General features: G+C 41.2%; 5 protein-coding genes and 2 long non-coding RNA genes across 16 annotated transcripts; 1 reads left to right on the forward strand and 6 right to left on the reverse strand.

Annotated features, from left to right (window-relative positions):
- Positions 1 to 2,453: 2,453 nt before the first annotated feature.
- Positions 2,454 to 48,102, reverse strand: LOC146513500 (Golgi apparatus protein 1-like). 5 transcript variants are annotated; one of them, XM_085166804.1, is made up of 28 exons: positions 47,724 to 48,102; positions 34,948 to 34,977; positions 34,518 to 34,604; positions 32,362 to 32,577; positions 28,710 to 28,913; positions 27,438 to 27,509; positions 27,017 to 27,203; positions 26,472 to 26,686; positions 26,194 to 26,315; positions 25,987 to 26,088; positions 24,240 to 24,393; positions 23,409 to 23,450; positions 20,918 to 21,142; positions 20,431 to 20,493; positions 19,412 to 19,525; positions 19,158 to 19,246; positions 16,323 to 16,440; positions 15,517 to 15,609; positions 15,050 to 15,187; positions 14,455 to 14,578; positions 13,801 to 13,943; positions 12,148 to 12,249; positions 11,455 to 11,562; positions 11,013 to 11,133; positions 10,623 to 10,729; positions 8,997 to 9,160; positions 8,304 to 8,377; positions 2,454 to 8,202 (listed from the first exon to the last, which is right to left on the reverse strand). In XM_085166804.1, the coding sequence occupies exons 1-27, from the start codon at positions 48,054 to 48,056 to the stop codon at positions 8,314 to 8,316; spliced, it is 3,537 nt and encodes a 1,178-aa protein (XP_085022930.1). In that variant the 5' UTR covers positions 48,057 to 48,102; the 3' UTR covers positions 2,454 to 8,202; positions 8,304 to 8,313. The 5 variants fall into 5 exon arrangements, with proteins under 5 accessions (XP_085022930.1, XP_085022932.1, XP_085022929.1 ...); XM_085166806.1 differs by lacking the exon at positions 8,304 to 8,377 and having other exon boundaries at positions 2,454 to 7,403; XM_085166803.1 differs by having other exon boundaries at positions 2,454 to 8,377.
- On the forward strand, positions 2,541 to 25,584 carry LOC146513501 (uncharacterized). The gene is made up of 2 exons (XR_014875146.1): positions 2,541 to 2,603; positions 24,981 to 25,584. It is a non-coding gene; the product is annotated as an uncharacterized LOC146513501 (long non-coding RNA).
- Positions 48,103 to 51,813: 3,711 nt separating the features above from the next.
- LOC146513502 (uncharacterized) lies at positions 51,814 to 68,686 on the reverse strand. The gene is made up of 2 exons (XR_014875148.1): positions 66,899 to 68,686; positions 51,814 to 52,556 (listed from the first exon to the last, which is right to left on the reverse strand). It is a non-coding gene; the product is annotated as an uncharacterized LOC146513502 (long non-coding RNA).
- LOC146513503 (uncharacterized) lies at positions 54,723 to 66,010 on the reverse strand. Of its 4 annotated transcripts, XM_085166793.1 has the most exons (5): positions 65,483 to 66,007; positions 56,911 to 65,068; positions 55,559 to 55,675; positions 55,339 to 55,442; positions 54,723 to 55,235 (listed from the first exon to the last, which is right to left on the reverse strand). In XM_085166793.1, exon 2 carries the CDS (start codon positions 64,261 to 64,263, stop codon positions 56,929 to 56,931), a length of 7,335 nt encoding a protein of 2,444 aa, XP_085022919.1. In that variant the 5' UTR covers positions 64,264 to 65,068; positions 65,483 to 66,007; the 3' UTR covers positions 54,723 to 55,235; positions 55,339 to 55,442; positions 55,559 to 55,675; positions 56,911 to 56,928. The 4 variants fall into 4 exon arrangements, with proteins under 4 accessions (XP_085022919.1, XP_085022921.1, XP_085022918.1 ...); XM_085166795.1 differs by having other exon boundaries at positions 55,339 to 55,675; positions 57,211 to 65,068; positions 65,483 to 66,010; XM_085166792.1 differs by having other exon boundaries at positions 55,339 to 55,675.
- Positions 68,687 to 73,319: 4,633 nt separating the features above from the next.
- rfwd3 (ring finger and WD repeat domain 3) lies at positions 73,320 to 86,574 on the reverse strand. Of its 2 annotated transcripts, none has more exons than XM_085166811.1 (13): positions 86,348 to 86,574; positions 81,796 to 82,079; positions 81,453 to 81,715; positions 81,271 to 81,326; positions 80,270 to 80,452; positions 80,091 to 80,182; positions 77,781 to 77,895; positions 77,438 to 77,672; positions 77,082 to 77,232; positions 76,822 to 76,998; positions 76,492 to 76,706; positions 76,147 to 76,361; positions 73,320 to 74,173 (listed from the first exon to the last, which is right to left on the reverse strand). In XM_085166811.1, exons 2-13 carry the CDS (start codon positions 82,077 to 82,079, stop codon positions 74,030 to 74,032), a joined length of 2,130 nt encoding a protein of 709 aa, XP_085022937.1. In that variant the 5' UTR covers positions 86,348 to 86,574; the 3' UTR covers positions 73,320 to 74,029. The 2 variants fall into 2 exon arrangements, with proteins under 2 accessions (XP_085022937.1, XP_085022938.1); XM_085166812.1 differs by having other exon boundaries at positions 86,344 to 86,574.
- Positions 86,575 to 87,997: 1,423 nt separating this feature from the next.
- LOC146513505 (mixed lineage kinase domain-like protein) lies at positions 87,998 to 109,454 on the reverse strand. 2 transcript variants are annotated; one of them, XR_014875139.1, is made up of 13 exons: positions 109,349 to 109,454; positions 103,199 to 103,376; positions 102,067 to 102,505; positions 99,723 to 99,821; positions 97,860 to 98,037; positions 96,520 to 96,620; positions 94,937 to 95,072; positions 94,705 to 94,789; positions 94,471 to 94,622; positions 91,700 to 91,749; positions 91,042 to 91,182; positions 90,592 to 90,940; positions 87,998 to 90,536 (listed from the first exon to the last, which is right to left on the reverse strand). XR_014875139.1 is itself a non-coding variant. In XM_085166818.1 (12 exons), exons 3-12 carry the CDS (start codon positions 102,497 to 102,499, stop codon positions 90,891 to 90,893), a joined length of 1,425 nt encoding a protein of 474 aa, XP_085022944.1. In that variant the 5' UTR covers positions 102,500 to 102,505; positions 103,199 to 103,376; positions 109,349 to 109,454; the 3' UTR covers positions 87,998 to 90,890. The 2 variants fall into 2 exon arrangements, 1 of the variants encoding a protein (XP_085022944.1); XM_085166818.1 differs by having other exon boundaries at positions 87,998 to 90,940.
- Positions 105,227 to 109,453, reverse strand: LOC146513506 (uncharacterized). The gene is made up of 2 exons (XM_085166831.1): positions 109,349 to 109,453; positions 105,227 to 108,747 (listed from the first exon to the last, which is right to left on the reverse strand). Exon 2 carries the CDS (start codon positions 108,739 to 108,741, stop codon positions 107,515 to 107,517), a length of 1,227 nt encoding a protein of 408 aa, XP_085022957.1. The 5' UTR covers positions 108,742 to 108,747; positions 109,349 to 109,453; the 3' UTR covers positions 105,227 to 107,514.
- Positions 109,455 to 110,068: the final 614 nt, after the last annotated feature.

The raw sequence follows: 110,068 nt of genomic DNA on the forward strand, positions 1-110,068 counted from the left end.
CCCTATCTCTAAGGGAGAGGCCAGCCACCCTTCGGAGGAAGCTCATGTCTGCCGCTTGTATCCGCGATCTCGTCCTTTCGGTCACTACCCACAGCTCGTGGCCACAGGTGAGGGTAGGGACGTAGATCGACCGGTAAATTGAGAGCTTCACTTTTACACTCAGCTCCCTCTTCACCACGACGGACCGGTGCAGCGTCCGCATTACTGCAGCTGCAGCCCCAATCCGTCTGTCGATCTCCGGCTCCCTTCTCCCATCACTCACGAACAAGACCCCGAGATACTTGAACTCCTCCACTTGGGGCAGGAACTCATCCCCCACCCGGAGTGGTCGCTTGAATGGAATAAAGTAAAACAATTTATATGGCAATTATTTCATGATTCATCAGGCTTTGCAAGGTTAAGGATTCTGGAAAAACCTGCGGCGATTTACCTGATGATAACATCATCAGAGGTGCTGATACACCGTGGCTGTGCATGACTCAGCATTTTTACTCTCTGTATTAAAACTTCTCTTTGCTGATACTGTTTGCAAACTTTGTATTATGATTTTTCCCAAACTACAGAATAAACACATTTACCTCGACATCGTGTCGCCTTTAACATGTGCAGTTAAAAGCTGTGAATAATGGAAGGTGTGTTTTTTGTCTTGAAATGTTAAAATCATAAACTGTAGTTTGTCTTTTGTGCAGTCTATGACTTCCATGTGTTTCGGTCTGCAGGGCTGAAGAATTTAACACGGCTCTGTGAGACGGCCCGAAGCCTCCACGGGTCAGACAGAACACATAAAAACAGGCAGCACAAACGCAGACATGTATGTTTACCCTGCATGCCTGCAGAGACAGTCTCACAGAGCACAGATGTTTGAGGAGAAGCATCCACACTGCCAGATCAGCCCCATTCACACCATGAGACAAAGGGAATATCATGATGGAATACAACGTTCCCTGCATTTGATTATTTCCCCCCCTTTTGTTTAATTGGAATCACTTCATACTTTCTTTCTTTTCTTTAAGTACTTTGTCTCAGCTTAGTAACGTATCAAAAACACTCCAGAAATATGCAGGCGGTTTTAAAGGTCTCGTTAATTCAAAGCAGTTGGTTATTGTAGTTTTAGCATGTTTAATGCAAAGATGAGGAAATGCTCGGTAAATTGAGGCTACGTCCACACGTACCCGGGTATTTTTGAAAACGCAGATTTTTCTATGCGTTTGCACCTTTCGTCCACACGTAAACGGCGTTTTTGGTCACTGAAAACAGAGATTTCTAAAAACTCCGGCCAGGGTGGATATTTTCTAAAACTCCGTTTTTGCATTTACGTGTGGACGAGAAAAACGCAGAAAACGCAGAAAACGCAGAAAACGCAGCGTCAAAGGTGTGCGCATTTTTTGACGTCACACTGTGCGCCACGTTATTGCTTCGGTGAAATGAATTTCTACAATACTGTTACTGTTAATTGTACTCTCTGCAGTGTTTAAATGCTTACATATACACACACAGTTACTGTCTCTCCACACATAAGACTCGTTTCTGCTTCTATGCCCCAGCTTTGTTTACTTTTTCCCACCGAGGCTTCTAGTCTTCTGATTGGCCAACATTTCTGCACGGTTAGGAATATATCGCCACCTGCTGCTTTGGCATGTTCCTAGCAGCGTTTTCCTTCATTTCTGCCTTTACGTGTGGACGGGATTATTTTTTAAAATGAAAACGGAAAATCTCCGTTTTCAAAAATACCCGTGTACGTGTGGACGTAGCCTGAGAAAATACGTAAATCACATTTATCGTCCTCGTGGAAATTCTGTTAGTCTTTGCAGCAATGGCCAGATGAATGGTGCTTAGCAACAACAAGGAAGTCACCGCGAATCAAAACACCGCCAAGCTCGAGAGCAGTGTTGCCAACTTAGCGACTTTGTCGCTATATTTAGCGGGTTTTCAGAACCCCTTAGCGACTTTTTTTCTAAAAAGCGACTAGCGACAAATCTGGCGACTTTTTCTGGTGTTATTGGAGACTTATGACGACTTTTTGACGTGAAAGGGCATGTTGCTCTTACTCTGAACAAGCAGCGGTGCTGCCGTGGGCACCTCACCCGTGCTAAAGCGCTCACGGGCGGAGGATAGTCCTCCCCCAGCAGCAGGAGATGTTCACACCTATGCATCCAAACCGCAAATGAATCGCGCATAAGCGAAGCCGCCGCTCCCGCACTGACTGTTACGCAGTCAGTTCTTTTACTGTTATGCTGTTTTGTGGCTCACAAGGTTTAAAACTACTTATAAACACACACACACACACACACCAGAGTGCCAGTTTCGGGTCACTTTTGCCAGTCGAAGCCTGGATAAAGGAGCAGGGTTGGAATTGTGACATTAAAAAACAATAATTGCTAAAAGAAATTTAATTTGTAGCTCTAAATAAACTCTAAATGCATTTAGGACGTTTTTTACTCACTTTATGTCTCTTCCACGATGTTATTTCTCTCTCCAACAACGTAGGTTACAATTATATTAGCATGACCAATTATGCAAATTAGGTGATGACGTCATTTAGCGACTTTTAGGACAGCCAATAGCGATTTTCCTTACTGAGGAGTTGGCAACACTGCTCAAGAGTCACGCACCTCACGTCAGCCAGGTTTGTTCAGGAGAGTTTTAGAAAAGATATCAGTGTTTCAGGAAAAGTGATCCACCACTGACGACTCACAAACCTGTGTCAGGGAGGGAAACTAGGCAGAGCAAGTTTAAGGCTATCACGCTTATTACATCCCACTCTGACCTTTATGCTCTTTGCTTCCAGGTTCATCTGCAGGATAGAGTTAGGCACTCAGGTACATCCATGTCCGCCTAAAACGTTGCCCTACCTAACAAAGCTTAGTGTGAAAGTCAGAAGAAAACTGTTCTTAGGGGAAGTAAAGATCTACTCTCAGTTGTGAGAGTGTATCAAAGCACCTGGATGTGTTCGTTCAGGCCTTCACTGATGCACACACAGGTGATGTCACCCCACCACCCAGTTTGAAGGGAAAGCGGGTGGATTCACGGCTGCATCACTGTTGGGCGCTCCGGCTTTTGTGCACCATTTCATTCTGTGAGTGAAGGTCTATTGTTCTGGATAATGGAGCCAGTGCTGTTCACAAATAGAAGCAGGAAAGACCAGAGTGAAAAACACTGGAGCCGCAGGCTGCAGAGGGGAAGCCAGATTACAGCGAAACGCCTAAAACAATGGTGGGCTGTAACGTAAAAGGTACTGTGTGTGATTTAGTTTGCACAACCGCAAAACATGTCCTTTAATTCAGAGGAAGTTTCACTGCATTCATTCACGTTTTGGGGCTTAACTTTGTACTGTATTGTGCAGCGAGCAACCGAGAGATTCTATAGTTGGAGATGAGAGTGAAGCCACAGCACTGCGACTGTCTGCATGTTGATGTTTGAGGCCACTGACGGGAATTTGCTTGAGAGCTGCAGTCTGATAACGAAGGACGCCACCATTTTTTGTGATCGCCCACTGCAAACTCGAACTTTCACCCCCAGAGGACAGTTTTAGTCTCATGAGGCTTTGTTTTGTCTCCGAGGCAGTGTGGTATATAAAGTGTTTTTAAATGATGTGCCTGGTTACACAAACACTAGTTTAAATATGTCTGTGAAGGTTCTCAGTCATCCAGGTCATCGTAGTCAAAGGAGCTTGGCAAAGAAAAGCGTCTGGACTTCTTTAAGTTGCTTGAAGAATTCGAACTTAGAACTGAAGAAGCTTCTCAGATGAGAGGTTGTTGAGACAACGCCGGTCTCTGCGATTCTTTCACGCTGAGATGTTTCCATGTTTTACACAATCCTTTTATTACCCATTATTCTTACAGATGCATCTGGAGATCAGCACACTGCATTCCTATGCAGTCCTATGCTAAAGGCTGATCTAAAGAACTCCACACAACAGTTACAGTTATAACCTCTGGTCTCCTCCCCCCTACAGTAAACACCCCCACAATGGAAATACTAGTACAGTGGCCAAGGGTGCTGACACCCTGACCCCCATCTTCTTTTATGGTAGTGCCCATTTGCCCTTTGTCTGCTTCTCACCCTCAGTAACTCTTGCTTCATGCCCCGGGGGTGGGGGTTGATTGTTCTTGTTCTTGAACCTCAGTTCTTTGTTCCCATCCCAGGCCTATTTTCTATTTTGTATCCTTACACCCATTACCACAATATTATAATGTTGCAAGCAATCACAACTATATTCTCTTTAACGTTGATGTACATTAAGGAATCTATTCTCAACAAGGTGAAACGTCTTCAAGCAACTTAAAGAAGTCCAGACGCTTTTCTTTGCAAGCTCCTTTGACTAGTTTAAATAGTTGTGCCACCTTGTGGTACAAATTGGAACTACATGAAAGTACAGCCCGATCCACACTTTGCTCGAGCTGGTCTCTTCCAACACCACACGCAGATTTTTGGACACAGCGGTTTCTTAAGATGAGAACTTTTAAAAAAAAATTGAAATTGGGATTTTTTTTTTAAGCTTCAAAAAAACTGAGCTGAAGCCCCGCAAACTGATGTGAAAATATGAAAAGTTTTAGCATAATTACCTGAAGAATAGGAAACTTATTTCCTAAATGTAAGGGTCTGTTCTGAAGGCATTTTAAACTTACTCATTGATGCCACACAAATATCACTTCAGCAACCGAAGTGCATTTTTAGCAATTCTCAATTTTTCCATATTATAAAAGCAGACATATACATTAGGGCTGCCACGATTAGTTGACTAGTCACGATTACGTCGACTATTAAAATCGTCAACGACTGATTTAATAGTCGACGCGTCGTTTGAAGTTTTGTAAGATCACAAAAGACGCAGGAATAAGTAGTAGGATTTAAGAGTGTAATAACGGACTGAAACAGAAGATGGCAGCACTGCATGTACAAGGATGCCAGCTGCCGTTAAACCCCGAAGAAGAAGCTGTGTCCCAGAATTCATAGCGCAGCCCAGCTCAGTTTCCAACAATGGCGGCAGCTAGTTAGTTTTAATATTACTCTTATTATTCTTTCTGGGTCACAAAATAAACGTTTAACATATTTTCAGGCGAGAATGTAGCTGTGTAAACCTCAAATATCTGCTCAGTTTATCAAGACACCACATATTTTCAAAAGCGCTCCGACGTTTTCGGAGACGTCTGTTACCCACTAGCTCGATAGCTAGCTGGGGGCTAGGCTCACTAGAGCCGTGAGAACACCGGACTCCCGGGAAATCGTTTTCAAACCCACCGCCGTCTTTTGCTACTCAGGTTAAACATGTAATATAAGTCATTTAGATAACTTCAAAATGTTATTGTTTGGCTTTTTCAGTATTTTATTTGTTCCTGAGTAAATCGGTTTGGCTGAGATTAAAGTTGTAGTTTTTACACAGCTGAATAAACGTCAAGCAGACAACTGATTATCAGAAGTGAGAGATGCTCGAGAATTTACTCCGGTGTCCTGTTATATTTTAGATAGCAAGGAGTTTATTAAACTTCACCGAAACAATCTGCAAATTTCATTAAAATTTAATAAACTATCATCTTGTCTATTTTCAGTTAGCACAGACCTTAAACACTTAAAGCTGTAAGCTAATGATAGTTATATTAGAGCAGATGCTGCTGGTGCAATAATCTGTATGTTTTACGTCCAATGGATGATGATCTGATTACTTGACTAATCGCAAAAATAATCGGTGACTAGTCGACTATCAAAATAATCGTTTGTGGCAGCCATATACATGGACACCCACTCTGGCTCCTATTCATTTACATCCAGATGTCACACAAATACCTCACTGTAGAAACAAACATCTGTCCCACTTGGAATCAAACATTTCCTCAAAGTTTATATAGATGCACAAAAAAAAAAAAGCACTACATATTTTCGTGCAGAGCTCAAGTATTACCACATGTACAGATATTACATTTCACAACGTAAATTCTGGTTGAGCTGGATTTGAAATAAACAAACAGTGGAGTAGAAACCTTGCAGACTTTATTATTATCATTAACAAACTGTCCAATTTTTCATCTGTACAACAACAACAAAAGAAAAAAAGTGGACAAAAAAACCCCAAACCAATCAGGAGCTCAATGGATTCAAACAAACAAGAGTTTTACAAAAAGATCGGTCAAATACGCCACACGTCACCCTCTGTTGGGTGCAACAGGTCGTCTGGGATGTCCTGTACAGCGGGACGGCGGTTAGGCACACTTTGATTTAAAAACAAACAAACAAAATCTGATGGAAAAAAAAAGGCATTTCAATGAAGCAGAACGTCTCATTTACAAGCAGAGAGGGCAGCGCTCACCACGCCAAGCTTCGACAGTTAGAAGGGGAACGGTACATGTAGTTTACAGTAAGTTATCGTCACTCAGTATCATACACATGTACATATGATCAGCTCACGCAGGGAGAGGAGAGGCCATCGATTTAGTGTTTGCTCACACGTGTTTATATGAGACTGAACGCCTCCTCGGGCATCGACCTGCAGGCTGAGCGTCGCAAACACGCCCTCCGAGCAATCCGTCCTCCTCTACAGAACCACAGACTATATATGTCTGTGTGTACGCTTTTACAGAGCCAGAAGTGACCGTATCTGGACAAGAGGGGAGAGGTGTAAACTGTGAGTGTGCATAACCTGCCAGTTAGTGTTAAAGGTAACATTTGTAACACTTTCACCACCAGGGGGCAGAATTCTTCCAGGGGTGTACTGAAATGTTTCTGCCTTCCCTTAAGAGACTAACATGCTCTTAATCTCTTGCCTTGTTGCACCATCTCGTGGTAAAAACTGGTGTGCACCTCATATCTCATGTTCTGTTTAATGCTGTTGAGACAACTTTACAGTAACAGAGTAATTAGTGGCAAGTAACAAGCGAAAAAATAAAGACAATACCATGATTACTAAAGCAGAGACCCGTTGGATGGTTTGTTAGAAGAATTACCTGCACATCAAAGTCATATTCATTATCATCATCAAAGGAGAAGACACCCGAAACACGTTCCAGAGCTCAGTGATTCCAATTATTTGCCCACAAAGCTCCCTCACGCCTAACTTTAAGTCTTCACAAAGTCGGAGCAGGTGAGCTACGAATGAATTTACCCAGAGTGCAGCTATGAAGGAGAAACCATCTACAGAGATCAAAATGATTTTTGTGACAAGCTTTAAACATTTTTATTTCTGCGGTAACCTTGAACACTGACTCGTGCTGGAGTCGGCATCAAGTTGACAATGGCAAACTGCATTTTGCTGCTCGACACTGCCTCAGGTGAACCTACACAACTTCTGTTGAACTGATGCTACTGATGTTGTTATAATTTAAAAAAAAAATCTAATGTTTCTAATAACGAGGCCAGTGTATGTACAATAACTGGAAAGCTCCGGCTTCAGGCTGCTCTACATCCTGGATCTGTATGATGAGAGAGAGAAGAAGAGAAGATATCTTTAATCCGGTCAAGCCTTACCCCATCTGCTGCTCAGATCTCTTGCTTAGCAGGAACAGTCAACCAGTAGGAAGCAAATAAAGATTATTTGGAACCAGGAATCATGCAAAGTGACTCTGGTCAAGCCCAAGAAGAAAAACACGGAGCTGGAAGCATGCAGCATTTCAAAATCCGCACCGTCCCACGTGAAAATCCACTAGTTCCTCGAGGAGTTTGACACCTGGAGGTGTTCACACCTTTGCTGCCTCCCCCCGCCCTGCCTCTCCTCTCCCTCCTCCCACCCCCCCTGCAGGAAGAAGGAAGTCTCGCTGGAGAAAAGGCAACCAGAGAACATTCAAATCATAGATGAAAAAAAAGTAAACAAATAAATAAGGCTATGACAAAACAATATATATATATTTATAGATATTTAAAAAAAAAAAGAACGAAAAATGTGCAATGATTCCAGTATCATTTTTACACAAAAATGTTCACATCTCTATAGTAATCTAGAATTGTTTCTTTTTTGTCTTTATTTTTTTTCCTGCATTGCTTCTCAGCTTTTTTGTACCAACCAGCACAAAACCGACAGCCACTCTGCGCGGCGATGGGCGGCAATCAAAACGTCTGGTTTCCATCCCAGTCTGAGCAGAGTCTGATGTTTTTTTAAAAAAAATCCCACCCAAGATGGCAATGATGGGAGCGGCAGGTGGACACACGCGGTGCATTTATGACACAGGCTGTGCTGTGGGAAAATAAGACACCGGATTGATGAGGTTTCTCCATCTGGAGAAAACAAACAAAAACACCCCGAGTAAAATAACCACAAGTGATTCCGGTTGTAGCGAGTTGGCCAAAGTGTGTGAGGTGCAACTCTGTGGCCCCACCCTCGCCTCTTTATCTGTGGCTCGGTCGAGGGCTGGCTGGCACCGCCCACTTGGCAGTCCCTTGGCGATAAAATCTAATATGAATCAGCACAAAAAAAGGAGAGGGGGGAAAAAAGTGTAATAAACTCCAAAAACCTGTTCAAGCAGAAGGAGAAAAACAATCTGGCGACATAAAGACAGTTTGGATCTCACACACACCCTCACAGCAACACACACTCGCTCACACACATACCTTCACAGCAACACACACTCTTATCAATAAAATACTGGAGTCATTAAACTGCTCTATTACACATGAGCATTTGCCCACCCTGCATTCTACACATTTACACCTACGCATTTCATTTTTTCACCTTGACTTATAACCGTTGACCTCCGACCCCACATCCCCTCCCTATCCTTGCCCCTTAAACCAACAGCAAAAAGAGAAAGAGTTAAAAAACAAACAAAAAAACTCCTCCAGATATATCAGATAAGAATGTGTGAAAATCTCTGAATGACAGCTAGGATTGTGGGTAACGTCATTCCCGTGTAGATGCCCCCAGCTGTGAGAGAGGGTGAAAAAGCTTGCAGGAGGAAAGTAAAGACGATGCGGCAGACTTTCAGGAGCATCAGGGGTGAAATGGCGAGGAGGTCTTTTTCAGTTGCGGTCGTTAAATATGTCCTGACCCCAGAGGGGGGGGCGGGGTCTACCTGTCCTTGAGCTCCTGAGTGACTCGCTTGGTGAACCTGCCGCAGAACAGCCCCATCATGAAGAGCAGCGCCACACCGGCACAGATCACGGTCAGGATGTAGTTCTTGGACGGCGATGTCATCACCTGCATGGCCAAGTCCCCAAGTCCCTCAGCAGGCGCCACCTGGTGGACGGCAGAGAGAAAGACAACGTTTGTTTTTTACTTCAAATTAAAAGCCTGCGTCATTTCAGAGAAAAAATAAAAGCACCTTTAACCCTTTAAGACCTACCATAGAACCAAGTCCGCCAGAGCTTATATTATATGTTTACATGCTGTGGAGCCATTTTTGGGAGCATTTCAAGTTGCTATACATCAATACAACCATTACAGCCCAGATTTTAATAATATGTCTGCATTAAGTACATAGTAATTACATAAATTGCAAAAAAGTGCAATAAACTACAAAAAAATTGAAAATCATTTTTGTTTTTTTAACATATATTTCTAGTTAGAGAAATTTAAGAGGCTTATCCCTCAAAACTGTAAATACAAAAAAGTTACAATACAAAAAAATAGTTTCCCACCACAGGAAATTTATTTTGAGTGTCTTCATAGTTTTATTTTTGAAATACACCAATTTTTATACACTGCAGGAAAAACGAAAATAAATATTATAATGCAAATTTGCAAGAAAGCAGCATCAAAATAAACTATTTCCAGCAGTGCAATATGAGTCCTAAGCATCCCAGAAACCACACAGAAAGTCATAAAGTCAAAGATAACTCTTAAAAACACCAGTATAGGCTCATTGAGGCCCGGACGGTAAAAAACTACATTTCCGCGAAAATGACGTCACTTCCGGTTTCGGGCAGGTCATGGCGGACATGCGATAGTTCGCGCTGACGTCTATTCCAACGTAGGAAGTGTTACAAACAGCTGATCGGATCGGCAAAGCGTGTTTCTGGAATATTATGTTTTTGTTGCTGCAAGTGCTTTTTATGCAGTTTTTGCAAAACTATATGTGGAAGGAAACTGTGACCGAGGACAAGCTGATGGCATAAGATGTAAGTACAACTCCTCCGGTTTCATATGCAAAAAAAATTATTGCGCTAGCTCACGTGGTTGCAGAGCTACCGGGGTTTAAAAATAGTTACGCAAAACAGAGCGTGCCTGCTCCGACCGGTTTTAAAGGGTTAAACTTTTGTGCAAATTACTTATTCAAAAATATTTCATAAATAAAATAAAAATGTGTTCAATCGTCCAATTATGAGGTAAAAGCAAGTAATCAATTTCAAAATAAAAGTCTCTTAAAACTGACTCAAAAAGGTCAAAGGCGACAACTTCAAGTTTAATCTTGTGTTTTCAGGTTTAAACCTAAAGCTGGTTTTAATGACCGCTAACATAGCAACCTATGCTGCAGGCCTAACTTACTCTGGAGCAGGTAATGTGACGATAAGAGACCAAGACATACAAAATCACCACCAGTCAGCGCTCTGGAAAATAGCACTCCCACTCTTGGAAGATCCTGCGATAGATTAAGTGAAGCCAAATCATGTAGCGCAATCCTGGTTATGCTGAACTTGATTGATAGCACCTGCAGACCTCGCACGTGTGTCACAGGTGTTTCCCTGCTCGGTGCGTGTACCTTGGCAGCGTAGCTCCACATATCGATGCGATCCTGAAGTCTCTTCTTGCACTCGGGCTGCAGACGAATACGTTTGTCCTGCAGCGCTTCCATCAGGCACGACATTTCTGATGGGACACAAAACTTCCATTAGATATAAATAAACTGAAAGACAAACAGAATTTGGACGGGGATTGTAGTTTCTGTGTATTATGCAGAAGAAGCAGTTTGTTTCTGCTACCTTTTCTCTGCATGATTAAAAATAAATAACATTAATTTTGCTCCTGCAATGCAAAGTTTGCCCTTCTTGTGTTCTGACGGCCGCTGAATAGCAGCCAGTCGTTGAAATAAAAAGTGGGACGTTTGTTTTTCGTGTCTGAGTCACATGACTTCTGAGTGAGTTTGACTCACGGCGTCCTTTGCCGGGTGGGATGGCAGCACAGTGGTGTTTGATGTCCAGAGCGCAGGCCGTGTGAAGGACGGGGTCGACGTAGATGTCCGCCTTACTCTCCTTCAGCATGTTCAACACCTCCTGCGGGGTCAGCGTGGGAGAGGAGGGAGCGGGAGAGGAGGAGGAGCATAAATGTGTCGTTAGAAAAGCTTCTAGAAAGAAAGGATCGTGAGAGTGTGATTCCTCTTTTTCTTTCTAAAAGATTCGTTTAAACATTGATGCCAGAAAATAGCCACAGTTACATCACTGTAACTCAAAGAGGTACGCTTGATTTCTATCATAAGAATAAGAGTTTGTAAATGAAAATGAAACCATAAAAGAAACGATTACTTTACAGCTGGAAGCTGAAATCCAAATGATGGTCTGTTTGTCTGAGCGGTCAGTGAAGGCAGCTTGTTTTACCTTCTTACATCCTTCCTTCTTGAGCTTCAGCAGGTTGATTTTTAGACATTCCTCCACCTGTCCTGTCTGCTCCTGAGCTGCTGCCTCCTCTGTACACAGACTGGAGATCTGCAAACACACAATAATCAATAAAAAGCCATTAATGCTGTCAGAGCCCCTCTGAGCTCCTGCCTGCTCACTGTGAGTCACATTAAGCTTCTCAGCAGCTCTTAAATAATCCATATTTTTAAACTCTGGTGATGTTTCTCTTAAATCTGTTGCCTCAGTCACGATCCAGTCATCGTTTGTTCGACATCTTCTGACAGAACGAAGCGTAGGAGCGGCACGTGTGCATGAAAGAGATTCATATTTTTACTCTGTGTTTAATTTTAGCACTTATGTTGTTTTCATGAAAATATTTCGCTGCTTTTTGCTCCCAAGACTTGCATGCATGCCTTCAAATGTAACCCAGAAGCAGGTAGAACGTAAAGTACCGCTGATATCTGTGCAGTAATTTATTACCAAGCAGCTGGCACCTCCTGCTGGAGACATGACTACATCACAGTGAATGTCAGCTGTTTTTATTCCTACATATTTACCCAATAAGAATAATTATGACGCATGTGCTCGGGCACAAAATGAACACCTGAGTTAGGATGGAGTGATGGGAAGAATAAACTGTGTGTGTCACAGTGAAAGTGGAGAGCAGCAAACCTCTTCTGCACACTGGATCTGCAGCTGAGGGTCCAGTCTGTAGTCCAACGCCGACTCCTGCAGGATGACCCGGATCTGATCCTCGCAGTCAGGAGACAAACGCTGCCACACACAAAAATTTACTTTTATTCCACAAATGACTCCTTCACCATCTACAGGCGGACTCACCAACGCTTCTCATCTTATTATGATTGATTAAAAGTTGTGTGGATAGAGAGCAACACTCTCTTGCAGATCGGGGGTTGCTCAAATTAAACATTTCTGAAGTTTCAAATAATTATTCAGCAGCCAAAAGCTCAGAGTCTTTTGTCTTCTCTGGGATCCTAATGATCCCAGACAATGAGGACATATCAGAAATAATGTCACAGGTATAGAGGTTGTTCAAACCTTCTGTTTACAATAGGCAACCAATAAGAAGAAAGCTGATTTAAGGGGAAGGGACTTAACCCTTTAAGACCTACCATAGAACCAAGTCTGCCAGAGCTTATATTATATGTTTACATGTTGTGGATCCATTTTTGGGAGCATTTCAAGTTGATATACATCAATACAACCGTTATAGCCCAAATTATAATAATATGTCTGCATTAAGTGCATAGTAATTACATAAATTGCAAAAAAGTGCAATAAACTACAAAAAAATTGAAAATCGTTTTTGTTTTTTTTAACATATATTTCTAGTTAGAGAAATTTAAGAGGCTTATCCCTCAAAACTGTAAATACAAAAGAGTTGCACAAAATAGTTTCCCACCACAGGAAATTTATTTTGAGTACCTTCATAGTTTTATTTTTGAAATACACCAATTTTTATATACTGCAGGAAAAACGAAAATAAATATTATACTGCAAATTTGCAAAAAAGCAGCATATGCATCAAAATAAACTATTTCCAGCAGTGCAATATGAGTCCTAAGCATCCCAGAAACCACACAGAAAGTCATAAAGTCAAAGATAACTTTTAAAAACACCAGTATAGGCTCATGAGGCCTTGATGGTAAAAAAAACTACATTTCCGCAAAAATTACGTCACTTCCGGTTTCGGGCAGGTCATGGTGGACATGCAAAAGTTCGCGCTGACGTCTATTCTAACGTAGGAAGTGTTATGAACAGCTGATCGGATCGGCAAAGCGTGTTTCTGGAATATTATGTTTTTGTTGCTGCAAGTGCTTTTTATGCAGTTTTTGCAAAGCTATATGTGGAAGGAAACTGTGACCGAGGACAAGCTGATGGCATAAGATGTAAGTACAACTCCTCCGGTTTCATATGCAAAAAAAATTATTGTGCTAGCTCACGTGGTTGCAGAGCTACCGGGATTTAAAAATAGTTACGCAAAACAGAGCGTGCCCGCTCCCACCGGCTTTTAAGGGTTAAACAGTCTCAGTCTCAGTCAGAGGAGCTGCACTAAAGCTGCTTCACTGGAGACAAAGAATAAAAGTATGGATCTGGAAATGAGCAGAATAACCCCCAACCCAACTATTCTTAGCTATTCTAAGTGTATGATCAACACCTAACAGATGAAATAAATAAATTACAGGTTCATATTTGTTAAAATAAAATCAGTTTGAATGTTTTTGCTCAGTGAAGCAGCGTCCCTAGAGCCAGTAAAACCTGGATGTGACACTGAGGTTTGGTAAAGTCAGCCGTGGCTCTCACCTGGTCGGCGTATTTAAGCTTGAGGCAGGAGATGACCTGACCCTCCAGCTCGGTTTCATCCTTTGCCTTTTTTAGGATGGAGTCACAGAACTTCGGGATGTCGGCTTTGCAGGCCTTCCTCAGCACCGGGTTCAGCCTGTAGTCTGGAAACAAACGCATAACAGACGAAAATCTGATCTCATGCTAACAAGCAACACTTCATCTGTTCTCTCACCTCGGCTTATTTAGACTTGAGCTGCTTTATTCTAATTAATCTTTCCATTTCATTTAGCTCTGTTTTATTGAATTACTCTACTGTATTTCATCTATAATGTTTTATTAGCTGTGTTTGATGTTTTCACTGTTACACCGCAGCTCCACTCTGTGCACAGAGATGCACTCACAGCAAGACTGAGCAGAAAAGGAGAATCCAAAGAGACTGTAAAGACTCTCACAATGAGCTGAAACAAGACTGGTGCAAATAAATGAGGTCAAAGAAAATAATAATGGGTATGTGCTTTGGCTGTACTGTTTATTCTTTTACTAGTAAATGGGAAATGTTTACATTTAAATTCTTGGAGGTATAACTAAAACGAAAAACATGTAAATGACTGAGTCACAGTCTCCTCTTTGTCTCGTGTGTGTGTGTGTGTGTGTGTGTGTGTGTGTGTGTACCTGTGTTCTGGGTGATCTGTCGCTTGGTTATCATCTGCTTGCATTTGGGATCCATCATCTCGCTGTTCTTGTTCTGCTTCAAACACTGAAGAACGTTCTTCCCGTCTGACTCTGTACAGAAGCGCTGAACACATCAAACAGCCCGTTACATTCGGCTCAATCACAACGACAAACATCAAACCCTCGTGGACCCACAATTAAAGAAACGCCCACACCCCGAGGCCCATATTTAACCAAAAGAAACCCTTTGAGGGGCCACCGACGCCAGAGGATAAGATAACGAGTCTGTGATGTTTCTGGTCATTTGATGAAAAACTGCTTTATTCTTCGTTAAATTACCAAACAGCACAAAGATGGAGGATAAGCATCCCCGACGGGCAGAGACAAACACCATCATAACCCAGAAACGAGATGGTGATGATGAAAAGACTTCAGCCAAGAGAATGTCTGAGATCGTCCATGCACAACATAAGGTTAGCCATTAACACGCTGCTACATGGTCTGAATTACTCGCTAAGAAATAGTCCTGATCCTAAGATTCATGTTCACAGTTCAGAGTGAAGGAAACTGATCTTGTTTTTCTTCTCTTGCTTACTCTGATCATGTTCTTGCAGACTCTCATCAGCTGATAGTCAAGTTCAGAATCAACCATCTCCACCTCCTGCAGCTTGAAGACCTTCTGGTGGCATTGTGAACTCAGCTTACGCTTGTTCTCCTTCAGACACTCGATAACCTGCAGAGATGAAGCCAACAAAGAAATAAATGAATAAATAAATTCTCTTTTTTGTACAGGTCAGAATGTTTAAAAATTTTCTTCGACTCCTTACATTCGTACTTTGTATTTTACGGATTTCCCAACAAAGTTACAGGTAAAATCTACTGGCGGTAAAATTATTTTAGGTTTTAAAGCTGCCGGCTCTTTCTTCATTCGTTCAGTGTTAAGGAAACACTTTTGTCTGCACTGTGGTGGCAGCGGCGGTTAAAGTTTGGTTCTAACATGGTCCACAGAGAGTTTACAGGTTGTTTTTAATTATATCAGAAGAGCTGCGTGTGTGTGTTGACCTGTGCATTCCCAAAGGCCACGTTCTGACACAGCCTGCCGATGTCGGTCCTGCAGGAGTCGTACAGCTCCGGTTCCAGACGGATGTCCTCTGACTGCAGACGTTTGAGGGAGATTTGGAGAATTTAAAGGAAACAGACACAAAATAAAAACTTTAAAGACACGAAGGATCTCTGCTCGCTTCAACAAAGCACACCGGAAAAGAGAAAAACACCAGATGCTCCCAGGAGGAACCTTAGACGATGCCGTTTGCTGCTACTTTTTACTCCAGGTTTGGAAAAGTGACTGGAGCATAAACTAGATCCGCTCATGTCAGTTTACTTTATTTACATTTCAATACGCACCTACTGACATCAGGGTATCCAAGTGTTATTCCATCTTAATATTTTGACTTCTTAAGTCTTTGTGCTGCATGTTTTCTATCATTATATATATATTACCGTTTTGTTTTCTTACACTTTTTCCATTTGATTTCTTTTTAACTGCTTCTAATCCATTTATTATTATTGGGTTTGTCAGTCATGTGTGATGTGCTGTGAACTGCACAAAAAGGTGTTATAAAACTGCAGCTGCTGTTGCTGTGAACCAGAATCATCTGCACATGCGTCCTGATAGAGAAATATATTTTAACTGTTTCTACAAACACGGGTTAAATCTCTTTTATAAGCTCACAGAAAACCAAACATACTTAGCCTAAAACTAAAGGTTCTAAAATCATTTTCTTTTAACACCATGTTGGGCTGTTTCATACGTTTCTGGGCTGAGGTCGTTACGCTGCCCGACTGTGACAGAGAGTCAGAGAACATACCATCTCCACCTCCTCCACCCGCAGCTGTTTACGACACTTGACAGACACCCGCTGCTCCTTGGCGTCCTGCAGGGTGTCGTTTCTCACCGTGGTGCTGAGGCAGATCACGACATCCACCCTGACAACGACAGGAAGTCACAGAGGTTCACCCGACCGGTCAGATTCAGTATGATCAGCAGATGAGAAAAAAGTAAGAAAAAGCAGAAAGTGTCCAATTTAAAGTTTTAATTAAAGAAAAAAGAAGTAGAAAGATCTGTGTTAGAATAAACTGCTGAGTAACAGTGAAGCTCGATTAAGCAAATTACACCAAAACCACAGCTGGAGATGGACAGAGTGGAGTTTAGTGGCCAGCATGGGTGTGAACCCAAAGCTTACACACCAAGCTACAGCTACATGTTGTAGCCATGTACTGTCACCAGGGGGCAGTGTCAACATATTTAGAACAACAGTTGGTAAAGTGGGCTTCAGCAGCTTCAAAGTGAAACAGAGGTTTTTATAATTAGTTTTCCACTGCAGCTGCTGCCTGTGCTTCTCTTAGTGCTTCTTTCACCTTTAAAGGTGCAGTCAGTCATTTTCTGAGTTTATTTAAAAAAAGCAAAACAAAAAACATGTCTAATTACAAGTGTTCACATCCAACAACGTGAGATCCACTCCACAACTTCACTAACACCAGCTGAGCTTACCCACAGAGGAGTTCAACATACCCTCAACAGTTCACCTCAGTATCGCTGTTATCGGTCAGAAGACAGCTTCTCTTACTCATCGACCGATCTGACACACACTCGTTCTACTGAATAGACACCAGTTGATGTAAACAGCAAACTGGCAGCCGACACTCGCTACAGATGAATGGCAACCAAAGCTATTTGTCCTAGAGCAGCCACCGTAGCTAGACTACATACTTCAGTCAGGAGGAGTAAGATGACACAATTCAGTTCGCTGCAATCTAGTGCTGTAATTTTCCCCCTCGGTGAACTTCCTGTTGAAGCCCACTTTTCAACCTATAGTGTATGTAGAAAAAAAACATGCAACAGACCCTGAAGTGGGTCTGCAAATCCAGCACTAGGTTCAGATTAGCCTGTCTAAAACCCGTCTTTCAATATTAACTGCAGACCCCTGCTGGCCTGCAGCATGCCTGCCAGGTGACAGAGGTGAGAAGGCCCAGTAAGCAGCGGACTGCTTGAGAGACCTTCAGTGATCTGCAGACTTAAACTACAGGAAACCAGTAAAGATCCATCCACAGGTTCATGCATGCAAACCTGAAAGGCTCTTTTTCCATCATCATAACTTGGGAGTTATGATTTTCACAGACATCAAATGGACACAAGCATCACCATAGCTAATTATGCAATACAGTTCAATTTGTCCAATGCATAGAATAAAGATCTGTGTGAATGTAGCATGCAGCTTAACCCTTTAAGACCTACCATAGAACCAAGTCCGCCAGAGCTTATATTATATTTTTACATGCTGTGGAGCCATTTTTGGGAGCATTTCAAGTTGCTATACATCAATACAACCATTACAGCCTAGATTTTAATAATATGTCTGCATTAAGTGCATAGTAATTACATAAATTGCAAAAAAGTGCAATAAACTACAAAAAAATTGAAAATCGTTTTTGTTTTTTTAACATATATTTCTAGTTAGAGAAATTTAAGAGGCTTATCCCTCAAAACTGTAAATACAAAAAAGTTGCACAAACTAGTTTCCCACCACAGGAAATTTATTTTGAGTGTCTTCATAGTTTTATTTTTGAAATACACCAATTTTTATATACTGCAGGAAAAACGAAAATAAATATTATAATGCAAATTTGCAAGAAAGCAGCATATGCATCAAAATAAACTATTTCCAGCAGTGCAATATGAGTCCTAAGCATCCCAGAAACCACACAGAAAGTCATAAAGTCAAAGATAACTTTTAAAAACACCAGTATAGGCTCATGAGGCCCTGATGGTAAAAAACTACATTTCCGCGAAAATGACATCACTTCCGGTTTCGGGCAGGTCATGGAGGACATGCGATAGTTCGCGCTGACGTCTATTCTAATGTAGGAAGTGTTATGAACAGCTGATCGGATCGGCAAAGCGTGTTTCTGGAATATTATGTTTTTGTTGCTGCAAGTGCTTTTTATGCAGTTTTTGCAAAGCTTTATGTGGAAGGAAACTGTGACCGAGGACAAGCTGATGGCATAAGATGTAAGTACAACTCCTCCGGTTTCATATGCAAAAAAAAATTATTGCGCTAGCTCACGTGGTTGCAGAGCTACCGGGATTTAAAAGTAATTGCGCAAAACGGAGCGCGCTGCTCTGACCGGTTTTAAAGGGTTAAGGAGCTTTGAGTGGTCAACATCAATGCAAAAATATACATTTCCACCAACTGTAGTGTTACAATCTTAGGTTTCTACAACATTTACACTCTCAAACCCAGAAACAACAACTTAGACGTGATCACAGAGCATTGCTGAGTGTGGTTCTAAGGCTTGTGAATCCAGATCATTTCTTTTAAAAAACATCCTACATGTGAAACTGTCCTCTGTGTTTGGACTGCTGGATGGAAAAAGGCTGCTGGCAGCTCACAGTATAATTCAGCCATCGGTCACACTCTGAAACACAGAGCTGGAAACCTCAGCAGGTCTAACAGGACTGTATCTGACTGGACACCACTAACACAAACACCTAAAAACTGAGGGTATGTTTAGAAAAAAACCCAATCAGACAGTAGATTCAGATTGTATGGTCACATATCCAATCAACTGTTGGACATACTGGTGCTTTTTGCATTTGTGATATCTTCTATGGCTGATTTTGCTCAAGTCTGTATTTGTCTTACTTCTTCTTGATGTTGGGACACAGTTTGAGGACGTCTTCCTTGCAGGCCGTCTTGAACTTGTAGGAAAAACGGAAATCTTTAACCTGAATCTGTGGACGGGCAGAAGGGCAGTCAGAGCAGTTGGTTATTAATGATTTCAAGAAGCTGCAGGAATATTACAGCCTTTCTAAACTGATAAGATTATGCATAACAAAACATTAGGAGCTCATTCTTCTTCTACTCCTGCACCAACACATTTCCATCAGTCTGCTCACCAGCTGGAAGTGTGTCACTCCCACGGCACACTTCTCATTCATCTCCTTCTGGTGTTTGTTCTGAACCAAACACTCCATCAGATCACCAGAGTCGATCTGGTTATCAGCCACCTCCTGCCAGGCGCACAGAGAAAAGGAGAAGGAAGACTGAACTCATCGACAACTTCCTCTGAAATATGTTGAAACTGACAAAAGTAATCAACATGCTGTATTTAGCAGAAGATGCTTTGAAAGAGCTGTGAAAAATGTAATCACACTGCATAGATGCAAGATGGTTCAAGTGAGATAAAAAATAAAAGTCACCGTCTTATTCATCTGATCAAAAATAACCTCTCAGTGTGACGAGAACTTGTTCATGAGCATTTTAGCAAAGAACAGCGAGCTCTTCGTGTGGCGCCAGCTTTGACCAAACACAGAAACTTTGAAATTTTGTTTTGTGGTCAAGAACTTAGACCACACATGGGAAAACCCAGGTCAGGGACCATCTCAGTCCAGCCCCCAACATCCTAAAAACAAACAAATAACCCCTCAGAAGGCAAAACTTCAGGGGGGCACAAAAGGAGAACCAGACAACACTGTGGCAATAAATAAGAGGGCAGCTTTGGAAATAACTGTCTCACAACTGTGAAAAGATGAACCTACTGGAAGGAAAACATAAGCTGTGAAAGGACTGCTGGTTTGCAGAGAATTTTCAAAATAAGAGCATGGGGACTGTCCACAAGAGAAAATTTGATTTTGCTGTTACAGATGAAATTTTTTTTTAATTTAACTAAACTGCAAAATATCCTCCTTGGCAGGCCTTCAGCTTTTTCCATTTCCATTTTTCCATTGTTGAGTATATGGCGACTCTGACCTGCTAAGGAAAAACGTTACACGTCGCAGCTTCAGTCACAGGAACATCAGTTTGCTTGGAGGCTGTTGTAGAGTCTCAACCAAACTTAGTATATTCGCCCAAAAACACAGAAAATGTCCAAAGAATTGAAGTTTGAAGGAAGATGTGCTCATCAGTTCATACTTACATGGCAGTGGGCCTGAATGACGGGATCACAAGCTCTCATCAGCAGCGCCTCAATCTGAATATCCTGCAGACGGAAATCACAAACTCAAAATGACTTCAGCCAGTTCAGGTTAACCTGCTTTTATCAGAGTGGGACGGCTCAAACTCACTATTTCAGTCCAAATGTCTGCTACTGTACTGAGAAGTTAATTATCAGGTTGATGCACCGCCTGCTGTCTGACAGTAATTCAGTGCAAATAATACAACTTTTCAGACAACTGGAAACTGGTTTGTAAACACCTATAAAAAAGGGCCAAGTCTTTTTTTAAATCATCCTTAATCATCTTTAACTACATACAGCAAATTTATGCAAAACTCATTTCAAGCCCTTCCTTTGATTTTAATACTTTTAATGCCTCAAAGGAACCTTGGAAACATCAGTTGTCTCATGTTTGTAACTAATGTTTTGCACGCTTTAAAGAAACTGCAGTGTACGGAGACAAGCTAACCTCGGACTCCAGCTCGGTCAGGTTTCCCACCACCTCCTTGCAGTCAGCAACCAGCTCGTCCAGGTGGTCCTGCAGGCACTCCAGCTCCTGCCCGGCCTCCGTTTTCTCGCTGCACCACTTTCCCAGGTCAGTCATGCAGCGCCTCTGCAGCTCAGGGTCCAGCTTCACATCCAGCGCCCTCTGGTGGAGAATCCTCTGCACCTCCACCTTGCAGTCCCGGGAGAGCTGCAGGAGGACGATGACGACATCGTCATCAAATTACCCACCAAAGCATCGGCTGTTGTTAATCACGGACACTGTAAAATGACACTCCACCCAAGATTTTTAGTGTGTCTGTCCTTTACATTTAATCCTCAAAAGCCTTTAGATTTGTACGTTTAATTCAATATTAACAGATAAAATTAAAGAGTGTGATATTGACATTAAACGTTAATACTTTTATGGCACTTGTTTTTCACGATTTATTTCTCATTAACAAAGACGACAATGGCGGAGAGCAGCATTGCCTTTCTACTAATCAAGTCTTCGTTATCAGCGTTGCACTGTATACAGGTCTTTGCGATATTTGAGCTCTTTAAAAAGCTATTAATGATTTTGTCACACTGTATTTCTCCAGTCTGTACTTGTAATGCAGCTGCACATTCCCAGGTAGGGATGGGTATTGTTTAGGTTTTATCCGATACCGGTGCCAAACCGGTACTTTTGAAACGGTGCCGGTGCTTAAACGGTGCTCAAACCGGTGCTTAAAGAACGGAGAACACAAAATTGGTCCAAAAACCTCTCATGTTCAGCTGTTTTTTTGTAAAAAGATAACAATGTTAGCCTTTTCTGCAGCTATGGGGCATATATGGTATCATTCTTGGCTGGAAGCAGCTTAAACAATGGAAAAAACACAAACTTTGTCCAAAAACCTCTCATGTTTAGCTGTTTTTTTGTAAAAAGATAACAATGTTAGCCTTTTCTGCAGCTATGGGGCATATATGGTATCACTCTTGGCTGGAAGCAGCTTAATCAATGGAAAAAACACAAATTTTGTCCAAAAACCTCTCATGTTTAACTGTTTTCCACTTTTTCTTTGGTCATTTTAGCCTTTTTGGCCAGGGTGAAGGGAGTATCTGCCATCAAACAAGAAGACAGCCGCATGTAGCTATGATGATGTTTGCTAGTTCACCTTACATGCATTAATGTAATAACGTGGTTAGCCTACTCAACGTAAATTACACACGAACAACATTAAGCTACTCACGCAGAGAAGAACGGCTGCTGCTGCATCATCATCCTCATCATTTCTGCTACACTGGCAGGGCTAGGGGCCAGGACTCTCCTCTTCGGGGTTTTGGGGGATGTTGCTAACTCCGGGTCGATAACAGGCACCACACCCGCAGTAGATGTGCTCGGTGTGAGGTCTCGCAGCAAGCTATCAAATACGGCGCATTTCTCGGCTTTTAAAAAAAACGCTATGCGTCACCAGGTGTTTCATCGGATTCGAGGTGTTACCTCCTTTGACAGTATCACAGTATCAGCTTAAAGCACTTGTTGCAGCTGCTGAGTTTGCATATTTTGCTGTGAAGTACAGCCAGACTTTTAACCGCATCGCCTTGGGCATTTTTAATCTGTAGCTCTGCTCTAAAAGAACGTACGTACCTGGACCCGCCTACTATCCTTGGAAAGGTAAAATGATTGGCTAGAATCCAAAGTGTATCACAGCTCAGGAAAATAAAGCACCAAAATGTGCGCTGCTTTTCGGTCTGGTTACTACCGTTTATGTCAGAACCGGTGCCATAATGGCACCGGATACCGGTACCCATCCCTATTCCCAGGTTACTAAAATGCATTGATATTAATGACCGCTGGAGCACAGACACCTGCTCAAGGTATGTGAAACTTCCCATACAGGCCAAAACATTTTTTGCAGCAGGCTGTAAACATGTTTACAACATGTTTAGTCTATGGGGACCGACCCTACACTCAAGCCTCAAGTGGACATTCCAGGTACTGCAGCGTTTTACAACTTCCTGGTTTTCATAGATGTTTCTTCCTGTCAAAAAGGGAATTCTTCCTCCCCACCACTGCCAGATGCTACACAGAGGGTAATTTGATTAGCAAGGTTCTCTCTGTAACATCATGGGGTGTTTAACTAATTTCACACAACTTGTTACAAGCCTCAGCAACTGGAAAAACACATTTTGGGTGGAGTATCACCTTAAACACAGCCAGCATTTCCTACACTGCTTGTTTTAATCAAAGGCTTAATTTTGCTGCAGCTGAATCATCAGCATCACCAAGTTTTCCGTAAGTGGATCGTCATATTGATTCTTCACTTCAGGGTTCAGCAGCTCACTTCAGCAATTAAAAGCCAGCTCCCACATGCACTGAGAGCGAGTGGGAATTATCCATCACAATCACTTCTCCTCTACAAACCACCAGTAATCATCCAAGATGCGATTCTGTGAGCAGCATCATGAGATCAGCAGCAGTAAGAGGTACTCACCATCGAACCATGGTTTTCCGCTTCAGACTCACCACTGGGGAACTATGAGAGCATTCTGTGGTCAGAGACTTCCTGTATATATTTGGCACCTTACATTTACCTCTTCACACATGCAAGTTGCTGTCAGTTCAGGCTTGAAGCAACTTTGTGCGTTTGTATTAAATAAAGATTAAAGTCACTTCATCTGAATTCGTCACAGCCGTCTTCACCTCCTTCAAACTGAAAACATTTCCAGTATTTTTCACATTTGGCAGAAACTCATCAGACTAAACAAGGGTTTATCTTCTGTGACCCTGAAATGTATCTGCACTTTTAGGCTGAGCCTACAGATAAGTCACAACCTTGAGAACAAAAACAAACAGCTGTGCAGACACAGAAAGCTTAAAGCGAGGAACATTTAAATGACCTTTTATTTAAAAAGCCTAAACTGTAGAAAAATGCACTTTTTCAACTAATTTGAATTAAGAGGCCTTTCAAGCCACTGACAGTATACAAAACGTTGCCCCTGTAAATCGCTTATTTGGCATAAAAATGTCCAAATTAGTCCAAAAAACTGCAGTGGTCATTTGAAAACAAAATGTACACTGTACTAATTGCAATACTGTAAGTAGTCACACAATTAAGGCAACACTTCACTGAGCCACAGTCTCTTTATAAAATTAGTCTATGTTCCTAGTGTAAATACAGAGCTCCTATGGCTGCATGAACGCCCTATAAGCCAGGTTTTTGTGCTTTACATTTACCTCTCCTGAAACAAACTGTTCTATTAACAAATCAAGTCCTGCAATCTTCACATTTAATCATCAGATTAAATCAACGGCAGAGACTCACCCTTCGTCCCTGCTCCAGAGAGCGGTAGGCGTGGCGGTACAGGCATGAGAAAATGGCACCAGGCGGCATCAACTCGCTGGTCTCGTTCCAGCCGTGAGTGTGGCAGAGTCGGGATGCATCGGACTGACATTTCTTGTACAGGATCGGATCCAACCTAAGCAGCGACACAGGGTGTGACAGGCAGATTAATACCTGCAGCTGTCTCTTTGGGGCAAAAGCACAGACAGAAAAGATAGACGAAGATCCTGGCTCTGAAACGTAAAACCAATGCAGGACTGTCTTAAACCTAGGGCTGGGTGATATGACCCAAAATTCATATCTCGATTTTTTTTTTTTAAGCCATAAAGTAAGAACAAAAAGAGAGTTCTTAGTCAAAGCTGTGTCCCAGATGTCACACAGGCACTTTTATTAACATAGAGCATAGATGTACATAAAATTTACTCAAAAATAAATTATGAGCATTTATTAAATAATAATGCTCCATAAATAAAAGAAAACTATGTTGTTTTTGTGCATAACAAAAAGCTCACAATTGTGCAGTCAAAATGTAAACTAACAGACGCAGAGCATAATAACAAAGACAGATTTCACAGCTGCTCTGTTCCCAACTTCTACTGCGTGACTGACAGCATTGAGTTTGAAATCCTCTTTGTAACCACGTCTCTTAACAGGTGCCATTTATGGTCCTTATACACAGTAGGGTAATGTTGCGTTGAAGCACAGTACGTATCACTCCGCGAGGCTCCAGACTACGGTAGCCGTAATGCTCCGACAATCCATCAAGCGGTGCAGCTCCGTATCTTACCAAAGTCGTACTAAAACATTTTTTGACAGATTGCTGAGCGCTGTGTTCCACATAAAATCGGTTCGCGGCCATCAAGCACAACCAGAATTCATACATAAGGTGCGCTGTCAACTTTTGAGAAAATGAAAGGATTTCAGGCCGTGCAGCCCCTCTGGGCTGCATGGCGTTAGCGTGGTTAGCTCGTTAGCGTGGTTAGCTCGTTAGCGTGGTTAGCTAGCTAACACGTTGACGGCGTCCAGCCCCACGCACGGGGCGATGCGCAGTAACTTGTTAACGGAGGTTTGCCTTGTCCATCTTGTCGCTTCCTGCAGGTGAAGCGATGGGGGAGGAGGGGGAGTTGTGTTCAGTGAAGGAGAGGCGAGGCCGAGTAACGTTGGGTAAAGACAAAAGTGGACGAAAGAGAGGCAAACTTGTGGCTCCACAAGTATAATTATAACGTAACATAGACTATATCGATATAAAGGATATTGTTACATCTTATATCTCGTATAAAAATATATCGATATTTTTTAAAAACTCGATATATCGCCCAGCTCTACTTAAACCTACTTTTTAAAAAAAAAAAAAAAATGACCCCTAGGGGGGCGGTGCTTGTGGTTGTAAAAATCCTTCCAGGCCCACAGACATCTAAATACCTCCCTAAGTTCAGGTTCACTTCAGATCCTCACTTGTCAACTTTCACTTCAAAGCAGATGGCAACAGCAAAACTCTCAAGGCTTCCAATCAGCACTTTACTAACAAGTGTTTTTATACCATCTATGGTCGCAGCATTAAATGGAGGCAATCAACTAACCAAGAATACTTTTACAGCAGCCTTGTTAAAATGCAATACAACTAAAATGATCAATTATACCAATAAACTGATATACTACATTGAAGATGATCATCTGAACCTCGTTAATGTCGAAAATAGACTTTCTTCAGCCTGTCGGCAGGACTTACTTCCAGTCTCTGGCGATGAAGTACTGCAGCTCCAGCAGTCTGTGCTCGCAGTCCTCCACCATCTTCTCAGTGTACAGATGTTCCATGAGACACGACAGGATCCTGCAGGATCAGGAAACAAACGCATTCACATGTCAGCCACACGGCGCAGCAGCTATAAGACCTTGAAAGGTTTTAAATTTGCTGGATCCCTCCACGAGGACTCACATGGGGTCGCCGCTGCGGATGTGTTTGCATGCGGTCTGGATGACGGACTCACAGGCCTCGTTAAGCGCCCGATCGATGCGGTAGTCGGCCCCGGGGTCGGCTTCCTGGATCAACGTTTGCAGCTGTGGACGGAAAAAATATCATAATAAAATCAAAAAGTGAGCGCAAGACATTGGGGCAGGTCAAACAGAGTTGTGTTCATGCAGGTAAATCTGTAAAGTGATATCTATGTAAATGTTTCTGTTACCATACAGTGAATATTATAAATGCCATCTCACCGCCTTCTGACAGCTGGGATCGATGGCGCCCATGTCTCCCCGGCCGACCCTCATTAGGCAGTGCAGCGTTCGTCCTTTGCGGTGCAGACCGGAGCAGTGACTCTCAATCTCACTGCGACAGTGCAGCACGATCTCAGGACTCAGAGAGAAATCCTCCATCAGCATCCGCCTGTAATCCATCATCTCACCCTGACACTCGCCGCTGACCACACGACCTGAAAAACACACACACACAGTAGCTGTGGTATCTTGTTTAAGCACAAAATATTCAAACACATTTCACAAAACAACTCGAGGAACCAACCTGGAAACTGACTTCTGAGGTTAAATGAAGCTAACCTTCTACCTTCACACAAACTCGACAGTTTTACTTTGTCTGCCTCAGACTATCTTCAGCAAAATAAACAGGAGCGGGTTCGCAGTGGAGAAAACAGAGCAATGACTGACATGTAATTGAGCTCTCAGTGGCCTCTGAGTGCCACACAAACAAAAAGGGACATTAATTAGTTGCCGGAGCCAAGAGCGACCGATAAAGGTCTGCTCACCTCGATGGACGGCTGACTCCAGACACAGCAGAAGGTAGGACAGGCGAGCCTCCCTCGCTCGGGGCATGCTGGTGTCCACGTTGCAGTGGTACTTCCTCAGGTCCGACTTGCAGGCTTTGGCCAGCGAGTAGCTGACCTTGTAGTCCTGAGCAATCAGCTTCTGTCTGGTGGTCAGCGCCTCGCGGCACTGATGACACACAACATAGACAAACACTTATTACACAACTGACTCATCGAGTCTGATTTTTAATCTTCAAGAAGGCCGTATCCATCACAATTTGTACACTTCATTGTTCTGTAACCATCATCACTATAAGACTTTTTCCCCCTCACATGGAGATGGAAAAGGTTCATTTTAAGTATTTTGTAGAGGAAAAAAAATCTCTATAAATAAGATCTGGACACAGTAAATGACACTCACCCTCTCAGACATGGAATCCTCAAACTTGTGATTGAAGAGGCATTTGTAAACTCTTCCTTCCCCAGCCAGAGTCTGGAAAAAAAGGGGGGGAAAGTTTTTTTTAAGGTGCTTTATTAATGTTAGGTAACAACTACAACTTCTCTTTATCCCATGTGACACAGAAGGCAGAAACTAACTAACCAACTATAGGCTTTATCAACAAACAGAAAGACTGAAGCTTAATCTTAAAAAGTAGAGCAGCTGAATCCAAACTGGGAGCTGGGATCGGAGCACGGGGGCCTGAAAGCTGAAGGCTCTACCTCAGCGGTCCCCAACCCCCGGGCCTCGGACTGGTACCGGGCCGTGAGAGTTGAGGCTCAGGTGTGAAATGTATAGTTTTTATCAGTTTTCAGCATTATTTTTTTTATTGTTTTTATCGTTTACTCGGTTTTCCTGGGTCTTTTCACGTGTGTTATGAATAAATTTTCTTTTTTTCGGTACCGGTACTAGTTTTATTTTGTTGTATTTATCCGCGACACATTAAAGGCCGGTCCGTGAAAATATTGTCGGGCATAAACCGGTCCGTGGCGCAAAAAAGGTTGGAGACCGCTGCCCTACCTCACATTCTAATTTTAAATGTCCCAGGAACCACAAACGAGCCTGCAGTCTGAGATAACTAACTATGACGTCTTTAACGTGAACTTTCAATTCAGTTCTGGAGTCAGTGAAAAGAAACCAACGTGGGAAAACTGCAATCTTTCTTTATAGTTTATCACTTTGGATCCACTGAAGAACTTTTTTTTTGAACGAGTAACAAATGAATAATGTCGTCCATCATAATATTTAATAATGTAGTTGGGTAGTTGATACTGTCAGGTTCCAGTAAAGTTCGTTTTAATTTGAATGTTCACAAAGTAATTTCTCCCTCACAGTTTAAAGGTTTGTCTTCTAACTTTCAAAGTAAATAAAAACATCTGGATTTTTCTGATCGTTAACCTCTCGTGCTAACGTCCTATAGTCTCGACTAATCTGCATATTCAGAGAAACACATTTTAGCTCATCTTGAAACAAAGGGACGTTAATTTAAGAAGACCCTAGTTGGATGGTACTTCAGCTTACAAATAACACAAATTTTGCAGTTTTTTTTAAATAGGATATAGAATATTTTAAAAAAGGTAGATCGGGAGAAGAGAACGTTAGAAAGTGTTTCCAGAATGTGACATTTAAGAGTTTTACTGATCAATTTAAAATAAATAAAAGAATCCTCTGAGCTCTAGAATAAAGGATTCTTACGTTTTCACAGAGGCGTTCTCTGTCGTCTCTGCAGGAGAAGTAGAGGTAGCGGTCCAGGTGGAAGTCGTCGGAGGAGAGCTCGGCGACTCTCATGATGGCCTTTTTACATTCCTCCCTGATGACGTGTGCCCCCGCCTGGTCCTCGGCTTCACGGACCAAACCTTTTTCCAAACAGGCGATCACCTCGCCCTGAGAGTGGACGTCCTGTGAGGAGGGCAAAGGTACCGCAGTTACTACTGCCGGTGTGGCTCAGCTCCGGTACGACAAGGATTCGTTTCCAGACAGCAGCTATTAACATTATTACTTCATTAGTACAGCAGATATCTACACTTTTTCCAGCTTTGTGCCCCAATATCATGAATTATTACAAGTGCAGCAGTTTCCTGCCTGTCAGGAACAGAAACAAGCATTCAATGGATGTTTGACCTTTTTTCTCATCATCTACCAGAGAAAACTTAAAAGAAATGCATTGTGGGTAAAGGCTCATATCAGTCAGTGGGAAAGGTGGGTGGTCAAAACAAGTTGGTGCATTTGAAACGTCGCCTTTATACTTATTCAAAGTTGACTGGAGTTGGTGTAAACTGAATTGAACAGCACCAGTTTATTTTTATTTATTCCATCTATTATGTAATGTGTCAAAGAGAACATGCACACCGGGTCATGCAGTTCTCAATCACACACGAACCTCATCTTCTTTGTCAGCTCTACAGATAAGCCAAGAAATGATATCAACAAGCTATCTACAAGAAGCCGGGCCGTCCTCATGGTGCAGCGAAGAGACAAAACATCTGTGTAACTTTGCTAAGGCCGCTCGTATAGTGAGATATCACCAAATACAGAGGTCAGCTGCAAAAAATAAATGAATTAAACACAGTTTCAGCGACTTTTTGTGAAAACGTTTGTTCTTTGTCAGCTAAATGCTCAGGAGGCTCAGGGTTTGCTTTCCCGTCCAAATCCACATCAACACCTCATCTATAAAACGATGGGTTTACTCGCTACTGCGTGCGCTCCTTTTCCTCAGCTTTTGCTCCCTCCTTTGTCTTTTAAGCCTGTGAGATCAAGGACTAGATAAGAGTCCACATGGGCTTTATCTTTTTATATTCAGGAATCTAGGAGAGTGCAAACAGTCGTTTTATCTCAATCTAGTTTTAACAGGTGGGAAAAAAAAATTCTGATTAATTTCACGAAGTAAAGAGCTGAAGCTTGATTTTAAAGTTTAACATCAAGTTAAAGCTGAGTTAATATCACATTTTCTCATTTTGAGAATCAGTTCATAAACAATCCTGCCTCGTGTCGTTTCAGTGTGCGAGAAGTTAAATAAAACGCCAACATGGTCTGTCCGATTCCCACTCAGAGCCACTGTGACAAATTTCTGATAATGAAACCAACTGCACTCCCGCCGACAGATAAATCAACCTCTCTGAGCTCTAATCGTGCCACCGTGATAATAAGTGTGTGTCTGAGGAGCTTATGGAGCTCTGCGGCAGGGAAACACGTTCAGTGGAAGATCGATTCGCTCTGCTCGCTGACAAGCTGCTACAAACTCCACTTTTCTCATTTGAGCTCAGTCCACTTTGAGTTTTATCTGCTCTCCGACCAAAATCCAGCAGGTCAGTAAGAATATGAGCAGCACTATAAACAATCTTCGATGTACAGCTACGGCGTAGTTAGACCATCTTCTCTGACACGTCGACACACCTCCAGAGAGGCCGCCATTTTTAAACCTCTGCTACAACTGTGCGATTTCCATTTGAAACATTCATCAAGTCGCGCACCACAAATTCACCCTCCAGCATCAGAAACACATCCTGAGGCATCTGGGAGCGCTCATTCAGCACCAACTACTTCAACTGTGGTGTGTGCAGCAGTCCATTTGGTGCTGCAGTTTCTTTGGACACATCAACATAAGATTCCTGACAAACAGCTATAATTTCTCCTGCAAGATCTTGTCTAATTCAACCAAATTTCTAACTAGAGATGGACCGATCCGATATTACGTATCGGTATCGGTCTGATACTGACCCAAATTACTGGATCGGATATCGGCAAGAAATAAAAAATGTAATCCGATCCATTAAATATCAAAAAAGCACCTCACAAAACTTGCTACACGGCGTAACTCGGCTCATAACCGTAGCACGTCGCAGCAGTGTGCATCACGTGATAGAGCGGCTGTGTGTATTTGTAGCCTCAAACCAGCATTTCATCTCCGAGGAAGTTTTCCCAGAGAGAAGTAAAGCAAGTGTGCAAGTTCATCTCTGAATGTCTGTAAAGCGTTAAGCTTAACAACAGATATATGGAGGGACTGCCTCTCTCTCTCCCTCTCCTGCTGCTACTTCAATCATGAAACTGCTTAATGATCAGCTGATCGGCTTTTCTGTCGCGAGTCCGTCTCTCTTCTTAGTTTTTGGCCCACTTCTCACCAGAAAGAGGAAACCAGCGGCTGAACAACAGCAGCACTATTAAGCTTGATAAGCTGTTGTTAGAATTTATTTAATATTACTTTCTACACCAGGATCTTTTTCTATGCAGCTGACGTAACTGTGCAGGGGCGGATCTAGCAAAGTTTAGCCAGGGGGGCCGAAAGGGCATGAACAGGGAAAAGGGGGCACAAAGACATACTTTTCTTTCTTATTCTCATTTAAAATGTCGAGCTTTTAATAAATAATTATCTGAATCTTACACCCAAATTTTAATCTGATGTAAAATGTATAGAAGTCCATTACTGTATATAGTAACTGTTAAGTCTAATATACCCTAGTAAGCTATACTACTTTTTCCTTTGGGAAGATACCATCTGTGCAGTCTGCAATTCTGCTGAAGAGAGATGTTGAATCTATTTAATTATTCTTGAAAAATAATTTATTTCTGTGCATTTTCCCCCTGCATCAAATTAAATTTGATTACATCGATTAAGCATCATGAGGTGGAGGGTGGTTCCCTATTTTTTTTTTTGCCTGGAGTTTGCAACCCTATTAGTTAGGTTGCTTAATATTTCTGCTAAGTACTCTTTAAAATACCAGAATAGGGAGGATGGAGCAGGTTTAAGTTTATTAGATTGATCAGTGTTGCTGATATTGTGTTCGTGTTATACGAACCTGCGACTAGAGCTCGCGTCAATATTTTCACTTTTTTGTATTGTATTGAATGTTTTCAATAATTATCACGATATAGGTTCACATTAGTATCCTAAGCAAGCACCTGTTGGGTACAAACTGAAAAAACAAGTTGAAATAAACATTAAAAACTAATAACATTCATTTTTAACAGCTCATATAAATTAAATACATGATTTCCCCCCAAAAGCAAACAAACAAATATGGCAGATTATTGGTTCGTAGGTATTGACTCAAGTTAATGGGCAATATAATAATGTGCAGAACATTACTGACTACAATCTCATCTTCTAAAAAAAAATAGAAGAAAAATAAAGTAGAGAATTATCTAATCAGGCAAATGTTCTGAATACAAACCCATTATTCATACATCTAACAACATGAGTGTAAATAAGAGCCAAAAACAACGAGTCAGCGACGCAGATGTTACTCCACCTGCTCCAAAGCACATCAGCTGCCTCTCCACCAATAACCAACCAGCACTCGTCAAACACAACAAGCTTCTTCCTCTGAAGTCCGACATCCCTTCTCCTCACCTTCTCTCCGGTGCTGATGCTGCCACATTTCAGCGCGTTGATGTCATCGCGACACTTGTCCATGAAGCCGCAGATCAGCCGGTAGTCGCTGAAAACAATGGTGGTCATCTTGGTGATGTACTGGTTGCACTGGTAGTCGGTGATGTTGCCACGGTGATCTACGAGGCAGGAAACCAGGTAACCTTTCCCCAGCTCCTCCGCGGCACATTCTTTAATCTGAATGGAGAAAAGCGAAGGCGACACTTCGGTGAGAGCTGAAACATAAACCTGCCTTTAAAAGCACCTCGTGTCACCTGTCCAGAACACCAAGGTCTGAACACTTCTGATTAACTCAGCTTTATTTTTACACTTGAATGTACCAATGTCCTTTTTCCTACAAAAATCTAGAAATTGTGATTTTCATTGAAAAAAATAAATACATTTTTAAAAGTTCTCTATTTGTATCTGTGCGCTTTTCTTCGTGCTACCTGGTACTGCACTCCAATCGTTTTTAGATTTGGACCTTTTACTGTAATTTATGCTAAAGATTTACATTGGTGAGGTTTGGTGAAATTTTATGATCTATGATTTTGACCCAAAGCACAGAGACTGACGAGCAGACGATGAAAAAAAAAAAGTGGATTCACACATTTGCCTTCGTTTGAGTCCACTGATTGGCTGGACTCATCGAGCGACGCCTCGTTCACGAAAATCAAAACTGCCATTTTTGAAACCCGGCAACACACCGCGCTCCCCGAGTCTGACGGAAAGCCACAGACTGAGCAGCAGGGATATCGTCAACGTCCACCTATGTTGTAGCGTTCGTGTCACATACTAATTACGTCATAGGACGCTCGGCAGCGTTGCTATGACGACCACTCACATTACGTGTTACTCGATTGTAAGTGAAAACCTGCCGATCCGAGTAGGTACTAATCTGGAAAAACGGCTTTAACCCTTTAAGACCTACCATAGAACCAAGTCCGCCAGAGCTTATCTTTATATTTTTAGATGCTGTGGAGCCATTTTTGGGAGCATTTCAAGTTGCTATACATCAGTACAACCATTATAGCCCAAATTTTAATAATATGTCTGCATTAAGTGCATAGTAATTACATAAATTGCAAAAAAGTGCAATAAAATACAAAAAAATTTAAATCGTTTGTTTTTTTAACATATATTTCTAGTTAGAGAAATTTAAGAGGCTTATCCCTCAAAACTGTAAATACAAAAAAGTTGCACAAAATAGTTTCCCACCACAGGAAATTTATTTTGAGTGTCTTCATAGTTTTATTTTTGAGATACACCAATTTTTATACACTGCAGGAAAAACGAAAATAAATATAATGCAAATTTGCAAAAAAGCAGCATATGCATCAAAATAAACTATTTCCAGCAGTGCAATATGAGTCCTAAGCATCCCAGAAACTATTCAGAAAAGCATAAAGTCAAACATACTTTTAAAAACACCATTATAGGCTTATAATGCCCCGAAGGTAAAAAACTAAATTTTCCGCGAAAATGACATCACTTCCGGTTTCTGGCAAGTAATGGCGGAAATGCGATAGTTCGCGCTGACGTCTATTCCAACGTAGGAAATGTTATGAACAGCTGATCGGATCGGCAAAGCGTGTTTCTGGAATATTATGTTTTTGTTGCTGCAAGTGCTTTTTATGCAGTTTTTGCAAAGCTATATGTGGAAGGAAACTGTGACCGAGGACAAGCTGATGGCATAAGATGTAAGTACAACTCCTCCGGTTTCATATGCAAAATAGATTATTGTGCTAGCTCACGTGGTTCCAGTTCTGCAGGGATTTAAAAATAGTAACACAAAACAGAGCATGCCCGCTCTGACCGGTTTTAAAGGGTTAATGACTTAACTGGTCAATAAAGGTTACACTGACTAACTCCGCCACCTTGTAGTATTACACATCAGTACCGACCAGCCCCGGCCCCGATTCCGCTGACATCTCTTCGATATTTTGGACATAAAAACTGGCTGCGGTTTCTTAACATCGTGCTAACAGCTCTACTTCCTGATTTTAAACTCTACTCCAAAATCACAGCTGTCTTAAAACTTCTAAATTTGCCAGTTTATCTGATGTTCTTTTAACCGTTTGGAGGCTTGAATGAAGATTGTCAAGTTGAGCTGCAGAGATTTGTTTTTAGCGACTGACCTCAGAGATGGTCGTCTTGCAGACCTCCACCGCTACAGACTCAAACTTTGGGTCTGTGGTCAGGTTCAGCTTATAGTTCCACAGCAGCTGGGGAGAGAAGATACGAGGTATGACAATTACACCAATAAGGACAGAGTGGAGGAAAAAAACCCAAGAAAGAAAAACAGGACAAATAAAAAAAACAACAACATTTTAACATGTCAATCATTTTATATTATAAAGTCTTTCTGTTATTTAATGTGAAACTTCTGGATAGCGGGGAAAAATATGCAGTAGTACCGATGTTGGCTATCGGTTGCTTATATTAATCATTACAAAACTTGTGCATACTTTTAGTGGAAAATCATTGCATCATAAAATTATAAGACATCATAGTGCATGCTAGGAGGTGGAGTGTGAGGGTAGAGAGAGAAGAAGAAAAACCACTTACATGGTTGCAATCTGCAGCGATTTCAGAGTCCTGAAAGAGAAAGAGAAAAAAAAAGTTTAGCTTCTTCAGAAAGTTTAATTATTGGGTCTGAATATTTGAGACTAAACAGAGAGGACACCTAATTACTTAAATTTAGCAATCTATAACATCCCATAATCCACTGCAGTCTTGTGTGTTGTGGGATGGTGCGTTCAGGCATTCAGCTTCTTGCTTCGGTGCGGTCACCGAGGCATTTTCCTGCAGCTCTGCTCTGACCCGAGGTGACCCCTCCCCCGACTTCCTGCCCCCGCCCTCGACCAGAGGAAAACTCACTGTGTGGGTCTGTGAAATAACAGCTCTGCAGATGACCAAAGACTTTCTGACCATTTACCACATGGCAGCCACAGTCAGCTAGGAATAAACTGCCAGTGTGTTTGTGTGCTCTTTTTACAACGTATTTTACACACTGGTGTGACAATGCTCTTCACAAAAACAGTGCAGTGCGAAGCGGGGGAGGGGGAGACGGTACACGATAGTACGGCTGAGTTTTAAAGGAGGACTCCGTTTGTAAATGGGAACCAGGCTGACGCAAAACAGCAGGACGAGAAAAACAAGCAGCATCTACAAACTGACACCAATTAAAACAAAGCTAAGTGAGAGCGATCTCCCTCCCTCCCCCTCTCTCACATCGCCGAGTTCAGTCCCCAGAGGGGGGAAAGATGGATGAGGCTACGGTGACATCACCCGCTGCTTTCTGGAGGCTCATTTGGACGGCTGAGATGAGCATTATCGCCAGCGCAGGGTTAATGCTCGTCTCGTGAGGAGAAAAATGACTGAAACCACGCTGGTTGCTGCCTTGTCAGCCGTGCTGTTAGCCATTTATCACACCGTGTTTGCCCTTAAAATACACGTTTTAAAGCAGCCCACACATGCCACTTTTCTACTTTGTATTTTTTTGGTAAATCAGATTGGAGATACAGGGAATGATATGTGGCGATCCTAAATACCGCATTACTTTGGACGTCTGACCTCTTCAAGGTCAAATAAGGTCAAACTTTCATAAAAAATTTTAACCCTTTTTAAACGACTGTACCTCTGTTACCCTCTCTGGTAGAGACAAAATTAAACTGGTTTCAGAAGGAAGTGAAAACGAGCTTTTCGGGGATACTCGGCGTATCACAGTAACGCAAACCATTCACAACGTACTGCAGTCTGAACAAAGGCAGAAAAATCCCCTCTGCCGAGATGTGCGGTTCACATAAAGGGTTCAAGTTAAACTGCCTTTGTTTGTATTGTCAGCATTTAGGAAACGACTGTGGTATATGACAAATCCAAATATCACATTACAGTTTGCATCCAAATATGTCACATGTGATCTCACTTTTACATTTCATATCTGCCTTTGTTTCATGTTAAACCCCAAACGTGCTCCATCTTTAAATAAAGTATTACCAAGATCAAAGTCTCAAAGTGCTACTGTTCTCATTTTTACAGCACTAAAGTTTAAAGGAAAACAGAAAACAAAATGAATATATACAAAATTAAAGTAAATATTGCCCAGAGAGTACATGATTTTCTTTAAATCTATATCCATAAAGATCTTTTTGTTTTGGACACAACAGAACGATGTAAGCGCTTACAGTTCTTGTTGTCAGATCATAATAGTGCATGCAAGCAGCTGAGTTTAACTTGTCTATATGTTATGAATGCTGCCAAACTAGAAAGGAAAGAACATAGTTTAGTTTAATATTTCTCGTCGTTGCAGCTGCTCAGTCATCCAGGTCGTGGCAGTCTTGTGAAGTCACCCTGAAGCAGTCCAGCTGCCTTCTTTTTTTGAGCCCTTAAGACTTCAATATTTCTCCCACTTCCTGACCGTCAGTGCTTTGTTGGAAAGTTGAGTGTGTCAACATACAGCAGTACAAAGCTGGGTGGAGAAACCTGGAGGGAGTTGGACAGCCACATCAAACACTGCTGGACTTTTGTTTTTCCACTTTTCTCCCTCCATTTCTAGCCTACAGGAAAAAAAACCCTCATTTGCACGCGCTCAGTCCAAAGGTGGAGCGAACAGCTACGCATCCCATCACACTGTTGCAGAACAAAATGTGAGTCATGTGGACATTTGCGCAGCTTTATCTCTGGATCTGATCGCTTCAAAAAGCCAAATGAATCCCGATTGTTCCATGAATCCATCTCTGAGTTTGCAGACTCGCTGAACACGCATTACAACTGTGATCTAACACCAGAGTAAATAAACCTCTCCCTCCTCAGACACACCCATTCACATATTTCAGATGTTCAGCTTTTTGTTTGCCAGCTTTAAGGCTCCGCTCGCCAAATGTGAGCAATCTCCTAAAGCTGCCTTCCCATTTAACAGCTGCAGCTAAATTAAACTTAATCAGCTCTCCTCCTTTTGTCTTGGGGAAGCTGGTGTGAGGCTGAGCTATAATTGGAAATGGGTGAGAGGAAAAGACAGGAGAAAAATGACATCATGTGAGAGAAAAGGAGAATCCGGAGGGGGGACAAGGCCATTTCTGACACCTCAGTTATTTAGCTTTAAATATAGACAACAGGGGGGAGGAAAGTAGTCTGTTTACTGGAAACAAGAAAAAAATAATGTTTAACTAAAACTCAACACATTTGCATACACAAGAATCAGCAAAAGCAGGCTGTGCGTGAAGAAAGCGCAGCAGGAGAAAGTGTTACAAACGAAACCCTTCAGTGGACGTGAGCCAACCAAGAAGAAAGCAAACAGATCGAAACAGTCAGCCTGAGCAAACAAGAAACTGCATCCTGTAAGCTGTGTGTGGTGGGTTTTTATTGGCCAGTTAAAGATTAACCAGTGCAAACAACCACTTTAAAGCTTTAGCTTCTTCTCTCACATTTTTAAACAGGCTATCTGCAGAGGATGTGCACTCTTTTTTTTGTCTAGACCAAACAGGCAGTCAGAGAGTGTGACTGCGTTACCACCATCTCCAATTTCACACACTGACACCTCATCACACAGTGAGGAGCTTTGAAAAACAGGAAATTGCACCTATTAAAATTCTCTTTGTCATGCTTCAGCCATAACTGTTGAAGAATTAGTTTTTAAATTATATTCCAAAAGACAGAATAACACCACAGTATTTACACAAAACTTGGTTCTTTTGCATTTACGCAGACCTCAGGAGTGTCACGTGAAACCTCATCACCAGTAGGGCTGCTCGATTATGGCAAAAATGATAATCACAATTATTTTCACTGAAATTGAGATCTCGATTATTTGACGATATTTATTTAACAATAACAATGTGTTGAATAATGACTTTAAAGATTGTCAAAAAATAATATAAAATAGTGCAAATACTGATAACAGTGCAAATGTTTGCAATATAAAAAATAAATGAAAAATGTAAACATCTATGTTTAGTGAACTTTGCAGTGTTGCTCTGTGGTGCAGCTACGACACTGCAGCAAAGTTTACACACTGTCTACTTGATCCACGTCTGACTCCACAAACCCACAATGTTTCCACACCACTGAAGTTTTTTTTACCTCTTTTCAACCAACAGCAGTCACTCTCCTCTCCAAATAACTTCTGCTTAGCTTTCCGAGCTTCCCTCGGGTCCTCTTAATCAGCGGTCCCCAACCCCCGGGCCTCGGACTGGTACCGGTCCGTGAGTCGTTTGGTACCGGGCCGCGAGAGTTGAGGCTCAGGTGTGAAATGTATAGTTTTCAGGGTTTTCAGCGTTATTTTGTTATCGTTTTTATCGTTTACTCGGTTTTCCTTGGTCTTTTCATGTATGTTAGGAATAAATCTTCTTTTTTTCGGTACCGGTACTAGTTTTATTTTGTTGTATTTATCCGCGACACCTTAAAGGCCGGTCCATGAAAATATTGCCGGGCATAAACCGGTCCGTGGCGCAAAAAAGGTTGGAGACCGCTGCTCTTAATTGTTGTGACGCGTGTTCGAAATGCAGAGAGGTGCGCTCGATTTGCCACACGGAGCAGCGCGAGAGTAAAGGCTAATAATCGGCTCAGTCATTTAATGATCGTTGAAAGCCCAGATCGTAATCGTGATTAAAATTCGATTAATTGAGCAGCCCTAATCACCAGTAAAACTGTAAATATTGACCAAAATGAAAATCATCATCACTCTCATTAAGAAGAAAAGGAAAAAAGTTTCAGAGTCGTCCTTTTCTGTCACCAGAGAAGATCATTTAGCCATTTAGATCAGCTGTGTTGGATCGAGGACACATCTCAAACCTGCAGGACACCGGCCCTCGAGGCCTGGAGTTGGCCACCCCTGGTTTACAGCTATGCGATTGGTCACAGCTACATTTTTAAACATCACAATGATCCCAAACACACTGTCAATGGAGTATACCTGGATAAAATTGCAAAGTGGAACAGTCATGGATAGGCCTTCCCAGAGCCTGGACCTCAACAATATTAAAGCACTATGTGGGATCATTTTGACAGAGAACAGAACAAAAGCCAGCATCCAAAAAAAAAAAAGGATGTCCTTTAAGAAGCCTGGAGAAGTATTCATAAACACTGCTTAAAGAACAGGAAACTTTAGCCTCATGTGACTTCAAACTTTTTATCCAAATAGTCATTCTAGTGTTGACAGGAGGTGACTGCCATTATTTCATGCTAAGCACTGTTGTTGGATAAGAAATACACAAAGTATGTAAGTGAGAATGGCTTTATTGTGAATCTGGTTGCATTTAAATGTCATTCATGTGACCACAGAAAGTAGGAGAGAAGCCAACAGATGTTATTGTTGGCCGCATTAGCTGCTTACGCTAAACACATATCGTTCTCTCTTCCTGTCATGTTGTCTTGAGCTGAAATAAACCCACCGTAGCTGATGGGAGGGGGCGGGGGGCAGCAAAACCATACAGCTGTAAAGGAAATCCAAAAGTAAACGATGAAACAAGAGCACCAAGTCATCCTTTTTTTTAAATTTTGATTTTAAATAAACTGCGCAGCCCCGTCGCTTCATTATATTTGTCATAAAGCACGTGGCAGAGGCTCCCTCATAAACCCCAACATTCATCACGTCTACTTAAATATGACATCCTAATGCAGACAACAGTAGGAAACCGCAAAGCTTCTGATAACAAGCAGAGTGCTCGCTGCCGACACATGCACGCGTACGTTCATAAAGATATTATCACTGTTGGTGTGAACACAACAGTAGGAAATATCATTTTTAGACAAATGTCAACGCTGAACCTGAAAGGAGCGTCGCACAAACACCGGATGATGTTTCTTAGCAACCTTTTTCCTTCTTCTTGGCTGAGGAACAAAATATCCACACAAAGTAAAACCTGCCCGCTTTGTTCGGGATAATCAAAGATCAGATTAAAGTCGCTGCACAGAGGCGGTAATTCAGTTTCACAGATGCTGAGGTATCAATGCTTTATTTGCCACTTACAGACCAGCTCCAAGAACATCGGTGAACTTTATTCCATTGGTCTGCTTTTTATTTGTGTTGCATTATAAAGCCCTGGAAGTACATGATATCTAAATCAGATAAAGATAGCAGTACTGTTAGGCCAATTATTGGGGCCAATATTCAGCATTTTTCTACTTATTGATATTAAATCGACATTCCATCTTCGGCTGCATATCCAGGTCCACGCAGACACACCCACAGCTACCTCAGCCATTTATCTCCAGCTATTCTGGGTGGAGGACAAGGTGTTCCCAAACCAGGCAAGAGATTTAATCTCACCAGCATGTCCTGGATCCACCCTGGAGCCTCCTCCCAGTAGAATATGCCAGAAACACACCTGGGAGATACCCGAGTCAGACCCCAGCTACCAGTACTGGCTCTAACTTTGACGTCAAGCTGACGACGTTGTTGTATCTGCCAGTATCTGAACGTAGTGTTCACACAAAGTAAAACCTGCACGCTTTGTTGAGGATAATCAAAGATCAGATTAAAGTAGCTGCACAGAGGCGGTAATTCAGTTTCAGAGATGCTGAGGTATCACTGCTTTATTTGCTTTATTTACTTGTGTTGTGCCACCACAGTTGGGTTAAAGACGCAAGTGTTTTACCGTTGTTTAAATGATATGTCAGTATGGAAGATGAATGGTTCAAAGATTATTAAAGGGGGAAATATTGTAACAGTTCTATAAATTAGATTTTATGGAAAGAAACACAAACTTCTCTCTGACGTGAGGACAGGACAGTGGACAGCTCTGTAGTACAGTGTTTGCATCACTGCTGATAAAATCTAATCCTGACAATAATTTTTTTTTTTAATTAATAAATTCAAAAATGCACTGATTGGATTCTGTGGAGCTTCTGATCTTTGCCAACTCATCAAACACACCAATCCAGTTGTAAACACAGTTCCTGCAGCCTTAATGTGCTAATTAGTAATTATGGAGCTGGGCGGAGGAACAAGACGAGGCTCAGCGGACAGGCCGGAGCAGAGCCTTCGCTCTCTGGGGCCTCCGCCCTCTGGACTCCCTCTGCACCACGTACACAAAACCACCAGCAGCAGCAGCCCTGACAGCGGGCAGGACGGAGACACAAAAATGCAGCGAGTCTAAAAGCAGCTCTCAATCTCACTCTCACACCTGCAGAGTGCCAGCTGGGCCTTACACACATGATGTGGGCAGGCTACAGGGCATGCACAGTAGGCGTAGAGAGGCAAGATATCAGAACCCCCCTCCACCGCTGTCACCGCCCCCAAAAAAGCTCGTTCTGACTGCGTTCATCTCATAGCGTGAAAACAGCAGAACTGAGAGTCACTGAGGTTTCGGGAGGCCGACTTCCCCTCCTGTCATTTGCTTTGTCCGCTCAGCGGAGTGAGAACGGGGCAAAAATATCCCTGCAAGAAATGACAAAGTCTATCACAATAACCCAGCTGACCAAAGAGGGTGGATCCTTGATATGCCCTCATATTTACAGCACAAACTGTGCTGAACCAAAACTGATTTGTTTGCGGTTTTTAAAGAGATTAAATTTGTTTTTCAGCCCTGAAAATCTCATGTAGATACCTCCTGTCCTTATGAAGCTATGAGTGTTCAAACATGATAGAAACAAATAAACGGCACCAAATATGTGAAGGTAAAATTTTGCATTTTGCTTCTGATTCCAAGGGGGACGGGTAGCACTAGAGCAGGGCGATATGACCAAAAATATTTATCACGATATACATTTGAAAATTTGCGATAATGATATAACTGACGATATAATTGACACGAGACAAAATACTTTACAACTCCACAACTTTATTAGTGCAAAAAACCCCATCAATGTATTTTCACTTAAACAAGCAGCTGTTTTTTATGTGCATTAAAGTTATATAAAAATGTAACAGTGCAAATTCTTTGCTGACAGTTTAACCAAAAGGCATTTCAAGTGGAAATTGACCGACATATCCTGAGCATAACCATGTATAATATCCACAAAACTTAAAGAGGTTATACACACACAATACGGTAATATTATGTTGAAGCACAGTACGTATCACTCCTCGAGGCTCCGCCTACGATAGCCGTAATGCTCCGACAATCCATCAAACGGTGCGGCTTCGTAGCTTAGCAAAGTCGTACTGAAACATCTGACAGATTTTCGAGCACCGTGTACATAAAATCGTCTCAAGGTCAGTAAGCACAACCAGAGTTCATACATAAGAAACACGGGATCATAAGGGGCTCTGTCGACTTTCAGAAAAATCAAAGCATTGATTTTAAGTGCGCCGTATTTTCCAAACAACACGGTAATAACGACGGCCCGCTAGCATGCTCTACCAAAAATAGTGCTTTGTTGTGTATCTGACGGACGAAAGCTAAACCAGTTCCACCACTGAAGTTGCAGCATTTTTACAAACCAGTTCTGGTTCATCCGTTTCATTCAACGATCTGCTTTCGCTCTCCTCATTCTGCGTCGCCGCCATGTGCGTATGTAAACAAAGGCACTGCGCATGCGCGTTTTACCCATATTCTATCGCGATATTTCATTTTCCTATCGTTGCCCAAAATTACACCGGTATTACCGTGAACGGTATGATATAGCCCAGCCCTAGGTAGCACTCACTGATCTTTCATGATAGTACTGTGTTAATGCCCCAAAGCCTGCAGTATTTTATGTCTTTATGCTTACTTTTTAATCTCTGAAACTTAGGTCAATCACTTAATGATTTTCTCCCTTTTCCCTGTTAAACTGCAAAAATACTGCAGTAGTAAACATGTAAGGCCCAACAAGCTTCCTATTTTACAGTGAATCAAACATCTTGTACAGCAACAGTGGGGAAATTTAGGCCTAAAAATAACATTTTCTACACAAGTAAACCTCCATAAACTGTCTTAGCCCACAGATGGAGTTCTGAGCATTAATTTGACAAAAACAACCCCCACCCACTCCAAAACAGAAGAAGTGAAGAACCAATCAGCTGCTCCAGATGCACAAAGAAATTATTCCAAGCAAAGATGGGTATTAACACTCACAGGAAGTCAGAGCAAACAAAACAAAAGACTTCAGCTGAGATCAAACAAGCGTCAAATCCTCTGACTGTGCGAGTTTGTCTTTTTCCACCCGCTACACACAAACTGTTTCATCTATCACATTAATTTAAGTCATGACCTTAAACACTGTTCTCAGTGACATTAAAAAGGAATGGAAATGTCTTGATGCAAATTAAATAAAATCCTCCGGAAATCGCTGCAGATGGCGCCGAGACAAAATATCAAAATATCATCAACCTGCCGCCACTTAGAACAGCGAGGGCTCGTTTTCCTTCCTTCCTCACTTCTCGTGTCGTTCTCATCTCTTCTCTTTTTACTTATTTTTAAACACGTTTTAAAATTTCTGGTATTTCTTAACATACTTTTACATTTCTGTCTGAAAACGTTAAGAAAGTGCTATCCATAAAATTTTCGATTCTTTTATTATTTCGAAACGAGGAGCAATCTGACATTTTGTTCTGTCAGAAAAGAGTCAAAAGCCAAAAGATAAACAGGAGTAAAAGGTTCAACTCTGAATTTTTCACTTTTTTTTCTTGAAAACTGACCAGAAACAATTACTAACCTGGTTATGGGGTAATTTATGCCCAGGGTCTAAAACCCCAAAAGAGATTATTTGCAGTGAAAAGCAGCCCTTTAAAGAAGCTAGAACTGGAACATTTTTACATGTAAATGGCCTTAACAGTAGATGAGTAACAAGAAGACAACAATACCGCAGCCTTCTGGGTGAATGCACGCCATCTGTACTGACACTCAATATTAAAACGCCTTCATAAATTCATTTTTTACCATCTCCTAAATCCTGTCCACTTAAAAATCTACCTATAAGCAGCTCACTGCCCTACATTTTTCATAAGCAGGCTACAGACAAAGGATTTCAGGATGACTTTAACAGCCGAGAGGACGCAGTCTTGTGATTGTGAGTAAGCAGATAATGGGCACAGCGAGAGGACCCGTCTTAGCTGCTCTAAGCTGCTGTTGTGGCGTACAGAGAGAGGCCTCTGTCTGCTGCAGATCTGCTGAAGACAAACAGCTAATGAGCTTAACTGAGAGAGCGAGCCAGAAGCTGCCACGCCAACAGGTCTCTCATAAGGAGCTGTCGAACGAGCTTAAACAAAGCAGCTGAAGTACACATTCCTGAAAACAACTCTCTCTGGAACACATCTGGATGAAGATGAATAAAAGCGACCATGAACGTGACTCGGTGCTAACAGTCTCCCAAATCAACCTGAAGTAGTTCAACTACATCAACCTGATTAAGTTTAAACCCTCTGCTGCACCACTGGCAGCAAAGCTAAAGATCTCATTTATTAAAGATATTTTTAATGTGCATATATTTTTTATGATAACCAGTAAGATTTCTAAAAATAATGAACATTTAAGAGGCAATTTTCTTGGTTTTATGAGTTTTATAAATGATTCAGACTCATTAGAGACTGTAAAACGTTCAATAGAATATATAATCACATTTTGATTGCTTGCTTTACGAAAAATGTGTCAAATGTGCCCAAGAATTACAGACCCAACTGTAAATAACTTCATTATTACAGAAGATGAGTATTAGGGAAAGTTTAATTAGGATGTCGCTTCAGCTGCACTAAAATAAAGAAGGACGAACAGACTGAACAGGGCAGCACCTACATTTTCAAACCGACCACACAGCTCCAACACCTTTCATGTTTGTCGAGCCGTCCGACCTCTGCCTCCAATTGCATCAGACCTACGGCCGCTCTCCTTCATCCACGGTTCGCCCTTCTCCACCTCTTACCTCCTCCGGCCTGAAATCACCCCCTGACTGAATATTTAACCGATCCAACATTTATTTATATCTGACATCAATCTGATCCCAGCTCAAAAAGCTCGACTGAGCATCGCGACAACAGACCAGTCGATTCAAATCAATTCTATGTTGATGTTATTTTTATACTTTTTTATTATTGAATTATTTGGGGGGGATTTGTGACAGCAATGATAAAAAAAGTGATATTTGTGAGGTAAATGTTTCTGCATTAATGTCCTTCAGAAATCAAAATGTAGGTGGTAACATAAACAAATAGTGATGCTTGACTTGGAGTTGTGTTTACATCTAAATTTCCACATGTTCATGTAGCTTTTCCATTTGTTCAGGCTGGTACTTCTCCAGCACGACTATAATAATGTGCTCATGCACTGATCGATGCGAGGATACAAGGAAAGGAAACAAGGACAGTGAGAGGCTCTCACACTGAGCTGAAAAGAGACCTGAGAGCTGTGCTATTTACCATTCTACTAATAAAAATAAATGCGTATTCTCAGATGCTTCGTTTTTTACAGTGGTGTACACAGTCAGGCTCCATGCAGAGGAACAAATATCTTTGTGAAGGCAAAGCTCTGGATTTACTGATTATCTTCCTACTCTCTACGGCCACGAGCTGTGGGTAAAGACTAAAAGGATGAGACAGAGGACACAAGCAGCTGGAATGAGTTTCCTCTGAAGGGTGTCTGGTACTCAGTATGACAAGGTACACAAAGGCAAGATATCCATATTTTTAACTGGACTTGAAAATAATGTATTGGTAGATCTCCAGTTAAGTTAATTTCATAGGTGAATAGGTTCGCAAATTAGGGCCTCGTGCCTTACAGCTGCAGCATGTCCACTGTAATGAATAGTTCTTATGCCCCTTTTGCAAAATGCTTTAAATTATGTACAATCAGAGCCAACAACTGCCTGGAAAGTGAAAATACATTATAAAGTTAAAAAGCTCATTACTTTTTTTCTGCATATTGTTTTATAAAGGCATACAGCTTCCTCTCAGAATGAAAGAGGGATTTATTTGCAGGACATAAACAGCCGTGGTAAGATGCCCACATTTTCTCAAAGACCAAAGATGAGGAGATTTATTATTTATCCTAATTTTACTAAAACTATCATCCTACAGTCTGTCCATAATGGCAATGTGTTGCTCTGATTAGACATCTATGCAGCTAGTCAAACCAGGTACATTCCCTGTTTAACCAGGCCAGTCATTAAAGTCATCAGATGTACATAATTCCAGCCACTGTGATAATCTAAAAGAAAACCTTTCTTACAGAGTTTTATTAACTGTTTTGTTATCTTCATATTGATACACACATATAAAAATATATATACTTTTTAATTTATTTCTATTAGAACTAAAGATAACATCACAATTTAATATCTCACTGTACTGTAAAGCATTTTTGGGTTCCTTTTCAGCACAAGCTTCCTCTGCTACTGCAAGAGTACGAAGGTTAGATTTAGATGACTTCTACTGTAATTAAATTACTGTAACTGTGCACATCTAAGAACATCCCAACATAAAACGCTGCCTCTTGTGGTCAAAGCTGAAATAACACTTCCAGGGGGTAATTACAAAAGGTACCTTTAACAGCGCCAAGTCAACACTCACAACCCCAAAACCACAGAGAATAACGGGGCTGCACAGAGAGGCCACCAACAGCCTTCCCCAGGGGGGAAACCATCAGACAAAATAAGTCCCAACACGTCAGTCTGTCTCACATCGATCTTTAACACATAACAACCGAACACTAGGTGGACAACACCCCTATCAATCATCATCGGGGTCTGAAATTAAAAGTCAAAAAGCTTAAAATCACCCAGCAGCAGGTTTGGTAACGTTATCTGGGTTAGCATCTCGCCAAGGCTACCAGAGCTAGCGACAACTGCTGCCGAACAGTTAACAGCTTTAATGTAAAGTCACTCGGTTTAAAAAGTTACCCGGTTACCCATCTGTCCACGCCAGAGTGCCGCTGGGTTTCTGCGGACTGTTATACCAGCAAAGGAGCATTTTTCTTTGATAATTTGACATTTAACCGCTAGCTAATCCGAAACATACGCGGTGTTTTAACTACTCCGTAGAGCACCAACAATCCACCAGTTTTAGCCCAATATTAAATCCATATAGGTACTCTGATCCAAGTTTATAGTTAATCTGTGTCGGTAATATATTCAGATAAATTCGGCCTGTTAATAGTCCAACTTTTATTTAAATGGTAACCAGTTTCTTTTTTTCTTATCCACGTCTCACTTTTCCAATTTGAAGCATTCAGTTGAGACACAGTTCCTTGCATTCCTGGCACTGTAGCACACCGAATTGAAAACTAAACTTCAACGACTATGAAAATGTTTTGAGTCCTCTCATGCACTGGGTGTTACATTAAAAACGATACAAAAAATCATAAATTGCTGTAATTTTGCCTGGCGTTTGGCGTGACGTTGTCTGGTTGCTAGCAGCTAGCTTTAGCTCGTTCTGAAGGCACACCCTGCCTCTTTCTCCAGGATTAAAGCTACCATTCCCGCGAATATACCTCTTTCCTGTCCTGGAGACACTCCAACACCGCCAGGTTGTTGTTCCAGGAGTGTTTGGGGCAAAGCCGGGTCAGGTCGTCTCTGCACACCGCCTCCTCAGCCAACTTCCAGCCGGTAGAGCGCCTCCGAGACAGCGAGGCCCCGGCGCCTTGGTTCCTCTCCTCGACTCCAGGGTTCCCCGCAGCGGCCCCCAGACCTCCGACTGGGTTCTGCATTTTATCGACACCGGCAATAAGTTTGGAAATAGCTTTGTTTTGAGCTTGAATCGGATGTACAAACAAAAAGATGCACATCAAGAGCAGGAGCAGAGGAACACGTATGCAGTCCGCCATCTTCACAGAGCCAGTCAGCCTGCTGCTGCCTTCAGGAGCTGTCGGAAATATGGGAACTGAGGATAAAGTTCCAGACAGATTGTTTTCTTCTAGTGAATAGTTCATCAATATTTAATAAGTCCTCGTGTGTTCATGCTGTGAGTCATCCAGCCATGGAAATGACTCTTCCCGGCATTCTTTATCATATTAGTTTAGTGTAAAGTTTAACCTTTTATAAAGTTAATTAGTTAAATTAAAACCTGTGAACACTGTGTGAAAACTTGATGTCTAACATCATACAGTGTGGTTCAGAGCAGTTCAGTTACTACTGTTCCAGTTTAATTGGTGAGATCTGTTTACACCTCCCAGTCCGGATTAAAGCTGCACATTTGGTCATGTTTCCTCTGCCTGGAAGTATGTTATGATTAAAGACCTTTCAGTCACAAGACTGCTGCATTTGTTAAGCTCACAATAACTTATTTGATTTCAAATTCATATGCGTGACTTTAAAGCCGGGTGCTACTAATGTTGTGACGTGCAGAGTATCAGCCTGAGAACGGAGATGGATCCAGGCTGTTTTCAGGGGATGCTTTTTAATTCAGGAAAGAACACAACACGACTGTCTCAGTCACGTGTGAACGTGAAACACACATGTAATGGTAAATTTGGAGCACTTTCAACTGATTCATGTCTTAAAATGAAAGTGTTATATTGGATGTTATGGAAATAAATAATTGTAATGGGTATTTTCATAGCAGACTTTTCGAAGTGTGCATTGAAACAGAAACAAAACCTCAGTGTTTCTCAAATATCATTAAATATCATCAGCTCCGCATTTTCAGCCCTCAGGAGATGTATGGTGGATCTCTTTATTAACAGAACTCTTCTTCTTTTAGCTGCTCCGTTTAAAGGTCACCATATACGATCATCTGCCTCCATTTTACCCTATCCCTGTGCTAAGGATAGCGACACAGCGACTCCTTTAAGGTAAACACATAAAAAATCAACTAATTAGAAATGATAAGCTTAAGCCGGTAATTCAAAATAATTAAAGAATAATTAAACAATTAGAGTAGGAATTTCTAGTAAAATGCTAGTCGCAGAGGTTGTTTTTTTAAAATGTTGTTTTCTTATTACATGCACCTTTAATAACAACTGAAAACATGTAAAAATTACAAGCTGTGGTACTGCACACAAGAAACCACTTAAACTTAAGTGATGTCCCACCCACGATCAATCAAGCCCTGAGTTCAGACAGGATATTTTTTAATAAGAAAGTTAAGATTTTAGGAAAAAGACAAAGATAAACAGAAGTCAAACGTGCATTGAAATGATGTTGCATGCCTGTTGTGTGGTGTTAGTTCAGCAGGCATTACACACACGCAGGTAGGAACAGAGGATTACGGGAGATAACTCCTTTCTTTATTTTTATTTTTCTTCTTTTTAAATACCACAACCAGAACAACACACTCACTAGCGCCCTCTAGCGCTTCTGGTAAATGCATCTACAGAACAAATGCAACTAGAAAGTGCATTTTCTGAAGAAACTGCAGTGTGAATGCTTGAATCTGAATGTATGCACTGAAATGAATTAATTGCTGAATTTTAAATTAAAAAGTTTGAATGAAATAAAAAACAAAACAAAAAACAGAATTTAACCTGAAAACAAAAGTGCAGAACTTATAATAGCTGACGTTTACACAGAAAAAGTTGGAAAATAGCTGAAAATGTTTTAAATGTAAATTAGAAAAACCTAAGTAATGAGAAAAGGAAATTTAGAGTCAGAAAACATCTGAATGAATATTAAAAGTTCATACTCTTTGAATCACTGAATGACTAAAATGTGATCCCTCCACTTGGATCCACACAGTTTAAAAAGTTTACATCTCTGAGCTTTCAAAGACACGGTGTTGGAAAGAGAAGAATGATGGCTACGTTTTGAGGGTAAAATGATGGCTGTAGAGCAAACACTCTGGACACAGAAGTCGTTCAAAGAGAAGTGTTTAAGATGAATCTTGGCAGAGTGAGACAGAGCTCGTTAGGCAGGCAGGTGTGAGCCTGGTTGCTGTATTGACTTCACCCAATGGCTCCATACACAGGCATACAGACATGCACCTCACTTTTGCTGCTTAAAATGAACAGAAAAGTCAGCCCCAAACAAATTCTTCCCAAATGAAAAGTACACGTTGTATCGACAAAATTCTTTCACCGTAAGCACCAGCAATGTCTAGTCTACATAATTCTCAGTTTTCATGCCTGTGGAGTTTATTATATGGACGTGGTGACAGTGTAAAGACAGCCTGTACTTCTGATTTTCAAGCGAACTTTCTTAGCCATTTTAACATTAGAGTCTATGGAAGAGTTGGAGGGAGGAGGCTGTGCATCGGTGACATTTATGAAAGAACCATAACACCTATTACTATAATAAACACATTGCATGAAAGAGGACAGCGGATGGCTACGTTTTGAGGGTAAAATCATACCTGTAGAGCAAACGCTGTGGACACAGCAGCAGTTGAAAGAGAAGTGTTTAAGATGAATCTTGGCAGAGTGGCAGGCAGAGCTCGTTAGGCAGGCAGGTGTGACACGCACACAGACATGCACCCTCACTTTTGCTGCTTAAAATGAACAGAAAAGTCAGCCCGAAACAAATCGTTCCCAAATGAAAAGTACAGGTCGTATTGACAAAATTCTTTCACCGTGAGCGGCAGCAATGTCTGGTCTACTGAATTCTCAGTTTTCATGCCTGTGGAGTTTATTATATGGACGTGGTGACAGTGGAAAGACACCATGCTCTTCTGATTTTCAAACGAACCTTCTGAGCCATTTTAACATTAGAGTCTATGGAAGAGTTGGAGGGAGGAGGCTGTGCATTGGTGACATTTATGAAAGAACCATAACACCTATTACTATAATAAACACATTGGATGAAAGAGGACAGCGATGGCTACGTTTTGAGGGTAAAATCATACCTGTAGAGCAAACGCTGCGGACACAGCAGCAGTTTTAAAAAAGATTTTAAGATTAATTTTTTCGCTCCTCTCACTCTAGCAGTTGAGCTGTCTCACTCTAGCCCCAACATTCCGTCCCATACACACCCATTATAAACTCTGAAACGGGTGAAAAAACATCATGAAACTTAAACTGGAACTGAAGAAAAAGTATAATAGATATTGAAAAGATAAATACAAGTTGAATAGTTGAATGTCTTGTCTTCGTTTTAAAGTTTGAATGGTTGCTCTATGTCAATGTATGTGGAAGTAGTAAGAGTTTAAAAATGAGTAAGTTGAATGAGGATTTGAAGGGTCTCCCCATTGAAATACATGGGAAATTTTTGTTGAAAAAAAGTTGAATAAAATTAAAAATATAAATGTTAAAAATGAGAAAAATAGAAGCAGTCATGTCCAAAAGAAGAGGAATCTAACGGTGTTTGAATGGTTTTTCTAAGTTGAACGGTTTTGAAGGAGTAGGACTTCAAAAAACGTACGGAATACAGAATAAAATAATAATAACTAGAAAGTGCATTTTCTGAAGAAACTGCAGTGTGAATGCTTGAATCTGAATGTATGCACTGAAATGAATTAATTGCTGAATTTTAAGTTAAAAATGTTGAATGAGATGAAAAATACAGAAATTTTCACCTGAAAACAAAAGTGCTGAACTGCTAAAAGCTGACATTACACAGAAGAAGTTGGAAAATAGCTGAAAATGTTTTAAAGGTAAATGAGAAAAACCTAAGAAATGAGAAAATAAAATTTAGAGTCAGAAAACATCTGAATGAATATTAAAAGTTCATATTCTTTGAATCACTGAATGACTAAAATGTGATCCCTCCACTTGGATCCACACAGTTTAAAAATTTTAAATGTCTGAGCTTTGAAAGACACAGTGTTGGAAAGAGAACAACGATGGCGACGTTTTGAGGGTAAAATGATGGCTGTAGAGCAAACACTGTGGACACAGAAGCAGTTGAAAGAGAAGTGTTTAAGATGAATCTTGGCAGAGTGAGACAGAGCTCGTTAGGCAGGCAGGTGTGAGCCTAGTTGCTGTAGTGACTTCACCCAATGGCTCCATACACAGGCATACAGACATGCACCTCACTTTTGCTGCTTAAAATGAACAGAAAAGTCAGCCCCAAACAAATTCTTCCCAAATGAAAAGTACACGTTGTATCGACAAAATTCTTTCACCGTAAGCACCAGCAATGTCTAGTCTACATAATTCTCAGTTTTCATGGCTGTGGAGTTTATTATATGGACGTGGTGACAGTGTAAAGACAGCCTGTACTTCTGATTTTCAAACGAACTTTCTTAGCCATTTTAACATTAGAGTCTATGGAAGAGTTGGAGGGAGGAGGCTGTGCATCGGTGACATTTATGAAAGAACCATAACACCTATTACTATAATAAACACATTGGATGAAAGAGGACAGCGATGGCTACATTTTGAGGGTAAAATCATACCTGTAGAGCAAACGCTGTGGACACAGCAGCAGTTGAAAGAGAAGTGTTTAAGATGAATCTTGGCAGAGTGGCAGGCAGAGCTCGTTAGGCAGGCAGGTGTGACACGCACACAGACATGGCCCTCACTTTTGCTGCTTAAAATGAACAGAAAAGTCAGCCCGAAACAAATCATTCCCAAATGAAAAGTACAGGTCGTATTGACAAAATTCTTTCACCGTGAGCGGCAGCAATGTCTGGTCTACTGAATTCTCAGTTTTCATGCCTGTGGAGTTTATTATATGGACGTGGTGACAGTGGAAAGACACCATGCTCTTCTGATTTTCAAACGAACCTCCAGAGCCATTTTAACATTAGAGTCTATGGAAGAGTTGGAGGGAGGAGGCTGTGCATCGGTGACATTTATGAAAGAACCATAACACCTATTACTATAGTAAACACATTGGATGAAAGAGGACAGCGATGGCTACGTTTTGAGGGTAAAATCAGACCTGTAGAGCAAACGCTGCGGACACAGCAGCAGTTTTAAAAAAAGATTTTAAGATTAATTTTTTCGCTCCTCTCACTCTAGCAGTTGAGCTGTCTCACTCTAGCTCCAACATTCCGTCCCATACACACCCATTATAAACTCTGAAACGGGTGAAAAAACATCATGAAACTTAAACTGGAACTGAAGAAAAAGTATGACAGATATTGAAAAGATAAATACAAGTTGAATAGTTGAATTTCTTGGCTTCGTTTTAAAGTTTGAATGGTTACTCTATGTCAATGTATGTGGAAGTAGTAAGAGTTTAAAAATGAGTAAGTTGAATGAGGATTTGAAGGGTCTCCCCATTGAAATACATGGGAAATTTTTGTTGAAAAAAGTTGAATAAAATTAAAAATATAAATGTTAAAAATGAGAAAAATAGAAGCAGTCATGTCCAAAAGAAGAGGAATCTAATGGTGTTTGAATGGTTTTTCTAAGTTGAACGGTTTTGAAGGAGTAGGATTACAAAAAACGTACGGAATAGAATAAAATATAATAACTAGAAAGTGCATTTTCTGAAGAAACTGCAGTGTGAATGCTTGAATCTGAATGTATGCACTGAAATGAATTAATTGATGAAATTAAGTTAAAAATGTTGAATGAGATTAAAAAAATGAATTTTTAACCTGAAAACAAAAGTGCTGAACTGCTAAAAGCTGACGTTTACACAAAGGAAGAATTTGGAAAATAGCTGAACATTAGAAAAAGATGAGTATTGACAAAAGAAAATTTAGAGTCAGAAAACCTCTGAATTAATATTAAAAGTTAATATTCTTCTAATCACTTAAAGAGTGGAATTATGTATTATAAATCTCCAACTCATAAAAAAATAACTTATTAAAAATAAATGTAAAAACAAATTTGTTGAAATGAACTTAAAAGATGAACAAACATTCTGGAGAAAATACAAACTTTAATATACAGCATAATGTTTTTCAGACATATTGTGTATATTATGTTTAATAGTATTATATACATCAATTTGTTTTGTATGTCATAAAAAATAACATAAAAATCTTAAGTCATATTTTACAGCTCCTTTCTGAAAAAGACTAGTAGAATAAATAAAAATAACTAAATTAAATAACTAAATAAAAATATTAAGCAACATATGAAATACATGAAAACTTTTAAAACCACAATCCTGAACCTTTAAATTGTGTTGGTTTCTTAGAACATGGCTGAACAGCTGTTTCTATCAGTCTTCTTAATCTACTGATCTGTCTACACATCTTTTTATTACTCATTCTTTTTTATGTTTTAATGTAAACAGAGTCCACACAGTGGTAAAAGAGAACTGTATAGAGATTTTTGAGTAAATTCAAATGAAAGCCTAAGGTGGTGACACAGTTTAACACATACAAATAATCAAATAAACACATTAGTCCTTTTTGTGAACATGGATAAATAAGTATCATTAGTTTACAGCATAGTTCAGCCATGCCACTAAATGCTTTTTTACACAGTGTTTTAACCTGGGCTCAGACACAAAGACCCAAATTTAGTTATCTCAGTAAGTCCCTGCCTTTGAGTTGTGTTTATGACTAATTATTATACACAAGGCTTTATCCATCTGAACTCTAAGGACACAAATATAAAAAAACCTATACTTACCAGCTGATACCCCACACTACACACTAGGTGTGCCATGTGACCTGAAACTTTGGTAAAAACTCATCATAATCATTCTGTTAACACTGTTTTTTTTTAAAACACTGTTTGTTTTGCTGTTCAGCAGTTTAAAATGTTTTAGATTGGATTACATGGAATGAATTTGAGTTCTCTTGGGGGTTTTTGTGTGTGTTTTGTTCTTAGCAAATTTTTTTTCCATACTGTTGAATTCCAGTTACCACATTTCTGGTCATATGACATCCCGAGTGCCCACTTGAAAAAATCCCCACAGTTAATTCAACATTAAAACAAATAAAAATATGTTAAATAAATAAATAAAGGTTTGCTCTGTGTTGAAATAGTAAATAAGCATACATTCTACAGAGCTCTAATAATGAAAACAATCCTTTAGCCTGTTGATCAGAGAGAGGCAGTCATTATGTCCATTTAAAACCTGTAATCAAAGAGCACAACGTTTCTGTGAAACTATAAAGTCCCAGATGATCCTCATCATGTCCAGTGACTTCAGAGTGGATCCTCCCTGTCATCTGGCCAGTGTTTGATGTGTGGCAAGCAGCACAGAAGCAGGATAGCTGAGGCCTTGAAAGAAGAGCAGAAAACAGGAACATATGTAGTTGTAAATGTAAATATCAGTGATACTTGTCTTGTCAAAGGGAATAAAATAATGAAAATGTTAACTTACACACTCATTTAGGGAGGCTCTTGACACTGCACAGAGGAGGCACAGTCAGTCTGACAATGATGGTGATCTCCAGGGATGTTTTCCTGCAGCAACATTCCTGCCAACTGGCCATATGATCCAGAATAGTTGGTTTGTAATGAACAGAAAGGTGTATATGTTAGGTAGTGTGCACTTAGAGCTGGTCCTAAGAAACAAACACATCCTGTAATAAACTGAATACCTGTAGTAGTGCTGCTGCAAATATAAAGCCCTTCTATCATGTGTGGTTTCAAAGAAGGTGTTTTGGAGGCTCAGTCACAGAAACTGTGCAGTCTGTTCAGTCCTGAGTGTCTCAGCTCTGAAAGGGATGGATCACAGAGGGAAACACCTGAGTACAGACATTACAATCTACACTCCTAAGGTCAGGTGAAAACACAATTTAAACACTTTACAAAAAATTAATACATGTTTTAATGGAAATTATGTCATTAACCCTTTTTGATGCGAGTAAATCTCACCGACTGCTTGTGGGACAAGCTAGAAGGAAGACAGAATGTCTCCTGTGCTCCAGATGTGAAGTCTCACTCTCTGGTCGTACGGCAATGAAGATGGTGATGATGACGCCTCTCTGATCTGTGGCATTACAGTTTCTGGCTGCTATGTGCTTCACACTGTTGGCTTTTACGCTTTTAAGCTTGAAGAAGACACAGGAGGACTGTGTCTCTCTTAAAAAAAAAAAAAAAAAAAAAAACCTAACAACCTCCCACCGCACCCCCCCCCCCCCCACTCAACTCCCACCTACCCACTCAACTCCCCAGCCTCACAAGATCCAATGTCTATACAAATGTAGGGTATCAGCTGGTAACAGAAAGCAAGTGTCACATATGTAGTACATATGTGACACTGCTGAAACACTTCTGGCCAGAAGTGTGCATTTATCAGCCAGTGCATTTATCATCCCAGACCCAGACCCACCCTGATAAATGCACTGGCTGAAACATGATAAAAGCTCATAAAAATGTATGTTTCATCGTAAGATTTGTCCAAAAATATAATCGTATACTTTTGAAAAAGTTTAAAGATTATAACAAACTAAAATCAATAACATTTTTGTAAATAGTATTTTAAAATAAAGGCACACATAAAGTGGCTTAACTGTCATTATTGCTGTAATTAGGTATTTTAAACCTTTAGTCTGTGTTGTTCTCCCAGAAACAACGAAGAAGCTGTTGAACATATATGCGTTGTTTGGGCAATCCTCTGGTCCACCCTCCCTCCCTCCCAGCCACAGTGAGACTGGGGCAGCCTGGCAGGATTTTGAAGCCTGGCTGCAGAGAGGATATGCCTACACTGTTCGTTTTAAACTGGTATATTTGATTTTTCTGACATTCATAGATTACTGTAGGTGATTTTTAGATTTTCTGTAATAAATAAAATTGTCATCTTTTACTGATATCATTACTTAATTCATTTAATTGTATTTTATGTAAACAATTCAAACATTATACTGCAATGCAGGGCATTTTTTCTTAAGCCAACTTTTAAATATCGCTCTACTTTCTTATGTCATTCAAAAATACAGAAATTACTTACTGTATTCAAAGATCTAGATCATGAATCATCACAGGACAATACACAGTATACAGGGTCATGGTAACTATGGTAGGTCTTCATGACTCCAGAATGGAGACATCGCTCTGGCTGAGAAATGAAAATTAGGTCAAGCAGTGTGTTCTTCTCTGTGGTAGGGGCAGTGATGACCTGTGCGTATCCCCTAGACTCAAACAGCTCCAGGATTGGTTTGTTTGCACTGGATAAAACATTCTCATTAAAATCACCACAAACTATGATGGGATGACAGTCCATGATCTCTAATGAGTCTAATAGGCTTACCAGGTTTTTCAGGAATGGCCTCAGAGTGTAGTCTGGAGGTCTGTACACAACTGCAATCAGAGCACTGACTGGTGCTTCAACCTTTAAAGCCAGAAATTCAAGGTCAGTTACATTATGGATGTACTGTTTTTCATGCACTTGAATGTCACTTTTCACATAAACAGCAACTCCACCACCACTTCTGTTTGCCATCTGGGGAAAGTTTGTGTAGGACAGGTGTCTGTTGCGTTTGAACAAATTGTAATTTTCCAAGTGGAGACTCTCTGCGACAAAAGAGCCCCGCAGGTGTGTTTCTGTTAGGCACAAAACATCTGCTAGACACAATTCATGGTGACTCTTGATGTCATTAATGTGAGCTGGCAGTCCCTCTGTATTATGATGAACAATGGTGAAAACGTCTGACCTGCTCAGTGTTTGTCTCACGTGTAGAAGAGGCATCATGTCATCAAGGTTGGCTTGTCTCATGTTCTCAAGCGCTGCAGTGATTTCTGGGTTGGTGAATATTTTTTTCTCCTCCATATCAAGAAGATACAGTCCACTGAGAGATGTCACTCTACTGACAGCTACGTAGGCCATGCCGGGCTCAAAAATGCTCTTAAGAGAGACAACAGCTGATGTGGTTGTCATACCCTGTACCTTATGTATTGTACATGCAAAGGCCAGCTTCACTGGGAACTGTCTTCGTACCACTCCTTTCTGCTTCAGATTCTCTTCTGCTCTCTCAATGTACACCATGTCGTCTGCTGGTGTGCGGTTATTCTTTCCAGATGTCTCATTATCCATTTTAAGTCCAAGCTTGATGATGTGTTGGTCATTTTCAGAGTAAACTACTCTAAGTAGTATTCCAAATGCACCATTAACCAAACCATTTTGTATGTCAATGTTTCTGGTGAGCATGACACGAGCTCCTTCTGCAACCTTCAGTGTGTCTGGTAACTCGTTTTTACCTCCTTTCAATGGTCTGTCTTGAAGTGCCATTCTGCCAGTTCTAGGATCTTTTCTATAATCATCTGCATGGATGTCAATGACATGAGTATGGAGCAGAGCCAGTGTTGCAGAGTTGTGTGCATCCACTTCTTTATTAGTTGCAAAAATGTGCAACGCATCAGTCGGACATAGGGCTGGTTCAGTTATGGCCTCTGACAACAAATCTCTATCTGCTTCACAAAGCTCATCCAACTTTCCTTTCACACGAATTCTGTTCAGCATCTCAGCAAAGACAACATCATCTTTCTGACGCATAATCTCAGTCAGAGTGATCATCTGAAAATGCTCCCGCCACAGGTCGATCTCGGACGGGTCGTGCACACAGAGAGGTTTAGACTGTCGCACTGGGGGTAGCTGATAGAAGTCTCCAACAGCAATGACTGACATGCCTCCAAAGGGTCTCCGAGTCCCTTTGATCTGTTTGAGTCTTGCATCTACATATGCAAAGAGATGTCTTGACACCATAGACACTTCGTCAATGACGATTATTTCAGCATTCAAAAGTTCAGATCTGACTTCATCCAGCTGATTGCCAAGTCCCTGAATGGGAGGTTTTAAGCTTCTAGGTAGCTTGAGAAGAGAATGCAGTGTTGTTCCAGAAATGTTAAATGCTGCAGTCCCAGTGAAAGCAGTTAACAGGACAGTGGGTTTTGATATGTCAACGTCGTCTGCATATCTGGGCACTTTGCTCAGTATCTTAGATGCTTCTGAGTAGATGCATTTGATAAGATGTGACTTTCCTGTTCCAGCACCACCATTAATATAAAAGAAAAACTGCTCTGGATTTAGAGCACAGACTCTTTTAATGCACCAGTCTCTAACTGCATAAAATATGCAGGCTTGCTTCTTATTCAGATTCTGAAACATCTGACGTAACAATGTGGGATCAATAGCAGGGGGTTCCCTGATGGCTCTGACTTCTGTTGAAGCATCAGCCTGACGGCTGTAGTCGGGCACATCTTCCTGTTCATTTTCATTGTCTCGCTCTCTTTCTTGTTCAACAAGTGGCAACCTTACGAGATCTGATTCAGGTGCCAGATTACACCATTCGTCAGTCACACCTCTGTTCTGCTCATATTCCTCAACAGCGCTCTCGATCTCCTCACTGTTTTTCTCATATTTTTCTCTGTTTCTTTTGACAATGTGTTGCACGTACTCAAGATGGTCAGTACCTGGTAGCTGTACACAGCCAGCACCATAGAAAGCCTGATAGGTTGGCAACGATGGTGTTTTCAGTTCGTGGTCTGAACGATGAGGAAGGTACAGTTTAAGCAGTCTTCCGTAATATTGCTCTGGATGTTTTTCTTGTGAGCAGCGGTGAAATCTGATGATAGCAGGCTTATCGTTTTTGCGCCTTTGCACAAATCCCATCTCATTGAGAAGGGGCAAAACATCTTTACCTTTTGTCTGTTGGCCATAGACAATCCTGCAAGTAGCAGCAAAGTCTGCCATGCACATCTCCTCAAACTCGGGTGTTTCAGGTCTGGCTTTGTATTTGTCATTCAAAGATGTCATCCAAACATTGGAAGACTCGGGTGTTGTGTTGTCCAGAACTGACAGGGGACGACTCATTTTCACAGGATTATCATCAGTTGGTATGAAGATTACAGCACGTGAACATTGCTTCATGTGAAGACCACATGCACGAGCAACGCACTCCTGTGCACTGATCTCTCGTTTCTTTGAATATGCCTGCATGACGGCTCTCATTTCATCGCACTCATTTACACTGTCCTTATGGGAGTTCTCAATGACAGTTTTCAGGTACTCAGATAGCCCGCCCTCTTTTTTTGATATATATTTCATTAAATAATTTGCAGCGCCGAAAGCATCTAGAACAAAGCTTATGTCGATATTACTGTTCCAGGCTTCAAGCAGATGTGGATTATAGCCATTTATCCAAGAGTCTTTTGGATCACGCTTTAGTATGATCGTACTCCTCGTGTTCATTTTATTCAGGTATCGCTCATATTCTGCATGTGTCAACTTGCATCTTGCCAAGAGCTGCTCTAAACTCATGGAAGCAGTTTCAGGCTCATTCAGCAGCTGGTTCAGTGGTCTGAGCTTGTTCTTTGCTGTTTCTACTTCCAGTGCATCATCCTCACTGGGTCTTGTGATCATTGTCTCATTGCAGGGTGGTTTGGGAAAACCAAAACGGCACCCGGAGCTTAAACTCCTAAAGCACGTCTTCGTGTGATTCTTACTGTGTTTTTGCACTTCTGTTACTTTCTTGTACAGTTCAGGTTGTTTATGAGGATCAGGCAGCTGAGCTGTGATGTATTTGTTTATAAAATCCACAACAGTTTGCTCATCATCCTCCTCAAACACAGGAGCACCTTCTACCCACAGGAGACAGTGTATGTGTGGGCTTCCTCTGTGCTGAAACTCAACTCTGTAAAAGTAGTCAATAACTTTGCCAAGTGGCTCTGCAGGAGATAAGAGTAAATCTCTGAATAAGGCTTCAACTCTCTTGTCAAACATGCGCATTGTTGTGACAGGATTGCTTCTCAGGATGTCACACTTTGCCGACCAGTCGAGTCCTTCAAAAGTCACTTGTTCACCTTGCTGCCTTGTTATTGCCTCAACCACTTCAGGCCAGCGCATTTCAGCAGCTGAAAATGTGCAAAAGAACGTGGGAGTTCCCAACTGTCTGATCATGGCAAAAAGATCTCTTGTTGTTTTCTCCCAATAGGCTGGGGTTCCTCTCAGAGGCTGCATGAATCTCACTGCATCTTTATTTCGCACCAGTTTCTCCACCTCATGTTTATCTTGTAACATGCCTGAGGTTATTTTTCTCCCATCTCTGGTCAGAGGCTTTGCCTTCCTTAACTGTATTGTCATGCTGGAAGTAGCCAGGTGTATTTCTGTCACAAACTGTGCAAAGAACAAATAGTTTGTGTCTTTGGCAAAACGATCATCAATGCAGAAAAGTCTTGATTTGAAATACCCACTGGGGGATACTTTGAGCAGCCTTCTTTCATCAAGTGTGTTTTGGCCTGTAGGAAACTGCACAGGGAAGGCCATGGCCTCCAGTTTAGGTGTTTTGAAAAAACTTATTGGATTGTTTCTCTCTGCAGGAGCAACAGAGTAGATTCCTTCACTGAAACATAATATCTCCTCAGCCACATCAGGGGGCTGCAAACAGGACTCGAGTGCAAAACCACCATTAGTCAGTCCATCTGCTTGCTCTGAATCATCTCTCATCTGTTCACGTGATTGTTCACCTTCACAGGGTAACATGTCAATATCCTGTTCATTTTTATTTTGTGCTTCACTCAGTGCATTTTTCTCACAGCTGTCAATTTCCATTAAATCAGCCTCATCATAATCGTCCTCATTCATGTTTTCATCCTCCTCCTCCTCCTCATCTTCATCAGGAAGTGTTGGATCACACAGCTCAGCATCATCTCTGATGCTCACATCCTTATACTGTGGATGAATCTGCTTGAGTTTATGCAGTGCTTGCACAAGTTTAGACCAGCTTACAGTCTGAAACAGCTGATGACCTTTGTAAGACAAGCGTCTCTTCAGTTTTACTCTCATCACCTGAGAATTAATTCTTAATCGAGGTAGTGCTTCCACAGTTTCCTGTACCTCTGATGGAACACAGACCACATTTCCTCTAATTGCTCTTTGTCTGCCTTTGGGAAGAGGAATGATCTTGGCAAATGGTATGCACTTGGCTATGAGATGTCTCTCCAGTATGTTGAGATCAGACAGTTCAGGTGGAATATCAGCAAGATCCAGTTTATTGGCAATAGCAAGTGCTGGCATGGATCCATTTTTAAGATGATCGTGGCAGGTGTGACAAATCCACTCTCTCTTTCTCTCATTGGGAACATTGCACTGCTCATTTCTGCAGTTTTCATCACAAACATGAACAAACTTTCCTGTCAAACATGTTGCAACCACATGTGGGTTTTTGACATACTTTGACCTTCTGCAGGGTCGCACTTGGTTTGGAAATGAAGCCTTGAAACAGACAGTACATGGGTATGATGGTCCAACTTTGATTTGTGATTTGAACACAGATATAGCCTCGTTGATCACACTGTTGTCACTCTCTTGGGTTTGTCTGTTCACCCATCTGTATTTCCTTTTTATTTTCATTGCACATCTCATTTTGTGTATAATCCTGAATGCAAGATTGCTTTGATACCTGTCTCGCATTAGCTGTTTCATCAGTTGTTTGTGTCTTACTCTGAATGCGTTGTCACGTGCATAACGCTGAGTCACTCGAGATCTCTGTCTCTCTCTGAATTCTGGGCTTTCTCGATACCTTTTAGTGATATAGTTTTTTTGTTTCTTTCTAAATTCATCGTTCTCACAGTAGCGTCTCTTAATATATTGTTGTTGTTTCTTTCTAACTGTAGCATTCTCAGAAAAACGTCTTTTAACATATTGTTTTTGTTTCTTTCTGAATTCATCATTTTCACAGTAACGTCTTCTAATATACTGTTGTTGTTTCTGTCTGAATTCATCATTCTCACAATAACGTCTTTTAATATACTGTTGTTGTTTCTGTCTAACTTCAGGATTGTTTTTATATGCCTTGCTTGTGCAAGATTTTTTCTTTTCTTTGTACTCTTTGTTTGAAGCATACTTTTGTCGTTCTTTCCTTTTTTGGTTTTCTTTTCTCTGATTTCTGGGTTTCTCTGATGCCATTAATCTTCTTTTCATTTTGTGCCTTTGTTGTTTATTAACTTTTTTCAGTTTTTGTAAAACTATATCAGAAAGATCACAGGCAGCAACATTTGTTATTGCAGCATTTGATTGACATGAAAAAGCATCATTCGATGGAAGAAAATTAAAGTCACTGGATGATTCTTCAGTAGGTATATTAGTATATTCATTCTCAGGATCTTCATGTGATGTGAACTGAGTCATTTGGACTTCATGTTGTTTTACCAGTGGTGTACAAATGGACATTTGAGAGATCTCAGTAAGATCAGTGGTTGTGTTTCTCCTTGGAGTAGAGGATTTTGCTTCATCAGAGTGAGTAGGTGCCACAGCAGTGGCACTTGGTCTGCAGACTATGTCTGTGATAATATCACTCATGTTGACTGTGCTCATGTCGTAGAGCTGAACAGGTTTCAGTTCATAGGTACAAGAGGGTGATATCTCCATCATTTCATAAGAATCTTGGATCCTCTTAATCATGTCACTGAGGAGTGTGAATTTCAGCATCACTGCTGTACCACGATTACGTGACTGTAGTGGTAGAGGAAGACCACTGGCTGTTCTGGAGTGTGGATCAAAGAAACCATATTTGCCTGATGTGGATCTGAACACTGCGATACACAATCCACTCATAATCAGTAAGGCATACTGCACATCTGACAACAGGCAGCTCAGTCCTGCTTCTAAGCTGAGAAAGGTATCGACTGCTTCCTCTGGAGGTTCTTCAAATGTCCCATACCGGGAAGGCTGTGTCATGTCGACATGATACATAGACCTGCGAGCATCAACTTTGTCTGGCAGCTCATCGGTTGCCAAATGAATATTTTTAGGAAATCTTTTCTTGGCCTCTTTGTACATCACATCACCTTTATCCAAGACCAGATTAAGGTCAGCTGTAGTCATGTTTATATTCTCATGAAGGAATGCAAGAAATGTGAGGGAGTTACATGTGCACTGCTTGTTTCTGGAGTCTCCATATTTAGGATGTGCCTGGCTGTGAGATGCACAGACATGTGTAACAGAGGGCTGGTTTTCAAGGTTCACTCTTTCTGCATGAGATGTTCCTGCCACATCACTGTGACAGCCTCTTTTCAAAAAATCAGCATAACCCACCTGTGGGGCACTTGACACCTCAGGTTGTTCATTAAATTTATGCTGCAGTCCACTCTTTACAGCATCAGCATACGATACCTGTTGTACATCTGCAGGAACATGTTGACCTGCCTGTTTGACACTATCAGAATTGATCTTTGCAGACACACTGTCTTCTGCACAGCTCTGAGGAAAATCAAACTCAGCCTGTTCACATATTGGTACAATGTGAAACTCATGGAACTTCTTCCAGCGTTGTTTTGCAGCTTGTGACTTTTTCTGCTTCCTTGGCATTTTCACACACCTGCAAGTGTTTCTTAGTCTTTAGAAAATATGTTCACAAGATAAGAGTGGCACACACCAGGAGATGTTGTCTTTGTTTTTATATTTCAGTTTTTATTTGTCTGAAAAAGTTGTCTTTCGTTTAACAGTTTGTTCTTCAGTTGAGAGAATATTATGCACTCTCTTTATTGGCTTGGCACAACTTAGCAGCAAGCCCAGAATGAAAAACAGGTAGAGAGAAAATCTAGAAGAGAGAACAGGCAGAGCAGGAGAGACACGGCCTGGAAATCACAATAAAACCGTGAATTAGAGTTTTCTATGTTCAGTTTGTTCTTAGGTAGAGGCAATATATGCACTCTTTATTGCTTTAATGGCTTGGCGTTTTTCAGCAGCAAGCCAAGAGTGAAAAACAGGTAGAGAGAAAATTTAGAAGAGAGAACAGAAAAGAGCAGGAGAGACACGGCTTGGAAATCAAACCACAGAGTTTTGTTTTATTTCAGTTTGTTCATAGGTTGAGGCAAAATATGCACTCTTCGTTGCTTTATTGGCTTGGCGTTTTTCAGCAGCAAGCCAAGAGTGAAAAACAGGTAGAGAGAAAATTTAGCAGAGAGAACAGACAGAGCAGGAGAGACACGGCTTTGAAATCAAACCGCAATAAGATTCTTGGTTTGGCACAATTTCTCACAAACCACAGAGTGAAATACAGATGGAAAGAAGGCAGAGAAAACAGGTGGAGCAGGACAGAGGATAGAGGGGATGGGGGGTTGGGATGTGAGAGAGAAGACTGGAAATCTGGTCCTTGTTCTTCTTCTGCACACTGTGAACAAAAAACAAGAAAAAAATTATAAATTTATTAAAATGAAATCACATGGTAATTGTATGAACTAATTGTGACTACTGAAACAGGACAAAACAAATATTCAAGCTAAACTGTTGTTGGCTGCCATGTGCAAAAAGTTGCATAATTGGGCACTTTTTAAAATAATAAATATTTAATTAAATTCAGCAATAATATTTTTAAATACAAATATGATTAACTAATCACATGTAGTGTGACTACAAAAATGTACGAAAGAAATATTTTAGCCCAATTATTAAGCTGCACTTATGTGTATTTATTATAAAATTGTGTTTAAAAGGTCTAGCACAAAGTTTGAACCCATCGAAGCTTATATTAGTCAGATTATTTTTTTATTTTGGTCTACTTCTCTTACAGTATGTGCACACCTACCAGGCAAAGCACAGGTGTCAGTAAAGTTCCTGAAAGTGTAAAACGAGAAATAATATGTTAGTTGTCTGTACAGTGTTATCAGACTAACAGAAATACAAAGCCCACACGACACGATACACTAAACTAATAATCAGCAAGTTATATAATAATATAGCACACCAACAGACACAGCAGCTATTTTATAATTCAAACTAATTACCTGAAGTATTTCCACTTATGTAAGGCTACTGTTAAACTGTTACTAGCCTTAGCATTGCTGCTAGCGCTAGCATTCCGGCTAGCATTAGCACTTCAGTTAGTGTTAGCACTGCAGCTAGCGTTAGCATTGCAGCTAGCGTTAGCAATGCTGCTAGCGCTAGCACTCTTACTGTTAAAACTGAGCCACAATGGCAATAATAAAGCTCATTTGTTACTTTTGTCTCACTGCCCACCAAGAAATATCACAGGAATATTCTTTTTGTCAGTTAACAACTGCTAAGGCTAGTGTTAGCACTATAGCTAGCATTAGTATTGTTGCTAGCATTACCATTGTTGCTAGCATTAGCATTAAAGCTAGCGTTAGCACTGCTGCTAACAGCAAAACGTCATAAACATATATAAATGATAGCGAAGGTTATTCTTTCTTTTTTCTTTGAACTCTTTTGAACTCTGTTGGACTTGATATGTGAGTTTAAATGTCAAACATGTATTTTTACCATCATAAAAATAAAACAGTGCAGTACTGAGTGTACGGTACTTACCACAGCAGAAAGCAAAGCGGAATGAGACAGTTGGTCCAGTGATGGGTTAAAAACAGATGAGGCGTTCAGGTGGTGCTTGGAAATTTGACCATCAGTTTTAACAGCAATAATGAGCATATACATGTCTGTGTGTTGGTCTCTGTGTGTGAGAGACATAGAGAGATAGAGGGAAAAAATACACTAGACTAGTGTACAAATTGGTACTTTTTGCCCGAGTATAAGCGAATGAGTGACATACAGAAAAACAGGGCAACTGGCATTACATGAGCAAATAAAAAGTATTTCATCTTGAACTGTTTTGTGGGTTTTATTTTAAAACTACTTTAAGTGTGTTAGTAGAGGGATAAACTATACAGACTATAAACAGAGACATTAAATGAGATTAGATTAGTTAAACGTTAATTAAAATGTGGGAAAATCAACTACAGACAGGTAGATACTGTGAGCTTTAATTATCCAATCAGAAAGGATGATTTTAAAGTCATCAACTAACTCAAACTGCCCAGATCTCAAAAACCTGTGTGCCAATCAAAATGCTCTCCTTAGTTGGCATATACTAACTACTGACAAACTATTAATCTGTGGCAAAACCCTGTCAAATCTGTCTTATTGTACCTATTGAAAAAGTTAATCTTACTACAACTGCTTAGAGGCAGCAGACATTTTTAGGTTTAACCTTGGCAGAGTGAGAGAGAGCTCGTTAAGCAGGCAGGTGTGAGCCTGGTTGCTATAGTGCCTGCGCACACGGACATGCGCCTCACTTCTGCTGCTTAAAATGAACAGAAAAGTCAGCCCAAAACAAATCCTTCCCAAATGAAAAGTACAGGTCGTATTGACAAAATTCTTTCACTGTGAGCACCAGCAATGTCCAGTCTACCAAATTCTCAGTTTTCATGGCTGTGGAGTTTATTATATGGACGTGGTGACAGTGTAAAGACAGCCTGTACTTCTGATTTTCAAAAGAACTTTCTGAGCCATTTTAACATTAGAGTCTATGGAAGAGTTGGAGGGAGGAGGCTGTGCATTGGTGACATTTATGAAAGAACCATAACACCTATTACAATAATAAACACATTAGATGAAAGAGGACAGCGATGGCTACATTTTGAGGGTAAAATCATACCTGTAGAGCAAACGCTGCGGACACAGCAGCAGTTTTAAAAAAGATTTTAAGATTAATTCCCCCCCTCCTCTCACTCTAGCAGTTGAGCTGTCTCACTCTAGCGCCAACATTCCGTCCCATACACACCCATTATAAACTCTGAAACGGCTGAAAAAACATCATGAAACTTAAACTGGAACTGAAGAAAAAGTATAATGGATATTGAAAAGATAAATACAAGTTGAATAGTTGAATGTCTTGTCTTCGTTTTAAAGTTTGAATGGTGGCTCTATGTCAACGTATGTGGAAGTAGTAAGAGTTTAAAAATGAGTAAGTTGAATGAGGATTTGAAGGGTCTCCCCATTGAAATACATGGGAAATTTTTGTTGAAAAAAGTTGAATAAAATTAAAAATATAAATGTTAAAAATGAGAAAAATAGAAGCAGTCATGTCCAAAAGAAGAGGAATCTAACGGTGTTTGAATGGTTTTTCTAAGTTGAACGGTTTTGAAGGAGTAGGACTACAAAAAACGTACGGAATAGATAATAAAATATAATAATAAATATGTAGAAGAACAATACTGTGAATGCTTTTCAAGCATTCACACTAACTAGAAAGTGCATTTTCTGAAGAAACTGCAGTGTGAATGCTTGAATCTGAATGTATGCACTGAAATGAATTAATTGCTGAATTTTAAGTTAAAAATTTTGAATGGGATAAAAAAACTGAATTTTTAACCTGAAAACCAAAGTGCTGAACTGCTAAAAGCTGACATTTACACAGAAGAAGTTGGAAAATAGCTGAAAATGTTTAAAGGTAAATGAGAAAAACCTAAGAAATGAGAAAATAAAATTTAGAGTCAGAAAACATCTGAATGAATATTAAAAGTTCATATTCTTTGAATCACTGAATGACTAAAATGTGATCCCTCCACTTGGATCCACACAGTTTAAAAAGTTTACATCTCTGAGCTTTCAAAGACACGGTGTTGGAAAGAGAAGAATGATGGCTACGTTTTGAGGGTAAAATGATGGCTGTAGAGCAAACACTCTGGACACAGAAGTCGTTCAAAGAGAAGTGTTTAAGATGAATCTTGGCAGAGTGAGACAGAGCTCGTTAGGCAGGCAGGTGTGACACGCACACAGACATGCCCCTCACTTTTGCTGCTTAAAATGAACAGAAAAGTCAGCCCGAAACAAATCGTTCCCAAATGAAAAGTACAGGTCGTATTGACAAAATTCTTTCACCGTGAGCGGCAGCAATGTCTGGTCTACTGAATTCTCAGTTTTCATGCCTGTGGAGTTTATTATATGGACGTGGTGACAGTGGAAAGACACCATGCTCTTCTGATTTTCAAACGAACCTTCCTGAGCCATTTTAACATTAGAGTCTATGGAAGAGTTGGAGGGAGGAGGCTGTGCATCGGTGACATTTATGAAAGAACCATAACACCTATTACTATAATAAACACATTGGATGAAAGAGGACAGCGGATGGCTACGTTTTGAGGGTAAAACCAGACCTGTAGAGCAAACGCTGCGGACACAGCAGCAGTTTTAAAAAAGATTTTAAGATTAATTATTTTTGCTCCTCTCACTCTAGCAGTTGAGCTGTCTCACTCTAGCGCCAACATTCCGTCCCATACACACCCATTATAAACTCTGAAACGGGTGAAAAAACATCATGAAACTTAAACTGGAACTGAAGAAAAAGTATAATAGATATTGAAAAGATAAATACAAGTTGAATAGTTGAATGTCTTGTCTTCGTTTTAAAGTTTGAATGGTTGCTCTATGTCAATGTATGTGGAAGTAGTAAGAGTTTAAAAATGAGTAAGTTGAATGAGGATTTGAAGGGTCTCCCCATTGAAATACATGGGAAATTTTTGTTGAAAAAAGTTGAATAAAATTAAAAATATAAATGTTAAAAATGAGAAAAATAGAAGCAGTCATGTCCAAAAGAAGAGGAATCTAACGGTGTTTGAATGGTTTTTCTAAGTTGAACGGTTTTGAAGGAGTAGGACTTCAAAAAACGTACGGAAGAATAAAATATAATAATAAATATGTAGAAGAACAATACTGTGAATGCTTTTACAAGCATTCACACTAATAAATATGTAGAAGAACAATACTGTGAATGCTTTTACAAGCATTCACACTAATAAAGATTACAACAACAATACTGTGAATGCTTTTACAAGCATTCACACTAATAATGTGTGGACACATCTCCCCCTTTGAACAAGGATTTCTTATGTGAACCTGACTTCATCATTCTGATGTATGTCACCTAATACACGTTTAACATATTTCACATTACTCAGTAACATTCACTTTCCCATGACAAAGTCTTGGGTCCAGCAAGGTGGGTTCCTCATCCTGGTGGGCCTAAGCCTACTATCAGACTCAGAGTTAGATGCTAGATCAGTTCCTGGTTCATGACAGTCCATTGTTGTGTCAGAATCAGTACCTGTGTTCAGCTCTGACAGAGCCGATAAGTGTGAGGCGTTCCAGGTCCGTCCATCATCCAGCAAATAAGTGTTTGGTCCTTTCCTTGTCATGACAGTCCTTGGTTTGGAAAACTTTAACTCGCCTTTCTTTACCTTCCACGGCTTCCTAACCCGTACCTTGTCACCAGGCTGAAAATTGGATGGTTTGGCGTGTCTGCGAGCATCAGTGTATTCTTTCATTTTCATTTGCTTATTCTTAACTCTTTCGCACATGGTATGCCTCTCTGTCTGAGCAACAGGCATATCCATTACTGTAACTTTGTTCTCATTCGTCGTCCATGGAGCCGTTCTGAAGGGGAAGCTCCAGTTGTTGAACGAGGGGTTGCTCTGTAGTCCATCAGGTAAGTTCTCAGGAACGATTTCCAGGGTTGTCCTTGAATCGAGGCAGTCTGTAGGCAACTTCCCCATTAGCTCTTGGGTAATACACTGAGGATCTCAGGTGTTGGATTCCCCTGCTTTTAAGGAAGTCAGCGAACTCAGCAGAGAGAAATTGAGAGCCATTGTCACTTATCAATGTCTTTGGATTCCCTTCACGAGAGAAAACTACAGAAAGGAACTGAATGATAGTAGCTGCATCAGCTCGGGAACCAAAAGCTACTTCAGGCCACTTACTAAAGTAGTCTACCAGTGTGATGGCAAATCTACAGTCAGAAGGGGCTATTTCAAAAGGGCCTATGATGTCCACAGACACCTTTTCCCAAGCAGCAGCTGGTAAAGGAATGGGTTGGAGTGGAGCATCATGGGTTAGTGGACTTATCATTCTGTCTGCACGTTGCACAGTTCTTTATCAGTGTCTCTATGTGACAATCCATTTTGGGCCACCAGTACAATCCCCTCAGGCGTTGTTTGGTACGTACAATCCCTTGGTGAGTTTCATGAGCTATATCAGTGAGTTGTTTTCTGCAACGACTCAGGCACTAGCAATCGATGTGTACCTCTGACGATACACTCGTTCAAGACCGCGAGTTCAAGGCGGATTGGGAAGTACGGCTGTAAGTCAGGTTCCAGTGACGTCTTCCTTGCAGGCCAGCCTTTCTGTATCTGCACACGGAGCTTTGTGAACACTGGACAGGCTTTGCACTCTGACTGGAAGTCATCCTCAGACACAGCACTCAGATCAGTGAGGATGGCTGCAACTGACTCCACATCCTCTGCACATGCCATGTCTGTCTCGGAAAGTGGGAGCCTAGAAAGACAATCAGCAACATGGTTCAATGACCCAGTTCTATATTCCACTTCATAGTCAAACTCCAACAGGCGAGTTGACCATCTGGCTATGCGTAGACCAGCTCTGTTATTGCCCTTAGTAGTCAGCAGTGTTGTAAGTGCTTGGTGATCTGTTCGTAGGAGGAATTTTCTGCCCCAGAGCCATATGCGCCATTTTTCAGCAGCCCAGACGCAAGCTAGGGCTTCCTTCTCAACGACTGAGTATTTCCTCTCTGCATCAGACAGGCTGCGAGATGCAAATGCAACAGTCTGTTCTGCATCATTACCGTCAAGTTGAGTCAAAACAGCACCTACACCGTAGACTGAGGCATCTGTCGAGACTGTGGTTGGCTTATTGGGGTCAAACATCACCAGGGCAGGGCTGTGCACGATTAACCGCTTGACTTGATCAAACGCTGCTTGAGCTGCTTCGTTCCAGTGGAATGAACAGTCCTTGCGCAGAAGAGCTCACATAGGTTCAACAACAGTCGCGTAATTTGGCACAAACTTGCTGTACCATGCACTCAAGCCAAGAAATGAGCGCAGGGTTGCAGGATCAGTAGGGGGCGGAGCCTGCAGGATAGCAGTGACATGAGAGTCATCTGGCAGCAGACCTTCTGGACCGATCTTTTGACCCAGAAAGCTCAGAGTAGTTTGACGGAGTTGACATTTGTCAACATTGAGTTTCAGTCCTGCATTGTTGATTCTGTGTAACACAGCACGCAGGTTGGCCTCATGTTCGGCTTCTGAAGTTCCGTATATGATGACATCATCAAGATAGCATTGCACCCCTTTCTGGCCACGTAGGATTTGTGTCATCATCTTCTTCTTCTTTGTGCCCCCCTCTCCCTGTTAATGCCCTACCTGCCCCCTGGCAACACTTTGCTAGACCCGCCCCTGCACAGTTACCAGCTGTCAGCTACATAAAAAAGGATCCTGGTGTTATTTGTCTCTCAGAAACAGTTCATAGCTTCAACTCATTCATGTCACCTAAAAGGTAAACCTGTTTCTCCATCACCTGTTCAGCTCTGATGATTCAGTAAGGACATCTCCTGGTTTCATCTTCATGTTTCCCTCTCACCACATATCCAAACCGACATCATGACCAGCAGCTTTACAGCTGTGGCTCCAGCAAACATCAGCTGATACTAGAAATTAATATTAAATAAATTCTAACAACAGCTGATCAAGCTTAAACGTGCTGCTGTTGTTTAGCGCGACATCCGCTGGTTTCTTCTTTCTGGCGCAAAGTGGGCGATAAATAAACAAGAGAGAAAAGCCGATCAGCTGATCATTGCTGATCATAATGAAAATAAACTCCACCTAAACTTGGTTTATATCTGACCCAGATAGACTGCAGGTCATAACTTCTTACCTGAAGTTCAGTTCACACTTGGACCGGTGGCTCTCCTCTTGCCTCCCCTTTCTCTCATCCACTTGGTAATGTTACTGAATCTGTGGAAGCTCCGCGGTGGTGACTATCGCGGTAATCCCAGTAACGACTAACGCGTTCCTGATTTTGGCATAATAACTAGTTACCGTGCTCGTTACCACAATAATAAGGTAGTTACTGTAACACATTACTTAATAATGGTTAGTCCCAACACTGGTTATATGTAGCCAGTTTTTTACAGTTCGCAAGACTTTTGGTTCAAAACTGACAAATTATGTATATTGTCATAGTTTTGAAGTGCCCAATTTTTTTTAAAACAATAAAAAACAGTAAGAAAAAGGCCTTAAAAGAGGAGCGTTTGTCAGAGTTTTTTTATTTTAAACAAAAAGCTTTTAAGAAGATAAGATGTACGAGCAGTCCATGAAGGCAGCATCTAGCTGATTTGCTCAGCTGGTAGAAAAACTGAAAGTTTCTAGACTGAACCATCCCACAGTGACAGGCCACAGAGTTCTAGTCAGCACATTCATCTCATGTAGGAGGCTCTAACAACTGATCTGGTGGTCAGTCTCCATCGTAAGCACCATAATCACGATGAGAGACCGAATGTCAAAGAGCAGGGGAACAGTAGAAACTACCAACACCTATTCACAGGTCAATTTTACACTCAAAGTCTCACAATCTGAAACTAAATCTAGTTTCTGTTCAGCATCCATCTTTGATCATCAGCATAAATCAGTCTAGATCATAATTTTAGCTGATCTGTTCTCTGATAATCCAATGGAGAAGAAATTTTTCTGCACCTGATAATCCCTTGAGATTATCTGGGGGAAAAATAAATAAAAATACTACATAAGAACACACGTTAAAAAAAATAAATTACACAGCAGTTTAAATCCAACATTTTGACTTTATTTAAAAATAACACATTTTTATTATTAACTTTTGAAGGCGTACACAAACAACTGGTAGCAAATATACATATATACAACTTCCTTTAAAAAGACAAAGAAAGTAAACGTTTAAACGACAGCAGATTACTTTGGCACTTTGTGATCCGCGTCAGAGGGCTAAATAAAATCCGACTCCGATAACGAGCCACAGAGCTGGACAGAGTTTGACAGAAATGAAAACCTGACATTTTTAAAAAGGCGGACAAGAAAAAGAAAAGAAAAGGGGGGCTTATGTTGAATTTTTGGGGAAACTCTGATAAATTTAGCATCAGGTGTTGGAAAGTCCTGCTTGAACTAACCGAACTCACTTTCATGACAAAGACAGACGAGTTTGGGCTACATTCATGTTTTCTTTCACACACAGACATTATTAATCTGATCTTTGGCTCCTGAAATCACAATCATATGGTGAACAGAAATGATCCGCCTGCGTAATTTGAATCACTTCAAAAAGAAGTAGCGATGAGTGTGAAACGCTTCCTCAGTCCGATCACTCGCAGTAACCTGTTCAGCGGTGTAAACGCACAGGTAAAGGTTTAGCAGCATTAAATTTCCCACAGTTCCTCACAGACGGCGTCCTCTCCTCGTGGGACTGAAGTTTGTCTCCTGGTTTTCTGCTCTTGTCGCGTTCACCCACTCCTCCCGCTTCACTCCCACTTGTAGAGCTTCAGCATTTTCTCCGTAAGCGATGCCAAAAAGTGCTCGCCGTTCACAGAAAACGGGCTGATGTCCAGCACCGGGAGGTCGGCCGGAAGCTTCTGGCGCAGACCGCCGCTGCTGGCGTCCCACACCTGAGGAGGAAAAGGAGAACGAGATGACAAATCAGACAGAAGGAAACATTTAAGCTTCAAGCTTAATATTCAAGAAAAAATAAGAATATTAATACAATTTTAAAATCTAAAGACATCAGAACACCTTTGGCAAAGTCAAAACTGGAAACTGACTCATCAGAAATGATCATATATAATTTTTAAAAAGAAACATTCAAGAAAAAAAATTATCTAAACTATCAAATAAGCAAGTCTCAGTAAGTGTGACAGTGAGTCATTCAGTAAATAATTAATTGCGTAAGTAGGTCAGTAACTAAATATGCAAGCACATAAGTAAGGTGTTAAGTGAGTGAGTGATCAGCTAAGGCCTCAGTGTCAGTCAGAGACCCTGTGGAGGTGAAATGGGATCTAAAGAAGGCGTTGCACCAAAAACCTCCTTTGTGATTTCTTTAGTTCTTAGCAGGTTGTTGTGAACACCCACAGTTTGCACACCTTTACCGAGCAATTAAAATAACTGTGCTCAAAATACGAGCACAATTAAAAAGAATTTGGGGTAATATTTCAGAAAAATAAAAATTTAATTTAAAAATTATTCAATCAAAAAAAAAAAAAAAATCTGGGTTAAAAGAGAATCACTGATTTTCCTTAATTTTTAAGGAATATTTAACCCTTTAAGACCTACCATAGAACCAAGTCCGCCAGAGCTTATATTATATTTTTACATGCTGTGGAGCCATTTTTGGGAGCATTTCAAGTTGCTATACATCAATACAACCATTACAGCCTAAATTTTAATAATATGTCTGCATTAAGTGCATAGTAATTACATAAATTGCAAAAAAGTGCAATAAACTACAAAGAAATTGAAAATCATTTTTGTTTTTTAACATATATTTCTAGTTAGAGAAATTTAAGAGGCTTATCCCTCAAAACTGTAAATACAAAAAAGTTGCACAAAATAGTTTCCCACCACAGGAAATTTATTTTGAGTGTCTTCATAGTTTTATTTTTGAAATACACCAATTTTTATATACTGCAGGAAAAACGAAAATAAATATTATAATGCAAATTTGCAAAAAAAAAACCCCAAAAAAATCAGCATGTGCATCAAAATAAACTATTTCCAGCAGTGCAATTTGAGTCCTAAGCATCCCAGAAACGACACAGAAAGTCATAAAGTCAAAGATAACTTTTAAAAACACCAGTATAGGCTCATGAAGCCCTGATGGTAAAAAACTACATTTCCGCGAAAATGACGCCACTTCCGGTTTCGGGCAGGTCATGGCGGACATGCGATAGTTCGCGCTGACGTCTATTCTAACGTAGGAAGTGTTACAAACAGCTGATCGGATCGGCAAAGCGTGTTTCTGGAATATTATGTTTTTGTTGCTGCAAGTGCTTTTTATGCAGTTTTTGCAAAGCTATATGTGGAAGGAAACTGTGACCGAGGACAAGCTGATGGCATAAGATGTAAGTACAACTCCTCCGGTTTCATATGCAAAAAAAATATTGCGCTAGCTTACGTGGTTGCTATGCTACCAGGATTTAAAAGTAGTTGCGCAAAACGGAGCGTGCCTGCTCCGACCGGTTTTAAAGGGCTAAAGAACATAAACTCTCGGACACTTGATGTTACTAAATATTACAAAATGTAATTGGGAATTGAATAATTATTACATTTAATAAATAAAATCATTTAATATATTTCTTTAATTTAATACATTTAATTAATACATTTATTTATTTTAATACATGTAATTATTAAATTATTAAATTTTATTTAAAATAATTGAAACTACACAAAAACAACAAAAATGATACGGTATTTAGATTTATACACAATTTAACGAAGCAAACCACAAATATTTTATATAAAACAAATATGAATAAAAAAATACTAAATTCATTAAAATAATTAAAATAAAAGCTGATCATTTATCTAAAAATAAAATAATAATTTCCTCTTTCAAATAACAGACAAATGTAAAAGGACTGACCATAGTGGAGTTGGAGGCCTCGTCCCCGGCGCAGACCAGCGTCCCGCCTCCGTCCGGACTCCTGAAGACGGCGTTCTTGGTGAGCAGTTTGCAGGACGAGCCGGCATTGAACGTCTGCACCGGCTCGCAGGAACAGCTGGGCAGCTCGCTCGACTCCTGCTGAGGGGTTCGAGTCAGCGCCATGAGGACGCAGCGCAGAGACGGATTGGAGCGTCCTGCAGGACAGACGATGGTTACTCAAAAGGTGCCATGAGAGGGTGAAAGGTTTAGATCACGTGACACCGCCTCCATCTTTTACCTACACTCCGTGGTGTTCTATCAGCGACTGAGGGGTCAGGGTCTTACCGGGCCTATAGGTGACGAGACAGTGTCGACTCTCCGTCTCCACCTGGATGTCGGTGCAGCCAGAGGTCTCCAGGGGCAGGACGTGAGGCCTGTAGGTGGCCTCGTTCACCTGCTCCCAGAAACACGCGCCCTCCAGAGAGCCAGCAAGGAGCCCCCCACATGGGAACGAGCTGGACGCTGCCCTCGGGACGTAACACAGAGACGCCACCGGACATCTGGAAACATCACACACCCACAACTCAAAGTTTTTAAGTTAAGTGAATTTGTGAAACCGTGGTTTAATAAAACTTTTGGTCTTACTCGCTCTGCCTTCGTATGTTTTTTGTGTACCTGGAGCGCAGCGGCACGAGCTCCTGCACGTGCGTGCTGGTGTCTCTCGTGTCGTAGATGAGCACAGAGCCGTTGCTCAGGCCGGCGTAGATGTAGTTACTGTTGTCCAAACACCAGCAGCAGCTCCACACTGGTTTACCCGCATTATAGGTCTGAACCACCGTGTTGGTCAGCAGGCTGGAACGAAACAACAACACATTAACTCACAGACGTGCACGACTCAACCCTCTGTGAGGCTGGAGATGCTGACGTGCTCGTACCTGGTCAGTTTGATAGTGTTGTCCAATGCAGCGGACAGCAGCAGGCTGTCGTTCTGCCTGTTGAAGGACAGACCTCGGATCTGTTTGCTGTGGATGGGAACGTACTGACTCGCCCTCATGTTCACCACACTGACCTTCTTTACCCCGCACCCTGAATGGAGGAAAAGAGGAAGGCTATGAGGAACACACACACACACAAACGCTAACTCGGGTGATCTATTAGTGGAACTTCTCTCATATGTGTGCGTGTCTAACGCGACTACATTTACACAACTAATGCGAGGTGAAACTGTTCTTCGTGTCTGGTGTGAGCGATAAAGAATCACACTTGTCAAGTGGAAAGAAGGATGTCTCACCAGGCACCAGCGTGGTGTGAGGCGACGGCTGAGAGGCCAGCAGGCAGCTCAAAGGTTCACAGTACGATAAAACCCTGCAGCCTCCGGCCTGAGACACCAGCACCGCCTTGGAGAAGCTGTACTGAGCTGACCTGGAGCCGTCCGCCCTCTGAGACAGGCTCAGGACATGGGAGGAGGACGAGGACGTGGAAGAAAAGAGGTTCCTCCTCGTCTCGGCTATGAGGGCTCTCAGCTCCTGTACGAGGGAGAGAAGGCAGATTATTAGCATCGCATTCTTCACTAAACTAAAGCAGAGGGAGACTTACACGCTTTGATTGTGTTTAAACAAAAACACATGAAATACCTGCAGCTCCTGCTGTGCTTGCCCGTATTTGTTGGTGACGACCTGCAGTTTGATTTTGTACTGAGCCGACTCCAGTTCAGCCTTCCTCCTCAGCGACTGCTCCTGCTCCAGAGACCTACAAACACGTTGTTGGGAATCAGTCATGGGACTAACAACCCACAGACTAAATCCACCTAACATGTCCCTATCCGATCGTTCAGTCTGACGTCACCAGCTGTGTCTGGGCCTAAACTCCGCTGCAGGTCCATATATCAAACGATCACTATGGTATTACTGAGAGTTGAAAAACTGTCTAAAGTCTTTCATCTGTAATAAAATGATCAGCGTTCTGCTCTACCAGGTGTAACAATTGAGTTGGAATTTATGACATTCAACGGAGTTAGAAGTTAGCAGGAAGTTAGCTCGCTAGTTTCTATCTAAATACAATATAGCATGTCCTGACTGCGGGGTTTTGGAAACAAATTAAAACGTACAGCTCTGTTATCACTTCCAACATAAATGAAGACAGAAAACTAAACAGCAGTGACGTTTGTAGGGTTACTGAAGTTTGGCTAGCTGGTATATAATGATGTGCTACGTGACCGCTAGCGACACAGCTATGTTAGCATAATATACTAACATATGTTAGCATATTATGCTATGTTAGTCATTCATATACTGCTGCATGGGCTGGGCTGTTTTAATATTATGCTAAAATATGTTAGCATAATATGCTAACATAGCTGCTAACTTTTTTTCCACTCGATAAAAGTTAACATGAGTGTTCTCGGTGGTCAGGAACAAATGTAATCGCATGGCAGGATGCTGTAAAAGGACCAAACTTCAGCCAGGAGAACAACTGAGATAATCCATCCACAATACGAGGTTAGTCATTCATATACTGCTGCATGGGCTGGGCTGTAGTTACATCCTAAGGTTTTAAAAACTGAGCTTAAATAAATGATTAGCGGTAAAAAAAGCCGAGGGAGGTCAACAGTGATCACTGACTGTTTTAGGAGCTTTTTGAGATTAAATAGAAGAAAATACAAAACATTAAACATGTTAACAACACAAAAGCCATATTAAACGCAGACTACTTTAGTAGGAAGTAGGATTCGTCACGTCATCACTTAATAATCGGATATTGTTACTGATCCTGATCTACTGAAATCTAACAAGAACAGCACAAACAAGGACAGCTGACGTTGGCTTTAGACAATTATTCATATTTTTTGCCATTTTGACAGCAGGCCTGTGAATGCAGGCTGGGGAAAGGTGTGCAAGAAAAAACAGAAAGATTCATTCTTTTGCTTTGTCATCGTGACCTAAGTTTGATTTTCAGGCTTGTCAAACAGGCAACTGTGAGCTGGCTGCAGGTTCTGTGATCCGTCACTGTAATTAGATTTTTTTTAACATGATGGCAAAGCAACTTTTCTGCTGATGCCATTAAGAATCCAGTACACCCTCTGCACTGTTCGCTTTGCATGCCACCGCGACATCATCTTACAGTCGCTTGTTTATGCTAGCTGCTAACCTGCAGGTAGTCACTGCAGTGTTCTCCTGAACAACAGCTGTGGCCACTACAGCCACTTCAGCGCTGATACAGGAAGAGAAGAAGTCAAAATCTGAGTGTTTTCCCCACAAATTCTCATGTTTTCAAACTGTTGCAACATCTCTCAATGAACAATCTGTGATTTAATCGAGAGGTGGTCTTACAGCCGAAGTGAAACCATAACAGTGACAGACGTGACGTGACGTGTTCAGCATCCCAGTTTCTGGGGGGTCGGGTGGAGGAATGACCCAATAAGATAATAACAATAATAATGTATACTTTATTGATCCCGTGGGGAAATTACTTTCTCTGCATTTGACCCAGTCACTCAGTGAAGCAGTGGGCAGCCACTAAGCAGGCGCCCGGGGAGCAGTGTGTAGGGACGGTACCTTGCTCAGGGGTACCTCAGAGTAGCTCAGTGGATTTGAACCCCCGACCTTCTGATCATGGGGCAACCACTCTACCTAGAGATCTTTTAGAGTCCCTGTTTGCAGATTACAAACAGATTCCTTCATTTGATCTATCAGTGTCCAATGTAAGACATTATCCTTTTAAATATTAATACATATAGAATTTACTTGCACCTGCAACATGGAGTAAGACAGCTGCTGTCAATTTAAAGCGATGATTCTTTAACGGTTTAACTTTCATTTCTTAAGCAAATATTTAACAGTTTATAAACAGAGTTCACTCAGGATTCCCGCTGGAGGAGAGCAGCGTTCCTCGTTAGCACAGCTAAACAGATATGGTGCGTTGAAGCAGAGAAGGCGATCACTCACTTCTTTAAGCTCTCCTGCTCCGTGTTGTCCAGCGCTCTCAGTTTTGGAGCATACAGGAGCACGATGTCGGAACGCTTTGCTTTCTTGTTGCACTAAAATCACAAAAAACAAAACAAAACCATCAAATATATTTTAACCTTCAATCTTCCACCGGTGCTCGATGGGATCTTCCTTCTCACCTGCGGACATTTAGCAGAAGGGCTCTGAGCTTTCAGCCAGCGCTGGATACAGGTGTAACCGAAGAGGTGACCGCACCGCAGAGCGGCGAGTCTGTGCTCGCCGGCCGTCGTCCACGCTTCGAAGCAGATGGTGCAGGTGTCACCTTCATTCTCGTCACTGGCAGACAGAACTGCTGAGGACACCTGGAAGCAGGGAGGATCAACAGTTAATGATAGTTTTTGTAAATATCCTAAAAAACAAAGCCTGTCGATGTGTTTCAAAGGCTCAAAGTAAGGTTACACTGACTTGTTGCACCATCTTGTTGTGGAAAGTGGCATTACAGAAACGCATCAGTACCCACGTGAGGCTTGAGCTGATATATTTTCCACATAATGCATAAATAGTTTTGACATAAATTCTTGACATTATGTCTTCCTTTAATTAATTAATTATTAATATTTAAGCAGAAGTTGGATTTGTAAGACTTTACTGTTGTGGAATGAAATTTAACACCAACTGCACACTTATCAAAGAACGCATCAGTGACTTGGTGTTGGACGGAGCTGGTCTTGTCCGAGGACAATTTCCAGTCCAGGAATACTGTACAAGACTACACTTGTTACAAAATGATGATGGTAAACATATTTTTCTTGTTTTGTTTTTGACGCAATAAAGAAACCCTGGTTTTTGTGGGTGCTAGAAGATGATAACTACAAGTTCACAGAGCTTGTGAACCCAATTAAGAGAGGATAAAGCGAGGGCTGGTACCCCATGGTCGGTGACCAGGCCCCTCCACCAACTGAGGACCAACTCGCTGTGTGTGGTAAACCCAAGCACACTTTAAGAAGACACCAAGTATCACAGCAAACATAAGGAAAGCGACTTTTCTTCAGCAGTGACTGCATACTTATCCTAAGATATTTTTTTCCAACCAAAGAATTTTTGAATAAAGTTATCCTAAAAACAATTTTAAAAGTTTTACATGTGTAAAAAGCACAAAAGAAAAATGTCTGAAAGCTACCTGAACATCCTGGACTTGAGCTTCTGTCCTCTCGGCTTCTGCCGTGGCACTGGAGTCTGAACGGAGATAAAAATCATCGTGGACGCTCATTGGTTACCTTCATGTATCATAAGCCCAGCTGCAGCTTTATGAAAAAGCTTTAATCAGGGTGATTTCTTGAAATGGATTCGGCTGAGACTCACTGGTCGTAGCGGCTTCCTGTGGTTGCGCAGGTTGGACAGTGGCGCTGAGGTCAGACCCAGCAGATGGCACAGGGTCGACGGGCTCTGCGGCAGCAGCCGTGCTCTCTTCTTCACCCTCTGCCTCATCCTCAGACTCACTAATCTCAGTGGTGCTGCCCGACTCTGGCTCTGCTGTGCTGGCAGCCGGCGCTCGCAGCAGGAAGTCTGGAAAGCCTCTAGAAGGCGCTGCAGTCTGGCTCGGGTAGTGCACTCTGAGGCCCTGCCTGCACCACAAACACAGGTTTATCACCTTGATGAAGCACACAAAGCACATGTGATGTTTCTTCTGTGCTGTCCAGCTTACCTGACTCTCCTTCGTATTGGCGGCGTAGATGTAGACCCGCCCACTGCCCTCTGACTAAACGCCCAAGTGGCAGGAAGCCTTGGAGGAGTATAAGCTGCCGCCTGTCCCTCGGCGCTGCCATCATCATCGTCGTCGTCGTCGTCTACTTCAGTGCTGCTGCCAGAGTCGGACATGACGAGAGCAGCGTTGGCGTTCTCAGCATCACCTGCAGGAGTTGCAACGCCACCCTCTGGCTGCCCAATCCCCTGCAGCTCCACAGGAGAGTCTACCTCCATGGCCTCCATCTGCAGGGCAGCATTATGTGTATCAAAAAGCCAAAAAAAAAAAAAAGACAGGAAACTACATTATTTTCTGTTTAGTCAGCAACTACATGCAGACTAATCGTGGCTGATGTGTAAACTCGTCCAAACGGCTAAGTGTAGGGTAAACGGTATACAGTAGAAACTACATGAATTTGGCCAATGGTAGAGATTTTAACTATACCGCGATAGCTCATGTTGATGCGCCTGTTTTGGTTGAAAGCATCACAGTGGCTGCAAGCTATCATGGAGCTTACAGGTGGGGTGGAGGAGGTGGTGCGCATAAAGAAGACCGGTGCAACGTTGGTCATATGGACCTGGTTTGGGTTTAAGCAGTCAGCAGTTGAGCAGAAAAATATCATTTGCAAATTATGCCGGGCGACAGTAATAGCGAAGAAAGGGAATACAAGTCATTTGTTTTATCACCTCAAAACTAAGCACGTTTTGGAATATGAGGAAAGCCAAAAACTGCGCCTTCCACAAACACAAACTTTCAGTTTTTCAATGTTCATGCCTTTTAATTTCTCATTTATTAAAATTATAAATATCTATTTTAACTCAAAAGTACAGTTTTTAAATTTTATGTTGCTGAAACAACAAAATAATTAAAAATAAATAAATCTATCTGATGGAGAAATCACTCATCTTTGGAAAAGAGAGTTTATTACAGAGAAATGTCTCTTTCCAAAATAAAAGCTATACTATACGCTTCTTCTGGGCTATATTCTCAGCAGCATATTAAACATATCAGGTCCCCATAAGGAGAATCATGTGCTAACGGCTGTCTAAATGACTCGGGTAAAGTTTGTAGCATGCTGCTTGTTGTTTTTGTCTGCTTCCACTTGTCTTTGCACTAGGATGATGTCGGAGTAAATGTGCAGTCATATTCGTTGTGTTCCCACTAGTGCTGTCAGTGTTAATCTGAAATGATGTTAACGCCACAACACGGCAAATCTCTGTTAACGAGCTACTGCGGATCGCCCCGTGCGTGGGGCTGGACGGCGTCAACAAGTTAACATGCAAACTGCGCTAACGCACTAGTTCCCACCAATGTAATTGAGCATTGCGTGGCACATCTGACATACTGTTTTACTTTTGTCCATGACGCGCTTACCTTCAGGGTCATACGTCACATGAAAACCAAAATAGTTCCAAAGGCCAGATCTGAATGAGGGTGGGGGAGGTTCAATTTGTCATGTTGCAACGAGCTTAGCTTCTGTCTTGCTAGCTTGCGCTGCGCTCAGTGGATCTGCACTCGACAGTGCAGCCTAGGCGGAGTAGTCGAGCGCAGATCCACTGAGCGCTCAATACAGACAGCATCGTCAGAAGAAAAGTTGATAAAATAAATAAAAACTTTTGTATTGTTCGATACATATGCGTACTGAACCGAAAGCACTGTGTTGGGTCTAAGTCAGACCCCGCTGATCCCAGAACTTATTCCCATGAAAGAAAGACAAGGCAACAGCGATCGATCTTTTTACTTGCAAGGGAGGCTTGTCGGTACCTTAGCACATCACAAAATGACCTCTCTGACTGCCCCCTCTCGCTCCCTTTTATTGGCAACGTTCACACAATAAACAATAGTTTATAACACGTACCTTCCCCACGTAACCCCCCTTGGTTACAAAGACAAGGCACTGTGTGTGTGTTATGTGAGAATGTGTGTGTGTGTGTGTGTGTTAGACCTCCTGCTGACCAAAGGGTCGTAAACGCAGGAAGCTTACATCAAAAGCACAAGGATGATAAAAGACTACAGCCCTACAGCCCCCCACCTAGAACCTCGAGAATCTGGGGAGGGGAGGACAGAAAGAATTCCTTTCACAGAATTAAAATAATGTACAAATGGCAAACATAAAAATGACAATATTTAACAATTCACCCTGACACACTGTATCGAACGGTTCAATATCGATACGAGTATCGTTGCACCCCTAATATATATCAGCCCTAGTTTGCGCTGTGTGGCTCATTAAACAATAATCCTTATTTCCCTTCTGCTATAGAAGTTTCCACTGGGTGATCCCTGCAAACTTTATTCTTTATAAAACCCTAAAAAGCCAAATTCTACAACAAAACCTTTCATATGTTTAATCTGACTCATCCCTGCACACTGGACAGTAAACAAGCAAATCTCTAGTGCCTCTCGTGCACCTGACCAGGTTGTCCATTGGAAACAGATCACAGCTCGGTTCTCCTCACCCTCAGGTACGTCCCGCTAGTCAAGAGGTACGGTGGCCCCTAGAGACAAAGCACGTACAAACTCCAAAACACAGCGGAAGTGCTCCAGGACGCTAGGGGCAGTGTTGAGCTTCTCTCTGAGCAAAGCACACTGACTGTTAGCTAACGTCAGATTTGACTCCACCATAAACCAAGTGTTCATAGTAATTAAAAACATATCAAACAACAGTTTGCACATTACCTTTCTTATAAAGCGTGGTTGTTCTATTCCTGCAGGTGTTTTCTGCCGGTATCCAACTCCAAGCGTTTGCAACAAACTTGCACTTTATTTTACAAATCGAGCTCAACACTGTCCCTAGCGTTCTGGAGCACTTCCGTTGTGTTTTGGAGTTTGTATGTGCTTTGTCTCTGGGGGCCACCTTAAAGAGGCACAAAAAAAAGAAGGAAAGAAAAAAAACAGAGGCTGCCTGTGATAACTTGGAATGAGGAGATCTCAACTACAGAGACTGTCAAGTTTTCTCCAAACAAGAAAGGGGGTAACAAATGTCCTGCTTAACACAAAGAATATAGCCTTCGGCAGGGAAAACGTATGAACACGTCATGAGTGAAGTCTGGAGTGGAGAGGCTACCCAAGAGTAGTGGAGTGAGCCAAACCAAATCTGTGAACCAATTCTGCTCTTTAACAGCGTAAAACCTGTGGCTGCAGCTCCCTCCTTCCCCACACTGAGCCTTCCTCCCATACACCTTCAACCCTCCCCCATTTTTGCCCCTCCTCACAGGCTCACTGTGTTTTCCGAATTTTACAACTCCTCCCCCCCATCTGTCACCACAGTGCTAGTAGTCCTCAGAGCTTGTGCTACCCAGCTATGTGGTTCCTTTGCATCTTTAGGACAAGCCCGAATATGGAAAAGGTCCCCATGCAGTGGAAGAGGTCGCAGAGGTCACATACCTTGTGGCTTTGCCCAAGACAGACCTGTGGCACTATCAGCACAAATCAGCTCAGGTCCATGATCAGCCCGTTTATGACCCCCTTCAGCCAGTCTCTACCTGCTCAACTATCTCTACACCCACCTGGACAAGCTAACAAGCACAGTTTAAGAAAAAAAATGTTTTTTTTTTTTTTTTTTAATAATATTTTTTAACTTCTCCAGTGACTTTAACACCATCTGTCCAACTCTACTAGGCGATAAGCTAAGATGAGGGAGGTGGACACACACAGTGTGTGAGAGACAGTGTGGTCAGCAGCCCTGGTCCCTGCAGGGACCAGCGCCTCTCCACCACAGACTTCAGCTACTGCACAGAGACCTGCCACCTTCAGAAATTGTCTGATTATTCTGCAGCAGTGGGATGTAACAGAAAGAGTGATGAGGAAGACTACAAGACTGTGGTGGGAAACATAGGTGACGCAAAAAGATCTATCTGCATCTTAACCTGGCAAAGACTTAAAGTTGGTTGTGGACATGAGGAGGATTGGAACAACGCGTTAGGTCTGATTTTAAAAGCATCACTAAGCTAAAATGTGGATAACCTACAGTTAAATAAGTCATTATCAACGAACAGTCGAAAAAACATTCCTGAAAAGTGTCTACCATGTCGTTCCAGCGGATACTCTTCGCTGTGCTCCCCGGGAGACACAGGCGCCTTCTTCGGTTGAGCCCCGAACTAAAGCCCGAGGTCATCGAGGCCTCGGAGCAAGAAAACCGCCAACAGTCACTGCTATTCAAACTCCACTCAGCTTCACCTTGACTGTTACTTATCGGCACAAGAGCAACGTTTTAAAATCTGGAGAGAACACCTGTTGTTTTCTGTGATTTCCGTTTTACCTCCTGATAACCACGGAGCTAAAGTTAGCTAGCATTGGAGTGGAGCGATTCAGTAAAAACGCTTTAATGTAAATTTACTCGTATGCTTAGTGCTTAAAAATATTGGCGTATTACCAAAGGTAATGGTAACTATTGTACGTACATAAAAAGAAAAGTAAACGTTAGTACGCTCGTTATTAGCGCTGTTAGCCAGCTTGGCTGTGCTGTGCTCGGGTAGTCGTCGCGGCGCGGTTAGGAGCGAAGCCTACCTACCTGTGAGGGTTTAACAGCTGCCGATCCCGGTCTCAACTTCCACAGTAGTTAGCAACATGGCAGTAGCAAGTCGAAGAAGCAAATCTAGAGGGTCCAGCTGCTGTGTTGACGAGTTACTACTTCTTCTCACAGCGGTTAATGCAGTCAGGTAGACCCGCCTTCAGAGCTCGAATCTCCCGGCGCCAGTCCGCTCCGCCCGCTCCAGCCTGCCGTGACGTCACTGCCGAAGATCGTTTGTAAATAAGACGATTATCTTCCGGTCAACAGAGGATCGTCGATGTGTGATTTTAGAGTATCAAATTGTATCCTTCTGACCTGAAATTGTTTTCCAAATTTAAATGAAAATAAAAAATAAAAAAGCAAAAGATAACGAAACGCTGTATTATATTATTATGTGGCAAATGTTTGCATTTAAAAGTAGTAATAGGAAAGTTTCGGCTTCTTCACCTGCACACGTGCTTCAGCGTGTGGAATCAGCGATTCATTGTTTATACTAATGTAGTAAGAAAAGCAAAATGAAAATATAAAAGGAAGATCGTTTTTAACTTATTTATCAAAAATAATAAAGTATCCCATGTTCCATGTTCAGAATGCTCAAAGTGGATGACTAAAGGCATTTCTCTCAGTCAGTCTCCTGCTGGTATTCAGGAAAAAAAGCAAATAATACATAGTTTCACCTCTCATCCCAGAAGCTTCTTCAGTTCTAAGGTCAAATGGTGGAGAGACATGGAGCCCCTGATGGTCTGTTTACCTAATCACATCAGCCAAGGTGCGAAAATGGGTGTAGTCACAATCAGCCAAGGTTTTGGGGGAAACCCGCTGTGAAACCTAGATCCACCCGATCATGTGATTTCCTGAGGTCAAAAGGCCCAGAATGTGAGTGGCGCCTGGGAAGGGATCTCAAAACTGGATTGTAGATGGCAGACAGTTGGTGTGGTAAACCACCATCTCTGTCCAAAGATTGTGTTCACAGTGGACATTGATGGCTTCTTTCACTCCTCTTTCATACCATCTGTCTTCTCTGTCCAAAATGTGAACACTGGAAGCCATCCCCATGCAGGAGACCCTGACAGCACTGAGCAGCTCCTTCAGTGGCGGGCTGCAGCACCCACGATGTGGGACGGAGAGATTTCGCAGGTCTTTCCAACTGCTGTGAGACTCTACAATAGGGGTCCCCAATCCCAGTCAACAAGGGCCGGTTTCCCTGCAGGTTTTAGATGTGTCCCACCACAGCTGATTTAAATAGATAAATTACCTTCTCAACATATCTTGAAGTTTTCTAGAAGCCTGGTATTGAACTAATCATGTGATTCAGGTGTATTGACCCAGGGTGAGATCTAAAACCTGCAGGGACACCGGCCCTCGTGGACTGGGATTGGGGACCCCTACTCTACAACGTGGTCTCTGCAGATAACCACGCATCTTAAAATATCTTTATCTTATCTTATGTGTGTAATGAAACTGCATTAAAGGACTCCATTCAAAAGCCCTGCTCATCAAGGGCCTTAGTATTCATTGTTCCGTTATGTGAATCAAGCTGAACCTGTTGTTTACTACAAGCCACACCTCAGTGTGGGGGAAACCCTGATCCCATTTTTCAGCAAGCAGCCCAGGTCTTTTATAAATATATTTATAAAAACATACTATAACTATAAACTTTAACAATACTCTTGAAAGGGTAGGGCAAAATGGAACTCCATAAAATCAGAACATAATGTCTTTGAAACACAGATGACAATAAGATAACAAACAATAATCTCACTGTATTACCACAGTATCGGCAGCAGGGGAGTGTGTGAAGGAATATTTTCGAATATCTCGGTGACTCAAAAGCCCTGCGGGGCAACACAGGGTTTTTATTCTCATTTGTTTTTACATCAACAAGAAAAAGAATGTGAAGTTTTCACCCCTATTCTGTGAATTAGAGGAACCTCCCTGGATCCTTACAGTTGAAACAGATCTTTCAGGATGTAAGTCATGACTCAGAAGTCAAAAAACAAGAAGGAGTGTGTATTTTTCATGTATTTTCCTTAATTTTCATGTCCTTCCGTAAAGGAAATCACGTCACACACCGACAAACTTTTGGTCTTTGCAAACAATAGCCCATGTTAGAGAGTGTTCAAAGCAAGGTTATTATCGTTAACGAAAACTAACGAAAGAACGAAAACTAGAAGTGAAAAAACATTTTCGTTAACGGAAATAAAAAATAAAAACAAAAAAAGGAAAACTAACTAAAACTGTAATGAGTGTTCACAAAACTAACTAAAATTAACTGAATTTATAGCAAAAATGTGTTTAGTTTTCGTTGATGTGTGCGTGTCATACAAGAGTCAAGGGTGAAAATGAAGTTTAGTTTCCAGATTTTTTTCTTGCTGTGTCTCATTATGCCAGCAGGTGGCAGCACGTTAGTCGAGTCGTCTGTGTTGCTGCTCCGTCCACGCGCAGAATCATGTCAGGAAAAGTCGGGAGAAAGCGCCAGAGTCCAATTTGGGATTACTTTGAATATGACTGTGTTTTGGATAAAGCAAGTGTCTTGTAGTGGAAACAGACAAATTATGAGGGACATTTCTAAAGGGAAAAAAATCCCACAAACCTTAAAGTGCACTTGAAAAGCTCACACAAGAAGGCTAACCTAGCTTAGCTTGAGAAGGTAAGGGAGCACACTCAACCCTCATCCCCAGAAACAGAAGCTAACCCCAGGCAAGGCAGCGTGATGCATCCCGAGACAACAGGACGGGGATATCTACACAACTGTGTGAGTCAATTACCTTCAAAAAGTTTATCAATTCACTTGAACCAAAATTACGAACACCCGGTGCTGCGAGAGTTAATAGTCTCATTGGGGCCAAGATATACATTTTATAGTTGCCTGGTATCAATGGTTGTTCATCTGCCTTTATTTATTTATTTAAAGAACCCATAGGTGGGAATGTGAGTTGTCTGTCTCTGCGTGTTAGCCCTGCGACAGACAGGCGACCTGTCCAGGGTGCAGTATGGTAGCTGGAATAGCAACATACCCAAGGATGAGCAGAATGACTGATATGATGAAACTGGGATTTTGTTACACTTAATTATTGCAAACACAACTAAAACTAGAACTGAAACTAATCAAAACTAAACTGAAACTAAGGATTTTCAAAAAAATAAAAACTAAACTAAACTAGCAAACAATTGGTAAAAACTAATTAAAACTGATATAAAATTGAAAATCTGAAGTCAAAACTAAATAAAAATAAAAACTAATGAAAATTGCAAAACTATTAAAACCCTGGTTCAAAGAGCCAGCAAAGTCATTTTTAAGTTGATGGTTGTGATATAGACTCTGGAAACAGAGTCAAATTGTCAAAACGGATAAAAAGCATACCACTACTCAGATTTTGAATAAATCCGTGACTTATTTTGTTTTTTTTGGTAGTTGTGTTTGGTGCCCGGTACAGCTTTAATAAAAGTATCCATAAAAACATTTTATTCTGCATACGCATACAAATCATTTATACCAGCCATGAGTAAAATTCATATTTATGTACAATTCAAAGAATCCATTATTAAATGAAACTACATATTCCTCATACAGTCAAGTGATATAAAACCTGATGATGACTAGATAGATCTACATTTCTGAAAAAAAAAAAACCCATCAGGTTGAGTGCAAGATTCTCTGGAGGAAAAAAAAAGTAGTAATGTCTTCTGTACCAATGTCTGAGAGCCAACGGATCTCGACTGGGTTGCCAAAACTCTGGACAAATAGCACTAAAAGTCTACGGTCCCTTGAATGTCCAGCCCCAGGAACCAACTTTTCAGCACCACGATGAGACAGACAGCCAATGCAATGTGTAAAAAAGATTTGTGTGTGGACTTAGCCAAAAAAATACGTGTTAAACTCTGCACTCAAGTTTCAAGTTACAATCATTGGCCTATCAGATGAAAGGAAGAAAAACAGGGTCAAAATTCGTACTTGTAACTTGAAACTTGAGTGCAGAGTTTAACACGTATTTTTTTGGCTAAGTCCACACACAAATCTTTTTTACGCACACACAAATTCTTTTTACACATACAAATCCTGATTTACAAGTACAAAATATTTATGACCACAATTTGAGCCCATAAAAGGAAGCAAAACAAGACACATTAACATGAGACACGGACTTTCAAAGTAAAACAGGAAACAGACTGAACTTACAGACACAGACTCACAAGCAGGCACTGCAACAGAGGGAACAGAGACGTGGGACCAGGGCAGACACAGAGCCTGACTGGACACAGAATAGAGGGAGTAAGGAAGCCAAAACTTGAGAACCACATAAACACACACCAAGAAGAACTGGGGAAAAATAGAAATGCAAAACAGAAACCAAAATCTTCATAAAAATAAACGAAGACGAGAACACTAATAAAAAGGTACAACAATGAAATCACTGGGTCAACGACCCAGGTAGAATATAAATACAATTTAGTGGCCCACAAGTTAAAGTCCAGTTTTATTCAAAGCTGCATTTCCTCCCCTGAGGATGAGCCTGGCCAGCAGAAAGGCAGATGAAGAGTTTCATTGGTCCTCTAACTGTGCCACCACACTGCGCAGCCTATCCACCAGTACTACAGAAGACAAAATATTGTTAGAAATTTAGTGAACTGAACCCCGACAGTCACAGAAAGATAACTGAACACACTGATGGAGTCATTATTATTATTATCACCTCCAGCTGAAGGCCTCTGGAAGCTATCAAAGTCTCGGCACTCGTTTATTAGCTGCCTTAGTTCTGCAGGACAGTCATCGGGAAGCGGCTCCTTGCACTTCTCTTCAAACACCTTCTTATAAATTTCTTCATCTGAAAAACCTGGAAAACATGTACAGACAACTTGGTACAGATGCCTGACTGCACAAGCTCTCAGTGATCCAGGTTCGTGGAAGTGTTAGGCACTCAAAATGAAGTCAACAGGATTTCTTTTTGGTTTGCAAAGACATTTCATTTCTGTATCCATGTGAGTCATTAAACTTCACATGAACCAAGGTATGAATCAAGGCCTGGGCCACAGCTGTCACATGTGCCAAGGTGTGTGACATCTCTGTGAGACATTACCATGCCGTGCCATTATCTATTCAATTCGATTCAATTAAATGTTATTTATATAGCTCCAAATTACCACAGCAATCACCTTCACCTTGTATATTTTTAAGTAAAGCCCTTACAGTAATACAGAGACATTAAGATAGTAGCTCGATCAGCTTTTAGAGCAGAAGAAGCGTCTTGGAATACATTTCAAATGTCTTCCCAAAAGAAAATGAAGTCCACCTGCCTTATTTGACGTGTTTAATACCAGGATAATACAAGTTGATTTTCAGCAGATACAAACCTTCAAAGGGTTTCTTACGGGTTGCGACTTCCCACAGGACGATTCCAAAGCTGAAAGACAACAATGAAAATAGGAACGTTTTAGAAGGAATGTTTTCTAAAACATTGGGGCATGATCAGTTCATGCCCTGAAAGTCACCCAGGTTATGCAGCAGGATGATGTTGTGGAAACACACCAGCAGGTCCACCTTGTAAATCAGGGATATTATAGTTTTTCTATTTGGTTTCTATTTAGTTCAGTTTAATTTCATTTGGTTTGCAGAGTGAGTTTGGTTGTTTCAGTTTAGTTTCTATTAGTTTTGGTCTTAGTTTCCATCATCCATCCATCCTCTTTTGCTTATCCGAGGCTGGGTTGCAGAGGCAGCAGCCTAAGCACAGAAGCCCAGACCTCCTTCTCCCCAACCGCTTCCACCGGCTTTTCCAGGGGAACACCAAGATGTTCCCAGGCCAGCCGAGAGATATAATCTCTCCAGCTTTTCCTGGGTCTGCCCCGGGGCCTCCTCCCCATGAGACGTGCCCGGAACACCTCACCGACGAGCAGTGATGGGAATAACGGCGTTACAAGTAACAGCGTTACAAGTAACAGCGTTACTTTTTTCAGTAACGAGTAATCTAACTAATTACTATTCCTATCGTTACAACGGCGTTACAGTTACTAACAAGAAAACGCGGTCTGTTACTATTTTTCAACAAACAGACGGTTGAAGCTGTGTTCAGCTTACCGCATCTTATATCAGTTGCACGGAAGTAGCTGCAAGTAATCTGGACGCTACATCTTTAAGCAGCTGCGCGCTCCCGCGGACGGTAATCACGATCACTGTCTAGCACAACACCTGGAGCTCAGGGGGCAAAACATTCGCATGAGTGCTGCTGCTTGACTAAGGAAGAATAAAGTAGTCGTGGTAAGCCAATCACATGACCACTTAGGCTACGTCCACACGTACACGGGTATCTTTGAAAACGGAGATTTTCCGTTTTCGTTTTAAAAAATAATCCCGTCCACACGTAAAGGCAGAAATGAAGGAAAACGCTGCTAGGAACATGCCAAAGCAGCAGGTGGCGCTATATTCCTAACCGTGTAGAAATGTTGGCCAATCAGAAGTCTAGAAGCCTCGGTGGGAAAAAGTAAACAAAGCTAGGGCATAGAAGCAGAACCGAGTCGTATGTGTGGAGGGACAGTAACTGTGTGTGTATATGTAAGTATTTAAACACTGCAGAGAGAACAATTAACAGTAACAGTATTGTAGAAATTCATTTCACCAAAACAATAACGTGGCGCACAGTGTGACGTCAAAAAAAAGGCGCACACCTTTGACACTGCGTTTTCTGCGTTTTCTGCGTTTTTCTCGTCCACACCTAAATGCAAAAACTGAGTTTTAGAAAATATCCACCCTGGCCGGAGTTTTTAAAATCTGCGTTTTCAGTGACCGAAAACGCCGTTTACGTGTGGACGGAAGGTGCAAACGCATAGAAAAATCTGCGTTTTCAAAAATACCCGGGTACGTGTGGACGTAGCCTTAAAGACAAAGCAACAAGGTGATAAATACCAGTTTATAAATTGTGTTGATAGGCCACGTAAAACCAGAGTCATGATAAACAAAATATACGCGGCGTTTTTTCCTCAATAGTTTCGTCACGTTTACTGTCTAAGGACAGCGCAGCGAGCACTCTCTGATTATGAGCAAAAATTAAAAAACAAAAGGTAAATGGATACAAATAACTTTGTTTGCAAAACTTGTGCACAGGATTTTAAAATTGACAATTTGTATTTGTATTTAAAGTTATGAAATATGATCATTAAACATGTTTGTGGTTGTAACAGTAAAAATATCACTTTTTCTACTCTGATTTTGTGTTTTTGTCTGATTTTAGATCAATTGTGTTAATACAGTCTGTCAAAATGAAAACATAACTGTACAAATGTGAGGTTGTGCTGAAAAGAATGAAACCAAACAAGGCAAAGTAAATATTTTTTAAAGGTGAAATGTAGAGGAAACATCAAAAGTAGTTAAAAATGGCCAATTATACCCTGGAGCCCAGAGGGTTAAACGCTTTTTAAAGTAACGCAATAGTTACTTTTCAAGTAATTAATTACTTTTAGAATATTGTAACTCAGTTACGTTTTTGAAGAGGTAACTAGTAACTATAATTAATTACTTTTTATAAGTAACTTGCCCAGCACTGCCGACGAGCCACACAGGAGCCATCTGTGTCAGATGCCTGAACCACCTCAACTGCCTCCATTCAATGTGGAGGAGCAGCAGCTCCACTCTGAGCCCCTCCCTCCCAGATGGCTGAACTTCTCACCCAATCTCTCAGGGAGGGGCCACCGTTCAGAGGAAGCCCATTTCTGCTGCTTGTATCCAGTTACTACAGTTCTTTCGGTCACTACCCACAGCTTGTGACCATAGGTGAGGGAAGGGACGTAGATCAACCGGTAAATTGAGAGCTTCGCTTTTATACTCAGCTCTTTCTTCACCACGACAGACCGCTACAGCGTCTGCCTCACTGCAGCCGTAACACCAAACCGTCTGTCGATCTCCCGCTCCCTTCTTCCGTCATTCGTAACCAAGACCGTGACATACTTAAACACCATTTTGGATTTGCTCAACTTATCCTTGTCTAATATAAAATTTTAAACATGCCATTGTGACAAATATTCAAAAAATAATAAATCAGTAAGTGTGCTAAAACTTTTTCACATCATTTCAGCTGAACAAAAACTCATTTAATGCTGTTGTGAGTGGAAGTATATCCCAGGCTGGTGCTCACCTGTACATCTCACACTCTTTGCTGTAAGGATGGTTGATGTCGTTGAGCCTCTCGGGAGAGTAGTAGCACAGGGACCTGATTGCGTCGTCATTTGTAGATTTCTTCACCTTTTTCAGAGACGTCTCTGTTTTTGCCAGCTCAAAACCTCCGAGCTAAAAAGAACAACAACATCATCAGTGCTGCTGCTGTTCAATTTGGACTGCAAGGAATCCCAGCATGCACTGCCCTCAGTACCTTGACGATGTAGCCTTCAGCCACCAAGAACTTGCTGCTGTTGATGCACCCGTGCACCTTAGATTTTTCTTCTGTATTGTGTAGTCTAAAACATGACAGTTAAAAACATTAGTGCATAAACTACACATTCTCATCTCAGGCTCAGCGACTCACCTGCTGTTTGGATACTTTATAATATATTATAATAATTATTTATAATATAATAATTTGTCAATAAAGCAGAAACACTGACCGATAGAGTCCTTGTGCTGCATCGAAACACATACGAGCTTTCCTGATCCAGGACAGCCTGCAGTCAGAGTCCAGAACCTGACGAAGACTTCCTTTCTCGCAGTACTCCATGATGATGAAGAACTGAGGGTTGTGTCCTACAGGTAGTCACAAGGACAAGTTATTGCAAGGTCATAGCAAACTTTTCCCCATCTTTTGTTGTAATCTCTAATTTTCACTTCCTTCATAATTTTGAAAATTGCTTCATTTTACTTCCTGTTTTACTTCCTGTTTTATTTTTACAGAAAGTCTTTATAGGACAGAGTTCTGTGAAAACTTGCTTTTTAAGGGGACTGTAGCTTCTCATGTGACTTTCTTTGTTTTTACTTCTCTTTTTTGTTCTCCCCCAAAAAGGAGGGGGTATGTAATCAGTCCCATTTGCTTATTTCCTTATTTGTTTGCCTGTCTGTCCATTTGTTGATTTCATTTAGATGAAAATCGGGTCAAGGCCACACCAAATGCAAAAATCAGTAAAAACTTTATCTTACCCAGATATCACAACAATATACGGGGACATGAAAACTGACATCAGCATACTATAATAAAACATTATAACATAAGATAACTTTAGTAGAGCCACTGACCGTCCAATGTCTTAACATGCTACAAGGAACTGTAGCATGTTAAGACATTGGACGGTCCAATTGTTCCTTGTCTCTTGTTGTTGTTGTTTTAAACAGATGCAGGACCACAAGAACGATTCAGTCTTTATCGTATGCTCTGTCAAACAAGCACAATGTCTTGATTGAGTTCACTCATGCCTTGTTATCCCTGTTCCTGCGTCTTCTCCCTGAGTCCTTGTCAGATAGTTGTCTCCTCACCTCAGGTTCCTGCAGATTCTTGCTTTTGGTTTGTACTTGATGCTTTGAGTGTTGTTGTTTCAGCAAGATGAACTTCTACCAGCCTGCCTCCATCATGTCACCTACAGCTATCTGTGGCAGTAAAACCAAGAGGGCATCGGCAAGTATCAACAGGAATCTCGACATCTTTCAGTAGAGATGCCTCTACTGAATTCTCACTGATGAAGAACTTCGACAAAGAAAGTGTGTGGTGGGGCGTGGTCTACGGTGCCGCTGTAGGGGAGGCGGACGCACCTGACCGGCACCCGAATCCCTCCTCGCCAGCATAAAGAGTCCGTACTGGGTCCTGTCAGATGTTGTTCTTGTTGGTATTTGTTCGTTTGGCAACTGGAAAGCTGCAGCCTTGCGTCTTTGCAAACAGCGACTGATTGTGTAAATAAAGTTAATGCTAAAAAGCACGCAAACATCATCGGGTCTGCTGTGGTTTTGTTACAAAGTGCTTGAGCAAGCTCCATGCCACTGTTCCCTGCAGGAGACTCATCAGCTCTGACAGATAGCAATGACATGGGTACCTACTGGCACCAAATGACCTAGAGGATGCCAACAGAATCCTTCAATAAGAACATTTATATGAGACCATATATTCCCGAACATCAGCTGGGACAAAGTAAGGACTTTTGCATTGCAGACTCTAAGTTTTACCACCTCTGTCTGCAACGTTACTGACAGGCTACATTCAACTCACCATTCTTACCCAGGATACTGATACCAAACATTCGCAGGATGTTGGGCGACTCAAATCTCTTCATGGTGTCGACTTCTTTGTTGAAAATGGACTGCACCTTTCTGCAAATGGTAAAAAAAAAAAACCTTTATGGTGACAATGAATACATACCGATGTAAATACACGCAGTGTTGGGAAGGTTACTTTTAAAATGTATTTCATTACAGATTACAGAATAAATGCCCCAAAATGTATTCTGTAACGTATTCCGTTACGTTACTCAATGAGAGTAACGTATTCTGAATACTTTGGATTACTTAATATATTATCATGCTGTTTACAACTACATGAATGTACTATCGCTGTGATTTATTACTGTTACTGAAGGTCCGCGGCTCCGAACCGTAGTAAAGGGACCTCTGGCTAATACGGTGGGTTCTGTGTCGGCTCGTAGCGGAAAACTAGCTTTACTTTGTTGTCTGGGTCAACTTTGCTAGCAGAGACAGAGAGAGGCGTTGAAAGGCTGCTCCAACAGAACTTATTGTTTCAGAGGAAAACACGAACACGGTGTACAGTCGAGTCTTAATAGCTTACTTACAACTGGGCTCGTCAGGCTCTCTTCTTGGCTGCAGTGGTTATTATTATATTTACATGCTTCCAGCTCCCATTTTTGCTCGATGACAGCTCGTACTTTTCCTTTTTCTCCCTCCCTCGCTCACAGACACATAACGGGTATGACAGTCCATTCTCCCTGCAGCACGGACTACACTGCCCATGATGCTACATTCTTTAGAGCTATACCTGTAGCATTCTGCCTGTTAGCTTAGCACAACAACAAAAAGGCCGTCACCCTGTAACCATGGCAACCGTCACGCTGCCACCTGGAACAACAGAACGTAGCTGTCAAACAAAACCCAAACAGTCCTGACCCGCCACAATATGAAACAGGGAAGTACCGCCGTGTAATCCATTTATTTCAACAAAGTAACTGTATTCTAAATACCACCTTTTTAAACGGTAACTGTAACGGAATACAGTTACTCATATTTTGTATTTTAAATACGTAACGGCGGTACATGTATTCCGTTACTCCCCAACACTGAATACACGTAAACAGTATTCTAATGTTTGAGCTCAAATTTAAGTTTAGTTTAAACTCCTTCAGATCAAATTATTCTTTAATCCTTGTTTCTAGGAGACAGATTTATCTTCTAGCCAATGTTTTAATGTATTTCTGAATAAACAGAGTCTGCAAATGAATTTAAGTTCATTGGTGGCTTCTGACTATATAGAACTGCTTATTTTATGTAAAAAAAAAAATCATTTTTTTTCTCAGTATGCAGCTGAACTGTGGCACAGACCCTGGGTTGGTGTTTACAGGGTCGATATATCTCTTGATGGCAACTGTGAATCCACGATATTCTCCTTTGTAGACCTCTGAGGTTGCTGTTTCCATGAAGGGCTTTTTGGGATGTTTGTACTTTAGCTCCTGTGGTTTAATCATTCGGATGTCCACACTAGTGATGCTGGGCTTGTTCACTGTAAAAAGAAGAAAAAAACATGTCAGTAAATCATATAAATAATACATTTTATTTATTTATATAGCACCTTTCTAGACAGATTCACAAAGTGCTACACATAACAAATAAGAAAAAGGTAAAACAGACCATATGAAACAGGCAAAAAAACCAAAACATAAAAAATTCACAGGCCTGTTCAGCAGTTTGTTTGTTTTTGTTTGTTTTGTTTGCCCAAATGCATGGTGGTATGAGCCTTTTGGGAGTTTCCTCCAGTGATCAAAAATCCAGATTCCCAGTCGTTGTTTTTGTTTCTCTGCATCACAGACATTAAACTGCTGCAGTTTAGTCAGACACTGATAGATCCCAATGGCCAAAGTTAGTTATGGAAAAATTGTCCTGAATACAGGACAAGTTGTTAAATTGTGACACTTAAAATAGATGTGAAGTTTTTAATCACTCTTTTTAAAAGAGCTTAAATGGCTTTTTCATCTGATTATTTAATTTACTTATGAAGTATTAAATACATCATAAGTATTCGTATTACTAGGAGTAAGGTGAACGGCAACTGCAAGATATTATATCGCAGATCTACATTCTGTCAGGGTCCTGGGTCTCCCAGCGTGTTTAGTTCTTCATGGTTTTTGTATTATTGTGCTTGTGAGTTATTCTATGGTTTCTAGTTTTGCTCCCTTGCCCTTCATGTTTCTCTGTGTAAGTCTGTGTCTTTGCATGTTTGAGTTTCTTGTTTTCTGTCACTCTGTATTGTGCATTATGTTCTCATGGTTGGTCTTTTGTTACTCCCTCGAGTCTAGTTTCTTGTGTTCCAAGCTTAGTATTTCCCTCTGTGTATTTTGGTTCTTAGACCTCTGCCTTATGGTTTATGTCTCTGTGTTTCTTAGTTGCTGTCGCCACTGTGCCAAGTTCACGTCTCTGTGTCATACTTCCTGTTTTACTTTGAAGGTCCGTGTCTTATGTGAATGTGTCCTGCTTTGCTTCCTTGTCTCGTCAGTCCTGATTTCTCCCAGCTGTGCTCTCCTTCTGTCTCATTCCCCTCGTTACTTCCCAGTGTATTTAAACCCTGTGTTTCTCTGAGTTAGTGTTGCGCCGTCCCTCTTGCTGTGTGGATCTCCCTGTGAGTTTTAGTTCATTGTTTCCCAGTTTAGCTTAGTTTACTTTGTATGCTCGTTTTTCTGTGACCAGCAAATAAAGCTGTGATTTTGAGTTCATCCCCTGAGTCTGTGAGTCCTCATCTCCTGCCTGCCACACAGCGTTTCATGACACATTCGGTCAGTCAGCTTTTTCTATAACGGCTCGCCATCTGTGGAGCACACTTCCGACTGATATCAAATTGATTACAGACATTAGATCTTTTACATCGAAGGTTAAAGTGTGGTTAAAGGGAAATCAAAGATGTAGTCATTTTAACTAATGATTTGTCGAGTAACTGTAATTGTATTTATGATGTAATTTGGTTTTATGAAAATGTATCTATTTAGATTGTAAGAAGCCCAACAAGGGACAATTGTTGAAAATTAGCAGTAGCTATAAACCTATGTGCGGCACATCAGTTTCCTGGCTTGCACTTGAACTATGTTAAACTGCACTGTCCCTTTTAAATAAATAAATTCGGGGTCAGGTGGGCTTTTGTTTTTTCAGATTTAGTTGTTTCTATCTGTAATGAAACTCTATATGTACTGCACTCACATATCTCCACGACTTTTTCCACGTTGACTTTAAGATGCTCAAACTGTTTCAGCATGGTGTTGGTTTTCTCTTGCTGATCCGTCATGTAGTCCAGGAGCACTGAAGAGCAAACAGAGAAGACATACTCTGATTCCCCATCCAAACTCTCGGATCTAATTTGACAACATTACTGATATCGTTACAAAAAAAAACCTTCCTGTTCTCATCATTTTATCTGTATCTTTGTTGAAAAATGTCTTTCAGGCTACTGGTCCCTGTGTGCTCACTATAATCAGCACCTCACTGCTCTCTGGCTAAATCCCTCCTTATTTTAAGAATGCCGTCATCCACAGATTAAAAACCCCCCAAAACAAACAAGCTTGGTCCTTCACTTCTTGGCAGATAAAGACCAATCTCAAAATTACAGTTTATTGCTAAGATTTTATAAAACGGCTGTAGCTAAGCAGCTTACAGCCGTTTTGGACAAATGCAGTATACGTGACACATGCCAATTTGAATTATAACTATCTAAAAGGCTCAACTTTGTTCATATAAGTTCTTCTTCACACACTAAGGTTAATTATTGATGACCTCTAATTTGTTGCCTCTGATTTCAGATAAAACTGAGGTTATTTTACTCGGCCCAGAAAGTCTTAGAAATATGGTATCTAACCAGATTCTTACTCTGGATGGCATTACCTTGGCCTCCAGTAACACTGTGAGGAACCTTGGAGTCACTTTTTACCAGGATATGTCCTTCAATGCACATATTAAACAAATATGTAAGACTGCGTTCTTCCATTTGCGCAACATCTCTAAAATTAGAAATATCCTGTCTCAGAGTGACGCTGAAAAACTAGTTCATGCATTTATTACTTCCAGGCTGGACGACTGTAATTCATTATTATCAGGATGTCCAAAAAACTCACTGAAAAGCAGAAAGAGTACTGACAGGGACTAGAAAGAGAGAGTATATTTCTCCTGTTTTGGCTTCCCTTCATTGGCTTCCTGTTAAATCCAGAATTCAAAATCCTGCTCCTCACATACAAGGTCTTAAATAATCAGGCCCCATCTTATTTTAATGACCTTGTAGTACCATATCACCCTATTAGAGCACTTCGCTCTCGCTCTGCAGGCCTACTTGTTGTTCCTAGAGTATTTAAAAGTAGAATGGGAGGGAGAGCCTTCAGTTTTCAGGCCCCTCTTCTGTGGAACCAGCTTCCAGTTTGGATTCAGGAGACAGACACTATCTCTACTTTTAAGATTAGGCTTCAAACTTTCCTTTTTGCTAAAGCATATAGTTAGGGCTGGACCAGGTGACCCTGAATCCTCCCTTAGTTATGCTGCAATAGACGTAGGCTGCTGGGGGAGTGTTTCTTCTTCAGTCACCTTTTTCACTCACTAAATGTTTATACACCTCTCTGCATTTAATCATTAGTAATTATAAATCCCCGGCTCTCTCTCTTCCCTCCCCTCACCCCAACCAGTTGCAGCAGATTCCTTCCTTCCCACTGTCTTGTGTTTGCTCATAGGGGGTCATATGATTGTTGGCGTTTCCTCTGTTGTATTATTGTAGGGTTTACCTTACAATATAAAGCCCCTTGAGGTGAACGCTGTTGTCATTTGTCACTGTATAAATGAAATTGTACTGAATTGAATTACTTCTGCTTTTGATACTGTTGACTTCTTTCTATCTGAAAGATGCTTTTCTGTTCTGTGGCTGTTTCTAAGAACCTATTGTGTACCATAAGGCTCTGTATTGGTGGCCTTATTATTTCTGCTGCCTCTTCAGCACATTTTTAGCACCTTAAAGAACATTTGTTATCACTGCTATGCAGATGACATTCGGTTATATATTTGTGCTAAATCTTTTATCAAGAACTTTGGGGTAACGTTTTACTCTTCTCTCACTTTGGAAGCTCATTTCAAATCTTTGGTTCACTCTTGTTTATATCACGTAATAAATATTGCAATGTTAAGTCCCATTATGTCACTCTAGAATGGGAAAATGTTAGTAATGCACTTATTTCATCACGTTTGGATTATTGTAATTAACTGTTTACTAGCTCCCTGGATTGTCTGCAGGTTGTTCAGATCTCTGCTGAAAGGCTTCTGACCAAATCTGTTGCTGCTCCAGCTGCACTTAAGAACTCATTTTAAGATTGTGGGTCTGACTTTCAGTCCTCTTCATAGACACACACTTGTTAGCTGTAAACAAAATTAGGAAACTTTCTGGTAAAGATCCTGCTCTCTTGGTCCGCTCATCCCTGCATAACAACGGACAAGTATCACATTTGAGACCAAGTAGTTAATTTTTTCTGCTCAAATCTCCACAAAAGCAAATCCATAATCAGTTTCCCCTCACATGTCTTCAGTTCTGCGTCGTCCTCCCTCCCATCCAACTGATCTTCTTTCTCTCTGGTCGTCTGTTTAAATACCTCACACAGCATGTTCCCCTGCTCCACCTGCAAAGCTCCAGACAGCACCTGGAAGGCATCGTTGAGCCGTTCGTTCACACTGTTGAACTCGTCTCCGTGGTTGCTGGAGTTTAGGATGCGTTCCACCAAATTGGCTGAGGCATATTTTCTGATAAGTTCCTGTGCTGATTGAAGAGTGACGGACAGTTCTCTCAGAGCTTTCTCTACCCCTGGAGACGTCTGTTTGATGGACTTCACCAGCTCCTCCAAGGCTTTGACTCGGTTACAAACACGTTGGCAGCGCTTTTTATTGGCCTTCACATTCTCGACCAGGTCATAGATCTGTGAGGCGATGGACAGGATGGGATCTACAAAGTCCATGACAAGCTAAAGAGACAGAGAGGATGGACAGTTTATACAGTTTTTAATGAGTTGAAGTAACAAGAAAAAATCAAACAGGTCTAACTTCGATCTAGAATCATAGCTCGATGCAGAGTGTGATGCATCGATTTCCAGAGTCTGGAATGAATTAAAACTAAATTGAAATGAAGAAACCAACCATCATTTTAAAAATGGCTAATGAAAACAACTGAAGAGCTGAAATAATTTAGGCTTTTTCAGACTTAACCACAGGCATGCCTGTAAATATAGTCTCTCTGGATTTCTCTAACTTCTCTGTTTTGACCGCTCTTACACAATACCCAATGATTTTGGTTTACCTGAGCCGTGATCTTTATTCTTAAACTGATCCAGTCTCAAACAGAAATCTGAAAGTAACAAGTGTCCAACACTTTGATGTACTCCCCCTCATTCTTCCTCTGTGAAAGAGTTAAAACTGTGCTGCAGCAGACAATCACAGAGAAGATTTCCCTCAAATTCTCACTGAGGGTTCAGTTTAAACAAAATCAAAGAAGAAGAAAAAACGACCCTGGAGTACACACACATCCTGACGTACACACAACAGAATCACTACACAGCAGGAAGTGCAGCTTTTCTGTAAATGTTTAATTCACAGAGTCATCAAATGGGAAAAGACCTGCTGTGAGAGAAAGATAAGATGAAAGCAGAAAGCTAGTTTACCTGTGAAATCCAGTCTGCCTGTCTTGTGTGCCGAGTTTAAATGCTATAAGAAAATGAAACCGCCTCTATCGCCTTGAACTGTGGCACTGCTCCTCGTTGCTTCCTGTTTCTGACAGATAAACACGCCTTTCCTGGTCCCCTGTGCTCCTCTGACAGGCCTGGATTACACTGCTTTATCCTGGAAGCAGAAGTAGAAATCACAGTGGGGGGTGGAGGCTTCCTGATTAATAACGGTTTCAGTCTCTCAGCAAGTGTAGCAAAAGTGGTCAGCTGTGTTTTAGCCACACGCTTAAAAAAAATAAAGGTCTGTGTCTGTACAAGTATTTCCTTTAAGCTAAATACTGAGGCTTCAGACTGCTCTAAACACTCAATTTAATATTTAATTTCACATAAAATTAATATGGATTCGATTAAGAGTAAGAATTAAATGACCAAAGTTAGAGTTTTTTCACAAAGTACACTCATGTGAAGCAAAGCTAACTGTCTCTTTGTCTCATACACACACACACACACACCAAGAAAAGGATTTCCACAGAAAGTTTGGCAGTTATTTAGAAAGTCCCGATTGTTTCTGGACACCATCTATGATAGCGAGCAGCTGATACATGTTATGTTTGGTCACACAGGAGGAGGAGACCCCAGAAATGTCATCAGAAGAGCTACTTTTTAATTTTCTGTACTTACATTACAGAACTTGTACTAAAATTAAAGGATCTGTTTAACAGTGTCTGCTAGAGTGAAAAATATCTGTAGAAGGTGCTGGATCGTTTTCATTTAATATCTCAGTGAATTTAAATACGGTCTAAGATATTAGGATACTTAAACACACACGAATGGTGGTATATTTTAAATGTGTAGCCAGTGTTGGGGAGTAACGGAATACATGTACCGCCGTTACGTATTTAAAATACAAAATATGAGTAACTGTATTCCGTTACAGTTACCATATAAAAAGGTGGTATTTAGAATACAGTTACTTTGTTGAAATAAATGGATTACACGGCGGTACTTCCCTGTTTCATATTGTGGCGGGTCAGGACTGTTTGGGTTTTGTTTGACAGCTACGTTCTGTTGTTCCAGGCGGCAGCGTTACAGTTGCCATGGTTACAGGGTGACGCTCTCTCTCTGCGTGTTTCCTGGGTGAGAGAGGCCTTTTTGTTGTTGTGCTAAGCTAATAGGCAGAATGCTACAGGTATAGCTCTAAAGAATGTAGCATCATGGGCAGTGTAGTCCGTGCTGCAGGGAGAATGGACTGCCATACACGTTATGTGTCTGTGAGCGAGGGAGGGAGAAAAAGGAAAAGTACGAGCTGTCATCGAGCAAAAACGGGAGCTGGAAGCATGTAAATATAATAATAACCACTGCAGCCAAGAAGAGAGCCTGACGAGCCCAGTTGTAAGTAAGCTATTAAGACTCGACTGTACACCGTGTTCGTGTTTTCCTCTGAAACAATAAGTTCCGTTGGAGCAGCCTTTCAACGCCTCTCTCTGTCTCTGCTAGCAAAGTTGACCCAGACAACAAAGTAAAGCTAGTTTTCGGCTACGAGCCGACACAGAACCCACCGTATTAGCCAGAGGTCCCTTTACTACGGTTCGGAGCCGCGGACCTTCAGTAACAGTAATAAATCACAGCAATAGTACATTCATGTAGTTGTAAACAGCATGATAATATATTAAGTAATCCAAAGTATTCAGAATACGTTACTCTCATTGAGTAACGTAACGGAATACGTTACAGAATATATTTTGGGGCATTTATTCTGTAATCTGTAATGGAATACATTTTAAAAGTAACCTTCCCAACACTGATTATTATATGTATAAAGAGATCTAATTTCGCTGGCAGGCAACTGCAATAAAGGCTTCAATCCATCAATCAATTAAAGAAAAAGAAAACTATATTTTATCACTTAATTTGCTTAAGTGATATCAGCTTTGCTGATATGGAAAGTGAAACTAGTTTTCTTCACCTGCGTTTGTGATGGACACTAAGAGCTCCCTTGAAGACATGATCTGCAGGCCTCACAGGCCCATTTCATGCAGGAACATTAAGAGTTATTTGTTGGTCATAGGGCAGTTTTTGGGAGATACCCTCTTGGTGTCTGATTTGAGACTGTCTGTGTCTGATTGTTAGAGCTATATGTGCATTAGGAGGGGCTGTTTAAATATAGATTACATCGATAAACTTGGAACATTTAAATGTTCAACTAGTATAAAACTAAGCAGGATAAGTCGCAGTGCTGCATGCACATTTGTACCTTTAAACTCTTTACAGTGAGTTTGTTTTTCCGAAAAGAATGCCTTCACGGAAATGATATCTACCTTCGAGCCTAGAAATACCACCCGTTTCTCCTAAATGCAAGCATACAGGAAGCATTCATGTCGGGAAATGTCAAAGAGTTTTACATGACAAGATTGATTTATGAAAATGACAAGTACATGCATAATTATGCCGTCTGTCTTGTCAGAGTCAAATGTGGCGTAAAGACAAAAACATTCATGTTTTCTTCATTATTCAGGATATATTACATCAGACACATCAGGCATTTCACTGACAGTTTGGTTCACGTAAAGTTCTCAACAGATCATCAAAAAGAGTATTATTAACTTTAATAACAAATGTTGAAGCAAAAATAATGTATTCTAGCATCCAGTTCACAACAACCTGTAACTCGCTACTGCAGGCGAGGGATTTCAATAAAACGGGTCGACTTACTGTGCAGGAAGTTTCATTTTAAAAAACTGGTTTGGTCATGTCGTTACCTCTGTCATTAATTTCATTCTTCTACCATGAAACTGGCTGCACATAAAGAAACAGCCTTTCGAGCTGTAGCTGTTTTCTGTAGCCTCCATTCTCCACTTCTTACTCTGTATTTCTGCTGCTGTCTTTCTGCCACCCTGTTAGCATTTTAACCACTGTTATGTTGCTGTTATTTTCAGAAGTGACCATAATTGGATGAGAGGTGAGAGGATGTTCAGCTGAAGTGTTCAGATAAAACAGACAGCTTGAAGCTTTTGAGAACGATAAAAAATGAACAGGCAGACATGGAGATTTCTTGATTTATTATAGACTCACCAGCAAAACAAGTTGTAAACTACATAAAAATAATAAAGCAAAATATATCTAATGGCAAAACAAATGCATCAGAAAAGAAGAGAAGCTACTTCCATCCACTCACTTATTTACAGCGGGTAGCTCCACATATTTGGTTTGGCAGATTTTTGGCAGCAGATGCCGTGTGATGTGATGTGATGTGTCATATCGTGTCGTGTTGTGTTATATGTAGTGCCGACGTAGGACAGTTTTCCAATTTCATTGTACTATTGTACTATGTATGACTGTGCAATGACAATAAAGAGTTATCTTATCTTATCTTATCTTGTATGTGACAAAGGGGTTTATAATCCTCCCAGGCTTTAATAACGAGTCCTTTGCTTGTCTGGCAAACCCCTAACAAACATTATTATCAAAAATAATAGTGTTAATAGTGAAAAATTTAAAACAAAGAGGGTAGGATGTCACCAGTTGGTGAAACCCAGTCACCAAGCATAACTATGCTACATGCTGAAGACCTTCCAGGAGAGACTACAGAAGTGATTTTTTTTTTTCCAAAATCTAAGAAGATATTTTCCCCAAAAAGTCAGTAATCTTTGTTTATTATGTAGTTGCTACTAGTCTTCCTGAATATCTCAAAATACATCATAAAAATACAAGGTCATATATTGAATTGTAACCATAGACTGTATATAAACGATGGATGTGGACACCATGATGTCAGCTAGAGCCTCAGTGATTGTATTTGGGCTGCTTGTATATTTGTTTTTTGCAGTCAGATGTGACCACTGGATGATCCAGTGAATGAGAGGGTGAAGGGCACAATAATCACCTCATGCTAGCTAGCTTAATTAGCAAGCTGTGGCCAAAGAGCGTGCAGGTTTTCTGTCATATATCCTGTTCCAATGGTGGATGTTCATTTCAAACATGTCCAAACTTTCAAATGTTGATCTGGGTATGTACAAGTAATCCCTGTAAGTCCAAAGCTCAATTAAACGCTCAGTTTCACACAGTTTTTTTCCTATACTTTGCTGCATAGGATACCAGTGAGAGAGAATAACCATAATATGTTCATGTCAGGCACAGAAGCCCCGGCTGCCAGCTACATAAACTTTGTGTTCACAAGGGCAGCCAACCAGGAAACGTGGTTGATGTGAAGATGAGCAAGATGGTCCTAAGTTGAGCCTGACTGCACTCTTGAAAGCAGTATCTTAACTGTATTCAATGTAAGCAAATTCCATTAGCAAAACGTTTGTCTTGTTTTAACGTAAAAAAGCATTCTTGACCACATAAGCTGACACAATGGGCGTGTTTTGGGCTGGAAGAGTGATTGGAGCAACAGTTCTGATGCCAGTGACTGACCCCTGAGAAATGGCTTGCATGACAGGTCTGGAGGCTATGTTGTTGGTGACGATAAAGCGGGATGTTGTAGTATTGTAGACAGGCTGTCTCACATAAGGTGTAGGGGACATAACGTAGGTGACAGGCATGGCAGCTGTAGGGTTAGACATTGGTATGGATGAAAATATAGGACCTGTAGGGCTAGAAATAGGTGTAGGAGGAAGCTGAGGATGTTGGGGGTGTGACACTGGAGCAGGCTGAAACATAGGAACTGTAGGACTTGACACTTGTGCAGGCTGAGGCATAGGAACTGTAGGACGTGACATCGGGGCAAAGGGAAGCATAGGAACTGAAGGACTTGACACTTGTGCAGGCTGAGGCATAGGAACTGTAGGATGTGACATCGGGGCAAAGGGAAGCATAGGAACTGAAGGACTTGACACTTGTGCAGGCTGAGGCATAGGAACTGTAGGACGTGACATCGGGGCAAAGGGAAGCATAGGAACTGTAGGACTTGACACTTGTGTAGGCTGAGGCATAGGAACTGTAGGACTTGACATCGGGGCAAAGGGAAGCATAGGAACTGTAGGACTTGACACTTGTGCAGGCTGATGCATAGGAACTGTAGGACTTGACATCGGGGCAAAGGGAAGCATAGGAACTGTAGGACTTGACATCGGGGCAGGGGGAAACATAGGGGATGTGAGACTAGTATTAGCCATCATACTGCAAACCTCTTCCTCAGTACTTTGTTTTGAAACGGCTTCATACACCTTTTGCAGCATGGTGCTGTGCTCAACCTGCAGAGCACCAGAAAGGACCTGGAAGTTCTCTGTGAGCCTTTGGTTCACCTCGCTGAACTTTTCTTCAATGCTGCCAGACTTAAAGAAACCTTTAACAGTCTTGGTTTGAGAGAATTTTACCATCAGATTCTTGGCAGAGTTCAAGATGACGTAGAGTTCCCTCAGAGCTCCATCGACAGTATCAGAGATTTGGCTTGGATCCCTCTGTCTGATATTTAAAACCAGTCCTTCAATAGCTTTGACTCTGTCTGCAATCCGACTGCAGTACTCCTTATTGGACTTCATAGTATCAACCATCTTTTTGATGCCTTTGGTAAGCGTCAAGATACCGTCAACGTAGTCCATGATCAGCTGCAGAGAAAGTAAAACAGTTAACGTGATTGTAGTGGTGCTACGGTGAAGTAAACTCAAACAGACTGAGCTAAACTGAGCTGAACTTGAAATTTTCCAAAAGGATAAAGTTTGTATGTGCACACAACAAAAAGCGTTAAAATCTCATTTCAGCACTCATGATAAGCTGGGATGTGCCTATGTTAAGCCAATTAACGCCATAAACCTTCCAGTCAGACGTATTACGGTGTGTTCAGACTGAAAGTGACTGGAAGGATATGTTTTGTTTTTGCCACTGCACCCTTTCCCCTTTCCCCTTCTTGGAAAAATACAATGTTTGACTACAAAATGGGAACTACCAATACAAATAAACCTTTAAAAGAAAAAAAAAGATTTGATTTCTCTTCAAAGTTGTCTCCTTGTGCACCTCCTTGAAGTCAGAAATCTTTCAGTTGGACGTATGAAGGTGTGTTCAGACTGAATGTGACAGCTTATATGCAAAGTAACTGGAAGGATATGTGACGTTTTCCACTTTTGTCTGGGAAATCCCCCAAATTTCTTAAGAAAAATACAATGTGTGGTCATGAAGTGGGAAACTACCTATACAAACAAAAAATCCTACCTTTTTAAAATTTGATTTATCTTCAAGGTTGTCTCCTTGTGCACTTCTGCACTCCTTCTAGTCTGCTGTTTTTAGATCCCTCTGTAGAAGTCCAAGCCCAGAAACCTGGTGGATCATAACAGGATAAAAGTTATTTATTTCCTAACCGCCCAGAGCTCATGAGCAAAGGCAAAGGTCAGAGTTGGTCAGAGATGGAAATACTTTTTTTCCAGTTTCAACCACAGCAGTCTTTCATTTATTTATTTTATAATTATTATTATTATGTGTGATATAGGCCACATCTATGTGGAGATGCCACTCATCCGCTGGACTTGTGGGCCAAAATCACATTTTGAGCCCGCCTTCAAGTTATGGGTTGGTTTTGGCTCAGGTGGTAGAGCAGATCAGCTACTGATCGGAAGGTTGGCGGTTCGATCTTTGTCTTCCCAGTCTGCATGTCAAGTATCCTTGGGCAAGATACTAACCCCAAATTGCCCTCCGATGCGTTCATCGGAGTGTGAATGTAGGTTAGTTTGCACTTGTGTTTAGAAGTGCTTGAATGGGTGAATGAGGCATGTTGTATAGAGGGCGTTGAGCACTCTGGGAGAGTAGAAAAGCGTTATATAAGAATCAGTCCATTTACCATTCAAGCATTCTCTTTCTCTTTTCCTTTAAAACCAACAGTTGTCACTCCACCCTTCTACTATATTCTCGCTTTAATTATTATGAGGAACTGGTAAG

Source organism: Neolamprologus multifasciatus, chromosome 7, assembly GCF_963576455.1.
Source record: "Neolamprologus multifasciatus chromosome 7, fNeoMul1.2, whole genome shotgun sequence".
In the NCBI taxonomy this organism is placed as follows: domain Eukaryota; kingdom Metazoa; phylum Chordata; class Actinopteri; order Cichliformes; family Cichlidae; genus Neolamprologus; species Neolamprologus multifasciatus.

Excerpts from the sequence above, each read along its gene's own strand:
- LOC146513500 (XM_085166804.1), bottom strand. The coding sequence starts at position 48,056 with ATGGCGGACTGCATACGTGTTCCTCTGCTCCTGCTCTTGATGTGCATC. Across the intron at positions 34,978-47,723 it reads GTCTCCAGGACAGGAAAGAG|GACTCTGAAATCGCTGCAGA; the intron begins GTATATTCGCGG and ends TTTCTCTTTCAG. Across the intron at positions 9,161-10,622 it reads TGTGGAGCTACGCTGCCAAG|GTGGCGCCTGCTGAGGGACT; the intron begins GTACACGCACCG and ends GCCGTCCACCAG.
- LOC146513503 (XM_085166793.1), bottom strand. The coding sequence starts at position 64,263 with ATGCCAAGGAAGCAGAAAAAGTCACAAGCTGCAAAACAACGCTGGAAG.
- rfwd3 (XM_085166811.1), bottom strand. The coding sequence starts at position 82,079 with ATGGAGGCCATGGAGGTAGACTCTCCTGTGGAGCTGCAGGGGATTGGG. Across the intron at positions 76,707-76,821 it reads CTCGTGCCGCTGCGCTCCAG|ATGTCCGGTGGCGTCTCTGT; the intron begins GTACACAAAAAA and ends TGATGTTTCCAG. Across the intron at positions 76,362-76,491 it reads TCTCGTCACCTATAGGCCCG|GACGCTCCAATCCGTCTCTG; the intron begins GTAAGACCCTGA and ends TCTGTCCTGCAG.
- LOC146513505 (XM_085166818.1), bottom strand. The coding sequence starts at position 102,499 with ATGGACTTTGTAGATCCCATCCTGTCCATCGCCTCACAGATCTATGAC. Across the intron at positions 99,822-102,066 it reads CGACGCAGAACTGAAGACAT|TGCTCCTGGACTACATGACG; the intron begins GTGAGGGGAAAC and ends TTTGCTCTTCAG. Across the intron at positions 96,621-97,859 it reads CCTGTAAACACCAACCCAGG|AAAGGTGCAGTCCATTTTCA; the intron begins GTCTGTGCCACA and ends TACCATTTGCAG.
- LOC146513506 (XM_085166831.1), bottom strand. The coding sequence starts at position 108,741 with ATGGACTACGTTGACGGTATCTTGACGCTTACCAAAGGCATCAAAAAG.